Genomic DNA, 113,761 nt, shown 5'->3' on the forward strand with positions numbered 1-113,761 from the left:
TCACTGACACTGAGGTTCTGCAGTCTGATATAAGGAAGGATTGCTGGTGATGCAGTGATACTAGAGACACGTCATAGACCTGCTCTATCCTAGCAGCAGTTCACTTAACTGCTGTAAATTTTGAAGCAATTTGTATTTATTCTGGATGGAAGTGTGTGCTGGCCCCTCTAGCTCTTAGTAGGCACTCAGGACTGGGGTATCTCACACCATATGACTTAAGGAAAGGGAGAGAGCTCCACTTCCCCTCCACATTTTTTTTCTTTTAGTGATACTGAGGTTTGAACTAGGGCCTCTTGCTTGCTAGACAGGTACTCTACCACTTAAGCCATAATCCTGTTTGCTTTCATTGTTTCAGAGATAGGGTCTTGTGTTTTTGCCTAGTCAGGACTGGTTTGTGATCCTCCTGTTTATATCTCTGGAACAGTTGGGATAACTGTATTTGATGTTGGTATAATTTGTGGAGGGGAAGGGAAAAAACAAATCGTTTAACTAGGGATACAGGTGGAACCATTACAACAATAAGATGTGCAAGTCGTTATGTCGAAAAACAAACTTTACAACTTTGGTGGCGGGGGGAGGAGGATTGGGTAGGGGGATCAGGGGGAGAATGGGAAGGGATGGGAAGGAGAAACAAAGGAGGAGGCTACAATGCTTGATAAGAAATGTACTCATTATCTTGCCCATATAATTGTAACCCCTCTGTACAGTATTTTCACAATAATTAAAAAAAAAAAAAAACAAGAGCACTCTACTACATCTGGCTTTTAAAGATGGAAGTCTCATGACTTTTTTGCCCTAGCTGGCCTTGAACCACAAACCTCCAATCTCCACCTCCTGAGTAGCTGGGATTACTGGTGTGAACTACCACGCCCAGCTCCTCTATGTCCTTATATTGGAAGCACCTGCTTTGGGTCCATGAATGATCGATGAGCAGCATTTTTGCTGTAGGACACCTCTCTTGGTTTTCAAGCCTGCTGCAGTTAATGGGAAGATAGCATTGTGCATGTAGAAGCACGTGACAAGCCACTAGAGGGCAGACAACATGGTTCCTCCCATTTTAAAACCTCCAAAGCATGGACAGGCGTTTGCCCTCCTCATTCACCCCTACCCTTTCCCAACTCACACACTGATGGACCTGGCATGACAGCCTCCCCAGAGGTCAGAGGGCAATACCACTAGCATGAAGCCCAGTGGTTTTGTCCATTGTGGGCTGAGAAGGCCTTGTGTATGGCTTCTGCTTGGAACCCACTTCACTGGGTTTCTACACCTTTCTGTCTTGAGATCTTTCTCTCCAGGGACCAGCACCAAAGTCCCCTGGCTTGCTTTTCACAAGGCCTTGTAAATAACAGCTCAGCCCCAGGGACCAGCCTTGCTCAGGGCTCCCTCTCCCCAGCGCATGGAGGCAGCCAGGCAAGAGCTGCACTAATTACTCCTCTCTTTCCTATGTTGTGTATAACAAGAGTTGTGAGGGGAGAGACCCCCAGGCCCTCATGGTTACTAATGAGAGTGTCTGTAGGCTGAGGCACGGCAGTTGTTGCTGGGTTGACTTTTGCAATTCCTTTATCCTTTAATAATAAGTGCTTCAGTATCCAACACCAAATTACTCAGCACCCATCTAAGTGCTGGCATTGCACCTAGGGGCATGTTCCCCCACCCTTAAGAAGGCTGCTGTCTTTCTTTCTACAACCTCTTCATGGGTCTACGCATCTCCTTTCTGTTGACTTTTTCCCCCTGGACACTTGCTCTAATATTCTGTCCACTGAGAGAATGTTCTCCTCTTCACAATGGCCCTCTGGATTTGAAGGAGGCTCTGGCCCTCTTCAGGGGGGCTATGCCTGGCTCATTCCATTTAATTGGCAGTGTCTAATGCCTCTCTGATGGGTTGCAGGTACAGGCCTGTCCAAGGACCTAGGGCTCATGAAGCGCACACCTGGGACTGAGCCTTCTAAAAGCATGCTGGGTGGGCTGCCCCACCTTCTTTCCCCACATTCTCATGATGGTTGTTATGTTCTCAGTGTTTCCTATGATGTGTAGAAAGTTTGAACACATAATTGGGGTTGAATTATGAACATACTCTTTCTCCCTGTCCATTACAATTGGTTCTGGAGTGGGTCAGTCACTCAGCCAAACCAATGGTCCTTAGTCATAAGCCTCCACTAGAAATGTTGGAGTCAGGTGCTCCTTGCCCATGGAGTTATACACAAGCCAGCTATCCTTGTCACCATATGGAGCATCTTCCAGGGGACCAGGGTCAAGATTACTGGCAACCGAGTTTGAGCTTTGTGCCTTTGGCCTAGCCATGCCAGAAGGTATTCATCCCTACAATTCCCAGTGATACACCACCCATTTATGTCTTAACCCAATGCAAGTTAAGTGCCGACGTTTACCTCAAAAAGGTGTTACTAACACAACCACAGCCTACTGACTGTGATCAGTCTCTTTCTTCCTTATTGGCCGCACACCTTCTTGTCATCAACATCTCTCCAGGCAACTCTGCTGGCCAGCTCAGGCATCCCTCAAGCTCTTTAATGTCAAGGCCTCCTCCCCTTCTGTCAAGCCTTCCTTCCTACCTTCCCTATCCTGCCCTTCTTCTTGACTCTTTCACAAATTGAAAGAGTCCATTTAACATGAGCAACGAGAGCCGGGTGCTGGTGGCTCATGCCTGAATCCTAGCTACTCAGGAGGCTGAGATCTGAGGATCACGGTTCAAAGCCAGCCCAGACAAGAAAGTCCATGAGACTCTGATCTCCAATAAACCATCAGAAAACTGAAAGTGGCTCTGTGGCTCAAGTGGTAGAGCACTAGTCTTGAGCTGAAGAGCTGAGGGACAGGGCCCAGCCCCAGAGTTCAAGCCCCATAACCACCAACAACAAAAAGAGTAACAAGCTTGGTGCTCTTGTTTCTGTATGGCAATCTGCCTCTTTAACCAAATCTAAAGTTCTTCAGCATCAGAATTATACCTCACAATTCCACAAAGGCTGAAGCATCAAGGGAAAGAAATGAGTGTGTGTTGGGCTCATTCTGGGTACCAGAGACAGTTCTAAGGCCACTGAATGTACTACTTCACTAACTCCTCATAAACTGACAAGGTAAATGTGATTAGTACTCCTGTTTTACAGATGAAAGAAGCAAAGCTCAAAACATAAGGAACTTCTTTAAAGTCCACCAGCAAGGAAGGAATGGACTTAGGATTATAACTCAGGCTCCAGCACCCAGCAGCCTAATTACTACACTCTACAGTCTCTTCATAAATACCTTCTGATCAAATTCCAACTGATTTGACATATGGGCCAGGCATTGGTGAATCAGTTATAAACTTAACTACTCAGGAATGGAGTTTAGGAGGACTGTAGTGTGAGGCAAGCCCTGGAAAAAGGTTCTCAAAATTCCATCTCAATGGGCCCCTGTTACCAACAGTCTCCTTCCTCTTTTTCACAGCTCCCGTGGATGCCTTGTCCTGGCCAGATCCCTTCTCAAAGTCAGCACCCATGGTAATAATGAAACAGGTCCACAGCACCTTTGCTGAAAAGCATGGATACCTTACTTGGACCCAAAAATTAACTAAAAGCAGGAGAAAAGTTTTGCATCCTTGCTTCCAATTTACCTTTGCCTACGCTGTAAGCCATTCTCTTTTTTTTTTTTCTTTCCTTTTTTTTTTTTTTTTGTTCTTTGGGTCCAGTCTTGGGGCCTGAACTCTGGGCCTGGGCGCTGTCCCTCAGCTCTTCAGCTCGCGCTCTACCACTTGAGCCACAGCACCACTTCTGACTTTTTTTCTTATGTGGTGCTGAGGAATCGAACCCAGGGCCTCAAGCATGCAAGGCAAGCACTCTACCACTGAGCCACCTTCCCAGCCCCAAGCCATTCTCTCTACAGTCACTTTGTACTCGCCTTGGGTTCCAGAAAGGACAGCCTGACTGCTAACATCTTTATGACAAGGTACCAACACTACCCTAGGTAACAGCAGAGAAGCAGAACAGAACAGACTGCCCTCTCCCTGAAGTGAGGACAATTACCTGTAACAATGAGGTTCCTCCCCTCAAGTAAGGATAGCAGTGGCAACTTGTATGTAACTCACCAGAGAACAGGGAGTGAGAAAATGGTCATCCAAACCCTACCATACCCTTCCTGAGACAATGAGCTGCCACCTCTGACCAGCAGAACATGCCCGTGACTGGGACTAGTTCATAATAAATACCTTTTGCACCCTCCTCTAATTCTTTGTCTTTTTAAACCAAAAACTCATGTCTATTCCCAGAAGATGGCTGCAGATGAGCTTTAGGGCTGTCTGTGGCTGTCTTTGCCTTGTTACCTCCTTGCTCTGTCCTTCGTCATGTCTCTACTCAAGGAAGAGCAGGTAGATGGCATGGGGAAGCCCAGAAGTTGGGGCTGCAGTCTGAAACTCTGGTTCTAGTAACAGTTAGGGTGGGACTCACATCTCCAAGCCAAAATAATGCAATAGATGAAAAATGCATGTGTAGAGTGCACCTGTCCAGAAAAATTAGTTTGGATTCTAGAGCTGGGCAAGCCATATTTCCACTCCTGAAACTCCTCCTCAATGGCTACGGGAGTTAGGGCATGTTTCTTGACCATTTGAATCTTATTTCTTCACTGGAAATTTCAATCCCAGTAGTACAACCCTCTAAGTTTTATGTGGAGAAACAACATAGTTCCTAGCACATAGTATGTGCTCAAATAAGTCCCAGGAGCTACTAATACTGTTATCAGTGTTATCTGTAGTTATTAGTTTTTTGTCACTACCTAACACAGGTTATTTATGAAGTAGAGACAATTTTATTTTGGCTCACAGTTTCAGGAAGTCAAGAGAATAAGTTGAATCATGCTATTGGTTTGGGACTCTGGTAATTATGGTGCATCATGGTGGAGACACATGGCAAACCCAGCCGGGAAGCAGAGTGAGAGGGCAGGGAAGAGACCCAGATCCTATGATCAGTTTCAAGGACAAGTCTCTACCAGTACCCAGTTATGGCCTACTTCATCACCCACTAGTGACTCCCTGGGGACCAAGCCTTTAATCCATAGGCCTTGGTGAATACTCACACAAACTATATCATCTTTGTGGAAAATGACCCTGATTAAGTATCTCTAGAAGCATGCTTTGTATCTATCTGAGTTTTTATTCTTCTACGGAACCTTGAGCTCTAGTCACTTGAATAGCAAGAAAGAAAATGAGATGCCTGGCTTTAGTTGAGTCTAAGTTAGTTTTTTGGGAGAAGACCTAGAAAGCCCATCAGAGGCTCTAAGTGGGTTGGTAGACTGACTACCAAGGCTGCCTCACCGAGACTTTTGGCTCTGTCTTCTTTTTTCTTCTTCCTTTTTTTTGCCAATCCTGGGGCTTGAACTCAGGGCCTGGGCTCTGTCCCTAAGCCTCTCTGTGCTCAAGGCTAGAGCCTAGCCTCTTGAGCCACAGCACTGCTTCTAGCGTTTTCTGCTTATGTGGTACTGAGGAATTGAACCCAGGGCTTCATGCATGCTAGGCAAGCGCTCTACAACTAAGCCACATTCCCAGCCCATGTTTCTATCTTTTTAGAGCTCTTTTGCTAGTAGTGATCAATCAGGAGTTCTGGTCAGCTGCAGAATTTCCTCTAGTGTACTGTTCCTGAGCCAGAGCTCAGTGAAGTGTGGCCAGGCCAGGGGTTGATTGGTCTCCAACCCTACTGACTGCAAGCACTGACTCTCTCTGTGTGTGAGTGTTATCTTCCACCAGATAAGGATGTGCTCAGCCAGATCAAACACTTCTTTATCTGTAGGGTGGTGAGAGCCAGCCGCTGCTCCAGTTCCTCCCTGGCTCTTATTTGCTTACCCTTATCATCCCTGAATGGTAGTATTGTTTGCACACCTGTTTTCTCAGTTTCTAGCTGGCTAAACTGAGAGGTGCCCTGGCCTCTGGGAGGGAATGGAGGTTATGCAGGCCCTCAGGAAAGGGCTGAAGAGCAGGGAGTTCAGGAGACTTAGGGCCTGGGTCTGTCTCCATATGAAAGAGTTGAGCACTATCCAGTTCTTGACAGCTGACTGGCTATGAGATACTGAGATAGAATAAAGAAAGAAAATGTGAAGGGGATAGAAGGAGCAGGAAGTGTGTACTCACACTTCCTGACTTCAGTCTCCTGTGGGAGGGAGATTCAGGCTGCTTGTGTAAGCTGTGAGGTCCTAACACTAACATGAGACAGGAAGGGCTCCTACTCACCAACTTGTGAGTGAAGAAATGGCTTTTTAAAATGATGACTATAACCCACGCAAATCTGGAGCAAGAAGGATGGTGGAGAGAAATCCTAGAGTTGGTTCAGGAAGGAAAGTGATGATGTAAAAAATATTTGCTCTGAGAATGTTTCATGAAGATCAGAACTCTCAGAACAAATGGGTGGTAGGAGGTGATAATATCTAATATTTACTTCACAAAATAAATCTTTATTTTAGAAAAGATCATCAGGTCTTTTCCCTGGGAAAAGATTTTCATAGTGCTAAAAATAAGGTAGGATCTATAATAAAGCAATGACAGAACTTTTACACAACCCAGTGTGTAAAAGCAAGCAAGGATTTTTATACACTTTTATTAAGATAATTTAGTCCTCAAGGTTCAATTGAGATGCATGCCTTCTGCGATAATCACACAAACCGTGTTGACTCTTCCGGTTATACTTGAAAGGCAAAATTCATTTTCTTTTAGGCAAAAGTCCTGTGGTGCCCACACCACCCACAAGGGGGCAGTGAAGCCCTAGATCTTGGGTTACAACAAAGACCTGGGATTTAGAATGTATAGCCATTGGACAGAAGGCAAACCCTGCCACCCTCCCATCCCAGCTTCCCCCACTAGGGCAGAACGATGAGCTAGCTGAAGGTAGGTAGAGAGGCATATCTGAGGGCGCTGGCCTGGCTGAATTCCAGGTCTCCTGAACCCTTAGTCTCTCTCTCTCTCTCTCACACACACACACACAACACACACACATTATGACCTGTTTAAATACAAAATGCATACATTTTAAGTCACCAGGTATGATTTTAGGCCAATGTACACTGAATCATAAATAGACCTATTGCTTTGGGTTTCTTTTGTGAGACTACGGAACACAGACATGCATGGGTAAAGTGACCATGTTTTGCATGGGTTGTTAGACTGTGTCAGCTTGGAACAAATATTTAGGATTTAAAATCATGATGAAAAGTAAATCTTTAAAAGAAAATAAATTTAAAAGATTTGAGCTTTTCAGGGGGGTTTCCCCTTCATTTTTTGTATTGGTCTGGACTTCCAGATAATAGATAATAAAGGTGATTTTCCCCTTTTTTTTTTTCAGTGGTAGGGCTTGAACATGGGGCCTGAGTGAGCCCTGTCCCTGAGCGCTTTTGCTCAAGGCTAGCACTCTACCACTTTAAGCCACAATGCTACTTCTGGTTTTCTGATGATTAAGTGGAGATAAAAGTCTTACAGACTTTCCTGCCCAGGTTCTGGTTTTGAACCCTGGTCCTCAGATCTCAGCCTCCTAAGTAGCTACAGGTAGGACCTGCCAGCACCTGACTAAAGCTGATTTTTCTAAGAGAAGGAAGTACAAGAAAATCCCTGTGCCATTTGGATTGGCTGATGGAGTGTCCACGGTGTTCAGGCCCAGATCTGACCTACAAAGGCATGAATGGATCATACCCTCAATTTTGTACCATGGGAGAAGTCAGCCAGGAAGACCTTACACTTGGCTGTTTGCCGTACTAAGGGCAACAGTCTGTCTCCCAGTCTTCTGTCCACTTCCTGGTTTTCCTCAGTACCTGAGCCTATCATTGTGGGAATAATGTGACTTTCTTAGTCTCACTGTGTTAGATATGACCACATGACCAAATCATGACCAGTATGAAAGCAAAAGGCATGGTCTTTAAAGGATCAGGGTGTCCTTTCTCTTGCTTTTTTCCTTTATTCGTGGCTACAAGTTGGTTGTGATGACTGGAGCGGGAACGGCCAGATGGGATGGAGAGTTTTAAAGAAATGAAAATAGCAAACAAGATTAAAAGAAAAAAAAACCCACCAAGTTTTTGGTTGTTGTGGACCCACCAGGACTGCCTACTTAGGTTTCTGGCAAAAGAAATAAAATAAAATGGCAATGCTTCTTGATCAATGTTACCCTTTTCACCATTCATCATTTTGGTTTTCAATTACTTACAGCTGGTGCTAATTACATGCAATAGAGAGAGACATCTTGGGGGAAAAGCCAGAAGGTAGACATCTTCTCATCTATTTTATCATTATTTCTTCATTGTCATCACCCATCAACACATACAGAATGTTGTTTAAAGGCAGTGCACAGGGTTCTAATTTTAACGTGGATTTTGGACAGGGCTGGACTGGGCCATCATAAACAAAGCTCCATTGTTAAAGAATCTTTTATGAAAATCACACAGCTACCACAGTATAAATGCAGGTAAGTTGGGTCATGGCCACTGCTCTTTCTAGATTCCCCTCCCTCCCCTCCGAACAAACAAGTTTATCCCAAATCTCTCCTTATAATTCAAACATTATAAAGCCCATAATTGCCAGGTGCTATTGGCTCACGCCTGTAATCCTAGCTACTCAGGAAGCTGAGATCTGAGGATTGCGGTTCAAAGCCAGCCTGGGCAGGAAAAGTCCCCATGAGACTCTTATCTTCAATTAACCACCAGAAAACCAGAAGTGGCGCTGTGCTCAGGTGGTAGAGTGCTCACCTTAAGCTAAAGAGCTCAGGGACAGCGCCCAGGCCCAGAATTCAAGCCCCACCACCAAATAAAGTCAAAAACTTTAGTTTGCCTCATTGGAGCCTAATGTTCAATGAATGGCTGCATTGGTGGCTCAGCACCTGCTTCCTCTGGAATGTTGTGAATAATGGCCTGTTTAGTTCTAAGATTAAGGACAAAGCAGGTCAACAGACCCTTGCACAGTGACAGATTCCCAGTCTAGATAAAAGGCTTCAGGCTGACATTCACCCATCTTAGACTAGAGAAGACAGGAGTATATCCACTAATCATTGGGGGACAGGGGGTGCTTTGGGTAGACAACCTTGTCCTAACAGACCGAGTCTCCATCTGGCTGTGCAGGTGGCAGGTGTGAAAAGGTGTGAGCTCAGCATGGCCCCAAGGCCTCCAGGCTCTCAGGAGACAGCCTTAGATTCTGCCTCCCTGGGCCTCTCCTTGAAGGCAAAGCTGTGCAGATGCAGTCCTGGCGGTACTGAGGGGAGGAAAGCTGCACAACACAATGAAAGTGGCTACTACCTTCCAGGAATAGCTTTCTAGGTGAAAAGAACCAGTACGTCTGTTTGAAATTTATGAACGCCTGGATGAATTATCTCTATTGCCAACTTCTGTCTCTAGTATTTGCCACCATGTCGTTATGTGTCCTGCACGCATGCCTGGACTAGATTCAAACTTCAATCCTCCCCTACTCAGCCTCCCAACTAGCTAGAATTACAGGCATGAGCTACCAGCACCTGGATCATACAATCATCAAAAATTATAATAAAGGCCAGGCAGGGGATGTAACTCAGTAATAGCAATTTTGTGCAAGGCTGTGAGTTCAATCCCCAACACACACAAAAAAGTACTGTTTTCAATGAACATAAAACAAACACTAAGAAGAAAGCAGTGCATCCATTTCACTGGTGGCATTTTTCTTTCTCAATGATGTAAGAGAACTCTACAATTTGTGATATCTTACATTTAATGAGACACATGTATTTACTGTAATTGATTTAAACCGAGCTAATTAGGCCACAAAATACAAATGTTCTCAGGTGTTCACTGGTTTCCTGTTTGTTTTTTCTCTATACTGGGGATAAAACCTACAGAATAAGGTTTCATAGAGTTCAATTTCCTGTTTACTTTCAAAACTATGCCCATAGCACTGTACTATAAGACATTTGGGGAACTATAAACTAATTTTCCGAACTTAATTGCCTGTTACACAAACTTTACATATGACACGTTACTCTGAGTGTTGGGGTACCTCTGAGCTCTAGAGTGGAGGTGGGCAGCAGGCTTCACCCGAGTGTGACCAAGTCAGTACCCCCCAAAGACCAAGCAAAACATGTGAGGAACAGGAAAGAGCCAGAGAACCAAGAGGAACTTATTAAGCACTGACAGAGCAAAAGAGTGACGGTGTGAACTTTATTATCATTGCTAAAAGAACCAGAGCTTCCACAGACTTCAAAAACATGTTTATTTATAAAATATACTTAAAAGGCTTGACCAAAAAAATAAGGCTTCAACCTCCTCAGTCTCCAATATTTCATCCTCATTCATCACAATTAACAATCAAGTCTTACTAACTCAGCTCCTGCGTTCTATGTACAAAAGAGTCTGTAATTACAGTATTTCATTTTATGACTCATACTGCTGAAAACAGTTATGTTTTGGTACTTGGTAAAATAATGTTCTGTACAGAAAGTTACTGGAATTCCTCAAAATGTATTGAGAAGGTTAATTCACAGTAGTGATTTTCTAAGGCAAACTATTTTAAATGAATGAAGTGACTCATCTCACAACATTGTAAACACTATAATGTAATACAAGTTTAAAGAGAAAATACGAAACTTTATAGAGATGGAGAAAACATTTATCTTTAAATATTAACAATTAACTTTGGTTTTCAGTTTTAATTTCATTTTTAAAATTTAATTCCAGAACTTTGTGTGTGTGTGTGTGTGCGCGCACATTCATGCACACATGCAAGCACACATCACCCTGGTGCTTGAACTCAGGGCCTGGGCGCTGTCCCTGAAATTTTTCACTCAAGGCTAGTGCTCTGCCACTTGAGCCATCGCGCCACTTTCAGCTTTTTGCCGGTTAGAGATGAGAGTCTCACAGACTTTCTGGCCCAGGCTGGCTTCAAACTCAATCCTCATTGTAGCTCAGTTTCCTGTAATCCTCAGCTAGGATTACAGACATGAACCATTGGCACCTGGCAACATTTATTTTTAATTAATGATTATTTTTTAAGATGGGGTCTCTAAATGTTGTCCAGGTTGACTCAGAATTCATGGACTCGGGTAATCCTTCTGCCTCAGCTTCCTAAGTAGCAGAGACTACAGATGTGCACCACCACACTGGCTTCTGACTATGTATTAGAAATAGATGAGGGAGAAATAGAACTGATCCAGAGATATGTGGTCCCAAGTGCAGCAGCAAGTAAGTGTCTAGTCAGGTCACTGGCTGCACCTGGAGAGAGGCTAGAGGTTGGTGCCTGTGGCCTTCATCCATCAGCCAAATCTGATTGTTTGAGGGTCAGAGTACCCCAGGACACATCTGCAGTTCTTCAGTGTCTCTCTAGGAATCTCCAAGTCCATAGTCTTCAGGTCAGATTGTCTGGAGCTTTGTAACAATCAGTACTCTCACCATCTGGTCAAATGAACTACAGATGCAGAGCCCCCTTTTGTCTGGACTCCAGTCCATACTGGAAATGGGCTGGGTGGACAGTGTCACATTCTGCAGAAGGCTGACAGAACCCATGACTCCCATCTCCATGCCCTCGGAATCTTTCTTGGAGCGCTGCATGGGGTATTCACTGAAAGCCAGATCACAGAGGGAAGGGGAGAGAAGGCTTAGCATTTGCCATTTTATTTTTATCCATAAACTTCACTGACACTGGTTTTCTTTCTCACTTGATTTACAGAGCAGTTACTTCAAGAATCTTCACAATGTTGAGCTGTACATGAGTAGAGACGCTACTCACCTTGTCCCTATTCCCCAAACATCGTATAACAGGTTTATTCCTTTTACCAATATTACAGTTCCATTTATTTAAAGTGAAACAACTTTAAATTTTCTCCACTAATCAACTATCAGGACACTGCAAAAAGATGTTCATCCGTTTCATAAAACCCTGTGTAAATACAGATATATGCATTTATATGTATGTATACATATATACACACATGTGTATATAAGACATGTAGATCATCTACACTTCTATATAAATACAATCCTGAGATATCCATACTAAAAAAGAGGGAGAATTCAATGAGGACATATTTTTCTAAAGGAAAAAAAAACAAATATAACTGTTGTAGCATAAAGGCAAGACTTACTGGGTAGTATGAACTAGGACTGTGACAATTCAATGAATGTGTGTGTGTGTGTACATGCGCGTGCATGAGTGCACTTTGTAGCACTTACGACAGAGATGGCCCTATGCCTAACTGCAAGCTAAACTTGTCCAATTGAAGTTCCTGAATTTAAGCCCTGATACCAGCAAAAAAACAAAAAAACTAAAACTCCTTGATTATGGATGCATGTGCACATGTATATGTGTGGATGAGTGGTGTTTAGAGGAAAATTTATTTTTCCCCTCCAAACAGATAGAGACAGATACAAAATGCACCTCCAAGTGTGTGTGTTATGTGTATATATATATATATATATATATGTATATATATATATTATATATACATATATTTTATACATACACATACACATAACACACACATACAAAGAAAGCATAATGAAACCCATGAAATTGTGTTTGAAAAGAGGGGAGTTAAGGGAATGTAATATATATAGAAGCCATAAACATGTTCAGAATACACTGTACACATGTATGGGATGTTCACACTGAAACCCCCAAGTACTGTTAATAAAAACTTAGTGGTCCTAGTTGGTACCAGTGACTCACACCTGTAATCTTAGCTATTCAGGAGCTGAGATCTGAGGATAATGGTTTGAAGACAACTCAGGCAGGAATGTCCATGAGACTCTTATCTCCCAAAACGTACTCAGAAAAAGCTGAAAGTGGCACTGTGGCTCAAGTAGAGTGCTATCCTTGAACCAAAGAAACTCAGGGACAGTACCCAGGCCCTTAGTTCAAGTCCCAGGATTGGCACAAAAACAAAACAAAGAAAAACCCCATATTGGAGCAACAACAACAACAAAAAAAAAATCAGTCTCTTTCCAATGGCTTTATCCTTTAGCAGAAATATCTACACATCTCTTATAAACAAAGCAAAACAAAGTCTTAGTGTCTCTCTACTGCTTTCCCCAGGCTCTGTGATCACTTTTCTGTAACCTCACAGAAAGTACATGCTGCCACATGGCCACCCAATTCCCAGGCCAAGGAATACTTCGTAGCTCTTATGAGAAAGTATAGGCTCGAGGTGGCCCTGCTAACCTTGTCCCGCTGAAGGTTCAAACTCTGATACAAACACACACAAAAAAAACCCAAAAACTAAACCAAACAAATTCAGTTATGGAGGTGTATGTGTGTGTATACTCATACATACATGTATGTACTTACGTGGTGTTTCGAGAAAGATTTTATTTTTTTCTTACTTTGCTAGTAAGAAATTCAGAAACATCACTCACTCCCAATTTGTATTAGATGTTTAAACAGTGACTAGTAACATCTCTCACAGTACCTCATTGGACCTAGGTACACAGTAGGCAAACAATAGTTCTTGGATATTGTTATGGTTTGAATAAGGAATGTACCCTGATGACTATAATGTGTTAACACTTAGATCTAACTAGTGGTGCTGTTTTGGGGAGCGTCTAGAAAGTTTAGCAGGTGGGCCTAGTGAGAAGAATTAGACTGGGGCGAGGTTTTGAAGGTTTGTGTCCAGGTCTCTTCCCCTTTCTGCCGTGAGAAAACACGACTTCTCTGCCACGGGCTCCCATCACCATGTTTGACCAAGGCATGAGGTCAAGTGACCATGGATTCAAGTCTTTGAAACCATGAGCCAAATGAATCCTGCCTTAAATTCCACAGGTGTTTTGTCACAGCTATGCAAAAGTAACTAACACAAAAACCAATCAGTAGTCTTGGGCTGTTTTTGGTTCTATTGCAATGATATCTTATGAATTTAGGCAACTGAATTAGCAGGATCTAAAATAAAAAATTCCAGTCTTTTTTCTACCTTCCAGAGGTAGGCAAAAGACTCAGGCCAAATATTTCACTTTATTTTTCAAATATTGGCACTAGGCACTGGTGGCTCAACACCTATAATTCTAACTACTTAGGAGGCTGAGATCAGAGAATCTTGGTTTGAAACCAGCCTGGGCAGGGAAACAAAATTATCTTCTTATCTCCAATTAATCAGCAAAAAAGTATAAATGGAGGTGTGGCTTAAGCGGTAGAACACCAGCCACGAGTGAAGAGGTTGAGTAAGAGACCCTGAATTCAGGCTCTGCATTAAAAAAAAAAGTGTGCAAAAATTAAGAAAAAGTTCCTAAGCTCTTTTGATATATGGAAGATACTACAATGACAACTATATTTAATGTGCCAAAAGAAAACTAACATGTTAATTAAAAAGTGCATTAAAAAAGATGCTTAGAAAACAACAGTTATGTAACATCATGAAAGTTTCAATCATACCCAAATGAACCAATAAGTCAATGGAGGAAAAAAGACAAAAAAGTTCAATCTAATCCTACTTTACACCCACAAGTACTTAAAAAGAAGCAGAGCACACTGGAGGGGACTTACTACTTCCAGAGGTGAAGGCTGCCAGCGCCCCCAGCTGTCAGAAAGAGCTCTCGGTTCTGGGGCAGGTGCCGGACCTGCCAGAGGGTAGATTTATGAGCCTAGACAGGACAAGAGACACATTGTGATTTACATGTGAAAGAGAAGAGAAACCTGAAGAGAAACCTCACAAACAAAGCGTTTTACTCTGTAACTCCAGTGGTTGGGAAAGGAATGAAGGTTTTTTTCTAACACATCTCTTCTTGAGGCCCACAGAAACTTATGAGAGCCCATCAGAAATTAGGAAAAGCATTATTTTCTTCATCGCTCTATGAACAAAATTCTACTGGATTAAAAAGTTTATAATACCATATAAATTATGAGACTAGATTTTACATATTAAACATCTCTAGTTCATTCTAAGGAGAAAAGCACCCAAATACAAATTTATATTAACACTTCTCCCTTAGTGAAAGAAAAGTATAGACTGATTTTCTTCTTAACACTAGTTTTTATAGTAGTCTTGGGTTCCCTGGAAAACTGAGTGGCAAATATAAAATTCTCCTTTATACATTAGTTTTCAGTCTATTGCAGTTGACTTGTCCAGTCTTCAAAATAAGGACCATAGATTTATAATGTTCATAGTCACATAAGTGTGTATATATATATATATTTATATATTTATATTACTACTGTGTATTAAGCACAGTAACTGATGCTTCAAATAATTTCACTTAATATAGAAAACTAGAACACAAAATAATACACAGAAATGACATAATTGATGTATATTACTACATTTTGGCTTTTTGTGCTTTTTTTTTTTTTTTTGGTTGGTCGTGGGGCTTGAACTCTGGGTTTGGGCGCTGTCCCTCAGCTCTTCAGCTCAAGGCGAGTGCTCTACCACTTGAGCTACAGCACCACTTCCAGAGGCTCAGGGACTTTCCTGCCTGGGCTGGCTTTGAACTGTGATCCTCAGATCTCAGCCTCCTGAGTAGCTAGGACTATAGGCGTGAGCCACCAGCACCCAGCTTAATACATTTTGAAAAGTGTATCAACTGCTTATTCACATGAACATTATATATTTGTTAGAAAATACCAGGATAGGTTTCTGTTAATCAAATTCTTAGTACCAGCTAGGTTTCTTATGACTGTCCCTATACTACAAAATAAGATTCCTAGCCAACTAAGATCTTTATTATAAGCAAGAAGTTTCCAGTTGGTTAACTTTGGGAATTACTGTTATCATAAAAAAACTTGTGAAGTAAAGACAAGCATTCAAGTATGACAATATACTATCTGTGTTTTCACCATTCAAAGTGCTGTTTAGTAGTTGAAACTTAAAACTACTTAATGTCATTTAATAAAGTGACCAAAATGTGTTGTGCTCTTTAAAAAAAAAAACTTATGAAGATCTCACAAGAATATAATAAAAAATAGTTCCTTTCACATGAAGACCTGGAGGAAACCTGGTGATTGACTGAATTTATTAGCCTGAAACAAGCAATCATTCCTCGCCATGGAAGCCATCTTCTTCATACCTTTTCTGAAACAGAGGCAAAACCTTTGGTTGGATGCTGGGTTCGCATATCAAAGACATGGAATTTTCCTTCCAGAGATGTAGCCACTAACTTATTCATACTTATGTCTTTCCGGTCAAACTCCAAGCTACATACCTGAAAGCAGAGAATATTTATTACTGATAATCTCTCCATTACTAAAGAGGGCCATTTAAACGTGGTAAAATGGCTTTTAAACAGTCATTTTTTTCAATCAAAACACTATTATTACTATGATCAACCAAACCATTGTGGGCTTGCATGTTCAGTGAACATATCTCAGAAGCCAGCATGTAACTTCACATCATTTAGCTGTCAAGGCCGCCCCCAGAAAACAGGAGGGAATCACATTCTGCAGTATAGGTGTGCACTCCGGAACCAAAAACCCAAAGAGAGTTGGAGAAACTCTCAGATGGAGAAGTTGTTATAACTTCAGGCAAAAAAGAAGCCTCTCCTTTGTTTTTCTTGATATCACACTGTATAACCTACAAGATTCACAGACAGGCACAGGTCCACTGACTCCTTTGACATTGAACAAACCATAGAGGAGTATATGTCTACTTTCTAAAGAAAGCAAGCAGGGTTTTCATTGGATTCCCAAGGAGGTAAGGCTCCAAGGGTCAATGAAAGGTGATACATGCCTGTAATTTCAGCTGCTTGAGAGGCAGACAGGAAGATTACAGTTTGAGCAAGCCCAGTCAAAAGTTAATGAAATTCTATCTCAAAAACAAGCCAGGCATGGTGGCACATGCCTGTCATCCCAGCTACTAGGGAGACAGAAATAGAAGGATCACAGTTCAAAAGGCAACAGGAGTAGAGTAAGCCTCAACTGGAAATGGTAGAGCACCTGCCTAGCAAGAATGAAGTCCTAAGTTCAACTCCTAGTACTAGAAAACAAAACAAAGCAAGGCAAAACATCAGTAAAAGGTTGACTGAAATAAGTTAAAAGAGGTGCCCCCAGAACTTAGTAGTGGTTCAAGGGGGACAAAAACATATTCAGAGTAAATGAATTGCATCAGACAACACATTACCCCATTTTTTATGTTTGTCTCCCACCGCAGTGACATATTTCTGAGATCAAACAGTTTGATATCTCCATTATCATAGCCAGCGCAAACAACACGCTCCTCTTGATTATAAGCATTGCCTGCAAGTCAAGATACAATATTTCAGGTTTTTACCAATTTGAAGGCTGCTAAAAAATGTTATAAAACTATATCTGACTTAGAAAAACCACATTGAGGCCAGATGCTGTTGGCTCATATCTGTAATCCTAGCTACTCAGAAAACTAAGATCTGAGGGTTGCAATTCAAAGCCAGCCCAAACAGGAAAGAAAGTCTGAGAGATTTATCTCCAATTAATCACTAAAATGCCTGAAGTAGAGCAAAATAAAACTAAAAACTAAAAAACCAGCTAACAGATAGCTAAGGCCCTGAGTTCAAGCCCCAGAACCAGCACAAAACAAAACAAAACCTCATGGTAGGTAGAATTCCCTTTTATCAATCCTGACAAGATGCCAAGATAATTAAATTGGCATTTAATTTTTTAAAACCAAGTTAATTACTTGAAATTCAATACAGAGGGTAACTTGAAAGTGTTCATAGGATTTGAAGTTGAAAGACAATGCTTTCTCTATACAAAGACTACAAAGGCTACAGATCACCTACTGTTCAACTATCACCTCTATGTTTCTATTTCTTTTCTTTTACTGTTTCAATTCAAACAGAAACTAAGCCTACTTATTTGGCAAAAAAAAAAAAAAAAGTTCTGGTATTCTTCTGTTTTTACAAGGAAAGCTTCAATGAGGTGGAGCATGTTGTGACTAGTGTTAGTGTGGATGCTCACATCCGAAGTTTATATTCTGTAATTAAATCCATCAGGCTTAGATCCAGGATCATCTTTGTTAAGGACCTCATGCTCAGGAAAGTGTGTGAAGGGAGGGAGAAGCTGGTCACTGTGCTGGCTAATCTAGGTATCTTATCACACACAATGCCTGCCTTTTCCTCTCAGCCTCCAACTAGATGATGGTACAGCAGCATCTTAACTTTGTGATGGTCTAAACTGTCTCTGTCAACTTCCTTTAAAGGCATCCCACCTTTCGTGAGCTTTTCATTTATTTTGGTGTGTGTGTGTGTGTGTGTGTGTGTGTGTGTGTGTGTGTATACGTGTGTGTGCGCGTGCGCATGCACGCACGCCTGCCAGTAATGGGTCTTGAACTAAGGGTCTGAGCTCTGTCCTTGAGCTTTTTCCACTCAAGGCTGGTATTCTACCACTTGAGCCCCACCTCCATTTCTGGCTTTTTGATGTTTTGTTTTGTTTTCTGGTTAACTAGATAAAAGTCTCACAGACTTCTCTGCCCTGGCTGGCTTCAAACCAAGATACTCAGATCTCAGCCTCCTGAGCAGCTAGGATTACAGACATGAGACAATGGCACCCAGCTAGCTCTGGATTAACAACACTTTTCACCTCACGATGATTGTCAAAAATTCAGCTGCCATGGACAGAAATCCCAAAGTGTGACAAGTTCTACTTATTCTGCTATAATGTAACCTTGCTCATTTCATGTAACTACTCTTCCCTGGGATATTGCCAAGAGTGCAACCTCATAGCTCCTGACTACTCATTTCTCCTCTCCACACTTCACCAGTAAAGTTCTTAAAGGTGCAGGATCAAATCCCTCATGTAAATGCCTTCAGAAGTTTACCTCCAGACCATTCAAAGACTCCTGGCCATGGTCCAGGGCCATCTCTAAGGTTACTCCTACCACTATTCCTTTCTAGATGTTTTGGGGCAGTTTCAAGTTACTCCCTTATATTTGATATTTCCCTTCAACACCTGAGGTGGAAATCCAATGTGTCTGAGGCATCGATCCCTCTGGATTCCTTCTGGATCTCTCTACGCCTCATGGAACTTTTGTTGTTGTTGTTGCTAGTCCCAGGGTTTGAACCCAGGGCCTGGGCAGTGACCCTGAGCTTCTTTTGCTCAAGGCTAGCACTCTACCACTTGAGCCACAGCACCACTTCCAGCTTTCTGTGCATGTAGACTGAGGAATCAAACCCAGGACTACATGTATGCAAGGTGAGCACTCTACCACTGAGCCATACTCCCAGCCCATCACGGAACTCTTTATTCCTCATACTGTAATTAATACGGGCCTCTTGCTCTCTTTACTAAACTATATATGGTTATTACCATATCAATTTGTAAAGAATCATTCCAAATACGGATCCTGAAATTTCTGCCCCAAACACATGCAAGTTCATATTATTGATCATAGTATATAAGCACAAAGTAATTCCCATCTGAAAGGAAGAAGTTGGAAATAGAAACACTTTCTCTGATTAAATATCAGTCCTAGGTGGGTCTGGTGATGTACACTTGTAATCCCAGCCACTCAAGAGGTTTAGGTACCACATTCCAAGACAGCCTAGGCAATTATCAAGACCCTGCCTCAAAATCTTAAAAGAAAATAAAAGGTCCTCTTATTTTTCATTTGCATTGATTAGTTATACAAGGGGGAAACTTAAAAAGGATTGGAGGAATGTAGCTCAGTGTAGAGTACTTGCACATGTGCGAGGCCCACAGTACCACTAAGTAAATACAAAACTGTCCAATTTTTGAAAACACATAGTAAACAGTTTACAATGTTAATTCACTTTTCATTCTTATTAACTCAGTAGGATTATACTGAGTAAAAGCAGAACAAAGAGAGAGGTTGACCAAATATGGAACCAGAGGTAGTGGTGCATGTCTATAATGCAGGTATTCAAGAGGCTGAGGCAGAAGGAGTGAAATGTTCAAGGCCAGTTTGGGCTACATATTAACACCTTGTCTCCAAAGACTAAATATGGCCCATTTCCATTACCAGCAAAATTATTTTTTGTACTCAAACAATTTTAAGGGCTGGGAAAGTGGCTCAGTGGTAGAGTGCTTGTGTCGCATGCATGAGGCCCTGGGTTCGATTCCTCAGCACCACATAAACAGAAAAAGCCGAAGTGGCGCCCAGGCTCAGAGTTCAAGCCCCAGAACACACACACACACACACACACACACACACACACACACACACACACACACGGAAAAGAAAAGAAACAATGGTAGCTGGGCACCAGGGGCTCACGCCTGTAATCCTAGCTACTCAGGAGGCTGAGATCTGAGGATCACAGTTCAAACCCAGCCCGAGCAGGAAAGTCTGAGACTCTTATCTCCAATAAACTACCAGAAAACTGGAAGTGGTGCTATGGCTCAAGTGGTAGAGCTCTCACCTTGACCTTGAGGGCAGCGCCCAGGCCCAGAGTTCAAGCCCCATGACTGACCAAAAAAAAAAAAAAAAAAGAATGGGGTGTGTGTGAATGGGGGGGGGAGTAATCTTCAAATACTTTGATTTTTTTCATCTGAACTCCAAATACCCGCATTCCCCAAGAGTTTACCAAATGCCACAGTCCAACAGTCTCTCTTGTTTTCTCCTTGTACAGGTTCCATATTAGCAACAGGGTCATCTTTTTGCCGTGGGTCCCACACCTTCACAGTTCCTGCCAGGAATAAAAGTGACCAATCACAAGGCTTTCTGTACACATGGCAATATTACAGATGTTAAGGCGTTTGAAAATACTCACATTTACCTGACTTCTAATTGGTTAATTTTATTTGATATCAGAGATACAAGCCCATATGTTACTATTTAACATGATTTTGTAACAAATACACAGAAAAGCCAACAACTGTTCCTAAGTTTTCCACACGTTATGACTCACAGGGCAAACACAAGTTTGTGTAGTCAGACCATGCCTTGTTTTCTTTGTTTGACGTAAAATTAATGTATTATTTACTTAGAATACCAGCATTGTTTTGATTTTTGTTTTTCCCTTATATAACCCTTAGCATTTTTCTTATACAGAAGAAAAGCTCTAATTTTTACATCTGCAGTTTTTTACATGGGGTTTTTAGGAATACTATTTTCATACAATTAAGTTTAATTTCCCTTAGACAGCCATAAGGAGGGAAATGTTAAACAAAATTAACAAATATTTCTTCTCAATTTAATTTCAACCCCCTCCTGTTAAGTCTTATTACAAGACTTTACTAAGTATTGGCACTGACTACAAGAAATGCATATGTATGTCATTATATGGCTAAAAGGTAATTATAAGTATCTGAGAGAGAATAGAAAAAGAAAAATGTTAAAGGCAGTAATAAACTTGGAAAAGGGAGAGATATCTCACTATATTTATCTCCAAGGATAAAGATGCTCATTATAAGGGCTCCTATAAGGAGAAAAACATTTCTCAAAAACATGAGATTATTATCTAACCCTACACCATTTACACAAATTGGTAGATTTGTGGTAACTTTCTAACAGTTAAATTAGCAAAGAACATTAAAAGACAACTCATAAAACAAAATGAATTAGTAAGTAAATACAGAAAGACACTAACACAAGTTGGAATGGAATACTATTTTTTAGGGGGGGGGTCCAGTTTTGGGGCCTGAACTCTGGGCCTGGGCGCTGTCCCTTAGCTCTTCAGCTCAAGGCTAGCACTCGACCACTTGAGCCCCAGCGCCACTTCCGGCTTTTTTTTTTGTCCTGCTTATGTGGTGCTGAGGAATCAAACCCAGGGCCCCATGCATGCAAGGCAAGCGTCTACCACTGAGCCACCTTCCCAGCCCCTGGAGTACTATTTTTAATTTATAAAATTAGAGTGAAAAAGTGGAGCTATGACTCAAGCAAAACAAGTAAGGGCCAGCACTCAGGCCCTGAGTTCAAGCCCAGAACCTACAATCAATCTATCAATAAACAAATAAATAAAATCAGACAGAAAAAAAAAACCAATGTCATTAGAATAAGCTAGAAACCCATGTCGTCCACATTATAACCGTATTTCATAAACTTTGGGAATAAAATTTAGAAATCACAAAATATGTTTATTCTTAGAGTCTATTATAAAAAAAAAAAAAAAAACACTTTTATTCTTTTGTATGTGCTTGTTCTAGTGCTTGAACTCAGGGCCTAAGCACTGTCCCTGAGGTTTTCTTTCTCAAGGCTAGCACTCTACCACTTAAGCCACAACTGCTCTTCTGGCTTTTTGGTAGTTTATTGGAGATAAGTCTCACAGTTTCCTGCCCAGGCTGAGTTCCAACTGAAGTCTTCAAATCTCAGCCTAAAAATGTTTATTCTTCTCATGCTAATAATCATTAATTATTTTCAGTTACTCTCCTAACAATAAAAACCAAAAATCCTAATAGCATATTGAATGTTAATTAATAGACGCACAGTTAAGAACCCTATGGTAGAGTCATACAACAGCAAAACAGTCATTGAAATAATAATTATGGGAACATTAACATTTGCATTGACAAATCTTACATGAACTAAGTAAGATATCTAATTTTATTCACGTTAGAATATATAAATTATAGATAAAACTTGAAAGAGGAAGAAAACCTAATGGTTTAATATGGTAGACGAAGGCTATTTTACCTTGTATGTTCTATACTGCTCTGAGTAAAAACAATTGATTGCTAAAACACAGCTGCTCTTGAGTAACTATTGGAAAGTTCTAACTCTTTTTTACCAATCTCCATTCCTTCATGAATCAACAAACACTGACTCCAAGACAGATATTCGGAACAGCTTTCTTTGGATCTGCTCCTTATAGACCACCCCAAGATAAAAGCTAGGAGACGTTAGAGCTTTCAATAGTGCTCAGTGGATGGATTACAGAACTGGCTGTCAATGACAAGTTTCACAAGTACTAATTCTGCCTTTATTAAAAAATAAAATGGAACGCTGCCACCCACATTATGTCGTCAGCTGCCTCAAAAACCTGCAAAGACATTTTAAATCTTTCAAGGTTTAAAGGAAACTATCATTGTCAGTCATTGAACTTACACAACATGAAAATAGTAAGTGCTACTGCCTCAGTGTTAAAATACCTGAAGTCTGCAATATGGGGGAACACACAATCAAACTTGCCCATTAAAACGTAGACACACGCTTGCTGGGAGTTGGAGGGTCAGGTGGACTGAAGAGGGTTTCCATGAGGATGTACTGCTGCATAGACTTTCATTTGAGAGGTTTTTCAGAAACAGACTCGCTGACTCACCATCTCGACTACCAGTCACAATTTCAGGTGCTCCTTCCCCAATTCCAAGTCCACCAACACCATCTATCGTGTTTACAATTTCTTTGTGAGCCTTTACAGAATACACTGGCATCTCCGGAGCTTCCAAATTCCTAAACAGAAAACACAGTCTACTTATACCACATGCCCAAACAGCTTAATCCAGAACTAAACTTTAAGACTATGCAGGGAGGTCTAGATGGTTCATGCCTTCCGGTAATCCTGTCTACTTTGAAGTCTGAGAACCAAAGGACTGAAGTTCAAGGCCAGTGCTGACAGCCAAATCCAAGAGTCCCCTCTCAGTAAGAAGAAGCTGATTATGTTAGAGTGTGCCTATGATCCCAGCTCTGACAGAAACTGTAGAATAGGCAGTGTGGTCCAGGCATGTAAGCAAGATACTATCTCAAAAATAACTAGTGCAAATAGGGCTGAAAATGTGGCCTAACAGTTTAGTGCCTACTTAGCAAATGTGAGACATTGAGGTCAAACCTTGTTACACAAAAAATTATACACATATAAATTCAATATGTAAATATTTGTTTACATAAAACATTACATTGCTTTACTGTGTATAAGTTTCAGTTTTTGATAAATATATACTTAAAATTTTGCTTACAAATGAGTTTTACGATGAAGATACTTTATATGTTTACTTCTGAATTTTCCTCTCTACATGTTCTTCCAAGCCCCCAGTGAGAATTGTTATTATTCAACTTGGAATTTGAATTCCTGTGCCTACTTAGCGTTCTTTAAAGTTGGTCTATCTAGGTGGACTTATTAATAAATGCAGATTCAGCTGGTGCTGAATTATAGGCTCACACCTATAATCCTAGCTAATCAGGAGGCTGAGATCTGAGGATCGAGGTTCTAAGCCAGCTCAGGCAGGACAGTCCACGAGACTCTTCTCTCTAATAAACTGCTCAGAAAAAGCCAGAAGTGGTACTGTGGCTCAAGTGGTAGAGCACTAGCTTTGAGCATAAAGAGCTCAGGGACAGCGCCCAGTCCCTAAATTTAAGCCCCAGCATCAGCAAAACCAGCAAAAAAAAATTAAAAGCTCAAGTACAGCGCTCAGGTCTTGAGTCAAGCCCCAGGACCAGCTCATAAATTAATTAATAATTGTAGATTTGTGGGCTCCTCCTCAGATACTATAAATCACAATCTCTGGGTGGGCCCCCTATGCTGACCACTGGTACACTGCAGTCTAATTTTCACAGTTTTAAATGTAGAGTAAATTCGAAGTGATTCAGAATGTTTCCAAAGCAGGCCTTGGAAGTCTGATGTTTAGACCCTTTTGAAGGATAAAATATGACTTTATTTTTTATACATTTTTTCTTCATAATGTATTATTCTCACCTAGTGACAATTTTTTATTTTCTTTTTTATTTTTATTTATTTTTTTATTTTATTATTTTGGTCCAGTTGTGGGGCCTGAACTCTGGGCCTGGGCGCTGTCCCTCAGCTCTTCAGCTCAAGGCGAGTGCTCTAACACTTGAACCACAGCACCACTTCTGGCCTTGTTTTTTTCTGCTTATGCGGTGCTGAGGAATCAAACCCAGGGCCTCATGCATGCAAGGCAAGCGCTCTACCACTGAGCCACCTTCCCAGCCCTATTTTCTTTTTTAAAAATAAGTACCTAGTGACAATATTTTTACTTATCTCCTCATGTTGGTCATAATGAGCAACCCAGCCAGTGCTGCTAAAGGCCATCTAACTCAAGATCAGTTCAGATAAAGACATGGAGGAAAGTGCTGTATTGCTGGGCTGGGTGGCTGGGTATTGAATGGCTGGACCAAACCAGCTCCTTTTACTGTCTCCTTGCCTTCTTCTACTGTCTTCCTTTTTTCCACCCTTACTTTTCTATGGAATAATCCAGTTTTCAAATAGCTTTTCTTCCAGGACTGTGACTATTAGTAAAATATAATCTCAACTTATTATTAAGGCAAAATTTACTGATAAAATATCACTAACCAAAACCTTGAGCTAGGGAAGCACAAGTGGCTCTTCCCTTTAATCCCAGCTACTCAAAAGGCAGAAATCTAAGGATCATGGTTTTAAGCCAGCCCCTACAGAAAAGTCAGCGAGACTCTTATCTCTAATTAACCAGCAAAAAGCCAGACATGAAGCTGTAGCTCCAGTGTTAGACATTAGACTTATGAGAAAAAGCTCAGAGACATAACCCAAGGCTTGAGTTCAAGCCCTAATACTGGCACACATTAATTTTAAAACAAAGCAAAACAGCGCTGGGAAGGTGGCTCAGTGGTAGAGCGCTTGCCTTGCATGCCTGAGGCCCTGGGTTCGATTCCTCAGCACCACATAAGCAAAAAGAAAAAAGCCGGAAGTGGCGCTGTGGCTCAAGTGGTAGAGCACTAGCCTTGAGCTGAAGAGCTGAGGGACAGCGCCCAGGCCCAGAGTTCAGGACCCACTACCGGACCAAAAAAAAAAAAAACAAAGCAAAACAAAAAACCTGAGCTAACTCAAACTAGGTTAGAGATTGTTTATCTCTGTACCATCCTTAGGAAAGAATAAAGAGATTAAATAGGTTTGGTACTGGAAGCTCACACCTATATCCTAGCTACTCAACTAGATTTGAGGATTGAGGCCCAAAGCCTGCTAGAGCAGACAAATCTGAGAGACTTTTTTTTTTTTCTAGTCCTGGGGCTTGAATTCTGGGCTTGGGTGCTCTCCCTGCGCTCTTCAGCGCAAGGCGAGTGCTCTACCACTTGAGCCACAGCGCCACTTCTGGTTTTCTGGTGATTTATTGGAGATAAGAGTCTCATGGACTTTCCTGTCCGGGCTGGCTTTGAACTGTGATCCTCAGATCTCAGTCTCCTTAGTAGCTAGGATTACAGGCGTGAGCCACCGGCACCCAGCTCTCTGAGCTTCTTTTACTCAAGGCTAGTGCTGTACCACTTGAACCATAGCACCACTTTTAGCTTTTTTTGAATAGTTTTATTCAAGGTAAGAGTCTGATGGACTTTCCTGCCCAGGCTGATTTCAAACTGCAATCCTCAGCCTCCTGGATAGCAAGGATTACAGGCAAGAGCTACTGACATCCACTTCTAAGAGACTTTTATCTCCAAGCAACCAACAAAAAGCCACAACTGAAGTGTGCCTCAAGTGGTAGAATGCCAGCATGACTGAAAAAGTAGAGTGCGAAACCCAGTACTAACTACCCCCCTGCAAAAGAGATGAAACAGGACTGTGATGACACTTGGAGAAATATTTTACTATTTATACATTTTTGCAGTATTGAGAATTGAATCCAAGACCTCAGACATGCTAAGGATCTAAGCACTCTGCTAAGGATCTACAGCCACTTGGTAATATCTACAAAGAAGATTGTCAAAAGTTATATTTATTACATAGTTTTATGTTGAGTGTAATTTAAAGAAATTTAAGAAAAAGAAATACCACACTGGTCTTTCTCCCAATTTCTATGAAAGTATATGAACTAGCATGTGAGTTGTGATAAATACTAATTTAATTATTAAGCAGCTAAAGCAAAGGGAATATAAACTTACTTCATCCAGTTTTATATTATGATTCTAAGACATGACAGTAATTTAATTATAAAGTAGCACATTCTAAGTGAGAATCCAGGAAGGCATATTAGAAAACATGACATGGGGAATATAGTTTCTTTCTAAACATTAGTGTATATATTAAATGGTTGTATTACTTTCTTGAGAGGTAATTAAAACAAACTTTCAATTCAGCCAATTCTATAAAGAAATAACTTTAAGACAGACATGAAAATTAAAGGCACTCGGCACAACTGTGACTTTGATCATTCCAAATAATTTTGTTCTTGATTTGTTCAACAGATGTGTTTCTAAAACATTATGCCTAGAGGTTAAACCATTTAAAAAGCAAACTTTTTGGGCATTCTGTAATGTCAAATCTCTTGCCAAAATGTAAATAAACACAGTATCAAAATTTCTATGTCATACAAGAGGTTTTGTATATTGTATCTTTTGTGTGAGGGGGTTGAGTATGGGGGAGTGCACAAGAGAAAGAGAGAGCCCAATTATTAGAGCTTGAACTCAGGACCTCCTGTTTTCACTTTGTATTGTCTGTTCAACTTGGCTCTTAATCACTTGACCCACATCTCCACTTCCAGTTTTTTGCTGGTTAATTGGAGATAAAGAGTCTCGTGGAATTTTCTGCCCAGGCTGGTTTTGAACCATGATCCTCATATCTCAGCCTCCTGAGTAGCTGGGATAATAGGTGTGAGCAGCCAGTATATGGCCCTGTATATTGTATTTTTAACAGTAGAGAGCAGAAGTTTATTTGCAGATCTAGGGCCTTAAATACTAGCATCAAAAAGTATGTGAGGAAATAAATACTGACAATATAATTTGAAATATCCAGGAAAATACTATTATAAAGTGGATTTTAAAAGATGAAATCCAGCCGGGTACTGGTGACTCACTCTTATAATCCTAGCTACTCAAGAGGCTGAAATCTGAGGATTGTGGTTCAAAGCCAGCCTGGGCAGGAAGCTCTGTGAGACTCTTATCTCCAATAAAGCATCAGAAAAGCGGCACTGTGGCTCAAGTGGTAGAGTGCCAGCCTTGAGCTAGCACCCAGGCCCAGAGTTCAAGCCCTACGACAGACCCAAAAAAAAAAAAAAAAAAGATGAAATCTAGAAATATATATTAAAATACAGTCTCCATACTTTTATAGTTAATATTGAATGAGGAAAAAATTTTAATTAGAATTCTCTCAAAGGAAGAATAATAAAACTATCAAAAAAAAAGTGCTTGTCTTATCTGTCAGAACACTGATTAGACAATCTTACCATATATGAAGGTTTCCAGCAAAATCTCCAGTAGCTAAATATCTCTGCTGCAAAGATGTTGCACCAAATGTTCCACATTTAATGGCTTTGGCCTTTTCAATCTTGATAGAGGGGGGAAAAAAAGAGTACACATTAGTTAAGCAGTTATTTATAAGCCACAATATTTATGACTCTGCTATGGGATTTGAAAAATTACATAATATAAAAAGCAATTAAAATATTTCCTGATTTCAAAAAATGTCATACTCTTTCCTTAGTTGTCTTCCTCAAATTTAAAAGTATTTAACTGTGGCTGGGTGCCAGCGTGGCTCATGCTGGTAGTCCTAACTTTTTAACAGGTTGAAATCTGAGGGTTATACCTGGGCAGGAAAGTCCATGAGACAATCATCTCCAATTAACCACCAAAAAGCCACTAGCCTACCCTTGAGCAAAAAAGCTCAGGGACAGTACCTAGGCCCTGAGTTCAAGCCCCAGGACTGGAATGCACACACACGTGCACACACACGCATACACACACACACACAAACCTATATAACTGTCAAAAGTAGTTTTGTTTTCTCATCTCTCTGGAGAGATATTCAAATGGGAACAACTACCATCTCTAATCATTTGCAAGTATGAAAGATTCACCATTTTTTTTTTCAGGTCATGGTGCCTGAACTCTGGGCCTGGGCGCAGTCCCTCAGCTCTTCAGCTCAAGGCTAGTACTCTACCACTTGAGCCACAGCACCACTTCCAGCTTTTTCTGCTTATGTAGTGCTGAGGAATTGAACCCAGGACCTCACGCATTCAAGGCAAGCACTCTACCAATGAGCCACCTTCCCAGCCCCCACACACACACCTTTTTTTGTTGGTCCTGGGACTTGAACTCTGGGCCTTGGCGCTGTCCCTCAGCTCTTCAGTTCAAGGCAAGCGCTCTACCACTTGAGCCACAGTGCCACTTCTGGTTTTCTAGTGGTTTATTGGAGATAAGAGTCTCATGGACTTTGGCTTGAAATGTGATCCTCAGATCTCAGCCCCCTGAGTAGCTAGGACTACAGGAGTGAGCCACCAGCACCCAGCAAAAGTTTCTGCATTTAATGTGTTATTCTTTAAGATCCTCAATAGAAATGTGAACATAATGAAGACATCATTCTTTTCAGATGGCAAAGGCACAAAAACACTCCTCTGTCTCCTAGTTTCCCTGCAGAGTCCTATAACCAGAAGATGTTTATGTCACCCTTGCTCTGGGCCCTTGCCAATTCATAGCAATTTGCACACCTGTGTGTACTAAGACATCGCTAATAGTATTAACCAATCTGAAGTTTCTTTCATTTAAAAGTATACAGCACTGAGTGCTGTGTCTAATCACATTAGTAAGACAATCTCATGCTAATACGCTGTTGAAGGTATGAGGCTCACAGAAATCAGGTGCAGAATACTCATCATAAGGGGCCGAGAAAATGATATAATCAAATACCCTCCTGTCACAGGATACTGAAGTCTACTGCTCCACAGATTTTCCCACGCAGCATTCAATGTTTAGTGAAATGTTAGGGAAACACCATTATTCTGAACATCTAAACTACTAAAGGCTCCAATATCTGAAATGCTTTGAATGCAGATAGGGTGGCACAGGTAGGAAATTCAATGCCTGAATTCACATCATGTGATTCAACAGTCAAAAGGCAAACTCACTAAAATATTGCATGCAATTGTCTTCAGGTCTAGGTATATATTGAAACTTTGTGTTTAGACTTCAGACATTTCCAATATGTCTCATAATATATATGCCAATATTCCAAAATCTGAAATCTAAATTCCTGGACCCAAGCAGCTCAGATAAGGGACAGTGACTCTGTACATACTGTCACTGAACTAGATAAAGGGAAATAAAAAATAAATAAGGCAGACACTGGTGGCTCACACCTGCAATCCTATCTACTCAGAAGGCTGAGAACAAAGGATTGATCCAATGTGAAACCAGCTCAGGGAAGAAAAATCCATGGAGACTCTTATCTCCAATTAACCACCAAAAAGCCAGAAACTGAGCTATGGCTCAAGTGGTAAAGAACTAGCCTTGAGCAGAAAAGCTCAGAGATAGCACCCAGGCCCTGAGTTTAAGTCCCAGAACTGACATTAAAAAAAAAAAAATGAAAGAATGAATGAATGTAAACTTATCACCTCATCATTTGCAGGAAGTGAGAACACATTTTGTTCATAAGGGCTGAGTTCTGTTGGCAAATAAACTTCTAAAAGCAGGCATGTTTTCTCTTTCTTCACACATTTGTGGAAATTATAAAAGTAACTTGAATTAAGAGAGGACACTACTTACATTACTTTTTTATAGGGCACAAAACGGCTCCTTCTCTAACCCTGTTAAACATTTTGTATAGAAAAGAAACTATGCATAGAATTCAGTGGTAACTTAAACTCTTTCTTGCTAGAAAACTGATTAGTTGGTTAAAAAATTTATAGTTCACACAAAAAAAGCATCTAAAGGATAATTTTTGTTGATCTGATACAAAAATGATCATTGATGATAGTTTACTTGATCTAGCCTTTGGCATTCTTTGCTACAACAGTACATTCAAAAGATTAAACAAGCCCATAATCAATCATTTCTGCTGAGCTATTTTTGTTCTGTCTGTGGGTGGGTCTAGTACAGCTTGTCAGTATTTCCTCCTCCACATCCTGGCACTACTTAATTAACATTAAAAGGTTTAGTCAACCCAATGCTAACAGGCAGCGAATGCAGGGACTTAAAAAAAATAGGTTTTTACTAATTTTTATAGTATAAACATCCACAACCATAATTGAATTTTTCAGGGCAATTCCTGTTCATTTGGTACCTGGTGCCAATTAAGGAAAATTTGTGGTTTATAAGTTGATGCAAGGCTTGAAGGGAAAGAGACACTTGGCTAGAGAACTTTGTGTGGTGTAACCAACTGTTCAACTATACCAGGAGACCCTACCCTGAATTTTCTATCTATCCTGTTAGCAAGGAGATAAAGTCACTATCAACACTGATTTGCTTCTTTCACATGTTATCTTAAGATGCTCGAACTATGAAAATGGACTAAGCAATTCAAGGGCAGCGATGGGAGGGAGGGAATGAGAGGAATAGAGGGAACAGCTACCACTAAGCAAAAGGAAAGAAATGTATATATCACCGATGTGGAAGAAATAGTTGTACTGTCAAAGCTCATAGAATTCACAAACTTTATATACTACAATAATGACCTTTGCCTAATGAAGGTTAGAATGTATTTGTGACTTGAACTATCACTATCTCACAATACTGTGAAATTTGTGAAATTTATGTCACTTAATTACAATAAAAATTATTTTTGAAAAAAAGATGCATGGGCTTTGGAGCATGTTTAGGGGGTGGTTCTAGCATGATACATCAAATATTTGGCTAGGAGCCAGTAGCGCATATCTGTAATCCAGCCAGGACAAAAAAATCTCCAAGATTCTTATCTCCATTAACCAGCAAAAAGCTGGATGTAGAAAAGGAGGACATGGAGTCTCAAGGAGAACACCAGCCTTGAGTGAAAAAACAAAAACAACAAGGACAAAACTTAAAAAGTTAGAGGCCCTGAGTTCAAGCCCCAGTATTGGCGCGCATGTGCACACACACATGCACACATATACACAAGTATGTTCCCTAATATTTTATTTGGTCCAATCGTTCTCAACTCAGCATGCACTAGAATTATATGGCAGGAGTTCAAAGACAATACTGATGTCTATGCATCTAGGTCTTACTAGTTAGATACAAGAGTATCACTGAATCTGAATTTCTAGGACTAAAGACTAAGGCAGGAATACACATACACACACACACACACATATTTATATATATATGGGGGAGGGGGAGGAGAGGAGGAGAGAGGAGAAACGGGGAGGAGAGTGCCAGTACAGGGCTTGAACTTGGGGCCTGAGTGCTGTCCCTGAGCTTTTTTACTCCAAGTTAGCACTTTATCACTTGAGGCATAGCTCCACTTCCAGCTCTTTGGTGGTTTACTGGGAGTTAAGAGTCTCACAAATTTAAGACTCTACTGCCTAGGCTGGCTTCAAACTGCGATTCTCGATTCTCGTATCTCAGCCTCAGCAGGAAATTTTAAAACACGCACACACACTAATGACATCAACAAAACACAATCAAATGATTATAAAGCACACTAAGAGATGAGAACCACCAAATATTTAATCTATATTCTTTTTCATTCATTTTCATTCCAGCCAAATACACTCAGTTTTTAAATGTGTTTTTTTTATTTGTTTTACTGTATTTTTAGACAGCAGGCTTTTCAGAGAGATACATCTTTCATTTACTTCTGGTCCTTTTGAAGCACAATACTTTGAAAGTGCAAGTTCTCAGAAATTCATGATAAAACAAAAAAGACAACAAAAAGGAACTAGGCAAAAATGTAAAAGTGGTTATTCCTGAGTTTGAAATTAAGGCTGATACCCTCTGACACCTCAATTTACACTTTCTAAGTTGTTCTCTTATGAACAATACTTTTGAAAAACAATTATTAATTTGCCAGAATCCTCTAGAAAGTCCATCTGAAGTATTCATGAAGTATATACAAATCATAATTCTTTTCTTAAAGTTCTTAAGTCTACAAGATGCTCTATGGTTAAGCCTTGATTAGGATTTGTTCCTAATACTTAGATCTTACAATTATTATTATTTTTTGTTGTTGGTCATGGGGCCTGAACCCTGGGCCTGTGCACTGTCCCTCAGCTCTTCAGCTCAAGGCTAGCACTCTACCACTTGAGCCACAGCGCCACTTCCAGCTTTTTCTACTTATGTGGTGCTGAGGAATCGAACCCAGGGCCTCATGCATGCAAGGCAAGCGCTCTACCATTGAGCCACCTTCCCAGCCCTGGATCTTAACAATTCTTTCTCCTGTCCACATGTTTCCAATGTATTCCCTCATCCCAAGTTAACTAATGATTGTTAAGTCAATATTTACATTTCGCAGGTTATTTCATGTTTATAGACACACACTGACTCATTCTTTCAGTAAATATTTATTGAGTGGTTGCTCCTTACAAACCATTACTGAAGAAAGATACTGCCTTTACTCTCCCAGAGTTTTCAACCGAATTAAGAGATAACTGGGGCAGAACGTGTATTTCCAGCACAGAGAAGAAGTACTTAAGAAATGCACCATAAAGGAAAATTACTTTGTGTGGGGATCAAGATCAGATACCCCGAACTGGTGACTGGGACAGCCTACCTAACTTTAGGAACTATGTAATACAACAATGCCACACACACCCCTGTTCTGAAACTCTATGAGTGCTTGGATGGTAGAGAAAACGGCTCATCAGGAAAACGGGCACTCGAGGATGACGCCTCCCGTACCTTTTCATCCAAACTGCATCCATCCTTTACCCACCATTTTAACCCCTATCCCTCTCCACGCTGGTTTGCTCCAGTGTTCCACCGTTAGGAGTCCTCGGCCTCCTCTGCATCTGTAGCATCGATAGTATACGCCTACCAACAGCCTCTCCACAAACCATCGCAAACGGCCTCAAAGGTCCTGGAACTGAGACACGAAATCGCGCTGCTGGGGGAGGCAGGGCGTGGAGGTGCCAAGCCCGCCAGGGAGAAGTCAGAAAGCGCCATCTCTCAGCGTGCACTCCGCTTCTCCGGTCCCGGGCATTTCGAGCTACACCTTTGGGGGGACGCTGGGCGAAGGGCGAAGGCTGCGGCAGAGGGACGCGGACCCCCGGGTGTGCACGCACTCCCGGGCCCGGCCCCGGCCCGGCACCCACCTCTCGGAGCAGCTTCAGGTCCCCGTGCTGGATCTCGTACAGCTGGATGACGCCGGTGCCCCGGGCGAAGTTGCCCATGGTCACAAACTTGGCGCTGCAGGGCACCCACTTACAGTCAAACACCGTGTAGTTGAGGCCCTTCTGGATGTGGGCGATGACCTGAGGCTTCTCGAAGGCCGACATAGCCGAGTTCACGTCCAGTAAACCGCCACAGTCACACTTCCACGACACAAGAACCTAGGAACCGGACGCCAAACAAGAACGGCGGTTTGTCCGTCCCGCTTGCCGTACTGCACTCCGGGCCCTTCTGCTCCTCCCCGCCCCTGGCCCCGCCCCCGAACCCGCCCCGCACATCTTAGTTCTTTCTAACAATGCCGGATGCATCCTGCGTTCGGACCAGATGTTTTTCCGCTAAAGAAGCAAATATGTTTAGTGATTCCATACGATGACTTTCTCGCGTCTGCACATTAGAGGTCGCCAAGGCGATGGCTGTGAGAATCAGGCCTTTTGGGCGACGCCAAGAATAAGGCATATTGTTGGACAGGCCAGGGCAGGCACTATTTTGGAAGAACTGTCGGAAGGGGGCGGAGCCCTGAGGCTGATTGGTGGAGGCAGGTTCCTGCGCGGTGCGCTTGCGCAGAGCGGACGCGCACGTGTTCTTACTCTGGTGTTGGCCGGCCGTGGAGATGGCGGAGATGGAGACTCAGAACGCCGGTGCCCAGGACGGCTTTACCCAGGTCACCCGCAAGGGTGGCCGGCGGGCGAAGAAGCGACGGGCTGAGCAGCTGTCCTCCGCGGGCGAGGACGGAGGCGCCGGGCGCATGGACACAGAAGAGAGCCGGCCAGCCAAGAGGCCTGTCTTCCCTCCCCTGGCCGGGGACGGATTCCTGGTACTGGCGGCGGGGACCCGGGGCCCGGAGTAAATGAAGCAGGGCCGGGCCGGGCCGGGATGGTGGTCTCCCGGCATGATGGAGCCGGGCGGGCGTTGGGGGGTCTCCGGCTTGAGTTCTCAGGGAAAGTGGCTCTGGGAAGGGGAAGTGTTTTCTGTGGGGGGCTGTCATTTTACCACTCCAGACATCTCTGGAGGTGTTGTTTGTTTATTGCAGAGCGGGAAAGAAGAAACACGGAAGATTTCAGTCCCAGCTAATAGATACACACCCCTAAAAGAAAACTGGATGAAGATATTTACTCCTATTGTAGAACATTTGGGACTTCAGATACGCTTTAACTTGAAATCAAGAAACGTAGAAATCAGAGTAAGAATGTCAGCCATTTCTGAATATACTATTTTCTCTCCTACAGGGGTAGAAAGGCATGATCGGGTTTTCCTTAATAGAACTTATTCTGTTAAATGGTTTTCTTTGATTTTTTTTTTAATATAGCATGAGTTGGAACTTACCAAATACCTTCACAGTATGCATTCAGCACAAATTTTAAATTAATTCCTAAATGGATCCTGAAATTATATCAAGATGCTAGCGATGTTTGTGCATTTCGATAATGTTCTGTGCTGACTTGAAGAAAAGTAGTTAGACTGGTATACACAGAAGTAGGTAAATTATAAATGTAAGTACTTGGCTGCAGTACAGGTACTACGTATTTTTACAGTATTCTTTTTTGTCAGTCATGGGGCCTGTCTGGGCCTGGGCACTGTCCCTCAGCTCTTCAGCTCAAAGCTGGCACTCTACCACTTGAGCCACAGCACCATTTCCAGCCTTTTCTGCTTATCTGCTGCTGAGGAAGCAAACCCAGGGCCTTATGCATCCAAGGCAAGCACTCTACCACTGAGTCACCAGCCCCTCACGGTATTCTTATGAGGAGAAAATATGTGTTACTTGAGAAAAAATAGAAATTATTTTGTATATATACACTTTCTTTGTTTTTCATTCTGTGGTGTCAGTCAAGTAGTTAGGTATTTAAAATTGATCTTGAACTTCCTTTTCTGGGTGTCAATTTTGTGCCAAATTTTTTTTTTTTTTTTCGGTCGTGGGGCTTGAACTCTGGGCCTGGGCGCTGTCCCTCAGCTCTTCAGCTCAAGGCGAGCACTCTACCACTTGAGCTACAGCGCCACTTCCGGTTTTCTGGTGGTTTATTGGAGATAAGAGTCTCACGGTATCTCCTGCCTGGGCTGGCTTTGAACCGCGATCCTCAGATCTCAGCCTCCTGAGTAGCTAGGATTACAGGCGTGTGAGCCACCAGCGCCTGGCTTGTGCCAAAATTTTTTACTTCAATTTATTGTTCGCCTTTGTGAGGATTCTTAGGTCATCATCAGGATTCCTGTGGGCCTACATCCTACTGGAACACATAAACACTACACTTAAGTAGTTGGCAAAGTTTAAAAAACACAGGATATGACATTAAAACCTCTCTTTGCTTTCAAGTGGCTTTTTGGTGGTACTTCCAATATCAGCCTTCTGAGTAACTAGGATTACCACTGGGATTCATCTCAGTTTGGGTTCTCAGCATCTATTGATTCTGCCATTAATTAAAATCACTTATTAAAATTTGATTACTTGATTACTTTTTTTTTTTAACAGACTTGTAAGGAAACCAAGGATGTTAGTGCTCTGACAAAAGCAGCTGATTTTGTGAAGGCCTTTATTCTTGGGTTTCAAGTGGAGGTAAGTAATTCTGTAATACTGAACGTGAGGACTTAAAAAAAATATTATATGTGGACATTTCAGTGAGTTGACCATTTCAAAGCGCTGAATCTTATATTACCAGTTTCGTGTATTTTTTGTTGTACAATGCTTTCTGTGCACACGTTCTCAGGTGTCTTTAAGTGCAAGTATCTTCACAGAGCTTTTGTATTTTAGGATGCACTTGCCCTCATCAGGCTGGATGATCTCTTTCTAGAGACTTTTGAAATTACAGATGGTGAGCATGCAGTAGTCTTCTGTGAACAACTTCTTTTTGGGTTGCTGACTTTGTATTGTTTTGTGATTTCAGTTTCCTAATACATATTGCTGTGTACACTTTTTTAAAAATGTGTTGTTTGTATGGGAAGTTTAGGTAGTGATTAAACCTTCTGTGGAATGGGTGGCATTGAAGTAGCTTCCATTGGGTGGAATGGAATAGCTTGCTACCTGAGGTCTTGCTTTTCTTCTTTAGTTAAGCCCCTCAAAGGAGACCATCTGTCAAGGGCAATAGGAAGAATCGCTGGCAAAGGAGGAAAAACCAAATTCACCATAGAGAACGTGACACGGACACGGATAGTTTTGGCTGATGTGTAAGTATAGTTGATCTCTAGTTAGTTTTAAAAAAACCTAACAATTGTTTATATATAATACTCCTGCTAACTTATTGGAAGTATGCAGCCAAAATAAAGACCAGCCTTGAAAGAGGATTACATTATCAAGAAAATTTCACTAATTGTAGTTTTGTTTAACTTAGCAATAAAAAAATGTTTATGTTGTATGTGAAGATTAGTAATATATAGGCTTGAGAGGAGGGTAAGGGTGCTAGAAATGAATTTGAGATTGTCCCTCTTTGAAACTGCTCCTGACCATGCTTGCAACAACTCTGCCAGGTTGGGGCCTAGAACTCATATAATGCTATGACGTTGAAAAATGAAACAGGTGACTCAGAGACCAAGGGATCTGCTTGTAACTGAATCCAGAAATGACTTTATTAGAATTGATCCATTTACATGTATACATGTAAATTTGTATATTATTATTTATCTTTCTTTTGCTCAAAACTGAGGGGCACAGTATTTAGATCTAAATTCTTTTTTTCTTTTTGTACCAGTCCTAGGGCTTGAACTCAGGGCCTGAGCCATGTTCCTGAGCTTCTTTTTCTCAATATTGGCTCTCTGCCACTTAGCAACAGTGCCCCTTTTGGCTTTTTCTGAGTAGTTTATTAAAGTAAGAGTCTCATGAACTTTCCTGCCCAGTCTGGCTTTGAACCACGATACTCAATCTCAGCCTCCTGAGTAGCTAGGATTACAAGTGTGAGCTGCCAGCACCCAACTACATCTAATATTTTTATACTTGAAGGATAACTATAATACTATATTGAAGGCTCTCTATCTGAAGCTATATTACCATATTTAAGTTGGAAATTTGGAGTAACATGATTTGCTAATGAAGTTATGGGTAGACATGATGTACTACCTATATTTATAAATTTATAAATCTGTCTTAAAGTTTGCTAATTAAACCAGTTTTTAAAACATTTTGTTTTAGAATAATTCATATACAGTAAAATTTGCCTAAGTATTCAGTTGAATGAGTTGGCTAACCCGAAATACCACTCCATACTCCCTAAAAGTTCCCCATGTCCTTTTTATTTTATTTTTTTGGTGGTCCTGGGGATTGAACTCAGCCTCACAAGTGCTCTGCCATTTAAGCCTGCAATCCTTTTGCTTTTAATTTTTCAAATAAAGTCTGACCCTAGCTTGTCCTGGGCTGGCCTAGAATCCATATCCTTCTACTTCTACTTTCTCCGTGGTTGGAATTACAACTGCATTACCCTGTCTGGCCCACGTGCATCTTCTTTATTTATTTATTGTTTAATGTTGATTTTGGGGGCTTGAACTCAGGACCTGGTCATGGTCCCTGAGTCTTTTTTTTTCCCCTCAAGACTAGTAACTTACCACTTTGAGCCACAGCTCCATTTTCCCATGTGCACCTCCCTAGGCAACCACTGCTCACCATCACTGTGATCTTCCTTTTCTAGAAATTCAGATAGATGGAAATACGCAGTATGTAGGTTTTGCTGTCTGACTTCTTTGGTTAGCATATTGCTTTGAATTTCTCTATTTTATTGGTGTGCTGGTCATTCTTTTTTTCAGCGCAAGTCTGGGGCTTACTCAGGGCCTGAGCACTGTTCCTGAGCTTTTTTGTTAAGGCTAGTGCTCTATATCTTGAACCACAGCTCTACTTCCGGATTTTGGTGGTGGTTTAGGGAATTTGCTGCCCAGGCTACCTTCAAACTGCAATCCTCAGATCTTAGTTTCCTGAGTAGCTGGGATTATAGACATGAGCCACCAGCACCCAGCTCCAGTGATTATTTTTTATTGCCAAGTAGTATTCTATTATATATTGAACTTTTTTTCTTTTTCTTTTTTTTTTTGGCTAGTCCTGGGACTTGAGCTTCTTTTCTTTTTTTTTTTTTTTTTTTTGTCGGTCGTGGGGCTTGAACTCTGAGCCTGAGCGCTGTCCCTCAGCTCTTCAGCTCAAGGCGAGCGCTCTACCACTTGAGCTACAGCGCCACTTCCGGTTTTCTGGTGGTTTATTGGAGATAGGAGTCTCATGGTCTTTCCTGCCCGGGCTGGCTTTGAACCGCGATCCTCAGATCTCAGCCTCCTGAGTAGCTAGGATTACAGGCGTGAGCCACCAGCGCCCGGCATACTTGAGCTTCTTTTAGCTCAAGGCTAGCACTCTACCACTTGAGCAACAATACCACTTCTGGCTTTTTCTATTTATGTGGTACTAAGGAATCGAATCTGGGGCTTGATACATGCTAGGCAAGCACTATACCACTGAGCCATATTCCTAGCCCCGCATATTGAACTTTCTATCTTTAATTACAGTTATTGGATATGTGGGTTGTTTCATTTGGGAGCCATTATGAATCATGTTGCTGAGAAGTTATTTTTTTGTATCATTTGTAGTTTACAAACAATTACAAGAAATTTGATGAAATTAAAGAAGTGTACTATCTAGTTTTTGTTATATATAATCTAATTGGGAATCCACATGTTGAACAATTTATATTAATTATGAAGTGGCCATAAGGTGGGCTACTATGTACTCATAGATAGTGTGATAATCAGTTACTTATAATCTTGCAAAATATAGTACAATGTGAGCAAAATAGAAAAGTAAAATAATTTTCTCAATATATTCAGAATACAAAAGGGTAAATAATGTGCCTTGAGGTTTTTTGTATACAATAGACCTCTGGTATTCACAGATACAGGATTCCAAGGAGGCTGCCATCAAGGAAGAAATGAATGCTCAGGATATAGAGTTCAATATGTAAATTATTCAAATTTACCTGTACAATATGTGCAGTACATATGAGCATCTATAACTTGAAACCACATAGAATCAGTACATTCCTCTTACAAAAAATTACTGTTGTACACAGTAATACTGCTCACCAAAAACTAGATATTTTTTCCTTCTCTTTACTACTGCTGATGCTAGATCCATAACACTATTCAACTTCCACTAACAACATGTCATCTTTGAACAAATCCAAAGTTTTCAATTTAATCACTTCAAGTAAGCACATTAACTTTTCCTTTGCTTTTTGGGGAGGAATATTTCCACCCAATTAAGGGCAGGGAAATAGCAGATCACTTTATTAAGCAAGATTTAAAGTGATGCTAATGCCAGACAGTCTGAGAGTTCTTCCTCAGCTGAGCTATATACTGTATGCACAGAAATTAATTTTTTGTTGTTTTTGAAGTTCCTTTTGGATTTTTTTAAATTGAAGTTGGTCAAATTCATTTAATTACCTGACAAGGCGAGTTTACTGAATTTCTTCCCAGGTATTGCTCCATCACTTTGTCTTTTAGTAGCAAAGCTGTTTCACATTTGTTGTGACTATTTCCTCATCCATCATGCTGCATTTTAGTTTATTTTTAGCAAAGTGAGACACACACAGTTTGAAAGGCCAGTTATGTATGCTGCCTACCTTTATTTCACCCTCACCCTGAAGAGCCAGTTTCCTCTCTCTTAATTTTAAGAAATTATTTATCTTGAGCCAGGGACAGTTGGTGCGTACCTGGGTATCAGCTCCTTGAGTGGCTAAGGCCAGAGGATCAAAAGTTCAAGACAAGCCTAGACAACATAGCATACTCTATCTCAAAAATAAAATAATATTTTCAAGTATCTTATTAACCTACAGCTTTTCAAGTTTTAGATTCAGTGGTGATTTTTTTTTAAGTGTAAAAGATAAAAGATTTAGATTTTTTTTTTTTTTTTTTGGCAGTCCTGGGGCTTGAACTCAGTGGCTGGTGCTTTCTTGCTCAAGGTTAGCACCCATAACTTGAGCCACAGTTCTCTTTCCCGCTTTTTGTTGTTGTTGTAGTTAATTGCAGATAAGAGTCTGACTTTCCTACCAGGGCTGGCTTCAGCGATCCTCAGAACTTAGACTCTTGATTAGCCAGGATTACAAGCATGAGCCACTGGCACCGAGCTGCGTTGAGCTTTTTATCTCCTTTTACTGGTGTTAAAAACACTCAGCTTTCTATCACATCAGCTTATTCCTCCCCAGCACTACCTCACAATAGGAACAAGTAGCTAAACAGGTGAAATTCTGTGATCTCTTTCTTCTGCATCTTTATATTCTCTTGAGGAAATGAATCTGGTGTGGTTAGTTTCCAGTGTGCTAATGAAATAAAGACTTGTGCATTTTCTGTATCTCCTTTTGATATATTTGGATGCATGAGATGTTTTATAAAGCTCTCCTGGAGCATTTGTTCTAAAAAACACCTCTACTATCTTATCCTTGTGCCTGCTTTCCCTATTTTGCCTTTGCCCATTTGCTATTAGAATCCCTTATTCTAAGCCGGGTGCCCGAGGCTAAGGCCTGTAATCTTAGCTACTCAGGAGACTGAGATCTGAGGATTGCAGTTCAAAGCCAGCCCGGGCAGGAAAGTTGTGAAACTCATCTCCAATAAGCCACTAGAAAACCAGAAGTGGCGCTGTAGCTCAAGTGGTAGAGCACTCGCCTTGAGCTGAAGAGCTGAGGGACAGTGCTCAGGCCCAGAGTTCAAGCCCCATGACCAACAAAAAAAAAATCCCTCATCATTCTAGATCTGAGGTTTCCCTCCTGCTGAGTTAGATCCAGTTTTCTTGAGATTGTGGGTCTGCAGAGTCTGTTCCTGCTTATCCATCTGCTTTCTTCCTTCCTGGAACTTAGTATCATCATCATCTCCTTCTTCCTTCTGGGTTTTTATCATAACTATCATTTTGGTGATAAGAGCAAGGAAACAGCAGATCACTAAGCAAGATTTAAATTGATGACAATGCCAGAGAGCCTGAAGTAGTACTTGTATGTTCAATCTATCTGTAGGTATTTGGAGGGAAGGAAGAGTGTGAAGGTATGCCAAGCTGAGAATATGTCTGGCACCATGAGGAGGCCTATGGCTTCATGTACTGTGCTGGAATAAATCAGTGGACAAGAAATAATGGGCCACGTAGTAACATAGGAACTTTGACTTTTTATCTGCGTCAGGGGAGGTCGTTGGGTGATTGTGAGCTGGAGAGGGGAGGCAGGATGTGGGAATGAGAGGCCATCAAGATTGAGTATGTCAGTAGGTTAGAGGTCCTGGAGGAGTTGAAGGACTTGGCTATTGATGGATTAGGTAGCATGAAGTGGAATAACAGTATAGGAGGAAGACTTGGATGTTTGAAATTCAAATTATGGAGGGGTTGCAGCTTTTGGTAGTGACCAAGAGTAGAATGTGAAATTAGACTTGAAAATAGGATGGAAAACAAGATCCAGTGTGTGTATAAAAGATGTCAAAGACCCAAGAGACTAGTGTATTGGAATTGTTATCCCAGGAATACTGAAATTATCAGGCATTGTGATGGGAGTAGTCAACGCCAGTGAGCATGGAGCTGACATCTTTCAGGATGATTTGTGGGAATGGCGGAGCACCCAAGCAAGATGAATAGTAGGCACTGTGGTCTTATGAGAGCAATCGAAAGCTAAATGCTTTTAGAATTGTGAATGGTCTAGGAGTAGCATGAGGAGTCAAGAAGGTCCTTGCTTCACTCCTGTTAGTGATGTGTGTGGTTCGTGGAGAAAACTGATCACGATAAGGTTGGTTTTAGTGAAAACACAGTGATTGGGATTTTAATGGCATTTGAAGAGGTGGAAGATAAAGCCCAACAAATACTGTAGAATGGAAATAGTTGGTAAGATAGTCTCTAAAAAGCAAAATCCTGCCATAAACCTCTGTCATCCCAGCTGCTCGGAGGCAAAGGCAGGAGGCTTGAGGCCAGCTTAGACAAACTAGGAGATGTCACCTCAAAAATACAAATAAAAGAGCTGGGTATATGGTTCAAATGGCAGAGAGGTCCTGGTTCATTCCCCCTCCCACCAGTACTTAAAAGTGCTACCAATCTTACTTGAGTCATTCAGTATAGAAATGATCACAGGGGGCTGGGAAGGTGACTCAGTGTTAACGTGCTTGCCTTGCATGCCTGAGGCCCTGGGTTCGATTCCTCAGCACCACATAAGCAAAAAGAAAAAAGCTGGAAGTGGTGCTGTGGCTCAAGTGGTAGAGCGCTAGCCTTGAGCTGAAGAGCTGAGGGACAGTGCCCAAGCCCAGAGTTCAGGCCCCACGACCGGACCCCCCCCCCCCCCTAAAAAAAAAAAAAAAGAAAGAAATTATCACAGGGATGATCCTTCCAATATTGAAGCAATTTGGTTAATTTTTATCAAGTTGTTGAAACATGCTATAATTTATGTACAATTTTGCTCACATTTCTAGGGTGGCTAGTTATGTAGTCTTAAATGGGTTTCTTGATTTCTGTATCTGCATCTCCCCCCACCTCCTACCTTTGTGCTGGATTGGAGAGCTTCATGTGTATTTCTTTCATTTTAAAAGTGATTTTACAATATTTAGAGTTCTGCAGCCATTATCTCTGCCTTTGTTTCAGAGTCTGATCTAATTTTCTGGAGTTTTTAGATTTCAGGATTTAGTAAGGAAATGTACTTGTGGCTAACTTGACTCACTTCATCACTTTCAGGAAAGTTCACATCCTTGGATCTTTCCAAAACATCAAAATGGCAAGAACTGCCATTTGCAATCTCATCCTGGGTAATAATTTTCATTACATCTGTTTTATTCTCTGTGTGTCTGTATGTCTGTGTCTTTGCCTATCTTATCTGGAAAGAATGGGGAATTGAGGAAACTCAAACTACATTTGCAAAGCAGTGTAGGGTAATGTTAAAGATACCCAGCGGAAGTCCTTGGTAGTTAGCAAATGTGGGCCTAGAGGAAAATTCAGAAATTCTTTGTGTAGATCCTATTTATCCAAGAAAATTAGTTATATTGCTTAAATCACTGCTGCTTTCCCCTGAGAAGTGTACAGAAACTCCAGAACAGCAAGAATAGGAAAGCTTGCTGGGCAGCTGCCTTTTTCACTGAGCCATGTATCTGGGTTATACGACTGCAGCAGCAAACTTGGATTGTCCTCTAGTGCCCAGAGCTGACTTCTTTTTGAAATATTTTGACAATATGTATGTGTGTATATGTATAAATTACTTTTTTCTTTTAACAGGAAATCCTCCATCAAAGGTTTATGGCAATATTCGAGCTGTGGCTAGCAGATCAGCAGACCGATTTTGATTTCATATTAGAGACTTTTTATCTTTGGACTTCAAAGAAAAAGCCCAGTGAAGCTGCGGCTAAAGTGGTAGAGAGTTACCTTTGAGCAAAAAAGCTCAGGGACAGTGCCCAGGCCCTGAGTTCAAGCCCCAGGACCAACAACAAAAGCCCTGACGTTCTGCAAATGTCCATACAAAACCATGTGGAGAATGTTTCAGTCACATTTAAGCTTGGGTCCCTTCCTCCATTCTCAGTCAGAAGCATAAACAGAAAGAGAAGGTTTAGGAGTATTCACATTCAACAGCTTATAGAATAAACATCAAAATCGAATACGATTGTACGTTAAGTATAATTTAACATGTTTCTCACTTTAAATCGCATGTAGATTTGCAGTTTAAAATCCTCCCATTTATAGCAAACTTCTTGTTTAAATCTTTCTTATGAACTTTGAATCTTATAAATTTGTAAACAGTTGTGCCCTGTAAATTGTAATTAAAAGAACTGTCTCAGGAAACTTAGGAAGCATAACCCTAGTTAATTCCAACATTAGGTGATTATATAATCAGGTCATAAGCAGAAGCTTTGGCTATGAACCAACCAGTAAGTACTGATCATTGGGTTTATTTCTTTGTAAAATGGAAGACTTTGTATTGTAATGTTGATAGGAGGAAAGGTTTATTTTTTAAATAAGTATTCATGAAAGTACTCACACATTACAAATTTGGGTATATTTCTCCTCATGACTAGTGCCTGCCTATTTAAATATGTGATTATTTTTAGAATGGAAGAAATCAAGCTTATTAAATGTGGTTTGATACTGTATTCTCTTGTACATCTTAAAAACCCTAATCAAACTTTTAATAATGGGAGTTTCAAGAAAATTCAGAAGAACTAAATGAAAAAAAGTACTTTTTTAATAAGCCTCTACTTCCTCTACATTAGTGACGTGTGTTACTGTCCCAAGCTGTTTTGTACATTGCATGGGATTAGGTATACTTACACACTATAAGGTCCTCCAAAGGATGGCGAGGTAGGCTCCTCCCTTCTTGGCTATGTCTCCGCCCAGTACCTATGGCACCTAGGTCACTGGCAAACCTGGAAGTCACATCATCTGGTGTGGCCACACCTTCCCTCACCTTCTCCCTGTCCTTTCCCTACTTAAACCCAGGTCTGACCTCAGCCCACCCATTTTGGCCATGCCTCTGCACCATGCAGTGGGGGCTAACAGTTTGTTAAAGTAAACTTCTCTTCCTGCCTGAATACTGCAGGTTCTCTTCTATCTGCTACCTAATTAAACCTACCTACTTTACACATACCAACTGCAAATGCAACTGAAAATCACTGAAAATAGCTCTCCAAAGAAGTGACTTCACTTTGGCAACACAACAGTATGGGGAGAGTGTATAATGTTACTGAATTCCTTTACTAATGTTGAAATGTGGAATGTGCTGTGACTTATTCTGGATTCAGTAGCACTGGCCCATTGCCACTCTGCAGAGAAAGATGCATTCAAAATCATGATGGCTATTAGTATATGCTTTTTTGTGACATGAGATCCACAAGATCTCATCTAATTGGGTTTTCAAAGCAGTTGTGCTAAAGTGAACCACTGCTAGGTAAGTAAATGTTTTGGGTTGATTTCTAAGAAACTGAGGCAGACCATAATTTTGAGGAAGGAAGTCTGTCAAGGAGAAATGATGTTTGGTTATTGATTGAATTTACTGTCTTGAAGATGTATTAAAACTATAATTAATTTGCCCTTCTCTGAGGAAGTAATACTTTGAAAGGAAGACAGAAAACAAGGGACTTGACTAATTCCTGGAAGGGAATGAATGGAGAAGGAACAGAGGTAACAAATTGAACTATAGCACACTGGTAGTTCTTAACAATCGGTATTAATCACTTCTTTAAACCCTTGTGGCAAGTCACTAAACTAGTGCCACAATCATGCTTTTGTGTCTGCCTAATCCTCTGGAAACTCAACTCCTGACATATCAGTTTACATATTTATTAATACATTGTCTTGGGAATAGGCCTGCAAGAGGAGTGCTTTCATACATGGCTATGGGAGGAGACAAAATTTCCTCATTATTCCAGGTCTAGCCTCCAACTCATGCTCCCTATGTCGTCATGGGAGGGAACAAAGTGTCAAGTGCAAGGGGAGACCTAATTTTCCTGGTAAGAGTTGTGCAAGTATACAGTGACAACAGACATAAAACACTACAACTTGGAAGATCCTTATATTGTGCAAACACTGATTACTTACTTGATTGAAGAAAATAGTCCTCTGGAGGCTTGAGAGAGCAAGAACTCACCAATCTTACCTGGTTAATGACCAAGGAAGCAAACACCCCAGTACTATTGAGCATCTTTTCTTGTGTTTTGAGCCATTTGTTATTTCTTCGCAATAATGTCAAGTCCCTTTGCCTGTATTTTAATGTTTAATGTTTTGTTGCTGTTGAGTCTTGGTTCTTTATATGTAATCTGAATATCATCGCCTCATCAGAACATGGCAAGTATTTTTTCCCACTTCTGTAGCTACTTCACTTTGGTGTCTTACAGACTGTTAAAAACAGGTAAACCAGAGCTGAGGCTTAAGTGCATTTTTCTTAAGCTTACCCTACCATACTCTAAGGAGCCACAGAGTCCAAGGCATTTGTGTATGGCATTGTGTGTGGCGCAGAACCTCAATATAGATGTTCTGGGTATAAAACATCCCCAAATCCTGTAACTCATTTGGGCAAGGGCTATTATTGGGCATGTGTCAAATCCTTATTACAGTGTTGGAGTTGGAAATGGATTCTACATTTATTCAACTTAAGTGTCAAGAAATAGTGACAGTACTGAAAAGCATAAAACCTACAACCAAAGTCAGGTGTGGTTATGCATGCCTGAAGTCCCAAGTACATGGGAGACTGAAGCAGGTAAATTAAAAGTTCAAGGTCTGCTTGATCTGCACAGTAAGACTCATGTCTCAAAGTATATACAAATGTAAATAAGGTCACAGATAAGTCGAGCTACCTATTCACTTATTAAATACTGAGCAAACAAAAGCTAGGTAATATTGAGAAGAATTGGGAACCATCACTGAAAAAAGATACTTTACTTAGGTGTATCTTTTGTTTATAACTAGGAGAAATAAGACATAAGCCAATATTAGAAAAGGACAAATGCTAGAGAAAACAATGCAGTAAAGGAGACCAAGTGTATTAGTATCTAAAGGCAGCCATGAGAGATCATGTTGAGCCCTGGACATACCTGAACTATGGACTAAAGGCATTAAGTGTGGAAATCGGAATAAAGCCGCCTCAAAACAAACTAGGCACTGGTGGCTCATTGCCCTCTAGCTACTGAGAAGACAAGATCTGGAGGATCATGGTTCATAGCCAGCCCAGGCATACAAGTCCACAACTCCAAAATGAACAATAAAAAAGAAAAACTAGCTGGATGCTGGGTGCCAGTGGTTCAAAGCAGGAAAGTTCCTGACACTCTTAGCTCCAATTAACTATGAAAAGCCAGAAGTGGAGCTATTGCTCAAGTGGTAGAGCACTAGCCCTGAGCACACACAGGCCCAGCGTTCAAGTCCTGGGACTGGTGTGCGTGCGTGCATGTGTGTGTGTGTACGTGCGTGCATACACACACAAAGGAGGCATTATGGAAATGGCAAGTGCTAGCCAGCAAGCAAGAGAAGTTATTTAAGAATAAGGACTGGAGTACAAACCCCAGTCCAGCCAAAAGAAAAATTATAGACCTTTATGACTAAGCACTTTTGGGGCACATAGCCTAAGGAGTCTGTCTTTGTCACAATAGCCAGTTTCAGCTGAACTGGCCAACAAGTGATGAATGGATAAAGATATGGTATGTACATACCATGGGAAATAGCCATAAAGGAAAATGCAGTGGTTTTCAATAAAATGGGTGAAACTGAAGACGGCAGTAAGTTAAACCAAGCTCAAAGCCAAATTGTTGTTTTCCTTCATCTGGAATCTAGACCTAAAAGATACACATAAGATATACATACATTCATATATGTGTGTATTACAATGCTTCATTGTAGGACTTATGTGGGACAAGAGACAGGAAACCGAATGAGGGAGGACATATAACTGGAATGTATGCTGTCCATTTAGCAGGCATTAGGAATCTCATTGAAAGCTGAAAGCATGATAGAAGCAAACAGAACAGTAGGTCAGTCTGCCTACAATATATATGCACATCTGAAACATGGTAAAACCTGTGTACATTCACTGAAGTAATGGAAACATCAATGACAGGAAAGTAAATCAGGCTCTTGGGCAGGTATCAGTAGAAGGTGGGGAGAATTATCAATGAAGCCTTCCTTGAACAATTAATAATGTTAATTTTAAAACTCAGGCACAGCTGCCCACTGGCACATTTGTCATCCTTAGCTACGTGAGAAGAGTGTTCCTCGCTGTACTTCTAGGCCAGCCAGAATAGTTGCACATGCCTGTTACACTAGGTAGGGGAAGCAGCCTGAAGTGAGTGGACTGAAGTCCAGGTGCAAACCTGGGCAGGAAAAAGCCATCTCAAAAGTTGCCAGTCAGGGTTGGAGTGAGGCTCAGTTGGTAGAGCACTAGCCTGTAAGCAAAAGCAGCAAGTACCAAGTTCAAGTCCCTGTCTTGGACCTAAAACAAACAAAAAAGGCACAGCTGGGCACCAGTGCTTCATGTCTGTATATCCTTGCTACTCAGGAAGTTGAGGTATGAAAATCTTGGATCAAAGACAACCAGACAAAAACCGGTAATACGACACTTCTCTAGCCAGCAAAAGCCAGAACTGGAGGCATAGTTCAAGTGTTAAGAGTGCCAGCCCTGAACCAAAAAGCCAAGCAAGAGCTTGAGGCCAAGTTCAAGCACCAGTACTACACACACATACTTTAAATTTTTTTAAGACATTCATTAGCCACTGGGCGCTGGGAAGCAGCAGGGAGGACAGGGTGGTAGTGCAAAGGCCTAAGGTGGAAGCAGGCTAAGACAATTCTAGAGAGAAAGGGTGGTAAGAGATGAGATCAGGGAAATAGTCGTTTGACTGAGTCTTTTGGGAGCTTGTCTTTCTTTTATTAAGGCTTTGTAATGACTACTCTTCCCATTATAAAGCACATAATTTTAACCTGTGGCTTACAATGAAAGAATCAAACATTTTATCAGTTTTGAAAACACAGGAGGATTAGCTACCTTACAGCTGTGAAGTCCAAAGACAACTAAATATATTCAAGGAAGTTTCAAATATTTTATTTTCTTATTCATACAGTATGAAGTTTTCTAAGGATCCCACAACATGACGTATCATGCAGAAGAAAAACTAAACATTCAACATAAACCACCCCCTCCCTCTCCACCCCCACACAAAAAAAAGAAAAAAGGAAAAACCCTCATTCCCCAGTAAGGAAATATTGTTTGCACTATTTTTCTGAAACGCCAGCCAGGATATGCACAAGCAAGAGAAATAGAAAGCATTTGCTAAAATATTTGTAACAAATAATTATATACAAAAAATTCACAAAAGACTAGTTCCCCCTTGAAGCAGAGCACATGGCAGTTGACACTGGAACAGATCAAACCACAGCTGGGATGTAAGCCACGTCCTGATCCAGAGGAAGAAAGTTACATGTAGTGGAGATTCAGTTTGAACATTAACATTTCCAAAGTTTGGCAACATTATCTTTTAAAATTATGCAAATTATGTAAACAAGAGGTACATTTTAAATCGATCTACATGCAAAACTCCATGTCATGCAAGGACACCAAGCACCGGGATTTCTCTCACAGACAGAGCCCATGATGTGCAGCACTCAGCTGAAGGAGCAGCAGTGGCAGGAGAGGGTGCCCCACTCAAGACTCAGTCCCCTGGACTCCACCTGCCCTACTACTCACGGTTCTAAAACCACTTGTTCAGAAAACTATAGAGGGGAAGATTACTGTCATATAACGCTAACCAAAGTGTTTTTCTTCCAGCCAATATAGTACCTTTGCAGAAAAGGGAAGGGTAACAGCAAGTGGTGGAACATGATTTACTACTTTTATATCACACAAATTTATTGCATTATCATCCATTACCAATTATTGGGCAAACAAAAAAATGCATTCTATGCCTTGTATTTAAAAAAAAGTATAAATTTAGATAAAATTTTGCTCTTCTACAATGTAGATTAGCAAGATTTCTCTCATTTAAGTCACAAGTGTATGTGGATGTTTAGACACATACATGCACATTAAATAGCCCAAGTTTTTTATGTAAGCTCCAAGTCTTTTGAGACACAAGGGAAATTCATGGTTCAAACACGAGTTTAATGACAAATTATTTACCTATGTATAATGAAACAAACAATGTCCTAAGTAGTTACATGATTGCTTCAGGTTTCCTTAATTAAGTAATGCAATAAGAGAAATCATGATTGCTTCTGGCCTTTATGCATAAAATCAGGACTGGTAAATTACACTTACTCAGGGACATTTAATAAATGTTAATGGCTCCTAGTTACAGAGTAACAAAACGAAGCAGCCATAGCACTGTGCAGGTACTATAGGAATACAGCCAGCTCTTGGCAGCAGCATTCAACTACACTTTCTTCTCAGGCAGAGATGGATTAAAAGCTGCTCAGCAATGATTTGTAGTCCCTGGAAATATATTCATCAGTATAAATAAAATTACAGACCCCTCTGTCTAAAAAAATGTAATTAAGGTAAATAATAGGACATTAACAAATGCTTTGTCAATCTCTCAAAGGAGAAAGCACAGGAAAATAGCTGGCCTAACACCCTGCTCAAATTGTACAATCTTCTATCTACATATAAAACTGTGTGAAATAAAAGTAAGGATGTTGTATGTTCTGCTTGGCACTTTTGTACTCTATTGTTTTGTTTCTGAATCAAGTATATTAAATTAAAGCCAACCTACTACATATATAGAAAGCTACATATATCTATATATAAATATTTACATATGTATATATAGATACTTTCTTGTTATAAAAGATGAAGAAAAATAAATTAAAAAGCCAACCCCTTCCCTTTCTCCACCACATTGATATGCTCTTTTCTTGTTGCTGTCCCTTCAGACTTTAAAGTGCTACACTGAGTTATTGAGAGAGCAAGAGTTCAATAACACTTAGTTGGCTTCATGAGGCTCATGTTGGAAAATGTGGCTTCACAGAGAAAAATACTTCCATTTAAATACACAGAGAGCATTGCTGGACGTCTTGAGCAGATCTTCAGAGATGGAGAAGAAAGCAAAAGTGTTGGGTGGTACTTTTCAAAGAGTCACACATCTACCACCATCTTTTTGTGGATATCTAGGCCACCTACAACCTGCAACAGAAAGAAACAGATCCAGATCAACAAAGCTTAAGAAATGCCTTTTTAGTAGTATCAAAAGTATAATTTAAGCCCAGCACTGGTGGCTCATGCCTGTAATACGACCTACTCAGGAGCCTGAGATTTGAGAATTGAGGTTCAAAGCCAGCCCAAGAAGAAAAGTCAGTAACACTCTTATCTCCCATTATCTACTCAAAAATCGCAAGTGGAACTGTGGTTCAAAGTGGTAGAGCACTAGCCTTGAAAAAAAGAGCTCAGGAACAACTTCTAGGCCCTGAGTTCAAGCCCCATTACTGCCCCTCCCACCTCCCCACAAAAAGGTATAATTTACAAAGCATACTCTATCCATTTTTAGAAGCTAGATGTTAAAACAAAAATTGGAGTGCCTCAAGTTAGAATTTTCAAAGTCTTTTCTTGGGCAATAGGCATTCTGTGGGGTTTTTTGGTATCAGTCCTAGGGCTTGAACTCAGGGCATGGTCCTTGAGCTCCTTTTTTTTGGATCTGGCTGTGGGGCCTGAACTCTGGGCCTGGGCGCTGTCCCTCAGCTCTTCAGCAAAAGGCTAGCGCTCTACCACTTGAGCCACGGCGCCACTTCCGGCTTTTTTCTTTTTGCTTATGTGGTGCTGAGGAATCGAACCCAGGGCCTCAGGCATGCAAGGCAAGCGCTCTACCACTGAGCCACCTTCCCAGCCCAGGGCTCCTTTTTTCTTAAGGGTAGCTCTCATCACATTTTGGTAGTTAACTGGTGACAAAGCCCTTACATGTTTCTCCGTCACACTGCACTTTGCCACTTCCGTTACAGACCAATTTCCTACCCACAAAGAATGTTGACAAATGTATATTCAGCTTTACACTAATATATTATCTCCTAAAATATAAGCATTTCTGCTGTGGATTTTAATGCCAAAAGAAGAGCTACTAGAATTTATAATTTATAATGATGTTTTGGTTCTTTTTTTTTTCCAGTCTGAAGAGCTAAAGATGCTGCTGTAGAACTTTGAAATACAGTGTAAATGACTTTCATCTTTTTCAAATGAGAAATAGTTATGCTTTATTGATTCTTCCTACTGATACAATGTCTAAAATAGTGCTTGATACAAAATGCTTAAATGAAGATTTACAGAGTTGTACAGCACATAAATAGGCAGACACAGGTCTGGCATTTGCTGCCTCAGTGTTATAGATTAGTTGTAAGTTATATTAAAACCTGTTTTGTGCTGAAGAATGATTACGAAAACTAGAATATCAAATAAATATATTCAGTTCAATTATTTTCATTGATGAGCCATTTACTGTATGAGACTTACATTGCACATTCTTTTATTAAAAATGAATGTCAAATCTAAAGGAAAAAATATTTGAGTACTTTATTGATATAGAACCCTTGATTTTTAACCTTTATACCTTACATTGTACAAGAAAAGTTTTAAATATTTCTGTATATAATTATAACATTGTCACAGGGGCTGGGAAGGTGGCTCAGTGGTAGAGTGCTTGCCTTGCATGCATGAGGCCCTGGGTTTGATTCCTCAGCACCACATAAGCAGAAAAAGCTGGAAGTGGGGCTGAGGCTCAAGTGGTAGAGCACTAGTCTACAGCTGAAGAGCTGAATGAAGTACAGCACCGAGGCCCCAAGTTCAGGTCCCACAACCGACAAAAAGAAAAAAAAAAAAAAAACATTGTCACAAAGATACTACATGTCTTATGTGCCAGAAGCCTTAAAAAATCTTCCTATGAACATGTTGATATGATAATTATTTTCTCATTGGGTATGAAGCGACGAAGGATGTTGATTTATGTGTCCGTTTTGAAGAATTTTAAAAGAGTATTTGAAGTTGCTAAAATCCTGATGTTCATTCAAGTCAAATGATAGTCACTATATACAGATGCTAATATTCTAAATAATAGTATATACTTACGTGAAAGCTTACAAAGATAATAAAATAGTGCCTAATTGATTGGTTTCTAACTGTTCTGGAATCTAGAGCTTGTTGGTATCCTGTGCCCACTTCAAGAATGTTATTGTTCCTTTATTCCAGAAGCTTTATTCAAACAAGCTGACATTGAGTTGTTGGTCTTCCTTAAAACTATTGAAATATTTGCCTCTTTGAAAAATGTGTGAATACTTTTCCTGTTTAATAAAAGCAAGTTATGTTAAAAAAAAAAAAAAAAAAAGACTCTGACTTTCTGACAACTTTTACAGGCTGGCAACCAACCTTAATTCTCAGATCTCAGCCTCTTGAGTAGCAAGATTACAGGATTACAGGCATGAGCCACCAATATCAGGCTCATTTTGTGTTTTAATACAAATGTCAACAACCTTGTCCGGTAAATAGCCACAAGTATTTTGACTTCTGAGACCACATACCCACATCTTTATTCTGGCATCCTTCCAGGAACCAGCCAACACACACACAATCACTCAAAAAACAAAACCCTGGCTTTTTTTGCCCCAGTCCTGGGGCTTGAACACAGGGCCTGAGCGCTATCCCTAAGCATGTTCTAACTCAAGGCTGGTGCTCTACCACTTGAACTACAGCTTTTTCATGTTTAATTTGGAGAGGAGTCTCATGGATTTTTCTGCCAGGGTTGGTTTCAAACCACAATCCTCAAATCTCAGCCTCCTGAGTACCTAGGTTATAGGTCTGAGCCACTGGTGCCCAGTAATCCTGACTCTTACATCACGGATCAGTTTTATCTGTTGTACATTTTGAATCTACGTAGTTAGTTCCCTTCACTCAACACTATGTTTTGACATTAATCCATGTTGTATTCAGAAGTAACTATATTTTTATATTTAAATTTATCCTTTACAATATTTTATTTGAGTTGAGCACCTGTGGCTCATGTCTGTAATCCTAGCTACGCAAGAGGGTTAGACCTGAAAATCACAAATCTGAAGTCAGCTAGGGCACCAAGCCATTGAAACTCTCCAATTAATCACCAAAAAGTCAGAAATAGAGCTATGGCTCAAGTGGTATAGCACTTACCTTGAGCACAAAAGCTAATGGACAGTGCACCCAGGCCCTGAGTTCAAGTATCAGGACTGGCAGCAAATAAATATATATAAACATATAAAGTTTACTTGAAAAATACAGCATAAAAGCTAATTAGCTCTATAAACTGCAATAGAACAAGCAGTTTGCCACAATGTTTCTTTCATGAGCAGACACTGACACTAGAGATGTTAACATGCAAACAGCTTATTTGCACTTAATTCCCAAACATACACTCCTTTAAATCTCTGCCTCATTATTTCCCTGACTATTCTTCCCTTATTCTCATCAACCCCAGTTTCTTAAGAGGTTGCAGGAGAGGTACATAACTGAGGACCAAAGAGGAGTCCTCATGCTGCAATGGCTTCTCAAGAGACTTTAACCAGCCCTCTTGTTTTTAGCTTCACTGTCATCTCCAAGTTATGCCCTTCATTCTTCCAGAGAATTATTGCTAATTTCTGAGCCTTTCAAGACTTTTGCATTATAAACTAGTTGGTTTCTCCAGTTTCCAAGCTGACAGTCTGTAATCTTTTCTCCCCCCCATGCAACCATGCAAATCACAAATGCAGTCACATTGTCTTTTCTGGTACTCATTTTGTCCATTCAGGTTCATAATCCTTTAATTCATTTTATTACAATTTTAGAAAGAAAAATAAATGCATGTTCAATCTATGATCTTCAAAAAAAATTAAGTAGGCATATAGTATATAATCTTTTAAATTTACAAAAAAAAAAAAAAAGGCCAGGCACTGGTGGCTCATGCATGTAATCCTAACTACTCAGAAGGCTGAGTTCTGAGCATAACAATTCAAAACCAGCCTGGGCAGGGAAGTCTGTAAGACTCTTACTTCCAATTAACCACCAGAAAACCAGAAGTGCCAATGTGGCTCAAAGTGGTACAGAACTAGTCTTATGCAAAAAAGCTCAAGACAGCACCAGGCCCTGAGCTTAAGCCCCACAGTGACTGACAAAAATAAACTTTTCCAATCCCTTTCACTACTGTAGCTTAAGGAGACAAAATAAAAAACATGGTAAAGCTAATATTACAGACTTCATCAACGTTTAGAAAAGTGGGTTGCATTTGGTTTTGTTTTCATGGCATTGGGGACCAAACTTAGGGTCTCATACCTGTTACAAAAGTACTCTTTATCACTTGAGCTCTATTAAGATTCTTTTTTTTTTTTTTTTTTTTGGTCAAGGTGATATTAAGATTTTTAAGCTATGTTTTTTAAACATGATTAATAGAAAACCAGCTCTTTTGTACTTACAGCACAGAATTCTTCAAAGGATATTCTTCCATCTCCATCCTTATCTGCATTTATTATGGTTTTGTCTACAATCTGTTGTAACTGTGTATCTTTCAGATTGTTTCCCACCATCATCTTCAACACCTGGAAGAGCTCTCCATTGGAAATATAGCCATCTTTATCCATGTCGTAGATGCGGAAAGCAACTAAAAACATAGGTAGGAAAACAACTATATGTAAGACAATCACATGTGAATCTTTTAATGAAAAAGGAAACAATAGTCAAACATCTAAAATTATGACTATGTGGATGCCTCTTTCTGAAATATAGAAGTTACCCATAGGTTCGGTTTAACATAGTTAATTATTAAGAGTATGAGGGCTGGGAATGTGGCTCAGTGGTAAGAGTGCTTATCGTGCACAAGTCCTGGGCTCAATTCCTCAGTACCACATAAACAGAAAAGGCCAGAAGCAGCACTGTGGCTCAAGTGGTAAGAGTGCTAGTAGCCTTGAGCAAAAGAAGCCCCAGGACTGGCCACAAGAGTATGAACCATGGACTCAAGATTGCCCAAGCCAAAGAGTATACCTAGACCTAGGTTAAGTTATTTAACCTAATGTGGAACCCTATAACATTCTATACTGAGCAAAAAAAAAGTTCCAACAAAAAAAAAAAAAACAAAGTTCCAACCTCTCTTTAGGGCAGTTCTTCCAGGAAAGGAAAGGAAAGGGAAGGGAAAGGGGGAAAGGAAAGGAAAGTGGGAAAGGAAAGGGAAAAGGAAAAGGAAAGGGAAAGGGGAAAGGGGAAAGGAGAAGGGGAAAGGAGAAGGAGAAGAGGAAAGGAGAAGGAGAAGAAGGAGAAGGAGAAGGAGAAGAAGGAGAAGGAGAAGAAGGAGAAGGAGAAGGAGAAGAAGAAGGAGAAGAAGGAGAAGAAGGAGAAGAAGGAGAAGAAGAAGAAGAAGGAGAAGAAGGAGAAGGAGAAGAAGGAGAAGAAGGAGAAGAAGGAGAAGAAGGAGAAGAAGGAGAAGAAGGAGAAGAAGGAGAAGAAGGAGAGGAGAGGAGAGGAGAGATTCCTGGTTAAGTCAAATAGCTAGTTTAGCTAGTTTATATGGCTGTTTTCAGAAGGAAATTCTTAATCTCCCTCTACACAACTAATAATACATTATTCAAATACAGTAGTTGTAAATATCCTGAAGGATTCTAATTACAACATAATAAGAACTCTAACACAGCTGGATTAAATCTTTTAGAATACTTTAAAAGAAGTCTACAATGCAGTGTGGAATGGTAGTCATTTAATAAGATTGGTGTCATTGAAGAAAAATACTTACACCTCAACTTCTGCTCCTTATCTCCTTTGACACTGAACTGAGAGACTCCCTCAATGAATTCTAAATAAGAGTTGAAAATGTTTACAAGTAAGAACTTTCCAATTTTAACACAGAAAAAAACAGTATTTATCACCTTTTATATCCCAAAAGTTATTTCCTATGCAAAACAAAGTATCTCAGACTGAAAACTGAAAAATGCCTAATTTCAAATCATCTGTAATTCCACACACCTGTAATTTCAGCATGCAGGCGGGCCTAAGCAGAAGGATAATAAATTTGAGGACCTAGCAAGACCTTAACTTAACTATAAACAATAAAAACACATACCTATAAATCCTAGCTACTCAGTAGGCTGAGATCTGAGGATCATGGTTTGAAGTGAACCGAGGCAGGAAAGTCAGTGAGACTCTTATCTCCAATTACCACCAGAAAACTAGAAGTGGCACTATGGCTCAAAGTGATAGGAGTGCCCAGGCCATGAGTTCAAGCCCCACAACCAAAAAAGGAGGGGAGGGGAGAAGAATAGAAATAAAAAGAAGCAATTTTAAAAATAAAGCTTTTTTTCTCATTTCAACTGCAAATTCTGAACTCATCAAATGAGTACTGTTAAGCACTGCAGGCCATAACATTCAAAAACACATTCTTGAAATTACTTTTTTCTTTAGACTATTACTAATAAAAGGCTTTAAAAAAAAAAAACTATAGCCAGGTACTGGTGGTTCATGCTTGTAATTCCAGCTATTCCAGATGATCCCGGTTTGAAGCCATCCCAGGCAGAAATGTCTGAAATAACCAGCCAAAAACCTGGCTGTATTATGTACATGGTAGACCGCCAGCTAACAAGTTCAAGCCTCTAAGTTCAAATCTTGTAATGGCAATATTTTTTTAAGTTGAAATTGAAATGTTTTGCTAGAAACAAAAAGAACTTTGGATTTCTTTTCAAAATTCAAAACCAATTAAATACACAGTTGGAAATTTTGTACAAAATAATTATCTTCACTGCTTGGGAAGCACTAAATTGTCTGTAAATCAGAGCATTGTCACTAGTCAGCGCTTTCAGGTCGTACTAAATTATCTGTTTTAGATGCTTTCACCTACAAATCAGTCTTCCAAACTAAAAAAAAGTCTGTTGAGAGTTTTTTAGTGAAATATTTACTCTAAGTCAAAATCAAATATAAATTTAATTATTGTTAGCAAAAAGCACCTTCAATGTCTTTGTGCAATCTAGGCCCAACTAATCTTGTCTTGTTTTCTGATAATACTACTACTACCATCCTTACTACTACAGGTCTTAGTATTAAAAAAACAAAAAGGTTTAAACTACAGCTTCTAATATTATAAGTTGTCCTCAAGAGGGTAATTTTCTAAAAATGAGAAATACTAAATTTCCCTTTTGGGAATAGACTATTGTAAGATACCTTACCCATTTAAGGAGCAAACAGTAAAATATCTTAGTTCATTATACACGCCATTGGTTTTGAGGTTTTTACTGTAACCTTTTACTCTAAGATCACCAAACTATAAAGACTTTTTGTAAAATCTTGTTTTATTTTGTACATAAAGACTACACATAGGTTATCTGTGAATTTTAAAAAATCAAAACTTTACCTTTAAAGTCTACTTCTCCATTCCCATCTGTGTCAAATATATCTATTACTCGCTGTACTAGAGGATTCTGTTGTAACTCAGGCAGAGACATGAACTCTTCCACACTCAAAGAGCCAGAATTGTCCAAATCAAGTTTCTTAAATCGCTTTCCTAGCCTTTTAATTTCATCAGCATCAACTAGAAGGAAACAAAAAATGGTAACAAGATTTTTAGAGGATTATCTGTATGGTTATTAAAAAAAATCCAGCAGTTAATTACTCAATAGTTTAATTTGTACATTGGTTAAAAAGAATTACATATATAATTAGCTAATTTCTTTAAATATAGAAAGCACAAGTATATTTGGTTACCTTTCAGTTTGTTTGCTCCTGCCATAATATAGAAAAGATTGTTTGCCCAGTGCCCAGATATCACAGGACTGAAGATGCTAAGCTGATCATGGAGGTCACAAGAGATATCCAAGGTAAGACAATGCTAAGCTCATCACCAATATCCTACCAAACAAGCTAAATCAGCTTTGCTCTGTACCAAGCAAGCCACCTTTCATTTTCACGTCTGTAAATTGTAATTTATTTCTGATAACTCATGGTTCAAAACTCAATAGTTTCCTTCCCATCTCACTCACCCCATGATATCCAATTCCCCTCTTGGAAAGCAATGTGAGCAGGTTCCTGAATATACTTCCAACTTCAGATCCATTAATACTATTTCCAAGACTGAGCAGTGAAATACAGCTTTTACTTCTCAACCTAACAAAATTCACTGTTCAAAGCTAAAAAAGGGGGAGAGGGGAGGTTGTTTTACTTTGTACTTACAAACTAGCTACAAAAATTCAGTATTGGTCTCTTTTCACATACATTATTGAAAAAAAAGTTTTAAGTCACATCATTTTGATAAAGCATGAGACTAATCCAGACAATTTTGATGGTAGCACAAAATTTTTTAAATATATAACAAAATTAAACTGCCAATTTTTAAGAGAAAATGAACAAGGCAAATGTTACATTGCCAATAATTGTATCTATGCACTATGGTCCACTGTATTAGAGAAGACACTGTAAGCTATTATGACAGCTAAATACATGGCATCCTTACTGCAAAAACTAAAAATTTAAGGTAAAATTACATTAAAATAGTATTACTGCATTTAATTATACCACTAAAGCATTGTAGAACTACAAGTTAATACTTTGGTATGAATCAGGCCACATATAATTGACAAACAGGGAGTATTGTCAACAAAGCATGGAGATTAAAAAGGCTCACAGAGATTTTTCCCAGTATAGATACTATTTGACTTAAAATGTGCAATTAACTCATCACAAATAGAAAATACCCTAAGCTGAAATGTATCCAATACATCTAACCTATAAAGCCTCACTGAAACTTAAAACATGTTCAGCACGCATTAGAGTACAGTTGGACATAACCATGTGACCTAAATATTTTATTGTAAAGTATGAACACTTCAAGTCCTTGTATTTAAAAAGCAAAGTGGTAACAGAGAACACTGCAGAAGAGAGTATTCCCCCAAGCCCAAGGCTGGACTGGGAGCTATGGCTTACTACAATGACTAGCAACGAAAGTTATATAGCTATCATATGCCAGTGAAAGTTTGAAATTCCAATTTCCCTGTTAAATGTGTACATTTTTCAAATTATCACAAGTCACGACTATCTGTACGTTATGAAGGTCAGGGGTAAGTTTCTTCCAACGAAAAACAAAGTCTAAAATATTAAAACATTAAGAAAATAAACAAAAAAATTTCCTTTATAGAAATTAATGACAACTTGGTGGCTTCAATATCTTCAAGGCTTCTTGAGATGAAGTTGCAAAGACTTTCTTACCACCACCTCCAAATACAATTAACAAAGGTGACTGTACACTTGCTCATCATTCATGTTTACAAAATTACTTTCTGCTGAAGCAAATGGCTTCAAGAACCTATACTTCAAATTAAGGGTTTATATTTATAAGTATTTTAATACAAACACCAGATAATTTGTATTTATATCTTTAAGATTATTAGTACTCTTCTAGGAAGTTATAGAAAATGAGTAGTGTATCCTATCACATATCACAGCCAGATGTATGATTTGCAGCACAAGAGAGTTTCAGGAGCACATATTTAATGGAAACTGTCTATTTCAAAAACCAAACATACAAACTCGTATTTTAAATAATCAAAAACTGAAATATATACCTCCTGATCACATAAGCTACAAAAAACATTTTACAATCCCATTAAAGAGAATTCATTGCCAGTAGCTTATATTTGTAATTCTAGCTACTCGGGAGGCTAAGATCTGAGGATTTCGGTTCAAAGGCAGTCTGGACAGGCAAATCCGTGAGACTCATCTCCAATTAACCATCAAAAAGCTAGAAGTGGAGCAGTAACTCAAGTTGTAGAGTGCTAGCCTTCAGCAAGAAAGCTAAGGGACAGTGTCCAAGCCCTGAGTTAAAGCCCCAGTATCAGCATAAAACAAAACAAAATAAAACTCATCAAAATAAATATTCACAGTAAAACACTAGCTAAACACAGCTAACCATTTTGAACACTTTTTCCACATTCACATTTTTCTGAAAAGCTACCTTTTTTCCATGCTTAACTGAGTCTTATTGTGGAAATAAGACTAGAAAAAAAAATGATGACCAAATAATAAAGTGGAAAAGGAAAAACAACATTTCTACAAAGAGCAAATCAAGATTTCTCCACAGTACATCATGTGTGACGAGGGGAAGGGAAAATTTGACACCATTAATATTTGTAAACACTGTTAACACAAACACTTGAACAACTCAGAAAACTATTAAACAAATTCAGGCACCTGAAGGATTTTTTAGTTACCTGGAAAACTAATTGGAAACTAACTGGAAAGACAGCATTTTACAGTTTTGAATCCCCTCACCTTGCATAAAATAGAAAATTTTGGAGGGGCTGGAAAGTGTAGGTGGCTCAGTGATAGAGCAAAGTTCTTAGCATGTGCAAGACTCTGGGCAAATCCCATGATGCACACACATGCACAAACACAACAACTTTTGAGGGAAAGAATATAGAAAGAATCATAAAACATCAAAATCAGTGTATTCAGTTCTATCCATTCTTCTTTCAACTGTCACCATTAGAGTGCTAGCCTTGAGCTAAAGAGCTGAGGGACAGCGCCCAGGCCCAGAGTTCAGGCCCCACGACCGGACCCCAAAAAAAACCCAAAAATCAACTGTCACCATTAACTTGTTTAAAGGGGAAAAAGGGAAATGGAAAGTGTTACTATGTATCTTATAGTTGTATCTATCATTAAGTTTCTGGCTAAAGTCCTAGTTAAGTAACATTTTCTCTTCTTTTGCCAGTCCTGGGGCTTGAACTCAGGGCCTGCACATTATCCCTGAGCTTCTTTTGTTCAAGGCTAACACTCTACCACTAAACCACATTCCCAGCCTTAAGCAACATTTTAAATCTACTTTAAGTATCTTCTTAGGAAATATTACAAAGTAGTTAATTCTTATTTTAGATGAGTAACCAAAACTTGCCAAATGAAAGCCACAACAATTTAACAACAAATGAGTTCTTAAAGAGACCTTCAAACTGGTCATGGTATGTATGCCTGTAATCCCAGAAGCCAAGAGGCAGAAGCAGGATTGTCCCTGTTAAGTATGACTGGAGAAAAGAAGCTCATAATGTTTCCCATTTCTACTATTCCCAATATCTCATTGCAAATACAGCTCATTTGGAACCTTCTGTATCCCACATTTTTTTAATTAGCATTAATTAGTTGTATACAAGGGAGGGGGAGGGTTGCTTGGCATACAGTTTACCTTGATCAGATAACACGGAACTTCTTTAAGCCAGTAAAATGTAGAAGCCATAGCTCTTTGTCAACCACTCATTTATTTCATTTTCCCTTCCTTCCAGATAGTACTATAATGATGAGTAGCACACATACAATTTTCCTATTTATTATCTAGTTAAGACTAGTTGAGAAAGTAGAGGAAGTACTAAGTATCCAAAAGTACTTTAAAAACTGCCTTTTAAAGCCAAAACCTACGAACAGTAACTTTCAAAGACAAACAGTAAAAACAGTTCTTTTAGGTATTGAACAAAGTGATTTATTTTGTCACTTGTCTTTACAGTACCAGTTACTTAAACATTTCTATTTGTCAGCAGTGGACCAGATATGTTGTAGGACTTCTGAAGCACAAGCATTCCTATAAAGCAGACAGATATTGCTAAAGCAGATCAAATTAACCTTGTTAGCACCATTAAATATTTTCATTACATTCAAGGAAGATCTGTACTTGGTACCAGTTAAGTATTAAAGAAGAACTTCCAACTATTGACGCCACTTTTTATCAGGCTATTTTCCAACTGCTAAGGGTACTATTCTTGTAAGAGATGGACAAGGAAAACAAACAACCTCTTGACCTATCTTGTGACTCAGATACTCTTCTTTTGTGACTCAGAGATACTCTTCACATTTTGCCAAGTTGAAGGGCATTTTATTTTCTCACTCTCCTTTGGGAGAAATACCATTTTCAATAGTTCAGAATGCTTACATCTTAAAATTTTAAATCATATTAGAAGTAATCTTATAATTCATATAGACTGTCGTGTTAGTCATTTTATGTCATATCTTAGACAAGAAAAGCTCTAGTGCTTTTAGCTTGAGCTTATAAAATATAGAAAGTTATTAATAAAGTGGCATATTACTTACACAAAACACCTTAAACTCTTACCTAGATTTATGTATTTTCAGATCTAAATATGAAATTCAAACATCTTACTAATTTTAACCCCATAAAATAATTAAGAATCTGCTTTTTGAGAATTTATGTAGCTACAATAAAGCATATTTTAAACTGCATGTTGATACTAAAGCAATATAATGCTAGCAGAGACAGAAGCTTACATATTCATCCTCCTGATAAGAACAAATTACTTATTTCCCTTTACAACATTTATTTCTCTAATTCAGGGGGAAAAAAGAATTTGGAGTGGTGTAGTTCAAACAGCAGGGCCTTTCTAGCAAATGCAAAAGCCCTGAGTTCAAACCCCAGTACTGCTGAAAAAAATTAAAAATAAAAACAACTCAATTTTTCTCCAAAATTATAGTAGAGACCTGAAAAAAGGAAGAGCTACACAGAATGGCAGAAAAAATAAACCTGTCTCAAATTTTAGCTAATTCTGAATAACTGTATGGTAGTAAAGACCAACAGGACTGTCACTCCTTCGGAAAGAATCTTTCAATTGCCATTCATAGATAATTTATTGCTTTAACAGTTTCATGATTTAACAACAAAAACAAAATAAAGCAAGTCTTTTAAGTTTGCTAGCAATATTTTCAAAGTAATTATATTTAATGTAAAATCTTCAATAAAATCCTAGAAAAGAACACTTCAAGTCTTTCACCAGTTTTCACTAACACACACAGTTCCAATTTCTGACACCTCTTAATTCTCTCCCTGTCTTTTACAACTTTAAAACTTCTGATTTTGAAGACATCCTTCAGCTTACACTCGATGTTTTCTCATAATTTTAATTTTAGATATTCAGGGTAAATATACCATAGAAATGATGTTGTGTCCACAGCGCAGTATATCAAAACATTAAGGACATCAATGCATCTTATTACTAGTGATGCTGTCTTTGATCACTTAGTCAAAGTGCTATCTGCAATATTTTTCTCTAAAAATCTACTTTTCATTTTGTAATGAAGAAGTACCCTGGGGGGAGGTGGTACTTTGAGGCAGTGCAATTATTTCTTACTCAGTCCTGACCTAATTTTCAACATTCATCATTGGTTCTTGTCTTCACATTTCATCACTGTATTATTTGCCTAAGAATCATCTCCTCCCGCTTTCCTGCTACACTAAGTACAACAACAATAAAACTAATCCTTTCTCCATTTATTTCTCTAACTACCTCAGTGTGGATTAATGGCTATCTACTTTATTCTATGGGAAAATTCAATATTATCACTATTCATATTTTATCACACTGTTTTAAATTTGGTCTGCAGGTACTACTTCAAGATGGCTCCTGTGTGGGCTTTCAGCAATCCCTTTTGGTTTTGTTGAGCACTTCCTTAATTTCTGACACCACAACTTGTGACAAGATCATCCCACATATTTCTCATTAACAACCTATATACACATATTTTGAAAATGATTCCTCAATCTCTTTCATGACAAGAAATTTACAACTATACTACAGAACAAGAACTATTAACAAATATTACTCAATTCAAGATCTTAAACTATCTTGAAGAGGTATTTTGAAAAAAGGCATTAGAAAGGCAAAAATTACCTATGGAGAAATACATATAAAATAGCTCTGTAAGGAACATCACAAGAAAAGTGTTATCAACTAAGGTAATGTTTCTCCAAACCAGAAATACAAACCACCAGGGGGCGCAATAAAAAAGGCCTTCACAAATCTCCAAAATCCCTCAAATTTTTAGTAATTTTGTTTACAAACCAGTAGTTTAATATTTATATTAAACAGCAGAGTCTTGACTAAGAAATGAACAGAACAAAGAAAGCATATCACCTACATTATTAAAGCCTATATAGTAGATACAAACACAGTTGGCACACTTTTTGGTCTGTATCTTTTCTTACACATAAAAAAGATTACTTAAAATATATTTGTTTCAGAAATACACCATAGTTTTAGAATAAAAGAATTAACAAGTGCTTCATGTACTTCTAGATTATAATTCTTTTTATTTTTTTGGGGGGTGAGCACCAGTCACTCATGCCTGTAAATCCTAGCTATTCAGGGGGCTAACGTCAATTCAAACCCAGACCAGGCTGTAAATAAGGTATGTTACAACATGTAACAAGATCACTTGTTACATGGTCTTTTCTCCACTATACTACAAAAAAGTTCGAAGTGGAGCTGTGGATCAAGTGGTAGAGCACTAGCCTTGGGCATAAACGCTCAGGGGCAGTGCCCAGGCTCAGAATTTAAGTCCCAGGGCTGCAAAAAGAAAAGAATAAAGCAACATGAATGTGAGATTCTAGCCATCCCAGTAAAATATCAAGTTATAGTTGAACATGGTTATGTACTCTTGTAATCTTAGCATTCCTGAGGCAAAGAGATAGGTGGGTTGAGTTTAAGGCCAGCATGAACAACATAGAAAGATCCTGTCTCAAAAAACAAAACTAATTATCAAGTTATAAACAAAATGCTAAAAGTAAGTTTAAGACAATTTTGAGAGCTGATATATTTTTAAATGTGGGTTTATTCTAGTATACCTACCAGTCAATTCCCTAATTATGCCATTACATTATGTAGATAATTCTCCTGGGCTTTATACTGCATCCTACAATCATGCTGAATTCATCTATTCTCCTAATTGGTAATAGGATTTGACATATATGAAACAATGTCATCTGAGAATACAAACAACTTTATTCCTTTGCGATCTCAGTATCATTTTAAATGCTTTAATTGTTTTTATTCTCTTTCAGTAGTTGTACAAAAGGTTTCAATTCAACATGTCAGTCTGGAGTACAATGCGACCTCGATCAATGTCATCCTTCCCATCTTTCTCCTGATCTCTCCCAACACCACCCATCACCTCAATTCAGCTGGTTCCATTTTCACATATGTATATGGGGATTCGCTCACCCTTCCTCCATGATCTCCCTATACCTCAATAACACGTTCCAGGTTCCTAGTTTTCATTTTGTTAAACTGTAGGTGAATTGCACAAAGGGGTTACAACCATTGGAATCCTTCCCTACATGTATCATACTTCAGCTAATGTGTTTGTATATATGTGCATATGATCCTGTATGTTTTCTAGTCCTCTGCTTAAACTATGAAGTAATATCTTGTACTGAGTCACTTTCCCAAGTTATCATGCCAAATTAAACCTACAACCTCATCTTTGAGCATTCTCAGTCCAGCCTAGGCAGCCAATAGACAGAAACAAAGAAAACTGCAATGTCTTAAAGTAACTTCCCTGAGTTCAATCCCCAGAAAGAAAAATTAAAAAACAAAACACAAAAGCCTACTAAGAAAACAACAGAGAATAGCTTAAATCAATCCAATTTTGCTTACTAAAGTTATCCATTAGAAAAGTGTAACAACTTCGTAAGATATACTACAGAATAACCCGACACAATTGCATGTGCTATACAGTCAAAGCTACTCAGAAGTTGAGCTGGGTGACACAGCAAGTCCCTCCTCAAAACACGAAGATTCAAAAAAAATTACAAGAAAGGTTTATTAAACTATGGTTAAAAATATGACAAAGAAGTGGCACGGTGGTTCAAGTGGTAGAGCGCTCGCCTTGAGCTGAAGAACACAGGGAGAGCACCCAATCCCAGAGTTCAAGCCCCACGACCGTCAAAAAAACATATATATATATATATGACAAAGAGGCCAGGAGTATAGCTCAATGGTACTATACAGAAAGGGGGAGGAAGAGGAGAGGGAGAGACAGACACACACAGGAAAGTAACAGTGTTGGGATACACGGATACACACACACGGACACACACACACACACACACACACACACACACACACACACACACACACACACACACACACACACACACACACACACACACACACACACACACACACACACACACACACACACACAGAGGAAAAGCAATAATGCTGCTTCTCATAAGGCTAGTACAGGGATTTAAAAAAGGGCACCAGAGGCTCACACCTACAATCCTACTCAAAAGTCTGAGATCAGAGTATAGATTCAAAGCCAGCCTAAACAGACAAATTCTGAGACTCTTATCTCCAACTAACCAGCAAAGAACCAAAAGCAGAAGCAAAGCTCAAGCAGTATACCAGTGGTAAGCAAAAAAATCCAAGTGAGAACATGCGGCATGCGCTCACATGCGGGCGCCAGCGTGCACACACATACACATACACAAAAGGAGGGCGAAGGTATGCAAAAGGTTTATGTAAAACGGTGCTAGAAACAGTGCCACCCACATTATGTGTTCCTCCTTTTAACGACAAAGATGTTTAGATAACTGTACTAGGTTTTCCTCTAAAGATAGTCTTTAAAATAATGCAGTAGGTTGTCTATATAGTCCAAGTCTGAGCTCTTACTAGCTTATTATGTATTTATTCCGTATCTATTTTATGCCAAGTATTAAATTATACTTAGGCTTCCAAGTCAGTCTCTCTCCTCTCCTCCCCCTCCCTCTATTCACCCCCTCTTTTCTTTTTGTTTGTGCCAGTCCTGGGGCTTGAACTCAGGGGCTTTGGTGCTACCCCAGAGCTCTTTTTGCTTAAGGTTAGAGTTCTACCACTTGAACCACAGCTCTACTTAGTTTATTTTTTAAAGTTCACTGTAGATAAGAATCTCATTGACTTCCCTGCCCCCCACCCCCACTTCAAACCATAATCCTCAAATCTCATACTTCTGACTGAGTAGTTAGGATTACAGGAGTGAATCACTGGCATTTGGCTTCCAATTCTTTTTCTTTTAGGAACAGTTCACAAAGCCACACTACAAAACTGTACTATCGGGCTGGGACGGTAGCTCAGTGGTAGAGCGCTTGCCTTGCATGTATGAGGCCCTGGGTTTAATTCCTCAGCACCACATAAGCAGAAAAAAAAAAAAAAAAGCCAGAAGTGGGCTATGGCTCAAGTGGTAGAGCGCTAGCCTTGAGCTGAAGAGCTGAGGGACAGCGCCCAGGCCCAGAGTTCAGGCTCCACGACAGGACCAAAAAAAAAAAAAAAATGCTGCAATTAGCCGGGCGCTGGTGGCTCACATCTGTAATCCTAGCTACTCAGGAGGCTGAGATCTGAGGATCTCGGTTCAAAGCCAGCCCAAGCAGGAAAGCCCGTGAGACTCATCTCCAATAAACCACTAGAAAACCGGAAGTGGCACTGTGGCTCAAGCGGCAGAGCGCTTGCCTTGAGCTGAAGAGCTGAGGGACAGCACCCAGGCCGAGTTCAAGCCCCACAACCGACAAAAAAAAAAACTGTACTATCAAAACAAATGGTCTATATTAAGATTAATAGCAAATATGAAAGCATCTGACTTGAAAATATTCTACCCTTACAAAATTCTAAATCACAATTAGAATCCTATAAGCAGAAACATGAAAAACAGGTAAAGAATAAACTCCATTTCACTTTTACCTTCCAAATCTCACAAGTATATCTGTGACAGATAAAGTAGCATTAAGAACTCTAACTGAAAAACAAGATGAGATTTTTGCCTATTTTGAAGTTTCTAAATACCAGAGGGCAGTCTCGATGACAATGACCACTCTTGGTAATATAAAATGAAATTCTAATTTTCACACCAACAGACATTCTACTACTGCAGAAGACAAAAGGCAACTAAAGTAACCAAGGGAATGCAGTTATTCAAACAGAAATAAGTTAGTATTTAAAGATATAGGGAGAACAGGTGGGAAAGTAGTAGGGCAAATAGGACTGAATCAATAAAACATAATGTAGAACAATATAACAAAGGGATTAAGAATCACCCTTTTATTTCTATATATTGGACTATAAGAATAATATTGTTCTACTTATCAACTATGTTTTTCTTTTTTAGATTTTACCCCTATTCCAAGAACTAAAACAACAACATTAAAGACATTGGAGCCGGGCATTTGGTGGCTCACACCTATAATCCTGCCTACCCAGGAGGCTAGATCTAAGGATCAGTTTTGAAGCCAGCTTAGGCTGGAAAAATCAATGAGACTCTTATCTCTAATTAACCACCAGAAAAATGAAAGTGGAGCTGTGGCTCAAAGTGGTAGAGCACTAGCCTTAAGCAAAAAGGCTCAGTGACAGTGTCCAAACAGAGTTTAAGCCCCATTAACAGACATTAAAAAAGAAAAGTTGTGGAGGGCTGAGCATGTGGCTTAGTGGTAGAGTGCTTGCCTAGCATGCATGAAGCCCTGGGTTCAATTCCTTAGTACCACATAAACAGAAATAGCCAGAAGTGGTAGAGTGCTAGCCTTGAGCAAAAGAAGTGCAAGGACAGTGTCCAGGCCCTAAGTTCAAGCCCCAGAACTGCTCCCTACCCCCAAATAAGGCTGGAATGGAAAAATGTAACAATCACACATTTCTAAACGGATGTCAAAATGAACATGTCATTGATAAAGCATCCTATTAATAGGCTACTATAAATGGTACAGGTAACAAGAGCACTAACCTAAGACTTTTTTTGTTAACTCTTATTGTAATATTATCACAATTAATTCTTAAAATCCAGTCTTTTCAATATTAAAGTTCCAACAAATATACTTATTTTGGAATAATCACTCCTACCTCTACCCTCAGGATTTAAAAAACTAGCAAAAACCTCATAATTACACTTTTTAAGTGATTCTATTTGTACAGACTTTTTAAAGATAACATATTTAATATTTGTGTGTATCTATTTCTTTCTTGAATATATGAAAATCTGTACTTTCCATCTCAAAAAACATTTGGTAGGGCTTTTTCTAGCCCATAAAGTATAAGCATAAGTCACTTCTAAACCAAGACCAATAATATGGCCTTCAGGTCCTTGCAGGCCTGGATCCCTGAGTTACCAAACAGAAATAAAGCTACTACAAATCCAGTTTGTAATTCTGTTAACATGAAAATCTACAAGATGAAACTACTGAGATTTGGTGGTCTATCCATAGTGAAAACATTTATAATGTTTATTTAAAAATTACTACTTGGCACCAGTAGCTCAAGCCTATAATCCTAGTTATTAGACAGCTAAGATCTGATGACCACAGTTCAAAGCCAGCCTGGTACAGCAAAGTTCATGAGACACTTGTCTCCAATTAACCACCAAAAAGCTGGAAATGGAACTGTGGCTCAAAAGTGATAAAGTGTTAGCCTTGAGCAAGAAACTCAAGAACAGCACCCACACCTTGAATTCAAGCCCTCTGGACAAACACCCAAAAATTAAAATTAAAAAGGAAAATAAAATTAACTTAAGCTTAATTTATTAAAGTTTTAATTTAAATTATTAACCTAATGATTGTTGATCAAATTCATTACTCATTCATCATCATTTAAATGGTTAAGGGTTTAACTATGCTATATAGATAAACATATATAATAAATGTATGCTTATACTATTCAGAGATATTCATTTTAAGTAAAAGAAACTCCTAAAATCAAGAATATTCAACTTACAGTGTGAGCACATTTCCAAAGGATAACTTGCCTCATTTCCCTGTAAGGAAAAAAGAAAAAAATTGGTTACCAGATTGGTTTAAATTTCTTCAAAATATTAAACAAATATTTTATATAACAAAACATAGGGAAATGAGCCACAAACCAGAATGATTTTAGCCTTATAAATTGCACTTATATTTTTTTCACTGGGTGAAAACACATTGTACAACATGAGAAAAAGAGCTTTTGACTCAAACTGCCTTAACATGAGGATCTGCTACTTAGAACTTAAGCAAACATATTTCAAATTATTAGTCTAAACATGTATTTATCAAATCCTCACTGAGACTATCAAACATTGTGTGAGCTCATTTTGAAGAATAGCTCAAAGCCTCTTCTGCCATCTCTTCTTAAGTTTCCTGAGAATGCAAAATAAACTGTTAAAAAGAAAAAACTTGTTACCTGCATTGAAACTGAATTTTCCACATGCTGTGTATTAAACCAAGTCCAATGTAAGTCACTTTATAACTATTTCTTTTCATGAAAAACCCTATCTCAAGCTGGGCACCAGTGGCTCACATCCATAGTCCTAGGTATTCAGGAGGCTGAGGTATGAGGAATGCAGTTCCTAGCCAGGCTGGGTAAGTAAGTCCACTAAACTTATCTCCAATTAACAACCGAAAACAAAGCCAGAAGTGGAACTATAGCTCAAGTGGTACAACGCTAGTCTTGAGCAAAAAAGCTCAGAAACAACACCCAGGACCAAAACACACACTCAAATTTGTAATCACATTAACACATATAAGCTCCATCCAATTGTTTCCTATATTAGGATATTATGTGAAATATCTGAGACAAAATGTTTTTTAGGGAAACTACAGCTCAAGACCAGTATCTGTATTTCACAGTTTTTAAGTACTGAGCCCAAGGAAGTTTTTTTTTAAAAAAAAAAAAAAACAAAGGTAAAGGATCACACCATTTGTTTAACAGTGGAACCAAGTGGATTGGCAGTTCTAAATTTCAGTGAAAATTCCAAGTATAACAGAGAATAATAAACATCTCTAAAATGGTCCCTGGATCTTAAGGTATATTGAAAGTTCAGTGGTAAACTGAGAACCAAGTATTCTATATTGCATTGTCGAATCTGAACCCTGCCTAACAAACTATTAAGCATACAGTAGGATCAACAATGAAATATTTGTTTATATTTGTATATTGTCGTAAGAAGCTAATGAAATCAATCCTAAGGGGGAAAGTTTAGTATAGTATGGCTGGTTTTCTTTTTAAGCATTTCAATCAATAGCTGAGTGTGATGTTGCATGCCTATCATCTCAGCTACTCCAAAGGCTAAGATCAAAACAACAAAAAAGTTTGCAACAGCCCATCTCAACAACAACAAAAATAGCTATCATCTCAGTTACAGTGAGAAAACCAAAGAGGATAATCACAGACCAAGCCAGCCTGGACAAAAAGCAAAACCCTGTCTCAAAAATTACCTGAGCAAAAAAGAACGGGGGGGGGGGGGGGGGGGAATTGGGGGGGGAATGCCTCTCAAGTGGTAGAGTGCCTGCCTAGCAAGCAAATTCCCTGAATTCAAACCCCAGTACAGCCAGGACAGAAAAAATAATTACACATGTCAAAACCAGCTTTACAATGTCGGTGGGGGGGGGGAGGGGGGGGTATGATTGGGTGGGAGGGAGGGGGGAGGCTGGGAAGGGAGGTGAAGGGTAAACAAAGGAGGAGGATGCAATGCTTGGTAAGAAATGTATGCATTATCCTGCCCATGTAATTGTAACTCCTCTGTACAGTATGTTCTCAAATAAAATAAAATAAAATTTAAAAAAAAAAAAAAAAAAAAAAAGAAAAAATAATTACAGATAGGCTAAAACTAAAAGGACAGAAAAAACAGCTTACAAACACTAATCAAAAAAAAAAACCATGATTATATTGAACTATGAAAAGGTCATTATCAAGGAATACTACCAGAAATAAAGAACGATGTTACATAATGTTTAAAAGATGGAGTTCAAAAATATACAAACTACGAATTCCTGCAGAAAAGCAGAACGAATACAGAGCTACGGAGCTCACTTGATGAGGCCAGCATTGTCTTAATAGCAAAATCAGACAATGACATTATAAAAGAGAAAACTATATTTTCATCTCTTTTCATTACCATGCATGTGAAAATCTTTGCACATGAATCCAGGAAATTTTCAAAATTATATAAACGTCATAACAAATTGATAATTACTACAGCAATGCAAGGTGGTTTATTTAACATCCAAAACTAGGATGATTCTCAACAATAGTAAGTAAAAAAGCAGTCATCTCAACACATGCAATAAAAGCATTAGGCTAATTCCAAACTAATTCATAATAGAATACTCATCAAATTAAGGCTTTTCTTCAGTCTCTAAAAGGGTATCTAAAACTTCTTCAAATAAGATGTCTATTCAGAAACAAGGATACCTATACCAGTACAATAACGCAAGAAAAAATAAACAAAGAGTAAGATAAACTGCCTTTATCTGCAGATAATATAATTATATGTGTTCATAAGTTCTAAGCAAAAGGCTGTCAGAATAAATGATTAAGAGAGATGGCAGGATAAAGCATATAGACAAAAATCAGATGTACTCTCACATTCTGGGTAGTACAAAATGAAATTAAGAAAACACTTCCTCCTATAAAATCATCAAAAATACAAAATATTTAGAAATAAAGTCAAACTGTGTGCAGAATGGACATAGCTCAGAAATATTAAACATGATCTTTAAGAGAGAGAGAACAATGCTGCTGGGCATTGGTGGCTCATGTCTATAATCCTAGCTACTCAGGAGGCTGCAATCCCAGGACCACAGTTCAAAGTCAACCTGCGTAGGAAAGTCTCTCAGTCTTTATTCAAATTAACCAGCAAAAAACCAGAAGTGGAGGTATTGCTCAAGTGTTAGAGCACCAGCCATGAATGGGAAAAAAAAACACTAAAAACATCAGAAGATTTTATAGGAATCTAAAATTAACATGAAAATACAAAGGACCTATACTGTTAAATAAAGAAAAATAACAATGGAGACAGACTCTAAGCATCTGACAAAATTATAAAGTTCTGGTCATAGATAACAAATAGACACAAACTAAGGGAGCACAAGATTTTCAAGACAGGTGCCCAAGACATCCAGTGAGGAAACGTTTTTGCAATGAATGGTATCAGAATAAGGGGATTATCTGTATGTGAAAAAGAAAAAAGTTAAAGAGAAAGCCATTTCACAAAAAGTATAGAAACAGCAAATGAGCATGCGAAAACATTTTTAACACTGGACACTAGAGAAAGACAAAACCACAGTGACATACTACTATATATGCAACTAGTATAATACAACTAAAATTTACAAAACTGACATATCAAGCATTACCAAGATGTATTTTTTTAAATGGACATGTGGTGGCAGAATTCTTAAATTGCCTTTCAAAATTCCATTCATGATTACATTCATTTTCTTCCACTTATTAATATACTCATGTTAAGTATCAGTGGAAAAATACTTTATACATAGAAAATTTCCCCAATCAGATGACTTTAGGACACGATCAATCATCCATGTGGACCAGATCTATTTGTAAAGTACTCTAAAATCAGAGTTTTCTCTGACTTGTTTAAGAAGAAGTCAAGATTCAAAGAATGAGCAGAATTTAACACAAGGGAGATGGAGAGGCTGGTTGGTATTGAATGAAGGCAGCTTAAAGAGTTTAGCAAGCAAGGAGCTGACTTCTGCCAAAACCCTAAAACAACTGGGACTGGGACACACACTCTCAGAACTTCCAAAGCAGACCAGTCAGGTAGCACCTAGACTTTAGCCTTGTAATACCCTGAAGAGAACCTAGTTGTGCCATAGTGAACGTCTGATCTATGTAACTATGGAAAAGATGCTGTCTTAAGTAGCTAAGAATGGTTTTAAATCCTAAGTATTTGTTACATAGCAACAGGAAGCTAATATCCAGAAATACAGCATATGTGGCTAAAAGAAAAATATGTCATGGCAAATAGTAAAGATATGGATCAAGTGGATCTTTATACACTGCTAGTAAGAACTAAAATTTTACTCTTACTTTAGAAAACCAACGGGTAGATTTTTCGTTTATCAAATGAATTTTTGATCGAGTTAATGATCAAAACAAATTTACAAAAGTGTTCACAAATATCCACATAAGCTTTATTCTTGTTAGTCCAATCTAGAAACGACCTAAATGGATCAGATCAATGGATAAACAAACTTCGTGGAACAAAAACAATACAAGCACTATTCAGTACTGCATCAGTAAAGACTGCTGATGCCTATAACTTAAATCTAGAAAGCAATATGCTAAGTGAGAAGTGAGACAGCAAAACACATGCTGCATGATTCAATCTATAATGTTAGAAAAGACGTACTATAGTGTTTAAAACTTCAGAGGATGCTGTGGGGGCGGGGGTGAATGCAAACCTTTAGGGTGACAAGACAGACATATTCTACATCCCATCTGTTGTAGTGCTTCCAAAATTATAGATCTAAAGGTGATATTTGTCATGATACATTGTATTCACAAAACGGTATGCTGCATTGTAACATTTTTATAGTAACTATGTAAAGGTAATATATACTATTTTAAAACTACACATACATCAAAACTGTTATTTAAACAGCACACTTAAAACTGGTTAAGGTTATTGTATATACCTCAACAAAACTGATTTTTGAAAGCCAATTACCTCAGTCCCAAGTATAATGGAAGTGCTTAACAAAATTAAGTCTCTAGTTAAACAATCTCATTATTTTAGATAATAACCAAAATAATTTCCTATGAATCTATTCAAAATTCAAAAACTATAGTTTTGTCTTTATAAGGCACATGCGAATTTGAATACAACAAATAACATTTTCCTGATGAAACCCAAAATTTTAAAGCAAATTTGACAGTCACAATTTTTTCATCCCTTCATTACCTTCCCATACCTTAAGCGCCACCTTAGCACTTGTCTTATTAGGTTATGATATGCCTTGTTGGATTTAAGAATATCCTGTATTTGAGGTTTAATTTTAGAACATGGTTTAAAAAAATGGTACCTAGCATTTTAAGTAATTTGTAAAGAAATTAATGCATTAGCAAATTCTTAAAAGTTCAGTTACAACTTTAGATTTTTAACCTTCCATAATGAGCATTTATTCAGCATCTGGCCCCACTACATACATTTTAATTAAGCAAGCAGTATACCAATGTAATATTTTTAGTTCACACAAGAAGAGCCTATAACCAAATAAGGCAATGTTGTCATCTCTTCAAGTCTACTAGATAAAGATAAATGCCTAAATATCCTCACAGCGTATCTTCTGAAAACAGTCTAAACTTTACAGAATATGTCTATGAAATTTATTTTTGTTCTCTCAAATTTCAACACTTTAAGATCAAAGTAACTGTAACATGAAGTAGAGATCCAAAAACTCTTTTCTTCAGTTCTTTGCCAGAATCTTTCTTTAGATAATATTTTCCTAATTACTACTGATTTGATCCTCAAATTAACAATCATAACAGAGTTTAAAAGTTTGGAAACACTAAATTACATGAGTTTGAAAGGATATATTAAGAATCAATCTAAATAGCTTTAAATGCTGAAAGATGGTTTGCCAGCTTCCCAAGAATTAATGTATTATAATGAAATAAATTTCTTCTAGAAATCACTAGCCATCTTAATAAATATTTTGTAACACATATTTCTTTTTCCTAGAAATATAACGCAAGGTGTAATTTGGGGAAGAGGAAGTAAAAAGATCAAGAGAGATGCAGGAGAAAAAGACCAGTGATATTAACAGACCTGTAGGGCAAGTCTTTCTAGAAAATAAAGGGTTCAGAATTAATCAAAGAGTTAATAATTTGTTCATAAGAAATAAAGACTAGCTGAGTGCCAGCAGCTCATGCCTATAATCCTAACTAGTCAGGCTGGATCTAGAGATCAAGGTTCAAAGCCAGCCCAGGCAGGAAAGTCTGTGAGACTCATCTCCAATTAATCACCAAAAAGCCAAAAGTAGAAATGTGGTTCCAATGACAGAGCACTAGCCTTTAGCACAAAAAAGCTCAGGGACAGAGAGGACCCAAGCCCTGAGTTCAAGGCTCAGGACAAGGAAAGAAGGAAAGGAAGGAAGGGAGGGAAGAAGCAAGGGAAGGATGGGAGGGGGAGGGGAGAGGGAAAAAGAGAAAAAGGTGAGAAAGAAAGAACAGAGACGGAGAAAGTACAGAAAGAGAAAAAGGGAGAAAGAAAAAATAGAAAAGCAAGGAGGGAGAGAGAGAGAAAGGAGAGAAAGAAGGAAGGGAGAGAATGAAAAAGGAAAAAAGAGAGGGAGAGGGAGAGGGAGAAAGAGAGGAAGGAAGGGAGGGGGGAAGGAGAGGGAGAGGGAAGGGAGAGACACAAACTAGATGACTTCAAGGTGTACTAGCCAAAATTATTAAACACTAACGAAGATGCCAGATATTAAAATATACACTAAAAAGGTGAGGAGACGAAGGTAGAAAAAATGAAGACAGAGAAATACACTGAATATCAAGAAACTCTTGCAAGAATCCTGTTGGTTCAAGAGACCAAACAAATAAAATATGCCTAACTTCCCCATTCCCCCCCTCCCCCCCCCCCCCCCCCGCCCCTCACCATGGGGCCTGAACTCTGGGCCTGGGCACTGTCCCTCAACTCTTCAGCTCAAGGCTAGTGCTCTACACTTGAGCCACCATGTCTGGCTTTTTCTGCTTATGTGGTGCTGAGGAATTGAACCCAGGGCCTCATGCATGCAAGGCAAGCACTCTACCACTGAGCCACCTTCCCAGACCCATGCATAACATTTTAATATTTTCTTTCATAGGCCTATGCAACATACAGTGAAGTGTTTAAAAAATAAAAGGAAAAAGCAATAGATCTCAGTAGTACAAGTTACTGGCAACATATAACTAACAGGATTTTAGTTACAGCAACAAATTCAGTACTAGTTATTTTGTGGAAAACTTGTAAAAATTAGTTATGGTACTACCACATGGCAGAAATATTAAATAGCATTATTACTATTAACTAGGGACTAGTTTTCCTATAGAAATAAATGCCATATTTGTATTTGTCAAGACTTTGGGAGAAAAACAACACAGAAACTATGGGCTCTGATGACCCATGTAATCCTAGCTACCTTGACCTGAGTGGTCAAGATTTGAAGCTAGCCTGGGAAGAAAAAGTCCATGAGCTTCCATCTCCCATTGTCCAGCAAAAATGCTGGACTGAAGACGTGGCTGAAGTGGTAGAGTGCTAGCGGTGAGCAAAAGAAACATAAGAGAGGATCTGATACCTGATAATCTGTGTGAGAGAGCTCTAAGCACCTGCAAGTCAAACATGACAAAAACTGTCACAGTTACTTATCCTCCAACTCACTAAATCAAACTAGCAGATGCTGAAGACACATAATGTTAATTTTTTTTTTTTGGTCATGGATCTTGAACTCTTGGCCTGTGTGCTATCCCTCAGCTCTTCAGCTCAAGGCAAGCGCCCTACCATTTGAGTCACAGAGCCACTTCCAGCTTTTTCTGAGTAGTTTATTGGAGATGAGTCTCACAGACTTTCCTGCCTGAGCTGGCTTTGAACTGTGATCCCTGAGTAGCTAGGATTACAGGCATGAGCCACCAGCGCCTGACCATGTTACCTCTTAAAAGATTCAATAATGGAGCCTGAAACAATCATAGCTATTGCTCAGTTTCACAGTTAGGATGCGTTTCTATTAAACAACATCCAAACTACTCACTTGTCTTTCTCTACTACTCAGTGTTAAACATGATTTTGTTATTTATCTCATATGCTATACAAAGTATTAAATTCATTTATTAGTTCTATATTTTTCTTGCATATACCTAGAATTTTTCTATGTGAGCCATGTGTCACCTCTGAATAGTTTTTCTTCCCTTTCCAACCTACATATGCATTTTCTATTTTTTCTTGCCCTACTGCAGTGGTTAGAAGGTCCAGTACTATACTGAAAAGGGGCTTGAAGACAAGATGCCTTTGCTTTGTTACAAATCATGTTTTTGGTGTCACATACAAGAAACTATCCATCACCTATGTTTGCACATTAAGTTTTACTAGAAAAAAGCCATGGTTATTTGTCTATTCTTCATAACTGTTCCAGACTACAATGACAAAGTTGAATCACTACAACAAAATATATAACCAGCAAAGTCTAAAGAAGACTTAGTTTCAATCAATCCCTTGGCAATGAAACATTTTCTTCCTAAACCTAAAACATCTGTCAGTACCTCTTACCCCTAATTTAAAATGAAAAGCTTTCCTTTACTTGAAAGGGCTTTAAGGGAGATTATTAGTTCAAAGGAGAAGCAGAATTTGGTTACAGCAAACTAGTCAGAGAAAATATTTTAATCAGGAAGCTGACCACATGAGGGCACATCTATATAATCATGAAGGATAAAGTATAATACCAGAAACCAGATACAGTTTTCAACTCTTACAATCCCATCAGTAATCTGTGACCTTTGTTCAGAGTATCAAGTAAAATATTGATGAGGTTGTTTTTAGTACTATAGAGGCCTAGACTCTAGTGAAGGGAGGAAAACTGGGCTATGTTACAATAACCTAACTGCCAGAGTAAGGAAATGGTCTGTTATGAAAAAGCCAGAGAGAATATAATAACACCTGAGGAAAAAGCCTACTATGAGACTTATACAAAAAGTTTTCTATCCAATATATCAGATACTGAAGAACCTACTTCAGCCAGATATTCATGTCTGATATTGTGTTAGCCCTCTCCTGAAACACAGAAGTTTAAAGTATAAACAGGCTTATGACCTCAATGAAAGTGACTAACTACTAACTCTGCCTCTGGGCTTCTCATTTTGTGATATGTAACATTCTTTAAGCAATTTTGTTACTGATAGCTAAAATATTAAATACTAAAATACTAAATAAATGTTCTACTTTGATAATCAGTACAGAGGCTGCATATAAATAAAAACTGATTATGAAACCAAATCTGTCAAAAATGTTTAAAGCAGGGCGCCAATTGCTCGCTCCTGTAATCCTCCTCAGGAGGCTGAGATCCAAAATCATGGTTCAAGGCCACGCTGGGCAGAAAAGTCCAAGAGCATTTCCAATTAACCAGCAAAAAGCCAATCATGGCTCAAGTGGCAGAGCACTAGCCAAGCAAGTAAGCAAGACAAACAAGTGTGAGGCTTTGAGTTCAAACTTCATTCTGACCAAAAAAAAAAAAAAAAAACAGTTGAATCTTCACATTATAAACAAGCTTGGTGCCAGTGGTTCACATAGGTAATCCTAGCTACTCAAGCCAGCCTCTGCAGGAAAATCTGTGAGACTCTTATCTCCAATCAACAACTAACTAAAAAGCCATGTAGAGCTGTGGCTCACGTAGCAGAGTGCCAGTCATGAGTGAAAACGCTAAGGGACAGCACCCAGGACCATAGTTCAAGCCCAATACTGACACCAAGAAATTAAAATAGAACAGCCAGGGGCTGGGAAGGTGGCTCAGTGCTAGCCTTGCATGCATGAGGCCCTGGGTTTGATTACTCAGCACCACATAAGCAGAAAAAGCCAGAAGTGGTGCTGTAGCTCAAGTGGTAGAGCACTAGCCTTGAGCTGAAGAGCTGAGAGACAGTGCCAGACCCAGAGTTCAGGCCCCACAACCGACAAAAAACAAAACAAACAAAAAACAGTCAGTAAAAATAATTTTATAAAATAACACTTTGCAATTTATCAAGCATCTTAGATAATTACCTAGCCCAATACCACAAAAACACTGAATCAAGCAGGCAGTTTTATATGGCCATTTTATAGTTTGGGGGGGGGGGGGAATCAGGATATACAGGTATTACAATTCTCTACTACAGAATAGCAAATAAAATCCACTGTAAAGCAACATATATATATATATATATATATATATATATATACATGCAGTAAGTCTTTCAGCACTGAAATAATTGCTTGAAGTTATACAACTTCATAGCAAAGTAACTAAAATCAGGAACAAAATATCAACATTGCTATATACTGTTCAAAAGTGAGCAAGAGAGAGAGGGGAAGAGGGAAAATCTATCACCTAAAAAGTTACTGAAGTATTTATAGTTTTTCTGTCCATATGACTAACTTAATCTAAGCTGTAGTTTTCTTTGGGGGTTGTTTTTTTTCTTTCTTTCTTTTTTTTTGTCAGTACTGGGATTTGAACTTAGGGCCACCTCATACTTTCCAGGCAGGCATTCTACCACATGAGCCATGCTTCCAGTTCAATCTATGCTCATGTGAGTCTCCATGGATGTTAACTTTTTCATCTTTGTACCTGACAATATGTTTGTTATATGTAGCATATGAACATTAAATGTTCTGGTTGCTAAATGAAGGCAATCAAAGATTTAGAATTGTAGTCTCTCACTTTATCAGTTGTTCCCAGATGTTCTAGGAAGAATAAACCAGTTCAAACAGAAGTAAACATTCATCAACTTTGAGTTTCCTTTAAATATGAGTTTCCTTTAATTGCTATTTACAAATAAAAGAACACCTTAACATATAACTCTACTAAGATATGCAAAAAGAACTTGGAGCAAAAAAGGACTTTTATGACTTAAAATTAAGAGCACTGTCTTTCCGGCAGTTTTAACACTGTGCCTAACGTACTTGCACTTTCCAAGCACTATCTACAGGACTTAAAAGACCTCCTGAATCATAGATAGTAGGTAACTTAGCTTCATCACACTCTTGTACTGCGTGAGAATAACACACGGGGACTAGATTTACAAAGATGAAAAAATATATCCCTTGTCCTCAAGAAACCAATTGCTTCAGATGAGAAGTAAATAACATACAATAACATGAGATGGATTATGTGAAGATTACTCACATATAGTCATTAACTGGTTGGGAAAGCAGGGAAAGTTTTTACAAAATGTCACTGTCAAAGAATTCCAAAGTTTAACAGAAAAAGGAAAACGACACTTCAGACAGAAAGGTACAAAGGTACTAATAAATGAAGGACAAAGCATTTGAAAAACACCTTGGCTTGGTTAAAGCCTAAGAAATGATTAAGTCAGGAGGGCTCTGGCTTCCTGAATGGATTAACAACACTATTGTGGATAAAGGCTCAGAATAAAAGAGTTGTAAAGAAAGCCTAGAACTTGTTAAACGATTATTTAAATGAGCCAGGTGCCAGTGGCTCACACCTGTAATCCTAGCTACTCAGGAGGCTGAGATCTGAGGATCACAGTTCAAAGCCAGCCCATGCAGGAAAGCCCATGAGACTCTTATCTCCAATAAACCACTAGAAAACGGAAAGTGGCACTGTGGCTCACGAGGTAGAGCACTCGCCTTGAGCTGAAGAGCGCAGGGACAGCGCCCAAGCCCAGAGTTCAAGCCCTAGGACCAACCAAAAAAAAAAAAAAAAAGATTATTTAAGTGATCCTTAACAGAATAATAGCAAAAACATATACAGTAAAGGCTATTCTAATGAGGTCTCAGAAATAAGAAACAAGGTACTAAAAGTCATTTTTATGGTGATACAGTTAAAAAAATTAATGTCCTAAGACTTCACAAGATGGAGAAGTAAAAAGCAATCAATTAGGATATCTGGGAGAAATGTCTAAGCAAAGCTTGGAATAAGAATGTCTATCCTAAGCCGGGCGCTGGTGGCTCACGCCTGTAATCCTAGCTACTCAGGAGGCTGAGATCTGAGGATCTCGGTTCAAAGCCAGCTCAGACAAGAAAGACTGTGAGACTCCTATCTCTCCAATAAACCACCAGAAAACTGGAAGTGGCGCTGTAGCACAAGTGGTAGAGCCTTGAGCTGAAGAGCTGAAGAACTGAGGGACAGCACTCAGGCCCAGAGTTCAAGCCCCACGACCGACAAAAAAAAAAGAATGTCTATCCTATGTCTCTCACCAATTTTTTTAAAGCATGTAACTTGATGATTTCATTAGTTCAATGATGATGAGGAAACTCCCTGGGATGATCAGAATGTCTTGAGTCTTCCATCTAACGCAAATGAGATTCTGGATTTTGATTGTTTTTGTTTTTGGGGGTTTTTTTTTGGCTGGTTGTGGGGCTCTTGGTGCCTAGGCTGTCCCTGAGCCTCTTTGTGCTCAAGGCTAGCGCTCTTACCAGCTGAGCCACATCACCACTTCTGGTTTTTGAGTGGTTAATTGGAGGTAAGTATCTCACAGGGTCTTTTCTGCCGGGCTGGCTTTGAATCTCGATCCTCAGATCTCAGCCTCTTGAGTAGCTAAAGATTACAGGTGCCACTGACGCCAGTCTGGATTATGATTTTTAAGTTGATACTAATCAAGTTAAGATCTCAGGAGCTGAAATGTAATGAATGCATTCTGTATGTGAGAAAGACATGAGTTAGGGGGTGGAAGAGAGAATGCTATATAGTCTGAATGCCCCTTCAAAAGTTCATGTGTAAAACTTAACCCCAAAATTCAAATGTGATGACAGCTGGAGGTAGAGCCTTCAGGAGGTAAGAGAGGTAGGTGAGGCCACTAAAGTGGAGCCACCCATTATGGAACTGATGGCTTTACAACACAGAGACCTAAGCTTGTGTACTTCTGCCCTCTCGACTGCTTGATTCTTCCACCATGCTGTCACAGCAAGAAGGTTCTTACATGGCCCTTTGAAATAGGACTTTTCACAGCTGTCACAAATAACCTTTTCGTTATAAAATTACCCAGTGTCAGCTATTCATCACAGCAGCAGAAAACAGACTAAGAGTAATCATAGGCCACTTGTAGCCATTGAATTTACAGCTTTTGTGACAGAAAACATAGGTATGTGTTTTAATTTTAATTAAAATTTTAGACAGGCATATGTAGTTTAATGAGTATTAAATTAGACACCATAAAACTGTAGTGGATTGAAAGTTAAGAACATGAGCTAATAGCAATAAAAAGTCAACAAGTCAAAATGAATAGCTTTGTTCATAAATTTGAGAATTACTGAGTTAAAAACACAAAATTCTGTTAGAAAAAGTTATACTATAAACATACATAAGATCACAATTCTCCCATTATCCACTATCACTTACTTTTCCTAAAATTCTAATCTTTATTAGAGATTGACTTATTTCGCTAGAAGATACCAGCTTATTGAATGCCTAAAACAGGTGGTCACTGTGACACAGCACTCAGGAAGACATGAAAGAAAACGATCCCTGAAAATAAACAGATTAAGAAAAAAAGTGCGAACAGCTGCCAAGGGTAAAAATTTGATTCTTTTTATGCTGCTATGTTTTGTCCTGTTGTAAATGGATCTTAAAATACATACTTAACTCTAACAAATAAAAAGTGAATACTCATAGTATTTACAAAAAAGCAACAGCCAAATCATCAATCAATTTAGTACTGGTTCCAGTAAAACTAGTCAAAGTGACATCTCACCTACAGAGGTCTGAGGATCACAGTCCAAAGCCAGATGAGGCAGGAAAGTCTGAGAGACTCTTAGCTCCAATTAACCACCAAAAAGTCAGAAGTAGAGACATGGCTCAAGTGGTAGTGTTAGCCTTGAGCCAAAAAGCTCAAGGACAGTGCCCAGGCCCAAAGTACAAGCCCCAGGTACATACACAGGGATAAGCAACTGTCAATAATTCAACCCTTTTCCTCCAAAGAGATTTAAAAGACAGTCTCTTCCTCCACTTCCTAGCTTATTCATTTGATCCCAAAATAAATCCTTCCTCAAGCCTAAATTCTCTAGCTTTTATCCTTTATTTAAAGTGTGAAAGGGCAAGCAACACTCAAGTGTCTGGCCACACATTTATTATTTATTAAACACAATAAATCCTGAACTTCCTCACCACCATCACATCAAACTATTATTGCCTAAGTCACCAGAACTCAAAAGACACTTTCAAATTGTTCCTCATTGATTTCAGCAGTATCTATTATTCACCAACTCTCCTTCTTGCTTAAAACTCAATTCAATCTCACATCACTGCTAATTTTCCAACTGTCTTTCTGATTATTTATGCTCAACAACCCTATATGTTCATCAACTTCTACTGGCTTTTTTAAAAGATGTATGTGTATGCACAAGCACACACATGCACACACTCAAGCAGGCATACAAATACATGCACCCAGCTGGGGCATGAACTCAGCGCATGGGTACTGTCCCTTGAGTTTTTGTGATCAAGGCTAGCACTCTACCACTTTGAGCCACAGCATCCTTTTCAGCTTAGTGGTAGCTGGACTTTCCTGCCTTGGCTTTGAACCATGATGCTCAGATCTCAGCCTCCTGAGTATCTAGGATTACACATGTGAGCCACTGGTACCTGGCTTCTACCTGCTTCTTACATGAAGTATTTTATAAAGTTCACCTCTCTGTTTCTCTTATATTCTTTCTATATAAAACTACATTTGGCCAGGTGCTGGTGGCTCACAGCTACTTGAAAATTTAAAGTCAGTCAGGGGGGAAAAAAAGTCTATGACTACAAGAAATCAGCAAATTGCTGAGCTGGAGGTATATAGCTCAGTGGTAGAGTAAGCAAGAAAGCTGTGCAAGAGCACAAGGCTCTGAGTTCAAGCCCTGGTAGACACACACACACAAAGATTACATCCAGTTACATGGCTCCAAACACTTCCTAATATAAATATACCGATGTTATCAAATCTTTCATCTAAGCTCCTATTTCTCTGTTGACCACAAACCTTTACATAACTTTTTTAAGTCAGTAGGTCCAAAAGAGAAGCCTTTCATCATTCCTCCATATCTTCTCCTTTATTTCCTGGGAGAATGTGCATTTCTACCAAAGGCCCAGTGCTGACATTTCTAGTCCAGAATCCACATTTTGAAAATCACTGCTGAAATGTATGTGCCTCTTTCAACCTCCAACCTATGAAGTTCCTTCTGCTATGTTCTAAGGCTATAACATCTTGCAGCAGACATTGTTAATATTTCATAGCACTCTAGCCTATAGAAATTACACATTATCAAATTGGAAATGAAACTGATCATCTGGCCAAACTCAAATTTCTTAAGGACAAATATATGTGAACACAGAGTAGGTGTTCACAAATATTTCCTTGAATGAATAGCATTATCACCATTCAGTTACTAACGCCGTAAACCAAAGCAAGTTTTGCTCTATTTCCCAGCAGTTATCCAGTCTTCTCTTGTGCCTTCAAATATCTGGTCTGTCCTATCCATCTGTGCAGTTACCATATTTTTCCGGGTCCTTATTTCTCATATGAATTATTGTAAGTATTTATTAGCAGATTAGGCAAAATCACCTAACACAAAGCATACTTTACTTTTTTGTCAGTTGTTGGGCTTGAACTCAGGGCCTGGGTGCTCTCCTTGAGCTCTTTTATTCAAAGCTATCGCTTCAGCACTTTTGTTTTTGAGTAATTGGAGATGAGTCTCAAAGGGAATTTTCTGCCAAGGCTGGCTTTGAACCATGATCCTCAGATCTCAGCCTCCAGAGCAGTCAGGATTACAACAAAGCCTGCTTTATAAGTGTTGTATATCTCATGTAATTCACTGAATACCACACTAAAATAAAAAAACAGAAAGGTTGTATGGATGCTCATCATTAACATATGGTTAATGTATGTTAAAGTACAACTTCTACTGAATACTTTTAGCACTTTCACACTCCTGTAAAGCTGAGAAATCCTAAGTAGAGCCATCTTTATGCTCTGTCTGTACTTTATAGTTTTCTGAATGGATTGCACAGCTCATGCCTCTATGTCTTTGAATACTAGGTCCCTATGTGGAGTGTTAAATACTCATCCTTTTAAGACCCAGGCCCCATTTCTTTCAGGAGGCTTTCTGTGATTATGCTTCCCTCTTGTATGCTCTTCCAACATCCCAGGTTAGTTTGTTAATAGCACATACTATGCTGCAATAATTTGTCTTCTTTACTCCACTAAGTTGCTTAGAGATAACAATCAAATCTTGTTTATGTAACTAGTGCTAAACAGATTAATAAACACATTCCTTAATATTCTTTAAACCGTGGCTCTCAAAATGTAGTATACATCACAATCACCTGGGAGACCTATAAAACCTGGACTGCTTAGCTCCTTTCAAGAGTTTTGGATTCAGTTGTTCTAGGGTGGGGCTGACAAGTTTCCAGATGATACTGAAGCTGCCAACCAAAATATATTTTGAAAATCAATAATCAAAATGTACGTTGTCTCTTCCTATGTTCAGGATATACAACATCTTCTAGATACAACTCTCCCCACCTACAATCCTATCAATCCTTTTGGACCCAACACAACGTTCACTCCTTCATAGAAAAATGCAACACATCTTGCCTTTTTTTTTTATACTACTCATCACAACTTACTTCAAAACTACAGCATTAGTCTTATGTTCTCTACTTAAGTGATGACAAAACTTCAATTACTGTAATATCTTCTGAAGAAAGAACACAGTAACAATAGAAATGATATGATGCTGATATAAATGAATCTCCAGTTGCTTGTCGTGACACTGTGCCCAGGGTCTGAGGTGCTCGGTGCTTAATCTTCCTTACCCAACCTTACTTCCTCATACTACCTATCTATGATAGATACCTGATTCTTCTTCCACATTTGTCTGTTCCTTTCATTGCTGATTGACTGCTAGACAGCTTCATCTTGTTTGTATCATGCCATTTTAATTTTCTCATCCACTATGGAATAAAACAAGGGAAGAAACCTGTCTTCTCATGACTGATAGGAATTTTAATTTGCCCAAAGAGAAGTTGCCTGTTTAAAATTACACATATATATTTATATCATAGTAATAACTTCAAGTTGTATCAATACCTATCAGAAAAGAATATTTTAGGGACTCAAATCTTACAAGGCCTTTTATCTTCTCCTTATCTGAATTAATCAGCAATTGCAGTAATCCATACTATAAAATCTGTTGACAAACCCAGGCACAGGTCACACCAGTAACCCTAGCTACTCAGGAGGCTGAGATTTGAGGACTATGGTTCAAAGCCAGCCCAGGCAGGAAAGTCCATGATTCTCCAATAAACTACCAAAAAGTCAGAAGTGTAGTTGTGGCTCACATGGTAGAGTGCTAGCCCTGAGCAAAAGCAGCTCAAGTTCAGTGCCCAAGCCCTGAATTGAAGCCCCACAACACACGCATGAGCAGGCATGCACACACGTGAGTAGGCATGCACACACATGTACATGCACGTACATACAACTGTTGGAAAAATAAATATGTTCATAATAATCAGGAGTTAGAGATTTCTCATACAAGGTAAAAAAAATTTCAGAACTTTAATTAAGAAAATTAATTACTCCAGTATGGTATATTTCAGTAAATATACCACATGGCAAAATTGAGTTATAGGTAAGGTATTGAAACTTATAAACAAATGCTGTATTCAACAAACCAAAATAACACTAAAACTGGTGAATCCATGTGAATTAAGGGGAAGCAATATGAATTATGTCAGTCTTGAAATGTTCCTGGGAAGATTGAAAAGCTTTAACCAAAGGTGAATTAGAAAACCTAAAAGGAACTTGGAAAGAGCTAAAAATAATGAGATGGAAAAAAGCACTATCATACGTAATTTTGAAATATTTTAAAAGATTAGGAAACATTGAGTACTATGAGGATTAAAAAGGGGGGGCTGGGATACAGCACAGTAGTAAAATGCAACTTGAGGAATCTTAGCTAAGGATTGGAACCTCAGTTCAAACAATCCCCAGGTGCAAAACTGTAAATAAAAACATTCACTCCAGGAGCTGGGAAGGTGGCTCAGTGGTAGAGTGCTTGCCTTGCATGCCTGAGGCCCTGGGTTCAATTCCTCAGCACCACATAAGCAAAAAGAAAAAAGCTGGAAGTGGCACTGTGGCTCAAGTGGTAGAGCCCTAGCCTTGAGCTGAAGAGCTGAGGGCCAGTGCCCAAGTCCAGAGTTCAGGCCCCATGACCGGACCCAAAAAAACCAAAAAACAAAAAAAATTCACTCCAATGGACTAAAATCTTGAAAATATTGAATTTCAATTTAAGTAGAATACACATGTAAGAAGTTCTATTAAAGTACTTAAAGTACAATTCCTAACTTCAAAAGACAACACCAACAAAATCCTTGTACGATGAATGGTCTTCCCTAAGTGTTTTCTGTAATAGTAAGGAAAAGTCTAACTTTTGGGACTTTGGAAAGCGAAAGTTGTCTCTGAAATGCTTCCCAAATTAGCAAGGAAAAACTTCCTCTACATGTCAAAATCATGAATCATTTATTCCATCTGCTCCTAATCTGGATCTTAAGCATGCCAATAAGCACACTTAACCTAAATTGTAAATACACACTGACTTATTTGACTATTCACTTTTTCACTAACCATCATCACCAAATTGATTTTCCATTTCTCTTGACTAGTCCACCACTATAGTTAAATTCTGTATGCATAGTCTTCTACGTAGAATACCATATAATTTAAAGGTGCAAGCAATCTAAACATCTTTTAGACTGTTCAAAACTTAAAAAGTAACAACAATCCTATCTCATTCTGACACACATAGAACAGCAGTGTGATTTTTGTCTTTTTCTGCTATGTATACATTTGTTGATTGCAAAGAGGAAGGAAGCTCCAAAGACTAACCAGAGCCAGAGAACCGGTAAGGTAACAGGCTAAAAGGGCGTCGTTGATTTCTTGGCTTCAGTGACAGGCTAGAGACACACCCCTAGCGTCGGTCTGAAACACTACAGCAGAGAATTCTACCTAGGGATTAATGTGAGGGTAAGGAAAGACAAATTTAAATCGCCATGATTCAAAAACAACCACCCCAAGAGAGACACCACGAAGGTAACAAAGAAAGTGAAAAATCCAGGGTAGCAAGCAAACATTCAAAACGCAAGTCTCTCCCTATTCCTCCAAGGCCAAGCCGGCCTACGTTTTGTTTTTGTTTCTGTTGTTGTTGTTGTTTTTTTTAATGGATCTAGCTATACCTGGGTCCTTTCCGGTTCACCAGCGCAGAGAGAAAGAAAAGGAGCAGCTCAAGAAACCCCCTCAGGTTGCGAAGCAGCAGGAAATACATGCTAAACGGGGAGAGGGGAAGTAAAAGGGCCGGATCCCTGTGCCAAGATGCATTGCTAGAGAACGCGGAGTGAGTGGGAGAACGCAGCTCGGGAGCAAAAGTGGGTCTTACATAAAGCGCCATTTGCCACCCGTTATCATTTCCATAGCATTTCGGAAGACTCTCCAACTTGCGAGAGAGTCGGGGAGGGGGGGACAGAAAGACTGGAGGGGGGGGACGCCGCGTGGAGGAGGAGGGTCCAGAGACAAGTCCGGCGGGGCACCGCGGGGACGGTGCCCGGCTGGCGGCCGTCCGGGGGGGGGGGGACCCCGGGGGATCGCGCAGAGGCGGAATCCCGGCGGGCGCGGCGGAGGGGCGCCCCGGAGGTCCGGGGGCGGGAGCAGCCCCCCCCCGGCGCCGCAGCCCCGGGAGGGCCGCGGTCCTGTCAGGCAGCCGGCCCACCGCCCCCGCCCGCCGCCGACGCGCCCCGGAGCCGCCGCCGGCTCACCCGCAGCCCGCCGTCGCGCCGGCCGGGCCCGGGGGTCTCTGGAATTTTCCACCGGGGAAGGGGAGGAGGCGGGAGGCTATCCGGGGGGAGGGGGGGGATCGGGGTCGGCCCCGATCCCGGAGGCCGAGGCGGGGGGGGGGATCGGGGGGGGGGGACAGGGGCCATGCACCCGGGAAGTGGCGGTCTCACCATTTTGCTTGGCGGGTCGGCGGCTCGCGGGCGCGGCGAGGGTCGGCGGTGACGGGCTCCGCGGGACGCGGCTCTGGCGGCGGCCCGGCGACGGCCCTCGGGACGCCCGGGCAGGGGGTGCGGGCTGGGGGAGGGGAGGCGGCGCCGCGGGGCCCGCGCCGGCCGGGGATCGGGGCGCGCGAGGGAGCGGGCAGGGCGGAGGGAACGGAATTGAGGTCGAGATTCGCAGCGCGGAGCGGAGAGGCGGAGAGCCGGGGCCGAGGGGGTCGAGAGGGCCGGGCGACTCGGGGGCTGCAGCCTAGCGCTCGCGCCGGAGCCGTGACGGACTCACTGCGGCGGCTCTCGCTGACCCGCAACCTCAAGGCACGAAACCGGGGGAGGGAGGCAGAGGGAGGGGAGAGCGGAGCGCGGCGCAGCGCGGCGGCGCGCAGGGCGGAGGGCGGGGGCGCGGGCCGGCGGCGGGGGCGGGGCTTCCGCGAGCGCCGCACATCCGGGAACCCGCGCGCCTGCTCCTCGGCGGCCGCGGCGGCGCTCTGGCGAGCTGTGGTTGGGGAGAGCGCGGGGCGCGCGGACCACGTTCGCCCTTCCGCCGCCGCCTGTCCGGGGCGAGCGAAATGGGGGGGGGGAGGGGAGGGCTGGGGAAGGGAGGCCGGGCGGGGGCGCGGACGTCGCTGACGCCGCGTTGCGGAGCTCTTCCTGTCACGTGTCTGGAGGCGGGGAGGGAAGGCGGAGCTGGGAGGAGGAGGAAATGTGAGGGTGCCGGGGCAGGGAGGAAACGCGAGGGGTGCGCCAGCAGCCTGCGAAAGGGGGGAACCTGAGCCCCGGGAGTCGGGAGCGTTGTGGGTGGAGAAAGAGGAACAGATGTGCGGCCTTCAGGTCCCAGCCACCCCCGAGCCTGCGCCCTGTGGAAACGACTAACCCCCCAGGGCTAGCACAGCTTCGGCGTCGGCGTTCCGCCTGGGGTCCGCCCGGGGAGCGGCTGCGGCCCCCGAGCCGGGGCCTCCCCGGCGCGACCCCCCCAAGCTCCCATGGCAGGGTGGCCCGGCGCGGTTGGAAGGGCCGGAAGGCAGGCAGGGCCGTCCGCGTCGGGGCGCGGGGCGCCAGGCTAGCCCGCCCGCCGCCCAGCCTCTCGGTCCCCCGTCTCAGGGCCGCGGTCGTTTGCGAGACCTTCCCCGGGGCCGACCGTCCTGTGGTCCCTTGAGTAGGGCGATTGCCTTCCCGCAGAATCCGCACTCGAAGGAGGCGTGAAGTCCAGGAAAGCGGCCGGGGGAAAGTTAGGTGTGAGACCGAAAGAGAAAGTGGGTAGGAGAGGTGTGCTGGCAGCCTCGCTCGGCCAGAATAATCAGTGCTTTCCTCTAGAAAACGCGCTTGTGTGTGAGAGAAGGAGAAACTCCTGATGGGTAAATCCCCGGTAAGGGCGCGGCGGCGTCGCTCCGGGCAGCCAGCGCTGGCTCGGCACATCCTCGCATTCTCCCCTCCCTTCTCCCTCCCCGGGCCCTCCACGGTTCTGGGTCAGGATGCCTGAGGAACAGTGAGACACAAACCAGCTGTGTCACACACAGGGACTGTACCCACCCCGGAAAGGCCTGCAGTGACTCCGTCTTATCTGGGTTTTTATCTGGTTTTATCATCTGGGTTACTTGGATTTAGATAAAGTATGATTTAGTGTTCTGAAGAACAGTAAGGTAAAAATCCCTAAGCCAAATGTGTGCCATGTTTTTTTTTTTTTCTAGATACGTTGTTAATTTTTTATCAAAGTTAAGACTTACTGTTTCAGTACTGAGTTAAAAATTCCTCTTTCAATGCCACGTCTCAGAGGTAATCACTTATTACCTGTGTCCTTTGGACATTTTCAATAAAAACCAAATTATTTTGACTAAAAAATAGTAGGAGTTTTGAGCTATGTGGAGTAACTCCTAATTTTGTTGTATTTGAAGCAATTAGATTGCAGTCATCCAAAAAATATCTGTTGTGAGCCTATGCCAGAAATTAGAGTTGAGAATTGGGAAAAGTTAGCTAGTCTCTGCCAACATAATGCCAATCTACTTTGCTCCTACTTCGCCGGGAAAGCTCCCAGAGTTCACTACATATATTCTCTTGGCCTTGAGTATATACCATGAAATATGGCCGTGTAGCAAATAGTATTTCTGAAGGTAAAGCTATTTTGAATCCACCGAGACATAAACCCCAAATGTACATTTAGTACCCAAGCTATTCTCCCTAAGGCTGAAAATGAAAGTAAGTCATTCTCCTTTTTACTCTTCATTAAATTCTAGTGTGAAGCTTAAGTATGAGAAAGAACAGGTACAATTGGTCCAATTTAAAAAGCAAACATTTTTAAATAACAGATGAATAAACAAGCAATGGACATGCCTTTGCAGGTGTTTTTCCTAGAAAAGTTAGTAACCAAAAGTAATTATCAGCAAGTAGGCTGTTAGGTATTTTGAAGGGAGAGATTCTTCAAAGAGATTTGTTACCAGAGTGGTAACAGGAATACATGAGGAGTAAAGGAAAGGTGAATATGAAAGACATGAAGAAAAGTGGACTGTGGAGCTACTAGTACATGAGGAGCAAAGAGCAAAAGATGACCAGCCTGAGTTTGGATAATTGAAACAATGATCCATAAACAGAAGTCAGTCAAAAATCTGGTTTTTGATATAGAAGAGAGTTTGGATTTAAAGTTGCAAGGTTTTAAGCTAGAACTGTAATTCCTTGGTAGCATGGGTGTTTGGCGTGAAGCACTGGGTTCAATCTTCAGCCACCCAAAAATACTAAAAATTTCAGGGGCTGGGAAGGTGGCTTGGTGGTAGAGTGCTTGCCTTGCATGTGTGAGCCCTTGGAATTGGTTCCTCAGCATCCATAAACAGAAAAAGCCAGAAGTGGCACTGTGGCTCGAATGGTAGAGAGCTAGCCTTGAGCTGAAGAGCTGAGGGACAGTGTGCAGGTCCAAAGTTCGAGACCCATGACCAACAAAAAAATAAATAAAATCAGTCTTTGAGTTAGTTGATTATCTCAGAAGAAACATCAAAACAGAAGTTGCATGAAAGTGCAGATGGGAAAAGAATTGAAGTGTCAGAATCCACTTTATATAGAGATTGACACTGAAAATGAAGTCTTCACATTTATCCTTATTTCGTAATAAAGGGAATAAAGACCCTACAGATAGTAATAGTGTCCAAGGAAAAAGAAAATTAAAGGAAACATTTACAAAAAGAATTTTTACAGTCATGTTTGGCCAGAAGCAACCCCAACCTTCAATGTCTCTATAGTTATCTTTTAAGTTAGAAATAAACAGGACATTTCTATTATTTCTAGGTCTTTGAGATCACAATGATAACTAAAATTCTGCCTTATTCTTAAAAGGCTGATGACTGTCACTTATATATAGTATTTAGGTTTACAGAATAAGCAAATTGTAATTCCTGTTCTTTAGGTATTTTAGTACACTATTACACCAAAATATTCAATTTTGTTCATAATTATATTTACTGTCAACTAGAAACTAAGTTCGGTTTTTTGTTTTTTTCATACTTAGAAAATGCCAGAAAGAAAACAAGCATTAAAACTACTTGACAAAGAGTAGTGCACAGGAATGGAGGGAGGAAGGGTGAGCAAATGCAGTTATTGCATTGAATATACGTCATGTTTAAAAAAATGAACTATGTAACTTGTGAGTAGGGACAGGAGTGGGAAAATGGAGAACAAAGGAAGGGGTGACATTGTCAAGCATTGTTCTCATAATCTGACTTTTGGATTTGTAACCCTTTATACAACTACTTAATAATAACAGTAAAATTAAGAATACAAAAAGCAAAATAATAAAACCACTTGAAGGTTTCCCCCTTTTTAGCCCAGGTGAGGAATCCCAGGAATACGTACCGTTACCCCATCTAGTGTCATGTTAGAAAATCCCCTTGTGAATGAGTGGGAGCTTAGGTGCTTTCAGAGTAGATTATCTTCTTTCCAAGCATTTTTTTTTTTTTTTGAGCAAGCGTCAAGCAGAAATTAGTGTTATCCTCCGGCTTCTTGGTATAGTTGAAGAAGAGTTCCCTGACACCTGAAAGGGCAGAGCAAGTGGTTGGTCTTTTCTTCCTAAGCAGCAAGTTTGCAGTAAGGATTCTGAATTCCATTCTAGAAACTCATTTCTCCATAGAAACCTTTTCACAAAGAATCTTATAAACAATAGCTATTCTACAAAAGCCTACTTAAATGATTATGTAGCCAAAATTTTATGTTTTTGCTATTGGAAACATGCTACCTTGTTTTGAAGTTGTTTCTCTAAATTAGAAACTCCCTTGTCCTCACATAAAAGTTAATGCCAAGAAAAAGCCTGGTTTGTTGGACTTTGAGAAGATTTCCATTTTACTGGTTTACCAAGAGCATTTACCTTATACCATTTACCTAAACATAGCAGGAAATAACATTTGAATGTAAAGCAGAATTACTATGGCACTAGAGAAGATATACTTGTTAACTCTCTAATATTCTTATATACTTTAAAAAAAATCTGTATTCAAGTCTAGAGGGAGACCCTGATTTAGAGTCACAGGCTCCAGTCCGTTTCTGTGTGAAATTTGGATAAATGTTTAAAATGTCTAAGATGTAGTCACTAATTACTTGTATCTATTTACATTTACTTTATTAGTTAAACTTGGATAGAATTAAAATCCAGTTCTGTTGTCTTGTTAGCTGCATTTCAAGTGCTCAGTAGCTGCATACCACGTAGCGGTCATAATTCCTCACAAGGAGTTTTTTAATACAGTACTCATTTGAGTTCTGTATCTCAACATATTCATCTGCAACCATAATAAAGTGTTATTCATTAAAAAGATAAGTACATTTCAAATATAATATGGTAAGCTCATTGAAACTGTAGTTGGGCCTCCACACCTATGTGTTCCACAGCTGTTTATTTACATCTATTCAAGCCTATGTAAAAATAATTTTAAAAATTGCTTGGTACTAAACATGTACAGTTGTGTGTGTGCACATGCATATGTATGTGTGTGTGTGTGTGTGTGTGTGTGTGTGTGTGTGTGTTACTGGGAATTGAACCCAGTGCCTAATATACACCTGATACACTAAGTGCTGTACCACTCAGCTGCACCACTCAACTATGTATAATTTTTTCTTTCCATTTCCCCCATGCTAACATAGCAACATTGTGCTAGGAATTGTGAGTAATGATTTAAAGTATGAAGAATGATATGCATAAATTATATTCAAATACAAACATGTTCTGAAAGTGACTTTTTTTGGTAACAGGAATTGAATTTAGGGTCCTCACACGCTAGGCAAGTGTGCTACAACTTGAGCTACATTGCCAATCCCTTTGCCTTTAGTTTTTAGTGTTTTTGTTGTTGTTGTTGTTGTTGTTGTTGTTTTCAGATAGTGTCTTCGTACTTTTGTCAGGGCCAACTGAAGCTGAAAAACTGCAATCCTGCTATCTATTCCAAGTAGCTGAAATTATGGGCTTGAGTTACCATGTCCAGCCAAACAATTTAAATATTCTAAGATATTGTCTATGGGAGTTCTTAGAAACAACTCATTGTAAATACTGAGGTACAATACCCTTACCACTTGAAAAAGCATTGTTAACACTCCTTTTAAAAAATAGAAGCTTTGGAAGTGGCGCTGTAGCTCAAGTGGTAGAGCGCTCGCCTTGAGTTGAAGAGCTGAGGGACAACTCCCAGGCCCAGAGTTCAAGCCCCACGACCAACAACAACAACAAAAAAAAAAACTATATAAAAAATAGAAGCTTTGGGCTGGGAAGGTGGCTCAGTGGTAGAGCGCTTGCCTTGCATGCATGAGGCCCTGGGTTCGATTCCTCAGCACTACATAAGCAAAAGAAAAAATAATAAAAAATAGAAGCTGGGCACCCATGGCTCACACCTGTAATCCTAGCTACTCAGGAGTCTGAGATCTGAGCTTTGCAGTTTAAGGCCAGCGGGGGCAGGAAAGTCCTTGAGACTCTTATCTCCAATAAAAACCCACTAGAAAACCGGAAGTGGCGCTGTGGCTTAAGCGGTAGAGTGCTTGCCTGAGCTAAAGAGGGCGGAGACAGTGCCCAAGCTCAGAGTTCAAGCCCCACGACCGACCAAACCCCCCCCCCCAAAAAAAAAAAAAAAAACCAGGAAATATATGTTAAAGAAAATTGGCAGGAAAAAAAAAATATATATATACATATAGTGGCAGATTGAATATGAACATGTTATAAAACATTCTCAACATCAAAAAAACATCGCAACAAACAATAGAAAATGTATTCTCATAAAAGTATTTTAATAACTAAATAGAAAATGTACTTTGTGAACTTGTATTTTGTTTTCAGAGTGATTTTTATTTTATTTATTTACTTTCTCTTCTTGGTACCCTAAGTAAAGAAATTGAAAGTAAAACCCATCTATTATCTGCAGGTAAAGGTGATTATAACATTGTTATTCTGTGCTGATTCTCTGAGGACTTTGAAACAATTTGCTTCAACAAAAGTAACATCAAATGGAGTTCAGCTACAAACCTAATCTTTCTTCTCTCCCATTCCCCCACCAGGTTCTTCCTTGTTTACTATTCTTAATTGAAGCCTAGTATTCTCACTTAGCTTTTCATTAAAGGTTGGCACTCTTCTACTTGATCCACACCTCTACTTTCTTTTTTGTTTTTACTTGTTAGAGATATGAGTCTCTGATTTGTTTGCCCAGGCTAGCTTAGAATTGTGATCCTTACATCTCAGCATCCTAAGTAGCTAGGATTACAGGCATGAACCTCTAGCTCCTAGCTAATTAGAAATACCAGTTACTAATTAAAAAAAATTCACTGGATGCATGAGTAGTATTCATAATAATTAAAACCAATTTTTTCAAGGCAAAATTATTGTAACCCAAATGAAAATATTCACTATTGTATGGTCTATAAAGTCATTTTTACAGTAAACTAAAGAGTAACCAAAAAGGCATATGTTTGAAGAAATACTACTTATAAAAGCAAATACATACACTATAATGCTATACATTGTGAATAGTTAGTAAATGATCCATGCCTGCTCATTCATTATACAGCTAAAAATAATCATGCTTAAAAATGTGTACTTTTTGGAAAATAATTTTTGAATGTATATAAGATACATAAAGCATAATGAACAGAAATAGAACTTATTTCTATATGAATAGCAAATTTCAATGATGTTAAAATCCTCTGTCATAAGTAGTAGCTATTGCAGTGTAGATATCTTAATAGAATAAGATTTATTGTTTTTCTAATTATTTTAATTATGTATTTTTATGTAAGATGGACCACAAGTTTATTTCATTTTTTTCTACAGTAGGTACACAATTCTGCAAATACCAAACACCATCTTTATTCTTATATACATCTGGTTCCATAGAAAAAGTTGGCAAGAATCCTAAAAATTGTATAAATTTTAAAATCATGTATTTTGAGTAAAGAGTAAGTAATTCTTTCAGTTAATTCTTTACATTTTGTGGGTATTTTAAATATGCATTATCAGATCACAATAGACATCAGACAGAGTTCTCCACTCACATGACAACCCTGAAGGAAGAAAGATATCATCAGATAAGCAGATTGTTTTTGGCCCAAAGCAGCAGAATTACAGGACACATTCTACTTTAGAGATAAATCTTGTCGAAGGTCGCTGATTAGTTAGCTTCTTCTATTTTATTTCAAAATTGCTGACCACTTCAGTGCTGAGACATCACTGTCTGAATCATTAATAGCTCCACCTAAGTGAAGTATTTATAGTTAGGACCACTGTTTCTTCCAGGCATGGACACAATCTCTGTATAAGCACAGTCTCCAAGAAAAGAACTTTGCAAATAGCAATGGAAACAGTGAAGGATGAAAGAGTAGGGCAATAGTAGAGCCTCAAAGTAAGAACTGTATCCAAATCCTCCCAGAAACCCCATGTTCCAGCTGTACTCTTCCTGTTCATCGCAGCTTCCCCCACCCCCAGCACTTCCTCTCCCCTTCATTAGTGTCAAGTCCCAAGCTTTGAAATCCTCAGCCTACATTCCCTTGCAACCCACTCTCAGGCTCTGTGTCCCTTTCTTCCTTGCTTCTTTTTATGGGATCCTATAAAGTGCCGAAAATAGCAGTTAGACTGGATCTACCCAAGAGCTGGAGGATGGTTTTATTTGCACAGCAAGTTATGGAAAGTACTTTTAAAGTGATTGCACTGTCTACAACATTGGGTAAACCTTTAGCTATGATTGAACAGAACCTTCTTGTCACCAGTTGAATAAATTGCAAGAGTACTACCCACAGTGATATATTCCAATCTGCTACTCATTACAAAGCTATCTTGATGATATGGGGGAAAAACCTTCCTTGTAGCTCAGAAATCTAAAACTCTAGGGTCCTTTAAAGATGAGTGCATTTCTTACATTTACCTTTTTTAAGTTACATAGCACCATAAAGAATTCTTCTTAATGAAGAGAAATGGAAGGGAATGTAACTTAGAACTTAGGGTTTTGCATTGGCTAGGCAAGTACTCTACTATTTGAGTCATGCCTCCAACTCTTTGTTCTAGCTGTTCTATTTCAGATAGGGTCTTGTGTTTTCACCTGTGGCCCAGCAAAAAAAAAAGAGAAATTTTGAACTTTATTGTTTCAACTATGGCCATACTTTAAGCCATTGCTTGAAGATACCATAAACCATTTTATTATATTTCATAGTTGGAGTTTGTGACTATATCAAAGAATGTTTAAAATGAAAATCTGAGGAGAATTGTGTATTTAGACCTAGACCTTGGACTCCTACTAAGGCCATGGTGTGCCTACTTATGAGTGCTATGCATCTGTGATGAGAGGCACGTACCACCATGCTCACCTTGTTTATTGAGATGAGAATCTCACTTTTTGTCTCAGCTAGCCTCAAACTGCAGTACTATCGATCAACATTTCCCAAGTAGCTAGGGTCACAGGTGTAAACCATCATGCCCAGCCCTGAGAAAAATTAGTTTCATTTCTCAAATTTCCAACTTTCCAGGCTTAGCTGTTACTTTTTTTTTTTTTTTGTCTGTGGTGGGGCTTGAACTTTGGGCCTGGGCACTGTCCCTCAGCTCTTCAGCTGAAGGCAAGCACTCTACCACTTGAGCCACAGCACCACCTCAGTTTTCTGGTGGTTTATTGGAGAGAAGAGTCTCATGGACTTTCCTGCCTAGGCTGGCTTTGAACCGGGATCCTCAGATCCCAGCCTCCTGAGTAGCTAGGATTACAGGCGTGGGTCACTGACACCCAGCTGAGCTGTTACTCTTTTAGTAAAGCCCATGAAGCCCATTACAAGAACTGGAACAAGAAGCAGTTAATAAATGCAAGCAGCTAAAAGAGGAAACAGAAAACATAAAAAAGAAAAAACATTTAAATATGGACAAAACATTTTTAATGGCTTCTTATTCAGATGTCTTATAAAGTGTGTGAAAGAAAAAAAATTTGTGTGTGTGTGTGTGTGTGTGTGTGTGTGCGCGCGCGCACGAATGCGTGATCTCAGGGCCTGGACACTGTCCCTGAGCCTTTGTGCTTAAGAATAGCACTCTACCGCTTAAGCCACAGCTCCACTTCCAGCCTTTTGGTAGCTAATTGGAGATAAGACTCTCATGGGCGGGGCTGGGAAGGTGGCTCAGTGGTAGAGCGCTTGCCTTGCATGCCTGAGGCCCTGGGTTCGATTCCTCAGCACCACATAAGCAAAAAGAAAAAAAAGCCAGGAGTGGCGCTGTGGGTCAAGTGGTAGAGCGCTAGCCTTGAGCTGAAGAGCTGAGGGACAGTGCCCAGGCCCCGAGTTCAGGCCCCACAACTGGGCCACCCCCCCCCCCCCAAAAAAAAAAGACTCTCATGGGCTTTCTTTCCCAGGCTGGCCTTGAATCATGATTCTTAGACCTCAGTCTCCTAAGGAGCTAGGATTGAGCCAATAGTACCTGGCTTTACTTTTCATTATTAATAAAGTGACTTGAATACAGTAAAATCCCTAAGTGATTTTTGAAATGTAGGACTTACTGCTTTCCATTTACTGTTATAAGTTCAAAGAAGTATTTCTCTCTACTATTCTAAAAATTATTCCCTTTTTTTTTTTGTCCGGTCGTGGGGCCTGAACTCTGGGCCTGGGCGCTGTCCTTCACCCCTTCAGCTCAAGGCTAGTGCTCTACCACTTGAGCACAGCGCCACTTCCGGCTTTTTTCTTTATGTGGTGCTGGGAATCGAACCCAGGACCTCAGGCATGCAAGGCAAGTGCTCTACCACTGAGCCACCTTCCGAGCCCCCTAAAAATTATTCTTTTTTTTTTTTGTCGGCCGTGGGGCTTGAACTCTGGGCCTGGGCGCTGTCCCTCAGCTCTTCAGCTCAAGGCAAGCACTCTACCACTTGAGCTACAGCGCCACTTCCAGTTTTCTGGTGGTTTATTGGAGATACAAGTCTCACGGTCTCTCCTGCCCGGGCTGGCTTTGAACCACGATCCTCAGATCTCAGCCTCCTGAGTAGCTAGGATTACAGGCGTGAGCCACCAGCGCCCGGCTAAAAATTATTCTTAACTAGTTATAATTCAGAAAGATGATTTGGGGGCTAGGAGTATAGATTCATAAAAAGCTCTTACCTGGGATGGGTGAGGCCCTGTTTTCAATCTCTGGCATACAAGAGAGGAACTTGAAAACATGAAAGTTGTATCTCTAATTTGATTTAAAATGACCAATTATGGGTGAAATTTGATTTAAAATGACCAATTATTTTTGGGTGAAATTTTCAAAAGATACGCATTGTGCTTGTGGTGCTATGGCTCCTTTAGGGGAAAGAAAGCACCACAGATCTGTTGTTCATAGTCACATAGTTAAGAACACCATAGTGAGAGGATGACAGATGTGTCATTAAGGAAGAGTGATGAATTAATGTGGACATGTAAAATTGAACTCAGTACACTTAGCTTATTTCATTATTCCAAAGTGAATTAAACATGAGCTAATGCACAATGTTTGCTCGAAGGACAGAGGCCTGAGAAATGCTCATGGAGGCTGGGTGAAGATCACTCTTAAGGATCTTTAAGTCTAGGTGAAGGACACATCCATTTGTCAAATCTGTTTTCTCCCCTGCAGTTTTAAAAAGTATGTGTGTGTGTGTGTGTGTGTGTGTGTGTATTAAGATTAGTAGTTGGTTAATCAGACTTAAAAAATGGAAATATGTGTCCTTATGGGAGGATTTCTTGGTGACACAGTCAATATGTTTTTAAATTTGATCATGAGTTTTATTAACATGGAGGTTCATGAGTTAGATCTAAGCCTTTAAGTTTTGTCCTGCGTTTTTTCAATCCCTCCAGGAGAACAAACTTCAGCTTTCCCCCCACTTTATCCCCACCACACACACACACACACACACACACACACACACACACACAAACACACACACACACACACACACACACACACACACACTATTTCCTCTATGCTATAGTCAGAGCAGTTGCAACAAATGTTGGGGGCTCTGAAGACTAGGATATTATGGAAATTTAAATTAGAAATTACTTGTTTAAAATAATATAAATAGAAACATGCCCCTCAAGATCTCAAGTCCTGTCTGGAATGCATTTTTTTTTTTTTCATCTCTGAAACAAAGGACAGAATAGAGGAAGGCTAAACATTACCATCCCAGCTCTCCAGGTCTGTGCTCCTGTTGTGCCTAACAGACCTCATGAAACCTGTCAGGGCAAAACCAGGCGAGTTCCAACTACAGCCCCTGGGAGGAGTTCTGAGGCTCTCTAATTGCTTCCTAAGGCTCTACAACTCACCCTTCAGAACTTCATTTTATTCTGTGGCTTCAGAGTAAGCGTTTGACACTCAATCTAACTCACATGAGTGGATGTCAGAGGAATTGGGCCTTGTTATTCAACATATATGCATTTAAAAGAAAGTATATAAAACAGTCCTGAGGACAAAATATTTTATAAGGCAAATGCCTTATATTTATTATTCTATTACTTATATTTCTATTACTTATATTTCTTGGAATAAGGCAAAGCTTTCAGACAGCATTTAAAGAAGTCTTTTGTAATTTTTATTTCTGGCCTGATATAGCTAATAGAATATTTCCAGGGACATTTATTTGTTTAAGAAGAAAAGGCATTAGTAAATTAACATCTAATAGTGCAAGGGATTTTTAAAAATATAATTTTATTGTTATTAGGGTGTTGTACAGAGGAGTTACCATTTCACAATTCAGTAATGTGTGAATTTCTTCATTAGAAAATGTCACACCTTCTTTCACTTTGTCTCAGTTTCCCCCTGAGATTTGGGTGGGGGGAGGATGAAAGTGATTTGCAATGTTCAGACTGCTGCATAGACATAAATATAATGGGGAAAAGATTGGGAAAATTTAGAAATAAAAATCATTTAGCCAGGCACCAGTGGCTCATGCCTGTAATCTTAGCTACTCAGGAGGTTAATTTAAGAATTGAATTCAAAGCCAGCCTGAACAAGAAAGTCCTTGAGACTCTTTTCTCCAGTTAACCACCAGAAAACTGGAAGTAGCACTGTAGCTCAAAGTGGTTGAGTGTTAGCCTTGAGCAGAGACTAAGCTCATGGACAGTGCCCAGAGCCTGAAGTCAAGCCCCAGGATGGAAAATAAAAAATAAAAATAAAATTTCATGTAATCATTGAAGGTGTGTATGTAAAGGCTTTATTGTCTTTCTTCACTTAAGACCAAATGATTTTCTAAATATTTAAAGCATATTCTAGCTTTATTCTCTATTTTGTCTGCATTGGACTGGTATGTGATGATTATTTTCCTGAAGATTACATCAGTGACAAAAAGTGATAGCAAACAGATACCATAAGCAACTCTTATTATGAACTGTACTCTATGTACACTATGAAAAAATACATCAGATCACAACCTAACAACCCAGAGGGAACCTAACTTCTGGGTAGAATTATATGTGGCTATTTTCCAGGTAATGGATTGGGTTTCATCACCAATATGAAAAGCTTATAGCTTTCTAGCAGTCAAAGTTATAACTGGGGCATGCCAGGGAAGGTAGCGCTAGAATTATCACACAGACTCAATCGTTATTTCACCCACATTCTGCCTACTACTCCCATTCTCCTCCTGAACTACACCCCCATCTGTCTTTGCATGCTGAGCTCTCTTTAAAGCCTGTGAGAGTTTCATGCGTGGGAAATCAGAGGAAAGCAAAGCTACCTTATACAAAAGCATATGGTTAGGAGTCCAAAGTCCAATATTCCATACTTGTATTCTCCCTATGGGAGCTCAGCTAACAGTAAGACCCTCAACTATTGCATTTTGTGTGCTACAACTGCTTAAATTGGTAGCCTCCATCCTATAGTGCCAGGTTTGTTTTCACATTTAGTTCTCTTGGATTTTTTTTAACCTAGTTTGACAGAAAAGAAAAAAAAAGGAACAAAATAGGGAAAGAAGGCAGGGGAGTCGGGAAAGAATAAATCATTATGCAGCTCTCAAACTTCACAGGGAAACAGCAGTACAAACCCACAGATCCAGAACTGTTAAGCAAGGGGGCTGTTTGTTTACAAGTGACAGGTTCAATTATGTAACTAGCTAAGTTAAGGAAATCTAGTGAGAGTCGGGGGTGGGAAAATCTATGCTTTTTGAATTAGGAAACATCATCAACTATGAAATAGGTTCATGAAGATATTCTGTGTGCTTACTTTTTTTTTCTTTCGGTGCTCTTCCTGGGGCTAGAACTTAGGGCCTGGACACTGTCCCTAAGCTTTTGTGCTCAAGGCTAGCTCTCTACCACTTGAGCCACAGCTCCACTTCCAGCCTTTTGGTCTTTAATTGGAGATAAGTCTCAAGGACTTTCCTGCCTGAAATGGCTTTGAACCATGATCTTCAGATCTCAGCCTCCTGAGGAGCTAGGATTACAGGCATGAACCACTTTTGCCTGGCTTTGTTTACTTTTAGTTGCTTCCTGACGTTAGAAACCTAGTTTTATTATACCCAGAAATGGGCAATGTTTCTATCCAGATAATGAACCCTCATTCTTTATTATTTGATGATTCCTTAAAACACAGTTCTCAGTATGAGAGTTATTAAACCATTAGTATGTACATATTAGAAAGTTGGAATTGGGGCTGGGAATGTGGCTTAGTGGTAGGGCGCTTGCCTAGAATGCAAGAAGCCCTGGGTTCCATTCCTCAGTACTACATAAACAGAAAAAGCCAGAAGAGGTGCTGTGGCTCAAATGTTAGAGTGCTAACCTTGAGCAAAAGAAGCCCAGGCCCTGAGTTCAAGCCCCAGGACTGTCAAAAAAGAAAAAAAATAGTTGGAATTGCCTTTTTAAAAATCTGTTGCCTTGGACTTCCTGTTTGATTTACAGGAAAAAAAGATAATACATTTACGATCAGTTCTAATTTTCCTCCATTCTTCACCCACTGGTAGTTTTTTAGTATTTTTTAAGGTATGAGACTGTAGCATGCACATAAAATATTTTTTTTAATTCCATGTGCATAAAGCTTTTTAGATTTGAAACTAAAAACTGTACCTCTAAAGAAAAACAGTTAGAAAATCAAACAATAAGTCTTTATATTGGACTATAGTAAATTTCATACATAGTTAATCTCAACAAAGACATTTAATTTAACTAAGGTGGTTTCAGCCATGTGAGATGGTACATTGCTGTAAGACCAGCTAATCCAAAGGTGGAGGCAGGAGGATCAGGAGTTGGTGCAAAATATTAGTGCAGTACAGGCAAAATTATGAAATTCTTCTTAAAAAGAAACAACCTCCTTCCCCCGAAAAACCCCCAAAGTATAAACAAAATGCTGGGGTGGGGCTCAAGATGTAGAGTCCTTGCTTCAAGCCCTCAATTCAAGCCCCTATGTGTGTGTGTGGTATGTGTGTGGGGGATTATTCTCATTTAAATATTTGTACCTACATTTTAATATGCTCTAAGACATTTTTCCTAAAAATTCTCACTCAAATTTCAGTGCCAAATTATTGGTAAGCATGTGAATCAATCAGTAGCAAATTGAACCAAACCAAGGTTGCCAAGTCAGTAAGTTTATGGGACATTGTTATTTTGCTTACTCATCTAGCTAACTTGTTATTCAATTGGGTCAGTTTGGTATTACAGGTTATTCTCTAGTGGGTGAAATCTTCAGGGAATTGTTGGGGAATTATGTTTTTCAGCAGGCAGACAAAAGCACTGAATTCATCTCCTCAGGGAACCTTCTCAGGGTGTTTTCTACTGAAGGTACAAGAACCTGGGAGTTTCCCAGCTGAGACTTTGTACCCGGAGATTTCTCAGCTCTAGTACTTTGCATAATAGACAACGAGGGTGGGGATTAAATCCATGATAATCTTGCAAGGCATACCAGGAATGACTTTTCCTCTTTGAAAAATCTGTATTTTGGCAAAGAGTAGAGTAGGGTAGTTAGTGTGGTCGGTGTTCTTCCACGCACATTAAGGGTAGGGCTGAAGCTGATTCATTCTCTAAAGACAAAAGTAATGCACTCAACTATAATCAAAAGCCTGTGCTGGAGAAGGATATTTTTAATAAGTTATATAGTCCCAATCCAGCAACACTGTATAGTGATGCTGTGGTTGTGGGTTTGAATCTTGGTGACTGGAAAGCCCAAACAAGCTAAGCCAAGAAACAAAAGAATGGAGGGATATTTATTACTTGCAATAGTCAAGTTGAGCATGAGAGTTGTTTCCAAAGCAATGTCCTTTACTCACGAAAGGAAGCATGTGGATTTTATCTGGAGAGCCTATGTATATTCATAAGTAGTGCAGTTTGAAGCTAGGCACCTTCCTAAGCATGCACAATTGCAGGAAGGAAAGATGGCCAACACATTGTGGGACATGTTAAGCTTTAAGTCATGGAGCATGTGTTCCAAAGGTTAAAATGGTAGACAGATCACCTCTGGGCATTTTGAGATTGTGTCATGAAATTTTGGCTGAAAATAAAGGAAAGGACACTTTGAAGGTGTGTTAATATAGTTTTCCCCAAAGGTGTCTGCTTTGCTTAGTGATCTCCAATTAGTTGGTTATCTTTACCAGCTTACAATATGAAGTAGCTAAGAGTTCTCTATTCACAGACAGTTCAGTCTGTGAATGTTTAACACAGGATACGACTTAAAGTTAAATGACACTGAGTGAGACAGGCATCTCTAAGTTGCTATTCAAATTCTTCAGTCCTAGACTTCAAGGCTATAATATTTCAATAAGAAATAAAGATGTTTTGTGCAAGTATATGGAGGTCAACACGTCTGAATCAATTTTTATACATCTACATGTCTATATATTCAGTGTATGGATTACAGTTATTATTACAAAACAATCATAGTAGGGCTGGAGGAGTGGCTCAAGTAGTAGAAAGCTCACAGCAACTACAAAGCCTTTAATTCAAACACCAGCATGGTCAAAAAAAAAAAAAGAAGAAAATGCATGTGTGTGCACGTGTGTGTGTGTGTGTGTGCGCGCACACACACACACACACACACACACACACACAATGATAACATACAGAGGAGCCTACAAAAACTTTTGATTTGCCATTGTCTTTTTTTAACCTTTTATCTAAAGGCATAAGAAAATATATCATTATCATTGAAATGATCACCACAATAATATTTTATTAATATTACTTTAATTATTTTAAATATTGACCTTTCTAAGCACTCTATTTAATTTAGGACTGAAGGCATGGTTCACATGGTAGAATACCAGTGTGAGATAGAAGAATAAGCAAACTAGCTAAGAGCTCAAGGCTCTGAGTTCAAGCTCTGATATAATCACACACACACACACACACACACACACACACACACACACACGTCTAAATATATAAGATTATTTATACATAAGTAGTGTCCACTGTAACATTATTTTGAGATGTCAGATGGTAGCCATGAATACTTTTCTTATTGGAAGATGAAGATAGAATGGATTTTAGACATTTCAAAAAGGTATACTTCACTTATTTCTGTATTTTACATTTCAATACAAACTTTAAAAGACTCTGCTGATATAATGTGCATAAAATTTATATAAAAATCACTAAAACGGAGTGAACTAAGCCAATTCTTAAAAAAAACATTCTTTTTTCTTTCAGTAAAAATGTACGGGGAGGGAAGGGATGGTAGGGGAAAAACAAAGGAGGAGGCAACAATGCTTGATAAGAAATGTACTCATTACCTTGCTCATGTAACTATAACCCCTCTGTACAGTATTTTCACAATATAAACTTATTAAAAATGTACAGAGGTACTCATTACCTTACTCATGTAATTGTAAACCCTCTGTACAATAATTTTACAATAAAAATATAAAAAATGTATGGAGGGGCTGCTGGGAAGTCAGTGACAAAGCATTTGCCTAGCAAGTGCAACATCCTGGGTTTAATCCCCAGTACAAAAAAAAAAAAACCAGACGAAAAAATGTATGGAAAGCCAGGTAATGGTGGCTTATACCTGTAATCCTAGCTACTCAGGAGGCTGAGATCTGAGGATCACAGTTCAAAGCCAGCTGGGACAGGAAAGTCTGTAAGACTATTATCTCCAATAAACTACTCAGTAAAGGGCTGAAGTGGTGCTGTGATTCAAGTGGTAGAGTACCAGCTTTGTGCAAACTAAGCCCAGGATCAGCACTCAGGCATAGAATTCAAGCCCCAGGACTGGCAAATAAATAAATAAGGCAGTGTCTTTTAAATGTGATTTATGCATTAGCTGTTGATTTGAGGTGTTCTTAAGTCCCTCAAATATAATTGAGGTGTCATTTGAATACCTTGTTTTATGTGAAAATAGAATCTTAAGGAAACTAGTGGTGATGGGATAAATAGGGGCAAAGATGAAGGAGAGGATGGCTCTAATCAAGATTCATTGTTTAGCCAGGTGCCAGTGGCTCACACCTCTAATCCCAGCTACTCCTTTAGGAGGCTCAGAACTGAGGATCGCAATTTGAAACCAACCTGGACAGACAAATCTTGGAGACTCTTATTTCCTATCAACCAGTAAAAAGCTTGAAATGGATATGTGGCTCAAGTATAGATCACCAGCCTAAAGGAAAAAAAGCTCAGGGACAGTGCCCAGGCCCTGAGTTCAAGCCTCCATACTGGTGCACGCACACACACACTCACACACATGCACACACACACATGCACACACACACACAAGATGCATTGTACACATAGAGAGAGCATGAGGAACAAAAGGAGAAAAATTTCTAATGAAACAGGGCAGCTTTTCATATCTTCTTGAAGATGTCTGAGGCACAGGGAAGAGAATGGGATATAGATTTAATTATCTGCTCCATTCCCAGGCTCAGAGTCTTTGCCACTTCTTCTACAAGCTGACAATGTTGCTTTGCAGAATAAGTGCTCAGTACCATTTCCTGCAGGGAGGAGAGATTAACGAAAAAACATCTTGGGGTGGAGTACTAAAATTAAATAATTGTGAAAATAAATGGACTTGTTTCTTTTCAATTGTAGGTAGCTTCAAACACTACCAAAGATGATGGAACCAGCCATTCAAGTGACCTTTAGAAAACGTTATTCTTCTGGCTTTCATCAACTATAAATTAATGTGACTCTATTCATAGCCTAAAGTTGAGGAAATAACCTGCTAATATTCTCACTCTAGGAAAACAATTGTTTCTAGGAAAGCCAAAATGTTCCTGTGCTTCCTACTGTTTGAAATATAAAGATGTGTCACATGCATTGAATTGAAAAAATTCAAAGAATTCTTTTCAAAACTTTAAACAATAATCAAGCGCCATATAAATTCTAAGATATATATTACTTGAGAACTTTAATGAGCACATAGTGCATACTAATTAATTTTACCAACATCCCTGCAATAAAAGCATTTTCACCCTACTTTTCCTTTCAGCAAGCAGGGAGACAAGATTCCATAAGACCAAGTTTCTCACTCTAGGGAAATGTGCAGAAGCTGCTGAGCCACAAAAGGGAACCTGGAATGTTGGAATTTAAGACCAGCCCATTGTCACATGTAACATTTTCTGCTTTTTTATATTGGTATATTTGGAGGGAAGGTGGGTTATGTGTGCTGTGGCCTCCACTCCTAAACAATATTAATTATTCATTTCCAGGTCCTAAGATCACAAGCTACTTGTTTGTAATGTTAATATTTTAATTGTTTTGACCTAGACTTATTTAGTAAACCTCAAAATTTTCCTATTGGTGGTTTATAAAATGAAATTTAGGCCAGGTGCCAGTGAGTGACTCAGGAGGCTGAAATCTGAGGATGCCAGTTTGAAGCCAGCCCAGGCAGGAGAGTCTGTAAAGACTCTCATCGCCAATTAACCACCAAAAACCAGAAGTGGTGCTGTGGCTCAAAGTGGTAGAGCACTAGACTTGAGCTAAAGAGCTCAGGGACAGTGCCCAGGGCTTGAGTTCAAGCCCCATGACTGACAAAACAATAACAACAAAACACACAGCAGAACAAGACTGTGTTGAGAGTATACAATTATCAAAATTTTATTTTCCCCCTGCACTTAGTGCAGAATGGAGTTGTCTGGAATGTGCTGGCGTGTGGCGCCTGCCATTCTAGCTGCTGAGATCTGAGGATCTCGGTTCAAAGCCAGCAAGGGCAGAAAAGTCCTTAAGACCAGCCATTAACCAGCAGAGCCCCGAGCAGACTCATTGAAGTCTCCATCCATCACTACCCTTAGTTGTTTAAGCTTCTAGAGGAAAATGCCTTGTAATTATCAATGGGGGAAATGTAATCATCTTGGGAGCTGCAGGAAGAAAATGTATCCGGAAATATGGCTTACAACAGTTGGAATAAAGTTTCATTCTATTCTAATAAAGATTAGAATGAAGATTAGAGGAGCCAGCTTCCTGGGTAGTGACTCATGCTTGAGACCCCAGCACTCATGAGGCTGAGGCCGGAGGATCACAGTGAGACCCTGGATCAAAAAAAAAAAACAAAAACCCACGGTACACATGAATTGACGTGCTGGATTGAGAACCCCTTTGTGCACCTATTTAAAGAAATTAAAAAGTAAAAGCATTCATTAAAAAAAAAAAAAAAAAAAAAAAATTTTATTTTCCCAAATATCCCATTAACTAGCCAAGAAGAAATACTGGCGACCATTGACTATCATTGCTAGGTAACAAGAAAAATAGAATTCAGCACTATTTTTGTTTTTATTTTTCATGATGAACTGTAATGTTAGTTTGTTTAAACAGCCATATAAGTTCTTTCCTGTCATGATTTTGGAGTTGTGATGTATGCCGCAGCAACTAGAACTGAATTTGGTTTTATGAGCTAGATCTCATCTTTGAGGTACTTCAGTGAGCTTCTGAAAAATGAGCCTTATGAGTGGTTTTCCACTAGAATATTTATAGATTATAGTAAATTCAGGCAGTCATTCTCTAGATAAATTCCCTAGGTATATTGTGACATGCCAACAGCTGAAAGATGAGAATAAACCTAAAGTTTCCAGTTGAAGTAGAGAAAGACACACTCACACACACTTTTTTTTTTAAGAACCACTTAAAAAAAAGATTGGTAGTACATTAAAAAGATCCACACATTTGGCAAACTGTCCTTATGGTTATTTTGGATAGGACACGTTCTTCTGTATTTTTGGGTTAAAGTTAAATAATTCCCGAGATTTTAATTTTAGTTTCTCAAGGAAAAAACACCCAGTTGAACTGCTTTATATTATTTCCTGAGCCAGGAATTGAGTCCAAAACTACTGAAGAGGTAACCACAAATTGACATTTTTGTGTTTTGGAGGTTAAAAAATGAGCAAAGAAGGAAAGGGAGAAGGTGGTTTATGTTTTTAAAAATAATTTCAGGAGAAATGAAAGAATGTTTATCTCTCAAGTATTTCAAGCTGTTTCCTCTTCCTCCTCCTCCTGCTCCTCCTCCTCCTCCTCTTCCTCCTCCTCCTCCTCCTCTTCTTCCTTCTTCTTTCTGGTGGTCCTGGATATCAAACTCAAGCATCTTGGGCATCCGTCCTAAGTCATCACTACCACTGAGCTCCATCCCAAGTCCCTATAAAACCCTTTACATACATACATGACTGTTTAAAAATATGCCAAATGCCATTGCTGCAACTGATAACTATCTTTGCAACAGTACTAATGTCGTAAAAGTACATTTTAAGAGTCTTGGCGGATTAGTGTTGTTATAATTGTTGCATTTTAGAAACTCTAAATCATCAGTTACACAAAATAAAGAATCTAGGGAAAACTTGAGCAAGATTTTTTTCATTTAGCTGTCCCTTTTCCCTTTGGGGCCTATTAAGTACTATACAAACAAAGCTGTCTCTTACCCTGGATGATCTGGCATTGGTACACACCTCTCAGGCAATTGGAGCCAGCCTTCTAGAACTGGCTGTCTCATCTTGAGCAGTTTGTTATTTGTATTTCAGGCCTCTCTCCCTTTTTTTTTCACACCTGTTTTTCATTTCATGATATTCAGAGTATCTGATACTGATGAAATCAAGTGGCAGCCGACTCAAATGTAAGCAGTCTGCACCGAACCTTACTGGTGAGTCTCTGTGCAGGCTTTTCATACTAGAACAGTAGCTGGGTGTGTATCTCACTCACCTGCACAAATTATATGACATTTGAGTAGAAAGTTTGTGCTTTGAAATGTCTTTTCACCTCCCTCTTAGGGTTATAATGATTTACCAGGCTGAGCATTGGATAGAATAAAAGGGAAGAATAAAAGGGGATCCATTTTTAAAAGCCATGTGCTTTAAATAATGTATGCAGAAGCACCAGGAATTGGAATTTCATCATTTTAAGTCTTATGCAGGGACCAACATTTATCCTAACATGGAGGAAAATGGTGCCAAGAAGCAAAAACGTGTTTTCTTTCACCTTATAAATTCATGCTTGGGCAGATCTTTGGAATATAGAATCTTCTGCATGTTCATGTGTAATAACACTGACCACTGTTGATGGGAGATAACCACACACATAGAAAAGAAAACATGTCCTTTAGAACTGAACTTGGACCTTGGGGATGAAAATATCTCCCTCGCTAATGGCTGATGGGAATTATACAGTCTCGAATTTGCTCCCTGAGGACCTGACATCATTGAATTTGGAGAAGCAGAGCCAGGTTCATCCAGGGGTAGCAGAGAAAAAAATGTTTTGAAAAAAAAAAAAGGTGATCATGAATCAGGCTTTTAAATTAAGTCACAGAAGTCCCTGCCTAATTATATCATGAAAACAAGTTTCTAAGAAAGAGAAGACCATGATAGATTTGTTCTTGTTCACTACTCTTAACCAACTATTCTAGATTAGATTTTTTTTTTTTTGGTCCTGGTTTGAACTCTGGGCCTGGACACTGTCCCTCAGCTTCTTTTGCTCAAGGCTAGCACTCTACCACTTGAGCCATAGCACCACATCTGGCTTTTTCTCTTTCTGTGATACTGAGGAATCAGACCCATGGCTTCATGCATGCTAGGCAAGCACTCTACCACTAAGCCACATCGCCAGTCCTAGCTTTTCTTAAAAATTTTAAATTTAACTGGTCCAATAAAATTTGGCTGTTCTACTAAAAAATAATCTTTCAATTTGGAGATCAATTTATATTTAATTTTCAGGGACTCCTGGTAAGGGTAAATGGATAAAAAAATAATTTTTACCCAAAGGTAAACAAACACTAATTTCTTACTAAACTTCTTGATTCCAACTGTGACAAGGGTCTAGTCAGTCACTGAAGCAATGGTACTGAGAAACTGCAGAATGTGGCACAAGATGAGAAGGGCTGAGGGAGACAAAATTAGCCAAAAATGTAATTCTAGAATTCTAAGAAAGGTTTAAGCCTGAATATCAGTATAAAGCACATTGAATTATATTCACTTGTGTGTGTGTGTGTGTGTGTGTGTGAGTGTGTGTGTGAGTGCAGGTACTGGGACTTGAACTCAGGAGCTGGGCACTGCACTTTAGCTTTTTTTACTCAAGCCTGGTGTTCTACCACAGGAGCTACAATTCCACTTCTGGCTTTTTGGTGGTTCATTGGAGATAAGAGTCTCATAGACTTTCCTGCTCAGACTATCTTTGAACCATGATCCTCAGATCTCAGCCTCTTGAGTAGATATGATTACAGGCATGAACTATTGGCATCTTGTTTACATTCATGTTCCAGGCTTGACTTTGTCTCTCCCTTTTCAGAAGGGCAGGGAACTATGCGTTAAGCAGGAGAAAAAGTCAAGGTCCTTGGTAGTCTGTTAAATGGAATACAGAACAAGACTCTAAATGCTCAGAGCATGTAACTAGCCTCAGAACTGAGAATGTTTAGAAAATAGATAAATCTCATCTGGTCACTTCAACCTTTCCAAGTCTTTGCTTTCACATCTGTAAAATTAGAGGAATAACTCAACTTTACATGATTCTCCAGGAAATCATATGAGATAAAAATGCACAGAGTGCTTAGCACAGAGCTTGGCAAATAGCAAGAA

The 113,761-nt window shown here is 39.6% G+C and overlaps 3 protein-coding genes across 3 annotated transcripts; 1 reads left to right on the forward strand and 2 right to left on the reverse strand.

Moving 5' to 3' along the window:
- Positions 1-10,790: 10,790 nt before the first annotated feature.
- On the reverse strand, positions 10,791-33,952 carry Dnaaf10 (dynein axonemal assembly factor 10). Its single transcript, XM_042683098.1, has 8 exons — positions 33,677-33,952; positions 27,902-28,002; positions 23,083-23,213; positions 20,410-20,511; positions 17,010-17,125; positions 15,961-16,095; positions 14,444-14,541; positions 10,791-11,530 (listed from the first exon to the last, which is right to left on the reverse strand). The coding sequence occupies exons 1-8, from the start codon at positions 33,857-33,859 to the stop codon at positions 11,323-11,325; spliced, it is 1,074 nt and encodes a 357-aa protein (XP_042539032.1). The 5' UTR covers positions 33,860-33,952; the 3' UTR covers positions 10,791-11,322.
- Positions 33,953-34,328: 376 nt separating this feature from the next.
- On the forward strand, positions 34,329-46,492 carry Pno1 (partner of NOB1 homolog). Its single transcript, XM_042683113.1, has 7 exons — positions 34,329-34,566; positions 34,783-34,932; positions 36,214-36,297; positions 36,493-36,553; positions 36,788-36,905; positions 43,393-43,463; positions 43,927-46,492. The coding sequence occupies exons 1-7, from the start codon at positions 34,363-34,365 to the stop codon at positions 43,992-43,994; spliced, it is 756 nt and encodes a 251-aa protein (XP_042539047.1). The 5' UTR covers positions 34,329-34,362; the 3' UTR covers positions 43,995-46,492.
- A 2,711-nt stretch (positions 46,493-49,203) lies between these two features.
- Ppp3r1 (protein phosphatase 3 regulatory subunit B, alpha) lies at positions 49,204-90,433 on the reverse strand. Its single transcript, XM_042683095.1, has 6 exons — positions 90,345-90,433; positions 70,627-70,666; positions 58,488-58,664; positions 56,880-56,939; positions 55,573-55,757; positions 49,204-51,301 (listed from the first exon to the last, which is right to left on the reverse strand). Exons 1-6 carry the CDS (start codon positions 90,345-90,347, stop codon positions 51,254-51,256), a joined length of 513 nt encoding a protein of 170 aa, XP_042539029.1. The 5' UTR covers positions 90,348-90,433; the 3' UTR covers positions 49,204-51,253.
- Positions 90,434-113,761: the final 23,328 nt, after the last annotated feature.

This window comes from Dipodomys spectabilis, unplaced genomic scaffold (genome assembly GCF_019054845.1).
Source record: "Dipodomys spectabilis isolate Male_0828 unplaced genomic scaffold, ASM1905484v1 ptg000079l, whole genome shotgun sequence".
Taxonomy (NCBI): Eukaryota; Metazoa; Chordata; class Mammalia; order Rodentia; family Heteromyidae; genus Dipodomys; species Dipodomys spectabilis.

Coding starts and splice junctions, on each gene's coding strand:
- Dnaaf10 (XM_042683098.1), bottom strand. CDS start 33,859: ATGTCGGCCTTCGAGAAGCCTCAGGTCATCGCCCACATCCAGAAGGGC. Junction 20,512..23,082: donor TGTGACTGGTAGTCGAGATG/GTGAGTCAGCGA, acceptor TATTCCTGGCAG/GAACTGTGAAGGTGTGGGAC. Junction 11,531..14,443: donor AGCCTTCACCTCTGGAAGTA/GTAAGTCCCCTC, acceptor TCTGGCTTTCAG/TGAATACCCCATGCAGCGCT.
- Pno1 (XM_042683113.1), top strand. CDS start 34,363: ATGGCGGAGATGGAGACTCAGAACGCCGGTGCCCAGGACGGCTTTACC. Junction 34,567..34,782: donor TGGCCGGGGACGGATTCCTG/GTACTGGCGGCG, acceptor TGTTTATTGCAG/AGCGGGAAAGAAGAAACACG. Junction 34,933..36,213: donor CAAGAAACGTAGAAATCAGA/GTAAGAATGTCA, acceptor TTTTTTTAACAG/ACTTGTAAGGAAACCAAGGA.
- Ppp3r1 (XM_042683095.1), bottom strand. Junction 56,940..58,487: donor TGGAGAAGTAGACTTTAAAG/GTAAAGTTTTGA, acceptor ACTCTTATTTAG/AATTCATTGAGGGAGTCTCT. Junction 55,758..56,879: donor TAAGGAGCAGAAGTTGAGGT/GTAAGTATTTTT, acceptor CTATGTTTTTAG/TTGCTTTCCGCATCTACGAC.